Here is a 118,897-nt window from a genome sequence, read left to right on the forward strand (position 1 = left end):
CCTTGTTTTGCGTAGTGGAAAATCAGTAGATTTTGTCTAAAGATGATACCTCAAGAAATAGAGGTTTAAGTACACTCTTAAATCGTATATCTAACCGCCGGAAAACCTAGTAACATTACAGATCGAAACCAGGAAGTAGAGGGGGCAGGAAGAAAGGAAGCCCATATAATGCCCTAAATTCTTTACCTTTCCTGCAAGGTAGTTAATAGATACTAACTAAAGTTGGTAAATCAAGAATTTACATATATTGCCATGTTATTTACATTTGTGTGCTATTAACCAGATGACTCAGAAATTGTTCATTGCAGTAGTAAATGTGGAACAATAAGGAAGAGAAACTTTAGTTTTTTTAATTGAATGCCTTTATCTACTGTTTGAGTTTTAAACACGAGCATGTATTCTTTACACATGAATATGTCTATTTAGTACGGAGGTTACTACGGCACACTGAAAATTCAAAGTAAAGCCGCAGTTCTAACCAGTGACCACTAGTTATCACTGGTTCCCTGGCTGGTGCCAGGTCTGGGAGCAGAGTCCCCCGTAACAACCTGGGGGAGCTGCCTCCTGTCTCCTCGGGGCCTGGATAGGGAAGGAGGACAGAGGGAGGCAGCAGCTGGAGGTCAGTGGCTCTGCCAGCAGTAGGAGCTGGCATTCTGTGCACAGCCAGTGGTGCCTCAGACATGGGCAGCCTCAGGTTGGAGAGTGGGGAGCACACAACTCCCCTGTGTGATGAGGGTCCTTTCTGGGCCAACGAATTCAGCGCTGCTGATAGGGGAACAGGGATGCAGAGGGACAAGTAGATCTCCTGATTGTTCGCTCTCAACTCCCGCCTAAATACAACCCATGGTCTTTCTGTCCATCCTTAGCCTCTATGCACATTCCGCTCACGCACCCAGACACCCCCTAACACACACACGCGCGCGCACACACACACACACACACACCTATCAGTGGCAAATAAGAGCTTCAGCATCAAAAGGTTGGCACAGACTGCTCTTCAGGCAGCTTAGGTCGTAGACTGCTGGTGCCCGTGAAGGAAGATAGACCGCGGGACTTCAATACTCAGACTCGCCACCAGGGGGAGCTTTACTAACATTTAGATGAGTTTGTGCGGAAATGTTTTTAGATAAGTTATCTAAGTCACAAAAAATAATTAAGGTAAAAACAAAAGGTGATTTGGAAATGTTCACAGGTTGATACAAACAATTCAGCAGTAAAGTTATCAAACTTTTAAAGTGCATGCTATTCAACGACTTATTTTTAATGCTGAAAAGATAATTGTGGTGTCAAGGGAACAATTTCACTGTTCTTTTCCAACAGCGACAAAAAAATTTTTAAGTAATTTCTGAATTTTTAAAAATTAAAACCTAAGCCCAATGTAGTGATTTTGTAATTTGGTAATCACTTTGTAGTGATTTTGTAATTACTGTCTTCCACCTTGCAAACAAACTCTGCCCCATCTCCAGCTCCCACTAAGGGTGAAAAAGTACACCTGAGACTTTTGGCCATGACCCCCACCCGGTCTCCCCTTTCTTATGTTGGCAGCTACCCCAGGGCTTGCAGCCCATGAGGTTTTCACAAAAACTCTCAGCAGCTATTAAGCCTCAGGTTACACCTGTAGGAGTTATTGAACTTTATACCTTGCCTACTTTCGTGTCCCTAGCCTATATCCCCTGAATAAAGACCAGTAAAATCCTGAAAACAAAGAGGCCCAGGAACAGGCAGGCACAAGGGAGCTGGGTCCAAAGTCAGGGTCAAGGGAATAGAAAAGCTCATTTAAAGTGGCTGGTGAACACTTCAAAGGGAAAGAAAAAAAGGTCAGGCCCTGGGCCCTGTGGGAGGGAAGGGATTGGGTCCAGAGTGGTCTGGGATTCCTACAGGAGGGCCAGTGGGACCACCAGACACTCCGTAGACTCTCAATCCACAGAGGGACTGGGAGCCACATTCATGAGGTCACTGGCCTCAAAACGGAAGGAATCTTCAGTTTCCGTCCTTCCTCTAAGGCCCTTGAAAGCCACTAAGCCTGTGTGGTGTACACAAATTGCACAGGCCACCACACAGGGGCGTGGAAATGTAACAGGCGCAGGGCTCAGGTGACCAAAAGTAAGGCGTGTGGCAGCTGTGTGGCCAGTGGGTGAGGCAGGCGGTCAGGCCTCTAGAGGCAGCTTCATCGTCCACAGTGTTTTCTAGAAGAGCCAGTGATGATAAGCAGGTGGTCGAGCATCAGAGCGAGATGTTCCACAACAGGAAGTACTAAATGAAAGATACGAAGCTTGAGAAAAATTCACATCAAGAAAATACATAAAAAATCCAAAGGATCATTTCAAAACTGGGCTCTGGGGTCCTGAACCCCTGACAGATGCAGACAGCACCCTTCTCAGAGGTTCCCACCATTCTAGGCCATCTCACACAGCCCCCACCTCCGCCCATTCTGGTAAGAGGCTATTTGTAAAAGAAAAACCAGAAAACGAAACCTAAAACTTAAAACGTGGTAATAAAATATTGTCATGTGGACTTGAAGAAACTGTCAGATATCGCTGCCCTTGGCACAGCTGTGTAAGAACGCACAACACAAATTCTCACACGTCCCTTCTGGGGTCAGCTTGCCACTGCCTTGTGGAGATAATAACCATTTTCCCAAGGGGAATGACAACTTTTTGATCATCAATGACCTAATGTCTGAAACCTCAAAAACTCCCCACTTGGATGCAGGAGGCTTTCACAGAAGATTTTCTACATTTTATTCTTTGTGAAAAGCTATTTTCCTAAGACTGACAATCCAAGTAATAAAATGAGTTCTTTCAAACAAACAGAAAAACAAACAAACAAAAAACCCTCAAGACAAATGATGGGAAGCAGCCTCAGTCTCACAAATGAACTCGGGAAAGCCTCGTTTCCTCTGGGCGGGCGTCCACAGAGCCATTCTTGATGGAGAATTTATACTCTCCCTCCCTCACAACCAGACCATCACTCCAGTCTGGCCATCTACATATAATTGCAAAAAGGCCTTTGGTAATACTGTGGAAAGATGGAAAGTTGCTTGACTAGGACATAAATACCAGTGTTCAATGTCTGTAAGAACACCAGCTTGCTCCAGCATATATGGAAGAATTTATCACCCAGTACAGCAAAAGCTATACTCTATGGGTCTATTACCCCATGAACAGTCAGCAAAGGAGCATGCCTGTATTAAAATAAAAGGAGGGTTGTAAAAAGACTGAGCAAAGCCAGAAGCATCCAGAAAGAAAGCTGCTGGCTAGGACTGTAGCAGGAAGGGGAGGCAAGGTGGCTCAGAGTTTCTCACCTGGACTTCTTCCTGGTCTTTGGACTGACATCCACAAACATACCGGAAAATTTGCCCTGGTGCCCCACTTGAAGGAGCCGAGAAACATTCATCCTGATGGAAGAAAGTGCACCTGCCTCCAGCACCCTCCAGAGGGGACAAGTGTGTGTGTGTGTGTGTGTGTGTGTGTGTGTGTGTGTGTGTGTGTGTGTTTCTCTTGCCAAGGGCAAGAGGTGAGAAGAGTAGAGGAGACAACTTCCTTTTATTAATTCACTTGCTTTGTTAGCCGTGGTGATGGAAAGGCTCCAAAAGGGTTAGGGTTTCCTTAAAGCAGAGGCATGTCTCTTTCTTTCCCTTCATTCAACCCTTGTCATTTTAGTCATACCATCGGCACACAGGCTTACGATCTCATTATAGAAAGGTACCAGAGCATCAATACCACACATCGGCGCACATGGGTCCCCACAGTGCTGTCACACCCTGGCGTCACTGGACATTGTTACCACTTGGCAGACCTCAAGCCCCTTCATGAAAGGGCCGGCTTCTGATAGTGGCTGGGAGGCTGGGCCTGCATGGTAGGCACCCTCAGAGTCTGAGCAGACAAAGTCTCACTTCCCCCCAGGGCATAAGAACCATCCAGGACACCGTGGGTCCTTGCAAGCTGTCTGGACACCTGTGGACAACCCCAGGCTCACATGTAAGGAGCCACTGGGGCAGGTTCCCTCCTATCCCCAAAATCGGTTTTCATTGAGACAGCTGTTTCCTGTGAGTATCTTCATGCTGTGAGTCAGTGACCTTTTTGTCTTCTGACAACATGTTTCTCTCACTGGAAAGCCATTTTCACACACACACACACACACACACACACACACACACACGTGCACACACACACACACACTCATTTTTAATCACATCTCAAGCATCTTCTATGCTTGAGAAGACTGGTAGAGAACCATTAACGTCGGTTGGGATTGCCAGGCAGTCTGCTAGGCTCACTCCCCAGCTAAGCAACTTACAACACATACCAACCTCACCAGACATAAGATTCAAAGTGTTGTGTTTGTAAATTTGTAAATTGCTACATGCTCTAGACCTTCTGAAGACCACTGATGTTAAATTCCAGCTTTCCAGAGGTCATAATAGTCTTTACAGTGTTCCCTCCTCAGCAGCCCATGCCTGATCCCACACTCCCACGGCCACACAAGCTTTCCCCCGCAAGTCACAGACCACCCTGAAAAAGTTGTCTGTACCATCACGGAGGCACCAAACACTTCTGGACTTTCCACAACTTTTTGCAACCTTGGGCGCAGGAGAGAGAGGGAGGTGGTTGATTCTTCTCTATTAGCTCCATAAACTTTATAAATCCAAACCGTCTTTATAATCCAAAGCTTTTAACAATATTTAACAGCATAAGCCTCCTCCCAGTCCAACCAGATGGACCACTTTGGCCCTTGCCTGTGACTGGAGCTACACTGCAGTAACTGTAGCTCACCTCTGCTGAGGTCCCCCATGTGTCTGGCACTGAGCTGGGCACCTCACTGCACTTATTACAGCCAACCCTATGGGGCAGCTGCAACTAATATACTCATATTTTCATTTTAGAGAAAAAGGAAGCAGAGGCTCAGTGAAGTTCACTACCCTGCCTAAGCTCACCCAGTTAGAAAGTGACAGAGCTGGGCCTGTGTCTGCAGAGCCTACATGGTCACCTGCTTTCAGAGAGCATCTCCAGGTGGTCCAGCGCATGTGGGCCCCGCAAAACCTTGCCCCATCCCCAGGCCACACAAACCCCCTCCAATCCTTGTGCAACATCAGACCCACCCACGTCTCCATAGGGACCATTTCTGCCCCTAAAGGGAAACCCTGAGATTGCACTCAAGGATGCTACCATGCTGCCAGGGGCTCCCAAGTGAGCCCAACGGTCAGACTCCCTGAAGAAGTCTGATGTGTTACCGAACCAAACTTGGGTCCGCTTGTCCACGCGCAATAAAGGCAACCTACGAACACTGAGTTGTGGTGAAGGAAAGTGCAGCGTTTATTGTAAGGCGCGAGACAAGGAGTTTGGGGCAGTTAACGCTCCCAAAGCCTGAACTCCCAGACGGGCTCCAGGGAGGCATTTTTAAAGACCAGCTGAGGGAGCGGAGTCGTAGGGTGTGTGATCAGCTTGTGCACAATTCTCTGAATGGTTGATGGTGAGGGAATAGGGTGGTACCACAGGGTTAACATTATCAGTCCTCAGGCTCCACTAGGTCTGGGGGCTACGTGCTCATGGTCAGCAAGTAGTTAACTTCTTCCACTGGTGGGGGTTTTAGCATCTGTAAAACAGCTCAGAAAATGTGCATGAGATACTGTTATCTAGGTACTTCAGAGAAGAACTAAAGCAGAGGACATAGGGTCCTGCTCGGTTATACATGCTCCCTGGGCTCAAGGTCTCAGTGTCACTTGATCCTGAGGACATTATTGTCAAGTTCAGTCAGATCACACACATTCTACAGTTGATTGTTTGCAGGCAGGAAACTAATCATGGAGAGGATGGTCGGGTCACCCAGTGTAACAGTTGGATCTCAGAGCTTAGATCAGGTAGATTTTCCAGGGTGGGCAGCATCTCTCTCAAATAGCACAGATCCAGGACCTGCAACACAGGGGCTCTGCGGCCAGGTATCCAGTTCCAAGGAAAGTGCTCGGGGCATCTCTGAGAAGGGCTTTGTAGAAACTCTTTGCATCTGATCTCTCCCCAATTCTGAAGAACCTGAAAACAGCGAGGCCTTCACGCTCCTCTTTTTTTTTTCTTTTTTTTTTTTTAACATCTTTATTGGAGTATAATTGCTTTACAATCGTGTGTTAGTTTCTGCTTTATAACAAAGTGAATCAGTTATACATATACATATGTTCCCATATCTCTTCCATCTTGCATCTCCCTCCCTCCCACCCTCCCTATCCCACCCCTCTAGGTGGTCACAAAGCACCGAGCTGATCTCCCTGTGCTATGCAGCTGCTTCCCACTAGCTAGCTATTTTATGTTTGCTAGTGTATATAAGTCCATGCCACTCTCTCACTTTGTCACAGCTTACCCTTCCCCCTCCCCATATCCTCAAGTCCATTCTCTAGTAGGTCTTTGTCTTTATTCCTGTCTTACCCCTAGGTTCTTCATGACATTTGTTTTTCTTAAATTCCATATATATGTGTTAGCATACGGTATTTGTCTTTCTCTTTCTGACTTACTTCACTCTGTATGACAGACTCTAGGTCTATCCACCTCATTACAAATAGCTCAATTTCATTTCTTTTTATGGCTGAGTAATATTCCATTGTATATATGTGCCACATCTTCTTTATTCATTCACCTGATGATGGGCACTTAGGTTGTTTCCATCTCTGGGCTATTGTAAATAGAGCTGCAATAAACATTTTGGTACATGACTCTTTGAATTATGGTTTTCTCAGGGTATATGCCCAGTAGTGGGATTGCTGGGTCATATGGTAGTTCTATTTGTAGTTTTTTAAGGAACCTCCATACTGTTCTCCATAGTGGCTGTACCAATTCACATTCCCACCAGCAATGCAAGAGTGTTCCTTTTCTCCACACCCTCTCCAGCATTTATTGTTTCTCGATTTTTTGATGACGGCCATTCTGACTGGTGTGAGATGATATCTCATTGTAGTTTTGATTTGCATTTCTCTAATGATTAATGATGTTGAGCATTCTTTCATGTGTTTGTTGGCAGTCTGTATATGTTCTTTGGTGAAATGTCTATTTAGATCTTCTGCTCATTTTTGGATTGCGTTGTTTTTTTATTATTGAGCTGCATGAGCTGCTTGTAAATTTTGGAGATTAATCCTTTGTCGGTTGCTTCATTTGCAAATATTTTCTCCCATTCTGAGGGTTGTCTTTTGGTCTTGTTTATGGTTTCCTTTGCTATGCAAAAGCTTTGAAGTTTCATTAGGTCCCATTTGTTTATTTTTGTTTTTATTTCCATTTCTCTATGAGGTGGGTCAAAAAGGATCTTGCTGTGATTTATGTCATAGAGTGTTCTGCCTATATTTTCCTCTAAGAGTTTGATAGTTTCTGGCCTTACATTTAGGTCTTTAATCCATTTTGAGCTTATTTTTGTGTATGTTGTTAGGGAGTGATCTAATCTCATACTTTTACATGTACCTGTCCAGTTTTCCCAGCACCACTTATTGAAGAGGCTGTCCTTTCTCCACTGTACATTCCTGCCTCCTTTATCAAAGATAAGGTGACCATATGTGTGTGGGTTTATCTCTGGGCTTTCTATCCTGTTCCATTGATCTATATTTCTGTTTTTGTGCCAGTACCATACTGTCTTGATTATTGTAGCTTTGTAGAATAGTCTGAAGTCAGAGAGCCTGATTCCTCCAGCTCCATTTTTCGTTCTCAAGATTGCTTTGGCTATTCGGGGTCTTTTGTGTTTCCATACAAATTGTGAAATTTTTTGTTCTAGTTCTGTGAAAAATGCCAGTGGTAGTTTGATAGGGATTGCATTGAATCTGGAGATTGCTTTGGGTAGTAGAGTCATTTTCACAATGTTGATTCTTCCAATCCAAGAACATGGTATATCTCTCCATCTATTTGTATCATATTTAATTTCTTTCATCAGTGTCTTATAATTTTCTGCATACAGGTCTTTTGTCTCCTTAGGTATGTTTATTCCTAGATATTTTATTCTTTTTGTTGCAATGGTAAATGGGAGTGTTTTCTTGAGTTCACTTTCACATTTTTCATCATTAGTGTATAGGAATGCCAGAGATTTCTGTACATTAATTTTGTATCCTGCAACTTTACCAAATTCATTGATTAGCTCTAGTAGTTTTCTGATAGCATCTTTAGGATTCTCTATGTATAGTATCATGTCATCTGCAAACAGTGACAGCTTTACTTCTTCTTTTCCGATTTGGATTCTTTTTATTTCCTTTTCTTCTCTGATTGCTGTGGCTAAAACTTCCAAAACTATGTTGAGCGCCTACCATCCTTATTGGGATCACTCTATAAATCTACAGCTCTGACCCCTGTGTCTCCACTGCACACATTGTCACACATTAAGCCCATGGCCACCTTTGATCCTTTCATAGTGACAAAGGCATAATTCTCTCCCTGGTCTGTTCACAATTTAGAGCACATCAGCTCTTTTCAAAAAGAGCTTTAAGAACCTTCTTAAGGCAAAGTGACTTCTAGGACACCCAGATGTCTTAGAGAGGGCAGTGGCAACATTTTACTCAATTGACCCTAATAAGAACTCAAGTGATGTGGAGATGGTGAAGGTGGAGACTTGAATGGACACTTTTCAGAAGGTCATGGAACAGAGTGGGCTTGGGCCCACGACCTAGATCAATGGGTCCTGCGCACCTGCTGTGAGGCAGCCCCTTCTTTCTCAACCTACCTGCATAGAGTCACTGAAATCAGATTCAATTCTGAGCCTAAAGAAACTCAGGGCTGCAATGGGGCCAAGAGGCCTTCTAATCTCTCTTCCCACCAAGTTCAGGAGACCCTTCAGTAGAATCCCTCCCGGATCAAATGGTCATTAGCTGCTTGTTAAACACTTCTGGTGGGGGGGGAGCTTATTACCCAGAGGGCATAAGGTCAAGGAATGTTAGAGTCACCACACACAAAAAAAACAAAAACAAAGAGAAGAGAATTTCTAGCCAAATTATGTACATTGTTGGACCACTGTAATTGTTAGAAATGCCTTCCTGAAGACTTCCTCACTCTAAAAGTCACCATTTGTTTCCACGTTCTGTTCCCAGCACATTAAATATAATTCTCTCCTCCATATAGTTGCTCCAAATAGCTGAAGAGCCACAGGGAGAGACCAGGGACTGGTGGTCACCTCATTTCAAGACTCATTTCAAGACCAGAGGAACACTGAAGTTTATCCATGAGGAGGCTGTTTAAACCATCAATGAAGTTGCAGTTCTGCCTCCCGCCACTAGGTGTCACTGACATCAAGTGTGACAGACGTTACTTGTGTTCAGGCTGAGATCCCTTTTAAAAGTAAAAACTCACCACGCATATATTGAAATCCAATTTTCGCTAACTTATTTTATTATTACATTACTCAAAGGCATATAAATACGAAATGTATACACTGTATGCTTATCTAATAACAATAAAAATTTTAAGTATACAATTAGAAAGAGCAATAAAATTCAAGTTAAGGTTAATTTAATGTGGTGGGTAGCATTATTTTGCTGGAACTAAGTTGGTGATTTTGAATTTAATCGGACTAATGTGCTTTCACATTTTTTTGGTCCACTGGTTATGGACTTGAGTCTATTTACTACAAACATGATGGATCATTATTAGAGTCATTTAAAAATTCCTATTTAAAAATTTACTCATTTTAAACTATCAACCAATTCTTTGATGAGCCAATAATTTGAAAAATGCAATCTCATTAATTCAATTCACTCATACCCCATTTTACACAATCCCTTGCAGTTTTGATTCATTATAATGCTAATTGCCTTTGAAATATTCTCCTAAAAGAGTTATAGATAAATACAAACCATTGCAGTTACTGGTTTCTATCAACATTTTCCTTGTGCTCCTCAGCCAATGACAGCTAGTCAGACCCTGGGCAGCAAAAACTACCAGATCCTCTCCATCCTTCCTGACACCCCCACGAGGTGCAGCCTGAGCTGAGATGTGCAGTTGCGTCACCCCTCCTCTGGAGCTCCTAGTAGCCTCAAGACCCCACCATAGCTGCCTCCACCAGTTTTTGCTTCAAAGACCACTGACTCCAGAGCTATGAGCCTCTGCAGCTGGTCTCATCTGTGAGGCCGAGCATCTGGGTTCCCCTCCTGGCTCAGCTCCGCAGCCTCAGCTCTGAAACTTAGGATGCAGGGTCCAAAAGGGGCTTTGGCAGAAAAGCATCAAACGCTGGGAAAACAACTGGAAAGCTAGGAATCCATGCCAGGACTCTACTCACTCTCAGCCTCTAAAAATTAAAGGATAAGGAGAGGAGCCCCATCAGCTCACCTGAGCTATCAGTTCTTTCCCGTGGCACTACTGTACACAAGGAAACACATGAGGAGGTGGCCAAGCATCTGTTGAAAAAAATTCCCCAATATTCCACTGTAACTTCAACCTTCTTGCCAATCTTTTGCAATGGGAGCTGGTCTGCATCAACACCGATGAGTGTCTGAAGTGTGAGAAACTGCTTAACTCCAAGTGAACCCAAATATCAGTCCTGCAACAGACAAGATACCCCTGCTATTCTTCTTGCTCCAGTTTTTTAAAAAATCTTTGTAACTTCTGCAAAGCTCTTCATCCTCATCCAAGAATTTCTCCCAGAAGGGATTTTCAGTGAGCAGTGTTTACCAGCATACTGTTTTCTCCAAGCTCAGCTCCTAGAGATAATAATACTAGTAATGATGGTTACCAAAGTGGCTGGGCCATGCGGAAATGGAAACACACACACACACACACGCACATACACACACAAAACTCAAAGGCATGCTCCTCTCGCCATGGAATACAACCACCTCACAAGCCCAGGGCACTGGCCTGAAGTGCAAGTGTTCTAGCAAATTCAGAGAAAAAACACAGAGACTAAGCTCTCAGAATGGCTTCCCCTAGTCCCTTGTCTAACCCCATCTGTTCCAACAACTGAGTAGCAACGGCGACAACACCTGGCCCTACCAGTTAGGTTCTAAGGGCAAGATTCAAACAGAAAGGGGGCACAGTTTTACTCATAATAATAACTCAGATTATTATATTATATATTATTATATATTATATTATTATTATTATAACTCATAATAACTCAGACCCAAGAGTCCCCACTCCACCCAAGAAGTAAAAACCTGAATGGATCTAATACACAGTTGTAGAAAAGTTAAAACTTTTCTCTAGGAAACACAAGAAAATCTTGTTGCACACTTAAAATCAACAACTTTTACTGTATGTAAATTACAACTCAATAAAAACTAGTCAGCCCCTGAAAAATGAACCTTGCTCCCTCCTACCCCTCCATTCCTCCCAGCTTTGTCCTACTAGATCTGGTCTCTGGCATCCTTTACTTTGCCTCTGAAGCACGTATTATTTGTAATCAAGGACAGGTGTGTCTGTTTCTTTACCACATGGCTCTCTCTTTAGGTGTATCCCCATGGGAGATTGCTTGCGCATCACTGATGAGCCCAGTATGCTACCTCTCACCCTGTCCTTGGAAGATGAAAAGCAGAGGACTCTGAACAAATCCTGGTCTGGCATTTGGGTCAGTTCCCAGCAGGGTCTGTATTCTCCTTGAGACTCGGGGCTTCTAAGCCTGTCAAGGGGATTTGACAAACTCTGTTTGCCCTCAAAGGCTGTATTCATTCACACATTTACTCAAATGTACACAGTGAGGTAGCCCATACCACAGTCAATAAACAGATGTTTCCATCACTTCAAAAAAATTCCCTTGTATCCCCTTCCTCTGGATCCCCCTGATCCAGGCCACACTAATCTGCTTTCCCACACTATAATTTTGCCTTTTCTTGAAGTTTATGTAAATGGAATCATACAGTAGTAGTCTTTTGTGTCTGACTTCTTTCATTCAGCATAAAGCCTTGGAGAGTCCCTCATGTTTTTCTGCGTACTGTTTGTTCATTTCTTTGTGTTGCTGTGTAGTATTCCACAGTGTGGAATGGACGTACCACAATGTGATTATCCGTTTACCAACTGATACACATTTGGGCTGCTTCCAGTTTTGGGATATTACCAATAAAGACACTATGAACACACCTGTCTTTGTGTAGACATGTTTTCTCAGGGCTGGGACTAGCGTGAGGCAAGGAAGTCATCGAAGGTTCAAAATTTAAGGAGACACCGACTCTCTGGTCCTACTAGTGCAACCCCGAGAGTTGAATTTTGCTCTCTGGGTTCCTATGTTGCTTCACATAATCTCAGCCTTGTTTTTCACTTCCTTAGGACTGCTGAGTCAATATCTAAGAATAGAACACTGAGTCGTATGGTTAAGTGTACATTTAAAATTACAAGAAATTTCCAAACAAATTCCCAAAGTGGATGTGCCATTTTCACTACCTCCAGCAATGTGTGAGAGCTCGAGTTGCTCCAAATCCTCTCCAACAATTGGTATTTTCAGTCTTCTTGTGTTAGCCATGGTAGGGTTGTGTAGTGGTATCTCAGTGTGATTTGCATTTGCATTTCCCTAATGCTAAATGACGTTAAGCACTTTTCCACCTTTCAGGTGCTTCTTTGCAATTTGTCCTTTAGTGAAGTGTCTTTCAAATTATTTGCTCACATTTTTAGAGGTTGTTCATCAATGGTTCCCTTGCCTCTCAGTATTCCCTCATTTTTGCCAGTTGCTCTGTCAGATTTGGACTCTGTTCTTCAAGCCCATCTGGCTTCAGCTTTTTACCAACAAGCTGTACAACGTTGGGGTATGAATTCAGGTTTTTAAAAAAAGATTCACAGCTCTGATTTTTCTGTATCTCTGTCAATAACAGATTTCTCTCTGCCATACACCTACTTTTCTACGAGGTACCTTGGTCCTTCCCTCATATGTATAGTCTAGCTGCCACCCAGGGATTTAGACAATTTATTTTGTGACTTGGCTCTCACTCCTAGATTGTCATGCTTCCAGATTTTCCTCCTTGAAACTTCCAGCTGCTTGACAACCCTGAACTCTGATTTCTGGTACCTTTAGCTGGCAAGACGGTGGTTTCTCTTGATGTTGTGTTCCGTAGTCATAGCTGGGGAATGGGGCTGGAGAGGGGTGTTGGCAGTGCCCTTGGGGGCACTTCTCCCCTCCACTCTGATGACAAATTGAAATTATAATAAAGTCATCACAGTTCACACAAAAATGGAGTCAGGAGGCCATTGAGGATCTGGTGTCAGACACGTCTCTGCACCACAGAGAACGTGAACTTTCTTTGAACTGTACCAGACCCAAGGACACCACCAGGGCATTCAGAACAACACGTGCCACCTGCAACCTTCTGGTCTCAAGATTCCCCCTTGTAACCATGCGACCATTTCAGACCCCAACCTGTCCTTGCGTAATCGGCACCCTCACTTCCTGCCGTCTTTGATTGTAATTCTTGAGAACTCATGTAATTAACTGTAACCTTGCAGGTTTTGCCCTCATAAGCCTCCGCCATGTTGTAGTCCCATGGAACACAATTCAAGTACTTCTTGAATCTGTGTGTCCCGGGCTGCAGTTCTAACAAGCCCCAATAAACACCTTTTTATTTCAGTCAGGTCTCCGTTTCTAAAGTTTTGGTTAACAACTCTTTCCCAGCTTCTGCATCTACCAGCTCAGGCCCAGCATCTTGGTCTGAGGCTCTGAGAGGTGGAAGCCTTGAGAACGCAGGTTAAGCAGCAGCCGATACAGAAGGGTAAAGTCCCCCGCTTCTCCTCCTGCTGTTGCATCTGATGCCGTGGCCTCATGCAATCAGCACAGAGCCTGGCACAGTGTAGTGCTCAAAAAAGGTTGCCTACTAGTATCATTATTTTGAAGATAAACTTACATGGATGAGTAATACGTGATTATGAAACAGTGTCTTGCATCAAATCCTGGCATCAGCCCTTTTTAGTTGGACTCACGCAGGCAATGTACTTAACCTCCCCGAGCCTCAGTTTCTTCATCTAAAAATAGGGATGACTCTGTCCCCTACCTCACAGGGTCTGCAAGGATAAAATGACATGTTACCTGTAAAACACTTAGGAGACGGCCTGGTACCTAACGAAAGCTAATAAATGTTAGCTATTATTACAGTTAATCCTCCCAAATCCTGCAAGGGTTTTTTGTTGTTGAGGAAACAAAGGCTCAGAGGTTAAATAACTTGTCCAAGGCCACTCAGCCAGTCACTGGTGAGCCAGAACTTCATCTCTTCTACTAAGGAAACACAGAAAAGTCCAGACTGTCTTCCTCATGTCCCCAGTGGAAATGCATCTCTCCAACTCCAGGGCTCTCTGTGCTTCCAGTATAAGACTTATTATAGTGCAACTAACACTGCGGTGACGCCCTCGAGGGCAAGGCCTGGGCCTTACTCATCTTTTGTGTATCAGCACCTGACACCAGTCAGGCCCTGGCAGGTGATCAAGAATGCTTGCTGACTTGAGATGAAGTGAGGTGACTGGGGTTGGAGAGCTGGAAAAGGCAGGGCTGGATGTGAGCCTGTATCTGGGCTGTCAGAGGAAGGAGTCAAGATGACTCCAGGTTTCCAGCCTGGGTGGGTGGGAGAAGGGTGGACCTGTTAACTGAAAACCAGAAGTTGGGAGAGGCTGATGGCTTGGATTTGAGAAAAAAGTGGGGAAAGGGGAGATGCAAAGGTCAGGCTTAGGCAGGTTGTGATGGAGAGATGGGGACCCTTTAATTAGGATCCGGGGCTGTGAAAATCCACTGGCGGCTTCCCCACCCCCTCCCCACATGGACTGGCTTGTGACCTGACTTCAAGGTCCCTGCCCTGGACTTGTTACTAATGGGAGACCCGAGACACACCCAGGAAACCACAGGGCTTAGAACACTTACACAGCCACCTATCAGCGCCCAGGAGAGAAAAGGGTGTCTGGCCATTGTGGCCGGATTGAAGAAGAGCCCTGGAATGAGGGGGTGTGGGGAGGTCAGTCTAGGAGAGCTTCCTGGAGGAGGAGGGAGGAGAAGGCTCAGCTTTGGTCAGGAGGGCAGTTAGCTGCAAAGGAAGGAGACAGAATGTGGGATAGGGGTGCTCACTGCAGGGAAGACGAGGCTTCCCGCCCTTGGCTGGGATTCTGGGCCTGGTCCCCTAAGCCGTCAGCAGGGGAACTGGAGGAGGAATACATCACAGCTGTTGTGAGGGGGCCCGAAGGAGATCTCTAGGGAAACAGGACAAGAATAACCATTCTAATGCCCAGCACCACCCCATGCACGCTGCCTTCTCTCCTGCGGGGGCTTCGCTTTCTGCCACGTGGACACCCCTCACTCTCACTCTCTCCTTCCTCCCTTCCCCATCTTCCCACCCCAGCCGACTGTGAGGGGAGGAACGGCGGGACCACCAGTCCCAGCGCTTGGGGGAGAGTGGGTCTTGCCAGCTGTCTCCTCCCTCCCCTTAGCCCATCACGATCCCTTCCTCCCGGTTCTGACAGAAATATCGGGCACCCGCCCCTCCCTGTCTCCTAGCCCCCTCCCCCTCCCTCCACTGTCCGGCCAGCCCTCAGCCCCTCCCCTGAGCGGGATGTGAGTGATGCAACCCCAAACCCAGAAGTGAAGGGGTGAACGAGGTCCCCTCTCCCTCCCTCTTCGGCCTCTGACGCTGCTCCCTGACGTCCCCCCAGCCCCTCTCTCACCCGGTCCCGCCCCCGCCCCACCCCCCCCGTGCCCTCAGCCCCTCCCCCCGCCCCCGCCCCCGCCCCCGCTCTGCCGTGGGAGGGCCCAGCAGCTCCCTGCCCTGGCCTGGCGGGTGTGAGTCCCTGGAGGGCAGGGGAAGCTCGGCTTCTGGGATTTCCCCGGCCTCTGGCCAGCAGGAAGTCTTCCTCTAGAGAGGGGAAACCTTGCTCCTGGCCTCGGGCCAGCTGCTGAGCAAGACCAAGGTTCAGGGGAGGAGCCTGTTTCCCTGGTCAGCTGGGGACTCCCGCTGACCTCTGCTCCTCAGGTTTGGGGGTTTAGGCCTCAGAGGCCCAGAGAGCGAGGTCAGGGTGGGGGAAGAGGACGAAGGAGACGCTGGGGACAGTGGGGCAGAGAGACTGGGCGCAGACCCCCACCTGCATCAGCCGTCCTGGCTTTCCCTCCCATCCCCGGCCTGTGGAGCGGTGGGGTAGGGGCTCTCTGGACGTTTCTCCTCTCCCCGCTGGGTGTGTGTGCCAGGCGGGTGTGGCCTGGGCACAGGGCGTTGATAAGGGGCCGCGGCAGCACCGCCCGCCGCAGCCCTGCAGGACTCAGGGTGGCCTAGAGCAGAGCGCTGTGCGGGCACAGTCCACCCCGGCCTCGTCCTGACACATCCGGTAACCGGGGGCAGGGAAGGAGGGTGCCTGGAAGTCTTTCTCTGGTGCCTCGGTCTCCGCCTCTCCGAGGCTGTGGAAGGTGATAAGCCCTGCGAGTGGGGCTGGGGGGCGGGGAGCGGCCTCCTTTCCCAGGGGCTCTGGCGGGCAGAGGCCCCCGCTCTCCTCTCCGAATCTCGCCTCTGCCCTTAGTCCCCGGTTGCCCTGTTCCCGGGCTCCAAATGAGCCCCTGGGGACCCCTCAGCAGCAAACACAACAGGGAGAGAGCAAGAGCCAGCCCCCGGGGAGCAGGGCAGACAGCACTCGTGACTGTGCACATTCCACCCCGCCCCGCCCCGCCCTCAGCCACCCCTCCCCATCTCCCACTCCTCCGCCCCTCAAAACCCAGGCGGGGTCCCCTTCTCAGAGATCTTCTTGGGGCTGGGCTGTCCCAGCCGGTAGCTTGGGAAGAGGGGGGAGGGGAGGGGGAGAAGGAGAGGCAGGGAGGTTGGTTGAGACAAAGGGGGCAAGCCTGGGTGGGAAGGAGCCGCTGCGTGGGCTGGAGTTGGGGACAGAGCCAGGTGGCGACAGCCCTGCGGAGCCGAGATCAGGGAGTTTCCGGGGATGAAGGGAGAAGCTGCGCGCTGGGCCAGCGGCCCCTGGTGGAAAGTGCTGCAGCGGCAGCCACCCAGTCTCCCTGCCCTGCTGCTGTGGCCAGTGGGGTGGTCTCTCCTGGATACGTGGACAGAGTGGAGAGCATAGCCCTGCACAGGACCCAGGCAAGGTCCTCACTAGCAAGACCTGGCTTTGAGAAGCTGTACAGGAACCAGGTTCTATTCCAGTGCCCATCGACCCTGTCCACCTCATTTTCTCACCTGACCAGCAAGTGGTAGGTTATCATGCAGTCTTTGAGGCCCCTTCTGGCTCGGGCATCCCGAGATTCCAGGTCAAGATGGATCTGATCTGGCTCCTCGTTACCTGTCTGATCTCAGGTTCTCCTTCCCCTCTTGCCTGCACTCACATCTGCTCCAGCCACGCTGGCCTCCTGTTCCTGGAGCACACCAGGCACGGTCCCCCCTGAGGGCCATTACAAGGGTTGTCACCTCCACCAAGGAAGCTATTCCTTGAGATGTCCACTCCGTCACCGCCTCCCAGTCTTTTCTCAAAAGTCTTTCCTTGGATGAAGCCTGTTCTGACCTTCTGATGTAAAATTAAAACCACTCTCCCAGGTCTGGATCCTCCCTACCCTGCTTTTCCCAGCGCCCTTATCAGCGTCTAACACACTATACCACTTCCTTATTTATCATGACTGTGGTGTAGTGTCTTCCTCCTTCTAATGGAGTGATGAGGGTAGAGGGTTTTGCTGGATTCTTTCATGGATGTGTCCTAAGCACCTGGAGCAGTGACTGGCACACAGTAGGAGCTCATTAATATTTGTGGAAGGAACGAGTATGCCATTGAAGAGGGTCTGGGCTGGGGGCAGACAGGTCTACCTCAGATAGCTCATGGTTAGTGCAGAGATGTGGTTGTGCTACTGACAATAAAATGGGGTTTCGTTGTAAGGAGGACACTGCTGATGAGCTACCATAGGTGGGGAGATGGAGAGGAAGGTGAGGGCTTGTGGGGAGAACAGAGCATAGCTTGGCTCCTGCACTCACTGCATCACATATGTGACCGTGGGATTCCACGTTCCTTCTTATTTTTTCAACCAAAGCCCTCCTGAGCCTCTGCTAAATTAGTGTCTGAATCGTCATATGTTTTGGGAAATGCCAGCTTACAAAATAAAGCTTAACTCTGAGCATGGCCTCCAGGGCCTTCGTGGTCTCTTCCCTTCTCTCCAGACTAGTCTCAAACGTGCCCGACGTTTCACCCATTCCACTCAGTACTCTATTTGCTCACAGTTCCTTCAGCTTCCCCTACGCCCCCACCACCCCCTCTTCAAACTCCTTCCCGCTCAAACACCACTTTCCCCACCCTGCCAGTGTGTATTGTCTACCCTCCATCACTGTGTGTGTCCCATCCAGCCCTGTGTCTCAGTTTCCTTGTTTTGTTTTGTCTTGTCTGCTGCCCCTCTGGACCTGCTCCTCTCAGGCAGGTATGAAGTCTGCTCACTGCATCCCCAGGGCCTGTCCCATGAGCTGCTTCAGGGGACACAGGATGCGTGGAGACAAACAGAAAGGATTCTCACAGCTCTGCATCTGCAGCCTGGGGAAGGGACACCAGCTGCTCCCTCTGTTTCCCCCCGCCCCTTTGGTATCTTTAGTATCTTCCTCTCCATGGACACCTCTCTGCCCTCAAAATGCTCTGGAGTCGGCATCCCAAGCATGACTGGATCTCACGAATGGATTATATTCAAAGATATGAATAAATAACTCACAAAATAGAAAATAAAACCAGCTAAGAAACATTCGAGAACATGTTGTAATTTACTTGTAGTCATAGAAATGCAAATTAAGCAGTGACGTCCCATAGGGTCTGTAATGTGCATCAGGAAATGTAAAATATGTCATCTGCCTCATTACCCACATCCGCGATGAATCCTAACAGAAACCCCCAAATATTGGAAGTACTTTATGCTCCAAAGGTGTTCACAGAACTTTTTGTTAAAGACCTTCTTAGTTGTGAAAAAACAATACAGAAAGAACATAACAATAAATGAATAGCTTAATGAATTATTATAAGGAAACACCCAATATAAGCACCACGGGCCATGAGGTGGCACACCCCGGCACCCCAAGAGTCTCTGTGTGCCCCTTACAAATCACAAGGACCCCCTCACCAGATATAATTACTTCCTTACTTTTCTCCAGAATTTGACCACCTCTGTAGGCATCCACAAACATGGTGATTTACTTGGCCTGTTTGGGAGGTTCACACAAGAGAAGATACAGAGTTTGTGTCCTCTCTCTCCGCTTCTTTCACTCGACATTACAGGAGCCTTTTTCTTGCGTCCCCTGGAGGCAGGTGCATGCATTTCTGTAGACCAGGTAGTTAGGGGCTGAGCTGTAAGGATAATTTGGGAAAACGTATATAAGCTCCTAGCACAGTGCCCTGAACGTGGTGGGCACTTAATACAGTTTCATTCTCCATCCCGCTCTATGACATGAGCCCTGCTCCATTTCTGAAGCAGGATTCTCTCTGCTCCCATCCCCAGTACTGAGCTGCTTCCCGTCCTGCTACTACCACTTCTTACCAGCACCCTGAATCTAGATTCTCTCCCCCTGGCCACCAGGGGCAGTGCAGTCTCAGCACCAGGGTTTTATTCTCTCTGCTCCACACAGAAAGAACCCCCACTCCTGTGAGGGCTCCTTAGGATTTTCTTCCAGCAACAAGACAAAGCCAGTCCAGGTGGAGCCCACACCTCTGTCTCCCACCCTTCATTCTTCACTAAGACCCTTCATTCACAAGACGGTGCTGATTCACATTTCAGAAGATGGATCGTTACCTTACAAATAGGAATGATTTAATCTGTATTTCAGAGGAAGAGAATACTCAGGCTTTGGGGACATTTTTTCAAAGAAGTTGAGGCAAGAGAAAAAAATCTGGAAAGTGGAATGTGTAGGGATGGGAGACAGGGATGGTGGGGAAACAGGGAAACTGCCTGGCTGGGGAGGGGCACTGGTGGGCAGGGTGGAGCCTGAAGAAACAGCCCTGGTGCCTTTGATTCTCTGTCCTTTAACAAAATCACCGTTGTGTCCCACTGCTCAGTTCCAGAGTCTTGTGCCGTTTTGCAAGGCGGGTCTTTTTGTTATTGCCACAACCGCATATCAGGTCCCAGGAAGAATTCCTGAAAATTCATATGATTAAGGAACAGACTTTATCAGGAAAACTTTTGCCAAGAGAAGAGAAGAGAAAGTGACCCTGGCTCTCTCATCACCCCATGGAAATGAGTGGCTGGACCTCAGTGATTTGCTGGACACACAGATTGGGGCTGTGCTCCAGAGGAAGGACGCTGCTCCCTTCTTACAGGGCAAGGGGTGAGAGCAGCCTTGACAGTGAGGGGACAGGCAGTAAGAGTTACGTGCCAGCGATTTATAATAGTTTTCTGGGAGTGCAGGCAGCCCAGCGCCAGGGACCTGGGGGACGTGGGACATTTGTAAGCCCTCTGTCCCGGGGATAGAGCTAAGGACCTCATGGGACGTTGAGGGTGGGTGCAGACTCTCCCAGGAGGAGGATGAACTCCCAATACCAGTTGGGATGGTGTCCAGGAAAACCAGAGTATTCAGTTCTGCTTCTGGCTTTCTAGGAGACCTGGGCAACAGGCAACCAGTGTTCACTGAATCCGTGGATGAAGTCCTGTGTTCAGGTTTGAGGGAACCAGGCTCTTAGCCCGCAGTCACTGTCCCCAGTCCTGAGCCTGCACTGCTCCTGGGTCTGGGCCGTGCTGGGGCAGGGGTGAAGCTGGTGCTCAAGGGGTTAGGTCAGGAGAAGTGGGGAGAGGCAGCCTGGCTGTTAGGACCTCTGGGAACTGGGTGGTTGGCAGGACGAGCAGCAGAGTTCAAAGCAGGCAGGCGCCTCTGAGCACTGACTGGAGTCAGGAATTCCTTCGGGGGAAAGGCTAGCTCAGAGGCCAAGGGGCCTTTATCTTCAGTGATACCTGGTACAAGAATTCTTTGGTGGTTTCAGGTGGAAGCTGCATCATCCTCACATCCAGGAAGCATTTATTCGGCACCCACTACCTGAAGGGCCTGTGGGAGGCCTGAGGACACAAGTGGAAAAGGCTGTCCTGGCCTCAGGGCTCCCTTTCCCATGGAGGCCACAGACCCCGCCTGCAGCTGGACCGGGACCAAAGTCTTCTTGCTGGAAGGTATTAGGCTTGCTGCTCTCCTGTGTTTTCATCACGTGGATGTGGCTGTGACACTGGGCTCTGTCCACATTCCCTGGATCCCGCTGGCCCTGCTCTCCTGGCCTCAGCCCCAGTCTGCTTGGCCCGGCTCTGCTGCCCTGCTTGAGGGGCTTCTCCACACCCCTCCGCGTGGCTGGTAGAGTCTTGATCTGAGTGGTGGGTTTACCGGGAACTCACTGCTGCTGGTTTTGCTCATTACCCTTGCCTTGACTCCTGCCGTGAAAGTCCATCCTCTTAGGGCCTGGCCACGCGACCCACCATCCCCTGCATTCACATCAGCCCTCTGCACACTGAGTTGTATGGCTGGAAGGGGCCGTGGAGGGAGTCATTTCTCCCCCACCCGGTACCATTTGCTTCTCTCCCCAATGCTGAGACCCCCAACCTTACCTGAACCTTACGAGTGAGGAGGGATCTGGGGAAAACCTAGGCAGGCAATAGGCTCACTTACTCCCCTTTTGTCCTTTCCCCCTCAGACTGTCATCCTCCTGGTAAATTTTGATGCATGAGAAGCTGATTTTTTTTCTTTTTAAATTAACTTTAAGTCCATTGCTTTGGTCATTTCTAACATCCCTAGAGCACAACATGTTGGACCAGTCTCCTCCAGTTTACACCTGCCTTGGCCTCTGTCAGGAACGGAGACCCTGGGCCACAGGACCCCCAAGCTACACCTCTTTCCATTCCTGCAGCCCCTTCCCCTCCTGGTGGCTGTGTGTGCTCCACCTGATTCCTGCAGGTCATCTTGCATTCTTCCTCCAAGAGGCCTTCCTGCTTTATTTCAGTTTTCACATGGTCTGTTTTGTTCTCCTTGATGAAAGAAAATGCTTCTTAAGAGCCTCTGTACTGTAGCACATAAAACCTGCACTGAAATGATTTCTGCTTCTATCTCCCCCGCTAGAGTTTGGACTCCTCTAGTAAAGTGACTTTGCCTCCTGTCTTTGCATCCCAGTGGTGCTGCACACAGTTGACACTTACTACATGTTTGCTGAATGTTGACCTGATATTGGAAGACACCCTTTCAGGAAACCGCTAGGACAGTTTCATCTTCAGCCGCCAGGTGGCACTAACGCCCAGGTGCTACGGGTGGGCCGGGAAGGAGGATGCTTTGAGGGAGGCTTAGGGGCTGGTTGCAGGTGGTGCTGGTGGGTCATGGAGTCTTTTCCTTTTCTCCTCCAGACTGTCTTGGTCTTCTTAGAGTTTTATTACAAAGCGCCATAGACTAGATGGCTTAAACAACAGAAATGTATTTTCTTATAATTCCAGAGCCTGTGAAGTCCAAGATCGAGGTGCTGGTTGATGCCCTTCCTGGTGAGGGCCCTCATCCTGGCTTGCTGTCTCCTTGCTGTTTCCTTACACGGTGAAGAGGGAAAGCTTTGCTCTCTCTTCCTCTTCTTATGAGGGCACTAATCTCTGTATTGTATCTCACAGCTTCTACCTGCATATTCGACTGTTTCTGGCAACACTGAACACATCCACTGCTGAAGGAATAGCACACTGCAGCCAGCATCTGGCCCTGGGTAAGTCAAAATGCTGACTATTAAAAGCACTTTAAAGAGCATCACGTACAAAAGCAGGGAATGACTGCACGGGAGTTGCAAGCTGCTGTGCCATGTCTGTGCAGCTCCTTTGTTCTGCAGAAACCTCAATTATTTGTCTCAGATTTTAAGAAAAGATTGCCTTAATGCTACAGGAGAGAAGCAAGGAAATAGACTGCTTTAAAGGAGAAACCAGCACAGAGTTAAAGCCAAATTTTTCTTTCTTTTTTATTTATTGAAGTCTAGTTGAATTATAATATTATGTTAGTTTCAGATGTACAACACAGTGATTTGATATTTTTATAGATTATACTCCAAACAAAGTCATTGTAAGTATTGATTATATTCCCTATGCTATACCTTACATCCTTGTAACTTATTTATTTTACGCCTAGTAGTTCGTGCCTTTTAATCCCCTTCCCCATTTTGTCCTTCTCCCTACCCCCTTCCCTCTTGTAACCACTAGTCTGTTCTCTACGTCTGTGAGTCTGCTTCTGTTTTATTATATTTGTTCATTGCGGGGCTTTTTTTAGAGTGAACAGATGATATTTCAGATAGCCACTCTTCAAGATGAGTCCATTTCCTTGAAAATCGAATCCATATAGATTCATATGCTGTGCTGGCAGGAAGACTGACTGAAACAGCCAAAACCCAAGAGCTAATATTCTTTTGGCCAGAATAATGGAATTATTATTTTCCTAGCTATCAATCTAAGCGAACAGAGCCATCTGTCAGGCAAAGCAAACACACACACCTTAATAACAGAAAGTGCAGTTGCCTTGACAGAACTTGGATTATACTACTAACCAGGGCTGTAAGATGTGTTTTGACCTAGTATATAACGGATGCTTTGGAGGCATTCCCTAATTAGCATTTACTTGCTTAAACTAATTACTCAGATTTCTTCTTCACTAGCTTATTAAACTTTGTTGGATATCAGGCACAAAACGGTTGAATGTGGGCATTGCAGAACAACAAACAGTGGCGTCTCCAGTTCGATACAGTGTTGACACGGTGACACATCAGTTTCAAAATTGGATATTCTTGATACTAGGTCCCAAACAGATTAAGACAAGGCTGAAACTCTGTTAAAGGCTATTACAAAATCGGAGATTTCAATGAGATACAAGAATTCTAATACTGAGTTGACAATAGCCCAGTTTCTATCATTTGATTTGCTGAAGTCCACATGAAATAGATCTACTCTATATGTGACAGCCAGCAGCTTCAATATTCTTCAAGGAGGAGTAAGTGGACTTGGATTTGGTTTCTCAACAGTGAGTAGTCATATTGGTCACTGTTCTTCATCCTCCCTCAACCTTCCTCAAATGCCAAATATCTCTATTATTCACCAATACCTTTCTTGATTTAGCTATTAACCAGCAAACTCACTAACAGCCAAAAGGTTCCAGCTGCTCTGGACTCCCCCTTAGAGTAGTGCCAGCTCCCAGAAGCAACAAGTCTGGGGTAGATCCTGCTTAAGAGGGGACAGACAAATCTTATCTCCATCTTTAGCTCCAAGGGACAAGGTAGGTTATCCAACTTGGCAAATCATCACACAAATACAAAATCCCTCTCACTATGGGAATTCCCTGGCTGTCCGGTGGTTAGGACTCAGCGCCGTCACTGCTGTGGGCCCTGGTTCAATCCCTGGTTGGGGAGCTAAGATCCCGCAAGCTGTGTGATGTGGCCAATAAAAAAATCCCTCTCACTGAAGCTGTGTTTTCCTCATGCCGAACCATTAGAGGAAAAGGGTCAAACTAAGCCAGTCACTTGCAAGAGGGGTAGGTAGATGGAGACTGTTGGAAATGTACAAAATTTTCCTTCTTCATTTAGTGCCAATGCAAAGGCATTCTAGGGACTGCAAAATGTGACTTCCCAAGTGTGCTTCAGATACGTCAATGGCTGGTGCACTAGGGCTTTCCTTCATTGTGTACCTATAACTTTTACTAATGTGTTAGGTAAGGGGCTTTCCATTCGCAGATTCCACGGAGGGTCCTCCCGGCTCATGAAGGCCCTCATTTTCAGATGGCTAAATAATTCGAATGATGGAGGCCTTGTCATGCTGGCTAATGGTGGCTTCAGGAAGAGACAACAACTTGACCAATTCACAGAAGTCAAAATGTTCTTTTCCCTGGCGGAGGAGAGCGGCATCTTGGTATTTCTCCTTTCTCAACACTTGTAAATCAGAAAAATAAAATGTGGATCCATGGCCTTGTCTCCTCATGTACCACATGCTTTATTATAGGTGCTATTACGTGTACACTATGGCTACATGGCAATCCAGTAATCATCTTCACTAAAATTCACAACACCACTAACCATCTCAGTGACAGCCCTCCAATGTAACATCTTGGGGATTTCCTCCCCTTCTTCATCATTTATTTGCCAATATTTCCTTGTTATAAATATCCCCCTAGTGATTTTCCTTGGCAGTCACACCTGTGCTGTCTCCTGTGTGTACCTTGACTATAAATAAGAACAATTCTTTAAAAAGAAAGCCCTTGAAATAATTCCTATAGTTAGAAGGAAAGCCTTGCTATGGGATGAATTCCCAGTCGTATTCGGTAAGTATTGGCTGCGCTGGAAGTGACCCAAGAGGCTCCTAAGTCGACCTTGTTAGGGTCTTGACATCTCTTATTATGCAAACTTTTGAGAATCTGATGATTTAGGAACCCCTTTCTAGAAAAATGCATCCACCTAAAAAAAGCAATAAAGAAAGAAACTATCTCAAAATGAGAACGTTCTCTTAGAAACAGAGGTAAGAACTCAAAGCAGACTCTAGGTCCATCCACCTCACTACAAATAACTTGATTTCATTTCTTTTTATGGCTGAGTAATATTCCATTGTATATAGGTGCCACATCTTCTTTATCCATTCATCTGTTGATGGACACTTAGGTCTGTCATACAGAGTGAAGTAAGTCAGAAAGAGAAAAACAAATACCGTATGCTACACATATATATGCAATCTAAGAAAAACAAAAAAAGAAAAGGTCGTGAAGAACCTAGGGGTAGGATGGGAATAAAGACACAGACCTACTAGAGAATAGACTTGAGGATATGGGGAGGGAGAAGGGTAAACTGGGACAAAGTGAGAGAGTGGTATGGGCATATATACACTACCAAACGTAAAATAGATAGCTAGTGGGAAGCAGCCTCATAGCACAGGGAGATCAGCTCCGTGCTTGGTGACCACCTAGGGAGATGGGATAGGGAGGGTGGGAGGGAGGGAGAGGCAAGAGGGAAGAGATATGGGAACATATGCATATGTATAACTGATTCACTTTGTTGTAAAGCAGAAACTAACACACCATTGTAAAGCAATTATACTCCAATAAAGATGTTAAAAAAAAAAAAAAGAACTCAAAGCAGGAATAAAAAATTACTGAAAGGCATTACCCAGGACAGACATCAAGGTCAACGTCACCAGTGAGGTCTTGTTGACAGTATGCACTCCTGAGATGATATAATAAGAAGGGCATGTTACCTCAGTTGTCTTCCTACAAAAGCCTGTAACCTCAGAAACATCACACAAATCCCAATGGAGGGACAATGTACAAAGTACTTGACCAATACTCCTTAAAACTGTCAACGTCAAAAATAAGGGAATTCTGAGAAACTGTCACAGCTAAGGGAGTTGAAGGAGACATGACAACTAAATGTAATGTGCTGTCCTGGATGGGATCCTAGAACACAAAAGGGGCATAAGGGAAATACTAAGGATATCTGAATAATGTGTGGACCTATCAATAATAGTTCCTTGATTGTAACGGATTACCATACTAATGTAAGATGTTAATGATAGGGGAAATGGTGTGTAAGGGGATGTGAGAACTTTATTATCTTCATTATTTTTCTGTAAATATAAAACCCTTCTAGAAAATGTCTATTAAAAATTAATAAAAGTTTGAAAACATAAAATTGAAAGAAAAAGCTTCCACAAAATGAAAGAAGAAGAAAAAGAAACTGGATCTGGAGGTGAGTGGGTGGCACACTGGGCAGCAGGGGTTTCATGCCCTTTGGCTCTTCCTGGGCAGAGATGGTCAGAGCTGGCAGGAACCAGCCTGTGGGGTGGACCCACTCAGTGTCCTTTGGTGTATTCAGCCTGGAGGAAGTTGAAAGCAAAACAAGGGAGACCTATGTGGAGATAAGTAACTTCCTTTTGGGTCTCCTGACTCTTTCCTGGCTCCCCTGACTGACATGAGCTGTTTTCTCAAAAGTGTTTCCCAAATACTGGCCTGTGCTAAAGGCAGCTGGGGGAAAATCCATGGGGTTGGGTCTGTGAGGCAGAAGGTGGCCCTGAGGCAGGTGCACAGATGCCAGGAACCCACATGGCCCCAGTGGCCTTTCTAGGTCCCCTTCCCATCCCCTCTCCAAGAAGAATCTGCCCCTGGACCTAGGTGCTGGGTAATCTGACCTCTGGTGGAGGGTGTGCATGGGCACGTATGGGGGGGCGGGGGGCATTTTCTGGTCTCTTTTGCATCCTTAGATCTCTGATGAAGAGTGAGTTCCTCTAGGGCCTGACCCCACCAGGAGTCCTTCCTCCCACCCCTCCCCCCCAGTTTACAGGCTGGGAGCTCTGGACAGTGGGGAGTGGGGAGAGGCCCTCTGGGAGATAGGGGACTTTGACCCCAGACTCCCAAGCTTCTCCTTACTCCAGGTGGTCTCAGCAGTGCTGAAAACCCCTGCTGAAGACGTCTCAGGAGCTTCAAGGGTAGAGGTGGAGGCCTGTTCAGGATTCCCTGGGCTGATGGGCCCTGACAGATCACCAGAGGCCCTGCCCCTGTGACTTCCTGCTGCTGCAAACTAGATGTTCCTTTTTCACTTTTGATTTAATATAATTTAAAAAAATTTTATTGAGGTGTAACTGACATACATCATTATATTAGTTTATAACATAATGATTCAATATTTACATATATTGCAAAATGATTAAGTCAATAAATCTAGTTAATATCTGTCACCATACATAGTTACAGAATTTTTTTTCTTGTAGTGAGAACTTTTAGATGTAGTCTCGGCATCTTTCAAATATGCAGTACGGTATTTTTAACTATAGTCTCCATGCTGTACATTACATCGCTAAAACTTATTTATTTTATAACTGGAAGTCTGTACCATTTGATCTCCTTCCCCATTTCGCCCACCTCCCCCCATCCCCCCCCCCCCCTTTGGCAACCACCAACCTGTCTTCTGTATCTATGAGCTTGTTTGGTTTTTTTTTAAGATTCCACATACAAGTGAAATCAAACGGTACTGGTATTTCTCTGTCTGACTTACTTCACCTAGCGTGATGCCCTCAAAGTCTATCCATTTTGTAGCAAATGGCAAGATTTCATTCTTTTTATGGCTGAATAATATTCCACTGTGTATGTATATATATTACATTTTCTTTATCCATTCATCCATTGATGGACACTTAGGTTTTAGGTTGTTTCCATTTCTTGGTTACTGTAAATAATGCTGAAATGAGCATGGGAGTGCATGTATATTTTTTCAAGTCAGTGTTTTCATTCTCTTCAAATAAATACCCCATAGTGGAATTGGTGAATCATATGGTGGTTCTATTTTTAATTTTTGAGGAACCTCCCTAGCGCCTGCATCAATTTACTTGCCCAAAAACAATGTACAAGGGTTCCCTTTTCTCCACATCCTCGTCAACATTTGTTATTTCTTGTCTTTTTGATAATAGGCATTCTAACAGGTGTCAGGTGATATCTCGTAGTAGTTTAGACTTTATTTCTCTGAGGCTGCTTATCTTGAGCATGGTTTCATGTACTTGTTGCCCATCTGTATGTTTGGGAAAATGTCTAGTCAGATCTTCTGCCCATTTTTAAATTGGATTGTCTGTGTTTTTACTGTTGAGTTGTATGAGCTCTTTACCTAGTTTAGATCTTAACCCCTTTTCAGATATAAGATGTGAACATATTTTCTCTCATTCAGTAAATTGCCTTTTCCTTTTGTTGATGATTTCCTTTACTGCACAGAAGCTTTTTAGTTCGACGTAGGCTCACTTGTTGCTTTTTGCATTTCTTGTTTTTGCTTTTGGAGTCAAACTTAAAAAATCATTGTCAAAACCTAGGCGTTTTATGGTTTCAGAATTTACATTCAATTCTTTAATCTATTTTGAGTTAATTTTTGTGTATGGTATAAGATAGTGGTCCAGTTTCATTCCTTTTTTTTAACTTTTTATTTTATATTGGCGTATAGTTGATTAACAGTGTTGTTTTAGTTTCATGTGCACAGCAAAGTGATTCCGTTATACATATACGTGTATCTAGTCTTTTTCAAATTATGTTCCCATTTAGGTTGTTACATAATATTGAGCAGAGCTCCCTGTGCTACACAGTAGGTCCTTGTTGGTTATCCATTTCAAATATAACAGTGTGTACATGATAGTCCCTAACTATCCCTCCCCCGAACCATTCTCCCCGGGGAACCATAAGTTCGTTCTGTAAGTCTGTGTATCTGTTTCTGTCTTGTAAATTTTAGTTCATTTGTATCATTTTTTTTTTAGATTCTGCATGTAAGCAATATCATATGATATTTGTCCTTCTCTGTCTGACTTACTTCACTCAGTATGACAATCTCTAGGTCCATCCATGTGGCTGCAAATGGCACTATTTCATTCTTTTTAATGGCTAAGCAACACCCCAATGTTCATTGCAGCACTGTTTACAATAGCCAAGACATGGAAGCAACCTACATGTCCATCAACAGATGAATGGATAAAGAAGATGTGGTACATATATACAATGGAATATTTCTCAGCCATTTTCATTCTTTTGCATATGGTTATCCAGTTTTCCCAACACCATTTATTGAAGAGACTGTTCTTTCCCCACTGGCTTCTTTGTCATAAATTAATTGACCATATATGTGTTGGTTTATTTCCGTGTTCTTTATTTTGTTCCATTGACCTATGTGGGGGTTTTTTAACATGTTTACTGGAGTATAACTGCTTTACAATGTTGTGTTAGTTTCTGCTGTATAACAAAGTGAATCAGCTATATGTATACATATATCCCCATATCCCCTCCCTCTTGTATCTCTCTCCCACCCTCCCTATCCCACCCCTCTAGGTGGTCACCAAGCACCGAGCTGATCTCCCTGTGCTATGCAGCTGCTTCCCACTAGCTATCTATTTTACATTTGATAGTGTATATGTGTCAATGCTACTCTCTCACTTTGTCCCAGCTTACCCTTCCCCCTCCCTGTGTCTTCAGGTCCATTCTCTACATCTGCGTCTTTATTCCTGTCCTGCCCCTAAGTTCATCAGAACCTTTTTTTTTTTTTTTAGATTCCATATATATGTGTTAGCATACGGTATTTGTTTTTCTCTTTCTGACTTACTTCACTCTGTATGAAAGGCTCTAGGTCCATCCACCTCACTACAAATAACTCAATTTCGTTTCTTTTTATGGCTGGGTAATATTCCATTGTATACATGTGCCACATCTTCTTTATCCATTCATCTGTCGATGGACACCTAGGTTGCTTCCACGTCCTGGCTATTGTAAACAGTGCTGCAATGAACATTGTGGTACATGACTCTTTTTGAATTATGGCTTTCTCAGGGTATATGCCCAGTAGTAGAATTATTCTACTACTATGCCAATAGTAGAATTTAGCTTTCAGACTTGAATTTCTGAGGATAACACTGCAGACTTTAAGATTTTCCTTCTGAGGGGTGGATGTTCTTGGGGTGAATTAGCACCCCTGAAACAGGTCTGGGAAGATACAGCCATGGAGGAGCTCACCTTCGTTTTCCCACAGAACACGGCAACTGGGTCCTCGGGGACCAAGTGTCTATCAGAAGGGGAGGTGCTGGGTGAGGTCACGCTGCCCCTGAAGCCACCTCAGGGCTCAATGACCGCAGCAGATGGTGACCTGGACAGGAAATGAGAGCCCTGGCTGTGCCGAGGCACTGGCGTGCTCAGTAAATATTTGCTGAGTGGAAACCAGCCATGGCTGCCATGTGCAGCTTAGCTGAAAGCTGCCTGTCGTGTTCAAGAGCATATGTGACACTGCAGAGTCCTTACAGGAGGGCTGGGACCAGGGTGAGTCAACAGGACACCCACTCTCAGGTGCCGACCTTGAACTGGCACCAGCCTGAGAGTGGGGTCTCCTTGCCTCCCTGTTCACGGGGCCTGGGGCCTGCATCAGAAGAGGGGGACAAGAGCCTGTGACCCGGTCACATCACAAATAATCAACAACTAGCTGAAGTGCTGTGGGAGCCCAGCACAGAGAGCACCTAATTCATCTGGGGCAGATGGGGCAGGCTCCCAGGGGGCCATCTGAGCTGCATCTGGAAGGGTCTTCAGGCATTGGGTGGGAGGGAAGTACTTACTCCAGGTAGTGGGAGCTGGTGTGCAGGCTGGAGGCTGATGGGGGTTCTTTCTTAGGCCCATAAGGGATGGGGAGTGACCCCTAAAGTGGGGAGGTTTTCCCAGTTATCTGTTCCTGCTGGGGCTCTCCCTCCCCTCTGTGCTCCCAATGGGAGGGTCTCAAAGGTCTGTGGGCACCTTCTCAGGGACTGTGTGTGGGGATCTGCAGAGCCCACTCACCTCCCTATGGGGTAGAGTAATGTGGTCCGAATGCCTGGGGTGGGTAGAAGGATGTGCTGTGGTGTGGTCTGTCCTCCCCTGCTGGACAGAAGAGAGATGTTGACAACCAGTCCAGCCAAGAATCTCTAGGGAAATCTAGTGATAAAGGAGCCCAGCAGAAAGAAGCCGAAAGATGTGGCTGGGGTGAGAGTCACGGACAAACAGGAGCTCTCTCAGGAGCTGGGAACAAGCTCAGGCTGAGAGCAGTCTCTCCACTGGGGTGGGGGGGGGGGCCTTCTCCAGGTTTAAAAGGTAATGTCGTTGGTGTGACAGATGGGATGGATGTTAAGACTAAGGTGAAAAGACCCTGTGAAAGCTGGACCGTGAGACTCCCTAGGAGGACACGTCACTGCCCTGGGAAGGAGTGCAGGTCCACCAGCCTGCAGCTCACAGACAGTGAGGGTCCCCGGGCCCTGTTGAGAGACCAGCTGAGGTTTCTCAGGCCAGCAGCCTTTGCAGGTCTGGCTGGGCTGGAGGCACAGACCGTTTGTGATGTATTGAGTGCAGAAGGAGGAGCTGGGGTTGAACAAAGGCCACCTTGATCTCAGAGCCTTCTGAGATGCAGCCACAGACCTTAGTTTTCCTGCCTGGAATGGTACTAGGGAGGAGAGAGGCTGCCCTGGGACAGGCCTGGCCTCCCCCTTTCATGTGGCTTCTCAAGGTCTGAAACTATCTTGTGTGGGAGATTCACTGCACTGAGAGGGACTTGGATCTGGAAAGACCATTGGTATGAAAGGACAGGGACCTGGTCCCAGGCCAGGCTCTACTACATATTGGGTTTATTCATTAACCTCTTTGGATCCTCAGTTTCTACATCTGTAAAATGGGAAGATAATTGTAATAATATCTATCTGTCTCTCATAGATGAAAATGCTTTGTCAATTTGAAAGAGGTAGACAGGCTGGGGGTGTTGATGATTTACGTTTGCAGCTGCACAAGGTGGCTGAGATGCTGCCTTAAGAGATTTCCCTGGTGGCGCAGTGGTTGAGAGTCCACCTGCCGATGCAGGGGACACGAGTTCGTGACCCGGTCCGGGAAGATCTCACATGTCCGGGAAGATCTCACATGCCGCGGAGCGGCTGGGCCCGTGAGCCATGGCCGCTGGGCCTGCGCGTCCAGAGCCTGTGCTCCGCAACAGGAGAGGCCACAACAGTGAGAGGCCCACGTATTGCAAAAAAAAAAAACAAAAACAAAATGTCCCTGGTGTTCAGCCAGCATGGAATGTTTATTGTCTGTCTTCCAGTGCCCCTGGCCTGTAGCTGCATTGCTGTTTCCCTCTCTCTAGGCTCCTCCTCCCTCCCCAAATCCTGAGCAGATGGTTTACAGACCCAAACACAAGAGGACTAACACAAGAGGACTTATAGGACATGGGAGAGCGAAAATATGAAACTTGCTCCCCATCACTCTGAGAGTGACCAGTGGGTGAGTTGCCTGGATTTTGAGCCCAGACAAGAAGTTTCTGACCACAGGACTCATTACCTTTTGCAATAATTTCCCCATTACTAGAGGAGGTTGGAGGGAATAAGCCAGCGTTGGATATTTTCTTGTCTGGGATTCAGCAGAGCAATTTAAGGAGCACAGAATGGACTCAGGTGACTTGCATAAGGCCACACAGTGGGATGGGACAGTGGCTGTGTTGTTGGGGTTTTTTTTTCTAGAGTTTGTTGTCGAGAGCCCAGACCCTACGCTTGATTCACCGTATGACCTTTTGCAGATTACACTGCCTCGCTTGGTCTCAGTTTTCACATCCATAAAATGGGTTTAATATACAGTGCCATGACTATGTTGAGTGCATGGTCATGGGGCCAGTCCTGCATGGGGCTCCTCAGCCTTGGGGCAGCGGAGGGGGAAGTCTCAGTGGGGATGAGAAGGAGGCACTGCCCAGGAGTTAGGCACATGGTGCTGGTCCCCTACGGTGTGGGCCCAAGAGTTCTCCGATGTTGTGGGGTATTCAGTCTGGTGAGAAGAGGCCAGAGCCCGAGCCTCAGTAGGTGGGAGTGGGTCTGAGGCAGCTGAGGCTGTGGCCAGGAAGGGTGTGTAGATATCTATTCCTGCCCCTCTGTGATAGCAGGAGCAGGCCTGGCAGAGGCTTAAAGGGAAATGGTAGGAAGGAGGCAGACAAGAGCCTATCAGATACCGTGGGGTCTGGCTTTGCCCTGTGTGTAGGGAGAATAAGTAACACTAGGGGCAGCTGGAAAGCCAGAAGGGTACAAGCAGTAAATGCCAATATTTGCATTTGTGATATGGGGAGTTGACACTTCCCCCAAAGAGCTTTGTTCTTACTTAAGAGCTTTGCTTCTTACTTAAGCAACTGACATTTGAAGTTTATGGAAAACCAAACTCATTAAACAGTGTAAAGACGGAGGAGACGGCACCCAAGGCAGCAGAGGCCCAGCCTACCCTGGCTGAAATAGCATGACTTCTGTGCTCAATCATAGGCAGACACTGATGAGCGGCTCAGCCTAACCCCAGGGAAACAGGTAAGGGAGTTATAGTGAGTGCTAGTGTGGGGAGTGTGAGACGAACAAGCTGGTGTGACCACAGGGATGGGGCGTCTCCAGTAGTGAAGTTGTTTGTGCATTTATTCTGCACTTGTTTATTGAGGTCCTACTGTAAGTACTGGGGATAGTAATAGGAAACATCTGAGTGGCTTACTACAGGCTGGTGGGCTGTCAACCCAGAGCATAATCATGCTAGCCCCGCCCTAGGGGTGGGGAAGAGCCTAAGTGTCCCTCTGAGTGACGCTTCCCTTCTCTCCTGCCCCTCCTCCTAGACCTTTCTTCCACAGCTGCACAGGCGGGCAGGCAGCCTGTGATGGGGCCCTGCTCAGAAGACCCCCATCTCTGCTGGGCCTCCCGGCTCCTGGGATTCACCAGCCTACTCCTCAGTGAGTGGCCCGGGCTGCTGGGAGGGAGGGCCTTTGGGGGGAGCAGGGAGGCAATGTCCCCTGTCCACGTCTAAAGTCTTTGGTGAACAAAAAGACAAAACAGCTCTGTAATTATTTAGCAAATACAGTGCATTTGGTTTAGAGCCCTGGGGTGAACAGAAAAACAAAATGGCCTTTTGGTTGTGGCGAGCCTGGGACCCCCGTGCTCAGGCAGCCTTGGCTGCATTAGGGAAACATTTCCAGGGAGGTGAGGCTGCTTCTGTGCAATAACAGAGAGGCTGGGAGAGCATGGAGCTGCCTGGGAAGAGGGAGGGAGACAAAGAAACCTGCTCCTTGGTGTGGAAGGGCTGGGGAATGAAGCTCCCCTGGTCTGGACTCAGAGGGGAACTGGCAGCCTGTACAGTTGTCCTATGGGGGAGGGGGCCAACCAGAACCCTGCGTCTGAGATGGAGGAAGCAACTCTAGTCTGGGTTTCTTGAGCAAGATGAAAGATGTTGAATACAGTGCAATTCTGCTTTGTTAAAAGGAACAGCAGCCTCTAAAATTTAAGGGTTTCTGTATACCCACTTGTAGAAAGAACATGGAGAAACTACAGAAGGAACAGTAGACTGGTAATGCAGGCTCCAGAAGGGAGTGGACTTCGGGAGAAGAGAAATGGAAGTAGAAACAATAGAGAGTTAAGTGAAAATGAAATGAAGACTGGACAACACCGTAATCACATACAGGACTTCCTGGGAGATTATATGATTATGTAGAAGGAAATTAAGTAAAAACTAATGAGGAAATACTAATACCCAGTGAATTATGAATTCTGGAGAAAGTTGGAAAGCTTTTATTGTTTTAATTTTTTGTTTTAGTAACCCAGCCACTAAATAAACTTGCAGGAGTTATATGAAATTTAATGAATTAGAGAACTTTTATAAACAGATGTCTTGAAATAAGAATGAGCTTTGTAAATCATGACCTCTTTTTTAACAAGTTAAATTTATGTCTACAGTAAAATGTAGGCCTCCTCTTCAATTTTACATAACTGGAAAATATGTTCTGTTATTTAGAGTTTTCTCCGTAGGCTCTGGGGTTGGAAGATTACATAAGAGAGAGAGAGAGAGGGAGAGAGAGAGGAGGGAAATGGACAAAATTTTAAGTTGATTTGTAAGTGTTAAATTTTGTATTATTTACATAAACTTTTATTCTGTCTTGTTTGTAACCACACCCCCCGGCTTTATTTTCTTCTTCAGGATTAGATCTTTTGTAGATCACAGCTCTTGCCGCCTTCCTCTTTCTACGTCTCCTTCCATCTTCCGCGCAGCTGGGCTCACCATTCCCTTCTGGGTGGGTCCTCCCTGCAGCCTGAAGGCTGAGCCCCTTCTCTCCCTGGTTCCCTCCTTTCCAGCAAGTGGGGAGTCTGGTTAGGCTGCTGTCTAACCCTCTCAGCTGGCCAGAAGTCCTTGTCCTGCTAAACCCCTCTAAGTACTTGCTTCCCCTTTCCTAGGAGAGGCAAGTTGGAGGATGAGCCTCCAGGAACTGCTCTGATCCTGGTGATGAGAGAGCAGTGCTGGCAGGGGAGCTCCTGGGGAGGACAGGGACAGAGTGGGGGAGGTGATGGGCACTCCTGCAGGGGAGAAGCACTGGGCTGGGAGACAGGAGCCCTGGCTCCAGGTGTGGCTCCGCCCTGTGTGACCCAGGACAAGTTCACCCCCTGGGGCGCCTCCTTCTCTGTGACAGGAGGGGCCTGGGGAGATCCCCCCTAAGACCTGACCTGGAGGAGATGCCTGGTTAAGTGACTTAGTGATTAAATAAATACAAAGAAATATCTGAAATACTTGTGCATATGAACGCTGGCACGAGCTATTCTCTGCTTCCATTGAGAGCCAGGAATGGGAATAAGTACAGCAGGAGGGAGGCAGGCCTGAAATAATGAGGATTTATTGAATTGGAGAGAGGATTGGGACCTTGGAAACCAGAGGCCAACCCAGGCAGATGGATCCTGACCTGGTGGAAGAAGCAGATTGATCATCTTTTCAGGATAAGACACTTTCCCTGGTCCTGTTCTGTCCTACCTTGGTCCCCAGGAAGGAAAGAGGGTATTGGGTCCCTGCGGTCTGTGTCTGAAGCGGGAGGGTGGGCTCTGGAGGAGGTGGCCCTGAGGCGAATGTGCCCACTGGTCACAGTTCTGCAGGAAAATGACCAAGGAAGGCCTAATGCGGCCTCTTGGGGCCTGGCTAGGGAAGTGCTGTCTTGGTGGCGGGGACAGCAGAGCTCACTAAATGATCATGCTTCCCCTCATGTTCTAGTCCCTGGCAGTTAGCCAGAGCCTTGTGACAAATGCTGGCCACAAAGCAAGAGCAGGGATCATGCTGCTTCTGGACAGATGCAGTGAAACCCCCTGTGTGATTCTCCTGTCTCCCCTCCCTGCTGCGGGGCTGGGAGCCTGTGAGGATGCTGTGGGTTCCACGGGTGCAGCCACAAGGAGGTGGAACCTCTGCCACGTGTGACAGGACACCCTCCTCACTCTCTCATGGAACCCGTGGTGGGGGATATAAACTCCCCTTGTTCTAAGACCCTGAGGTATTGTAACTGTTTGTTATGCAGCACAGCCTAGCCTGTCCTGCCTACTACACTGCCTAGAAGGAACAGGGAAGAGAGCAGCCTTCATATCTGTATTAGCTATCTACTGCTGTGTAATCTGTCACCCCACAACTCAGTACCTAAAACACCACCAGGCACAGTCTCACAGTTTCTGTGGGTCAAAACGGAGGAGCTGTTCAGCTGGGTCCTCTGGCTCAGGGTCTCCCAGACTGAAATCAAGGTCTTGGCTGGGGCTGCATCAGCTCAGGGTCAGCTGGGCAGAATGTGCTTCCAAGCCTACTCATGTGATTGCCGATGGGAGGCAGTTCCTGTGGCTGCTGGACTGAGGGTCCCTGTTCCTCCCTGGATGTTGGCCAGAGGCTCCCTCGGTTCCTTGTCATGTGGGCCTCTCCTTAGGACAGCTGACAACACGGCAGCTGGGTTTCTCAGAGCGAGCAAGAGAGGGAGTGAAGGAGAGAGAGAGCAAGAGGGAAGTCACAGTCTCCTATAACCTAGTGTCACTGAGTGACATTCATCAAATCTGCTGTGGTCCATTCCTTAGAAGCCAGTCACTAGGTGCAGCCCACGCTCTAGGGGAGGGCATTACACAAGGATGTGAATGTGAGGAGACACTTAAGAAGCTCCTCCTACAGTTATGAATTTGGTTTGACAGAAACTCTGCTAGGTGCTTTTTTTTTTTGATAAATTTATTTATTTTATTTTTGGCTGTGTTGGGTCTTCGTTGCTGCGCGTGGGCTTTCTCTAGTTGCAGCGAGGGGGGGCTGCTCTTCCTTGCAGTGCGCGGGCTTCTCATTGCGGTGGCTTCTCTTGTTGCGGAGCCCGGGCTCTAGGCATGCGGGCTTCAGTAGTTGTGGCACACAGACTCAGTAGTTGTGGCTCACGGGCTCTAGAGCGCAGGCTCAGTAGTTGCGGCACACGGGCTTAGTTGCTCCGCGGCATGTGAGATCTTCCCGGACCAGGGCTCGAACCCATGTCCCCTGCATTGGCAGGCAGATTCTTAACAACTGCACCACCAGGGAAGCCCCTGCCAGGTGCTTTTGATCCATGATCTCATTCAGTTTATACTGTCATTATGAAGCAGGTGAGGAAACTGCAGGTTAGCAAGTTTAAGTAACCTGTTCAAGGTTACAATTCACTAGAGCCAGGACTTAATTCTAGAATTGCTTCAGATTCATTTTACTAGGCTTCCTCCTAAGAATCAAGGGAGTATATTGGATGAATTTCATTTAAAAGATGGGTTTTGTGGTTTTCTCCTTTATTGTTACTGAAAACAAAAATACATTTCCTGTTTCCAATGCCCTAGGCGTCTGCTGCCCTGGGGTCAAGAGTTCTGGGACACATGGCTCTGGAGTTCAGGATTCTGGAGTCCATGTTCCTCTGCACAGGGTCCGAGGAGGTTCTGTATCGTTTAACGTGACCAGGAAGCAAGAAGCTCACCTGGAGGAGGTCACATGGGGCTTTGGCCCTGACTCAAATTACAGAGTCCTGCTGCGAGTCGGTGCTGAAGCAGACGCTCCCACTTGGGTCAGCCTCCAGGACAAGTATCAGCAGAGGGTCCATGTGCCCAGCATCTTGTCCCTGAAGATTGAGAACCTGACCTCTGAGGACAGTGGACTGTACCGGGCTCGAGCCAGCTTCACTGGAGGAATAGAACGTAACCAAGTTTTCCCCCTTACCGTCTATGGTAAGTGACAGCATCTGACCCCATGCCATGGCTTACCTCCTTCTTTTGTGCTACGAGTTTCACACAGGTCCCATTTTTCAAGATTCCTTCCAGACACCAGCCTTCAGATTCTATTTTCTCCTCTGCAATGAGGGTAAGTGGGTTTACTGCAAATGGTGAGCAGAGCTGAGATTCACAGCAGGGATAAACCACTTCAGTATTTTGGGAGAGGAGAATGGAAATTTGGGGAAATGATATTGCCAAAACAATTGTTGTACTTTATAGGTCTAGATTTACTTCATTTGTGTATTGGTTGTCTACTGCTGCTAGAACAAATTGCTATAATTTAGATGCTTCATAAAACACAAATTTAGGATCTCACTGTGCTGTAGGTCAGAAGTCAAATACGGGTCTCACTGGGCCCATGTCGAGGTGCTGGCAGGGCTGTGTTCCTTTCTAGAGTTTCCAGGAGATTCATTTATTTGTCTTTTCTACCTTCTAGTGGTTGCTTACATTACCTGGCCATAGTGGGACCAATTCTTCTCACATTCTTATCCCTCTAACCTCCTTCCTCTTCTTCCTTCTTCCACGTTCAGGGACGCTTGTGATTACATTGGTCCCATCCAGGTAGTCAGAACAATCTCCTTATTTTAAAGTCAACTGATTAGCAACCTAAATTCTACCTGTTACCTTAATTCCATTCTGCCATGTAACCTAACATATTCACAAGTTCTGAGGATCGACGTGGACGTATTTGGGGTCCATTATTCACCTACCACAATTCATAAACCCACGTAGTTAGTGCCTCCTCTCCTTTTAGTCAGCAGCCCAAGGCCAGCCTCACTCGCAGACTCCACAAATCCAGCTCTAGAAGCCTAGAAGCCTCGATAGACGTGGGAGAAAGGTTATACTGCAACACTTCCAAAGAACCTCACTTAGCCAACACTTTCTTTCCCTAAAATCCCTGTCTGCATAGGAAAATACTTGCTGTGAGAGAGTGGCTGTTATAGCTTTAGGTCCCCGTGTGATTTCTAAGACCAAGTTATCAATATGTCACTTCTCAAGTTCAGCGGCATATTCTAACCAGACTCAGACTCGTCATTCCTACTTGCTACCACCGCATCTCCTGCAAATGTCTCCACTGTTGGGAGCACAGGGCCTTTCTCTGGGCTCCCATTGCTGGCCAGATGTCCTCCTTCTCTACGGGTTATGCAAACCCAGGCATTATCTGAGCAGAAGAGGGCAAGTCCTGATCTGGGACTAGCTTTTCTATCCCAGACTTCTTCCCCTTCCAGAGGAAACCCCATTTTCTTAGAAATAATGTGCCTTGGGTAGGTGGTATCCAGGTTTTATTTTCTTGTTGGAGATTTTTAAGGCTTGCTCAATCTAGTGAAATATCATAGGACTTAACTCAGTGTCTCCCTTCTTTATTGTCACTTGTTATGTAGTAAGTATTGAGCAAATTGTGTTTTACTTGTAAAATGCATTCACCATCATTAAAGGGAGGATGCCAGGGTTTCAATGAGATGATGGATGAGAATGTGCAGACTGTATTGTTCTCCACTCATGTGAGGCTCCATTCTTTTGTCCCTCTTACCCTAGAGCCGGTGCCCCTTCCCCAGATCCTGTTCAAGTTACTGTCCATCACACCAGGCTGGTGCAATGGCACCCTGGAGTGCAGAGCCTCAGGGGCCACAGAGGACCTGAAGGTGACCTGGCAGAGCAAGGGCCTCCCCAGGGAGCTGGAGCAGAGCGTGACACTGGGACCAGCCCCCAACTCCTGGACCCTGCCTGTGAACCTGCCCCTGAGGCAGCCCAGTGCCAGCTTCACCTGTGTGGTCAGCAACCAGGTGGACCAGAAAACTGCCACCTTAGACCTTGGGGAAGTCTGTGTCCATGGTGAGTGTACCTGCCAGAGGGGAGGGGCATTCTCGGAGCTCAGCTGCACTGGGGTGAGGGTTCTGGGCTTTTCTCCCCACTATGTTATGAGCACCACTTTCCATCGGGTCACCCCATACAGGAGTCTGGGAGGTACAGAAAACTCATCTCTGCTTTTAATTGTCACATCCATGCCCGCCTCTCCACCCCCTCTTTTTTCCCCTAAGAAACAAGGGATTTGTTTTTTTGTGTTTTGGGGTGGTTTTTTTTTTTTTTGCGGTACGCGGGCCTCTCACTGTTGCGGCCTCTCCCGTTGCGGAGCACAGGCTCCGGACACGCAGGCTCAGCGGCCATGGCTCACGGGCCCAGCCGCTCCGCGGCATGTGAGATCTTCCCGGACCGGGGCACGAACCCGTGTCCCCTGCATCGGCAGGCGGACTCTCAACCACTGCGCCACCAGGGAAGCCCAGGGATTTGTTTTTGATGCAAATCTTGTCCACCTAGCTCCAGATGAGCAGCTCCCAGTCCCAGCTGGTCCTGGAGGTAAAGCAGGGGTGGGATGGGGGAGGTGAGGAGAACTAGGGCTGCAGCCCGCAGAGGTGTTCCCTAGAGATGTATTTCCCTGAGGGCCCACACCTCCCCTGACCCATGCTCCCTGCTGCCTGTGCCTATCTGCCTGCCTGCTGGGCATCTCTTTCCTTCCCATACGCTGTAGTGCAGTGTCAGAGCTGGTCCAGGGCAATAGCTTTCCAGTACTTCCCCCACCTCATCCATTATCCATAGTGTGTCCACTGTAATCTTTTGAAAAGAAATTGGATTTTGAAATTGATCTGTGTCATCTGTAGGAGTATGACCCACTGGCTCCCTGTAGGATTCAGGGCTCAGATGCTCCTCTGCCCATGTTTCTTACCTCATACACTTCGCACGGAATTGTTTGCTTGGAGCTCCTGAATGTGTTCTGCTATTATAAGCTTCTGAGCCTCTGGAAATGCTGTTTCCTCTACCATCAGCCATCCCAAGTCAAGAGTCCTTCACTTCCGGGCTTCCCTGGTGGCAAAGTGGTTGAGAGTCCGCCTGCCGATGCAGGGGACATGAGTTCGTGCCCCGGTCTCCCGGTCCGGGAAGATCCCACGTGCCGCGGAGCGGCTGGGCCCGTGAGCCATGGCGGCTGAGCCTGCGCGTCCGGAGCTTGTGCTCCTCAACGGGAGAGGCCACAGCAGTGAGAGGCCTGCGTACCGCAAAAAAAAAAAAAAAAAAAAAAAAAAAGAGTCCTTCACTTCCTTGCTTATTCCTGTTCAAGGATTTCCCTCAGATCATGGGTATGCGACCAGCACAGTAACACAGGATCCTGTGGTTGGTTATAGTTCTGATATTAATAAAGTTTGAACAAGGGTGTCTCAATCTCATGTGGCACAGGGCCCTGCAGGTGCTATAACTGTCCTGCCCTCAAGCATCATCCCCTTTAAGGAGCAGTCCGTAGCCACCCCACACTAAATAGCAATGCTGTTTATGGGTTTGTCTCCGCTGTAGCCTGGAACACCTTGAGGGCAGAGGTCATGTCTTGTTCTCCTTTGAATTCATGTACCAAGCAAAGCTCCTGGCACTGTTTGCTCACAGTTCAGGATTTCATTGAATGAATGAGTGAGCCGGTATCCTGAGTGTAGTCTTGCCCCTCTCACCCAACCCCCATGAGCTGCTGGGAGGAACTGATGTGTCAGCATCACTTAAAATCCCACATTACCCTCCCCTCAGCCCCATCCTGGAGTCTCAGATAAAGTTCAGTGCTCAGCATGACCCACAAAACCCTCTGGAGGGCTTCCCTGGTGGCGCAGTGGTTGGGAGTCCACCTGCCGATGCAGGGGACACGGGTTCGTGCCCCAGTCCGGGAAGATCCCACGTGCCGCGGAGCGGCTGGGCCCGTGAGCCATGGCCACTGAGCCTGCGTGTCCGGAGTCTGTGCTCCACAACGGGAGAGGCCGCCAACAGTGAAAGGCCCGCGTACCGCAAAAAAAAAAAAAAAAGCCCTCTGGAAAGAGACTCTTCTCCCTCTGATCCTCCTCACCTGGCTCCTCCCTGCTGCCGTGGGATGATGGCAGCTCCCAGGGCTGGCAATTTGGCACAGTCATTTCTCAAATGTGGTGCCCCTCCTTCCTGGAATTCTGTGCCCATGCTGAATATCTAGTTAACTCCTATTCCTCCCTCAAGACTCAGTTTACGCATCACCTCCTCTGGGAGGCCCTCCCTGAAGACATGTGTACAAGGTGTAAACCTCTATTGCACTGCAGTCCCTCTGGCTGGCAGACTTTGGTATTTTCTCAGTCTTCCCCCCCGGGTGACCCCATCTTGCTCATCGCTGTACCCCTGGCACCAAGCAGGAGCTCAGGACCCGGTTGAATGGATGAACCTGACATGCTCCACCCTCTTCAGCTTCTGAACCTGGATCCTTCAGAGCTCTTCACCTGCTCTCTCTCTATCTCCCCTTGGCAATGGGTATTTTAGGTTCTGTCTTGCCTTAACTTTCTTCATTCTCTCTGTGTGAGGGAAACAGATTCACAAGGACAGGTCATTGCTGACCCCCTGCCAGGCATCCTAGGGGCTGTCGTGGCTGTGCTGTTGATCCTTGGAGGAGGACTGTACCTTTGGAAGACACGTGGGAAGAAGAAGAAAATGGAGACTGGAAGAGGCAGGTTGCACTTCTCCCTCCTGCCCTGATACCTCCCCTCCCCCACTGGACCCTTGGCTCCTTTCCTTCTGCATGTTGCTGCTCAAGGAATCTCTCTGCAGAGGGAATGGTGGGTGTGGCCTTGGCCTTGGGGTTCATAACAGTGGGGGAGCGTAAGGGTTTTCAAGGCCCAGGTTCAAGCTCCACTCTGTGTATGACTCAGGTACAGAATTGCAGGAGGACCACAGGGACAATGATAGTGGCATCCAGTACGCAGAGCTGAGCCAGCAGGAGTCTCAAAAGGGCACACGCAAGGTGAGAGCTGGGAGCTGTGCCCAGTCTGGGCTCTCCTGGGTCCGTCCTCACCTGGGTCTGGGCCTGTCAACCCAGTCATCTGCCTTTCCTGGCCCCGCTGTCTCTTTAACTCTTTCCAGGTGGTCAGTGGTATTTACTGAGAAAATTTATAACTGGGGCCAGTGCAGTGCTGGGCGCTTTGGGGGAATTCACGTGCAACTCATGTCAGCAGCATTGGTTCCATGTGGGTCCCTCTGGGGCCTCTCTCAGCTGTTCTAGGAACTCTCTGTCTTGCATTCCTAGGGTATTGGTGAGCGACATTTAGAAGAAAAGGAGCCTGTTAATACTGTCTACAGTGAGGTCCATAAGCCAGAAAGTGAAGCCATGAAGATAATTTAATTGGAGGAGATAGGAGAACTGGAACTCCTAGGGCACCTCCACTCGGAGCTTGATCCTTGCAGACACCTGCATCTCTCAGCCCTGGTCCAGCTCCAGCTGCCCTGGTCTGTGTTACTTTGACCCTCCTGCCCTCAACTCCCTGGGCATACATGGCCTTGTCGTATCCCCTGTCACCTCTCCAAGCTGCCTTCCCACTCAGGATCCTCACCCTGCAAGATGAGGGCTCTTTTTCCATCATTAACTCATATCCTGACCACTCCCCTCCTGAAGCTTCCCAAAGAGAACCTTCCTGCACATGATAATTCCCACAGCCTCTGCTGTGTGGCTGGTATATGTCTTTCTGAGAACACAGCCCAGGCATGGGGACTGCGTAGAAGATATTGACCACGCCGCAGAGGAAGGGGTTAGGACCTTGATGCTGGAAACTGAGTTGGGGGTCCGTGGAGGCAGCATGGGTAGGTGGGATCCCACAGAGGGCTGGCCTGAGGCTTCCTTTGCACCCTGTATAGGGCAAAAGGTTTGTGTCGAGCGGTGTGTTTGTGTGTGTGTCTGTGTGTATGTTGGGGGAGTATCCAGTGTATATTATACATTGGGCCACAGCCCTTTTCTCTGACCACTAGTACTAACCTCAGCTTCAGCTCGTAGACCTTAAATCCACCTCTTGCAGAGTGGGAAAAGGAAATTGTACTGTTTCTGGACCTTCTGAGACTTCTGTTTCTCAGAGAGGGACCCAAGTTGGGACTTGTGTTCTCAGGAAAGCAGCCTCAGCCCTTCCTTGTCTGGGGTAGGGGAACTTGGTCATTAGAATGGAAGTGCAGTGTGCCTCTCCCACCTCCCCTTGATGAGGCTGCTATGAGGGGTGAGGGGTGAGGCTTGTAGGAAGGTCTGAGCCAACCCTCTCCTGCCTCCTCTACTGACCCTCAGCACCCCACGGCCCCGCTGGCCTCAGATCCTAGGTCGGCCTCCTCTTTGCTCACTCACATCCCTCTGCCTGAAATGGCGGCTCCCTTTCCCTATCCCTTCCTCCCATCCCTGTGTGTTGGAATCCTACCATTCCAGCCCAAAACCCCCTTCCAAGTCACATGTTCTACATGTTCCCATAGGTTTGAAAATAGTCTCTTCTCCCACATCTGTCCTTTTCAGACAACTTGGACATAATCAAGGCCCCTGCCGTAGGTTTGCTTTGGGTTGGTCATGAGTCTTCCCTGCTAGCCTCACCTGGGGCTCCCTCAGGAGGGCGTTGGGGCTTTAGGGGGCCGGTGCCAAGGAGACAAGCACCTCTCTCTGTGAAGTGTCTGAGCTACCCTTACTCCCAACTCCCACAGAGAGTTGGGAGCAGACAAGACCCAGAGCACAGAGGCTGCTGAAGGTCTTTCTGGTAGTGACTCCACAAGGAAGCAAAGAGGACATGATGAACTCCAATGACACTGCCTGGTTTCCCCAACCCACATCCAGCTTCACGTTGCCTGAGGACCTAATGTAGCCTGCACTGTATTGTGGGAAGCTTCTCCTCTCCCTGGGGGTCCTCACCTCCTCAAAGCCTCCGCCTTCTGCCTTGAGTCCCAGCTCTTGAATCAGAAATGGACTCACTCTGATACTATGATCTGTGGTTCTTTGTCTGCTGGCCTAGATTCCTGGGTCTCTTGGTTCCCCTCCCAGCTCAGCAAGCTCAGCTGCTTCACTTCTGACCTCAGAAAGCCAAGTTCTGGGCTAAAGGACTGAACGTTATGCTAGGATCCCGCTAGATGGTGCATGAATAAGAGAGGAGCAGAGTTTCCATAATAAGGCTCTTTCTAACCTCTTTCTGCTCAGGCTGAACAGAAGGCTGAGAAGGAAAAAGATGACATCTCTCACTGGCATCCCAGGTCATACCCAGGTCATGGCTGGGTATCAGTGCCCATCAGTCCAGAAGCACTGTAAGATGTGACCACCCATTGACCCCTCCCCCCCACCTAAAGCAGAAGAGGAAAAAAAATGAAAGAGGAAGGGAACTTGACTTTCCAAGTCTATCATGAACCAGGTTTTGTCCCAGGCATTTTATAAAGATCATTTCTTCTTACTCTTATAAGAACTATCTAGGGTAGGTATTACTTATCCCCATTTTGCAGGACAAGTAACCAATGTCCCAAAATAGTTGGTGGCAGAGCAAAGCCTTAAATCCAACACTGGACAATTCCAGCATTCATATCTTATCCTTTGCCACATGGTCACTGAAGACCTCGTAATCCTGGAGTATTCGGAGGAGAATATCCTCCATTTGTTCCTCTTCCAAGGATCCCGGTCTTCTGACTCAGGTGCCCCAACTTGGAATGAGTTCATCCTGATGATGGATGGAGCAGTTGGTGGTTGAAAGAGAAACTGTCCCTTAAGTGGACAGTGGGGTAGGAGATATGGGTGGGAGACATGGACTGAGAGACCCTGCCCTCTGGCTCAGATGAGACATTCAAAGCAGAGATGCTTTGGGGCTTCCCTGGTGGCACAGTGGTTGAGAGTCCACCTGCCAATGCAGGGGACACGGGTTCGTGCCCCGGTCCAGAAGGATACCACATGCTGCAGAGCAACTGGGTCTGTGAGCCATGGCCACTGAGCCTGCACGTCCGGAACCTGTGCTCCGCAACGGAAGAGGCCACAACAGTGAGAGGCCAGCGTATTGCAAAAAAAAAAAAAAAAAAAAAGCAGAGATGCTTCTTCCTCTTGGGTCTTGTGGGAGTTACTTCCTCTCATTCAATGTGTATTGTGGATTTCAGCATCCCTCTTCTCAAGCCAACTTCCTTTTCCATTGTTATTCATAACTTCATTCAACAATTATGTGAGGCAGATATCCTCAATGTACAAATGGAAAATTAAAATCCAGAGATGTTAAGTACCCTACAGAATTTCTCCCAAGTGTAAGTGATGTAGGCATATCAGGGGATAATAATTTCACACACTGTGATTCCTTTCTCTCTATCATCCCAGACATCCAACAAGTTACCGTCTTCCATTGGGTTATCCTTCCTAAAGCTTCTTGTACTCCATTCTCCTCTTATTCTTTCATTCCCATCTTACACCTGCAGCTGCACCATTTTTACATTTCCACCAGCAATGTATGAGAATTTCTCCACATCATCTCCAACTCGTTATTTTTTGATTGTTGCCATCCTAGTGCTGGTGAAGTGGTATCTCATTGTGGTTATGAATTGCATGTCTCAAATGATTCATGATGAACATGTTTTCATGAGCATATTGACCATTTGTATACTTTACTTGAAGAAATTTCTTTCTCTCTTGAATTGTCTCTTGTCATCCATTGCCCCTACCTCTTTGTTGAGTCTGCTTTTGTCCAGTCACCAGGGAACTTCATGTTGTTAAATCCAGTGGTCAATTCTCAATCCTCATTTCCCATAACTTCTCAGCCGCAGTGGACCTATATTTTCTGGAAACACTGTTTTCACTTTGCATTCATTATTCACATTATTTTCCTCCTACTGGGTGGTTGCTCCTTAATTTCCTTTATCAGTATCTTTCCGATATCTCCAACTTCTAAATTTTGGAATAACCCAGGGTTCATACCCAGACCACCCAGACCACATCTCTTCACTGTCTACACTCATTTCTTTTTGATGTTATGGCCATGCAGTAATCCCATGACTACATGACCTTATGTGGCAAAAGGGACTTAAAGATGTGATCTCTCCCCTGGACTCCACATTGTAAATATCCAACTGTTTACTTGACATCTCCACTTGCGTGTATAACAAGCATCTCCATCTTGACATATCTAAATTCAAACTCCCCAAACATGCTTCCTATACAATTTCTGATCCCTCCAAATGTCACCTCAATCCTTCCATTTTTTCTGGCCACAAAACCTTGGTGTCATCCTTGACTTCATTATTTTGCTCACACCCCACCCTCCATCTCTCTTAGAAAATACTGATATCTTTTCATTCTATATATATTCAAATACTTATTTTCATATACCTATATGAAAAAATTATACTTATAATAAAATACCTCTCACCACCTCCCTAGTCCAATAGGGTCATCATTTCTCACCTGGATTACTGCAGTAGCCTCCGAGTCTCCTACTTTTGTCTTTAATCCTTTAATGTCTATTTTCACAATATCACCCAGATTTATCTTTTCAGAACCTAAGTTGTGTCACATTACTCGTTAGCTCAGAACTACCCCATGGGCCCACTTTATCTGGAAGGCCCTGTATCAGCTGACCTCATCTCCCATGCTCCCCTCCTTCCTAATCCCCTCTAGGACACTGGGCTCCTTGCCATTCCTTCAATACTACATGCATGCTCCTTCCTCAAGGCCTTTGCTCTCTAGAATTCTCTCCCTCTAGATATCCACATGTCTCGTCCCCTCACCTCCTTCAGGTCTCTGTACAGATGTTAACTCTTCAGCAAGACCCACCCTGACCTCCCTATATAAAACCGCAAACACTTCCTGGTGCTCTCCTCTCTCCTCCATGGTGTATTTTTCTCCATAGTACTTTCACAAGGCTGTGTGACAGGATACATTTATTCTGGGCTGTAGTTTAAAGACAGGTGGGTATTGAGGCCTCAAAGTATAAACTGCAGTCCTATTATGCAAATACCATTATTATTCCCAGGAAACTGCAACACTGATAAATTAATGAACTTACTCAAGGTTACATAACTAATAGGTGGCAGAGCTGGAATTGAAATCTTGGAGTTGGATTCTAAAGCTCTTGACCACTGTATACCAATTAAATAAAGTATACTCTCTCCACATGAAGGAATACTATTTATGTAATAAGGAGAATAAGTTACAAATTACATCTTTATATATTTGAATGGAAAGTTGCCCATGAAATATTAAATGAGTTATGGAACATGCATAGTGTTATCCTATATTGTAAATATATATAAATATGTTTATGTGGGCATAAAATAGTCTAAAAGCTAGTAGGTTAAGAAGTTAACAATGGTTATCTTCTGCGGTCTCTTTTTCTGTATCATCAGTTTCTTTATAACACTAATCAAAAAAATTACCTATTAAAAATTTTTAGCAGGACAGTGACATGATCAGAGCTGTGCTTCAGATAGATAAAGCCACATATACACCAACAGGAAGTTTATCATCTAAACCAGTTAACGTACTTATGCTTATTTTTCACTTTCTTTTGTATTGATTGATGCCTTCAGGATCTTTATTGAAATAACCCCAAATATGTGTAGATCTGTCTATATAGTACAGGCAAAGTGGTCTGATTGATCCAAATGGATACTCCCCGGGAATGGCTTACAATCTGGGCTGTTCATTAGATCAACTGGAGAGCTTTCAGGAACAGATACTTGGACTCTATCCTGAAACTGGGCACCATCTGTATTTTTTAAAAACTCAATAGATGATTCTGATTCATGATCAGGCTTGAGAACTGAAACCTTGGGCCTACATGAACTCTTCATAAAATCCAAATGGGAACGCACATGGCAAAGAAAGGCTGTGAATTTGTCTTCCAAGATGTTTCTCAGTGTGTGCTAGTGTGTTACGTAGTCCAGTAAATGTTGATTGAGTGAAGGAATGAGTGAATGACAAAGCCCTACAGTTTGGCATTACAGTTGACTCTTGAACAACGTAGGGGGCTCCCACCCCCTGAGCAGTCAAAAATTCACATATAACTTTACAATCAGCCCCCTGTATTCATAGTTCCACCTCCACGGGTTCAAACATCCATGGATCATACAGTACTGTTGTACACGTCTGTTGAAGAAAATCAGCATATATGTGGACCTGCGCAGTTCAAACTCATCTGGTTCAAGTGTCAACTGTACTTTGATGTGTTCACCATGTGTTCAGAGTCTGACATGTAGATTCTTAGCCAAAACCCAGAATCTCCATTTCATCCATTGCCCTTTTGCCTTGGGGATGTAAAATCTTGATAATAAATGTTAAAAGACACTGGTAAACAAAACCAGAATGCTTATTTATTAATTTACAGTGAGAAGTACACTTGCTAACTGGGCTAGATATCCCTGTTAGCTTGACCAGGGCATCCTCTTCCCAAAGATAGGCCACATTGGAAGCCGAGTTACCACTGGACCACATGGGAAGCCCTGAGTCAGGGCAGGTAAGCAGATGCTGCCGGAATGGATCCCAGTGGCCTTCTCATCTGAGCTCTCCATATCCGTGGTAGGACTTACCTGCCCGGGGCATGGGATTCTCCTGCCAGCCTGTTGGAGCACTTCCTTTGCCTCTGTCACTCATCTCCCTTTACGCCGCATTTCTTATTAACCATCCTTCTGATTGACATTCTTTCTTTGGTCACGTGCATATGTGAGATTAAGACTTGCCTTGATCTCAACTGGAATTACTATATCTCTCCCGTGATCCAGATATATAGTGTTTTATTTAATCTCCAAAAGTAAAAAAAAAAAATCCCTCCAAAACATCTACCCTTATTTCTGTCATTTCCAAATTGTAGTAGAGGATGTAGAGGGTGAAGACACTCCCTCAATACACCACCTGCCACCAGGTGAGCCACCAAATAGCTTTTGCAAATAGACTAAAAGAGAAAAGCTATAAACTGGTTAATGGAATTCTGTGGCTCTCAGGGCTGGAAACATCACCTAATTTATCACTTACCCTTTCAGCAAGATCCTCTCATATTTAAAACAGCCAAACAACAATAATAACAAGAAAAACTCTTAAGAGAATATAGTGCATAATTAATGTCTATTCAATTTTAAATCTTTATTAAATGGACAATTTCTAGAAAAATATGATTTGATAAAATTGATCTACATGTGTGTATAAACTTTAAAAAATGAACATAGAAAATATTATAAAACTTACATAAGTGTTTTCTCCTTTGATGACATAAGAGGCAAAGCCTATTCACAAAGCCTAATGTGAATTCCTCACATCTTTAAAGAATAGATAATTTTTGTGCTAGCAAATTTTTTTTTAACTTGACAGAAGATAGAAAGCATTCATTTATGATTCAGAAAACTTGACAAAGCATGAAAAAGGAAATAAAGTCCCAACCTAGTTGTCCAGGCTGCTTGGACACTTGTAATTTCCCTTCTTCTGCTGGAGATTTTCCTTGGTGAGCTCCATTTCCAGCTTCCCAAGGAGGCTGAGGAACAGAAGAGCTTTTGCCAGTATCGTCCACAATAATGGAAATAAGAATAGAGTTGTAGTCTCTGTTGGGTCAGAAACGGAGAGGACGTGAGAAGCTTCGGGGTGATGGATCCTGGGCTGGCCATGCTCCCTGTGGTGTATCACCTCAACAGAAGGCACTCTACTCCAGCTGATGGTTCTGGAGAAACTGGGACTTTAGGGCTCAAAATAATCTGATTTTGCCAAGAAGTTTTCCTAGAATCTAAGAATGTCCATGTTGGAAGAAAACTCACTAGGGAGTCTGACCCCATTCTGAGCTTTATAACTACCCACCAAGTGATTTTACCTGTAGTTACACTCCACCAGTGACATGAGGTCACTGTGCCCCAAAGCATCTATTCCAGTTTTGGATGACTGACTATAGAAAACTCTCCTCTAATATCATGAGTCAAAACCTGCCTCTCCTTATTTGCTCATTACAAATATGATTCCTTGTCTACTCAATGGCCCTTCAAGTGGGATTTAGAGCAGAGCAGAGATAAACATCAGTGCCTGGTACAGCCGTCGTACCTCCTCCCATAATTTCCTGGGTCATATGCCAACCTTTATTATCTCTGATTCCTGTCTCATCTGGTACTGTCCCAAGGGCTGGGGAGGTTGGAATCATACTTCTTGACAATGATGAGCACCAACCTACCATACCCCCAATCTCCTGGGAAATGAATGTCCGCAGAGGTGGGCACACTCACTTTGCCAGGCACGCTCTTAATCCCAAGAGAGTTCCCCAAGGTCTATAGGTGGTAGTTTTCTGGTCCACATGGTTGTTGACCACACAGGTGAGGCTGGAGTCAGTCTGGCTTAGGGGCAGGCTCAGAGCTTGGTCCCAGTGTTCCTCTGTTCCAGCTCCCTGGGGAGGCCCTTGCTTACCCAGGTCACCTTCAGGTCCTCTGTGGCCCTGCACTCCAGGGTGACATTGCACCATCCTGGTGTGATGGATACTTAGTTGGCCAGGATCTAGGAAAGGGGCACAGGCTCTGGGGCAGGAGGGAACAAAAGCTTATTATTGTATTTGTAGAGCATGTTACTCACCCACTATCATGTAGTTTCTGAGCAGTCAGCTGGGAAGGCAGGGCATTTCACAGCCAAAGAAACTGAGGCCTAGAGACGTGAAATAGTTTGCAAAATTATATAATGAGAAAGTGATACTGAATCTCAGTTTTAGAGAAGGGAAGGAAGCCAGTCTATCAACTCTCTTCACTACCCGTACCCCCAACTGTCACCACACATGGCTGAAATCACACCTGCTTGCCCTCCACATGCATTACCAGAACCTTAACGATCTCCATAGCACAGAGGGTATAATGAAACTTCTTGGGCAAATACTTCCCATGGGTAGAATTTTTAAAGAAGGTTCTGAAAACTGGTTTGAGAATCTTAACCCTCTCTCACCCAAACTGAAGACATACAAAGTTTAGGATTTGGAGATAAGCAGAAAGAGATTTTATTTGGAGAGAGCTGTACGGCTTTGAGTCCCTTTCTAACCTGATGGGTGCCTACCTCTCACCTCAACATGGTGATAGGGGCTTCAGTGAGACGATTCTGAGAACTTGATGTGTGTCCTCTGCAGCTTGGGGATGCACTGGACAAGTGTCTGACTTATACCTGAGAAACTGAAGGGATAAAATGCTTCAGAAACAGCCTATAGTAGTAGGCTGCCAATAGGGAAGAAATTGCAAAGGCATTGATGAGTCAAATGAACATCTTTTTATCAACTAGAAGTAGGGCCTTAAAAGAACTTTGACAAGAAGGGCATCTGGAGAGGCAACAGATTCCCAACAAAGAGAATCTTGGCTGGTCCATGTGGAAATAGACCAGCCAAAACCAGCAACCATAGAGAAAAATACAGGTGGTCATTCTGAGAGTGTCACCTGTGACAGGGTGGGTGAGATCCCCAGCATGGGAGAGGAGAGGTATCCAAGGAAACTATGAAAATGTCCCGTGAGAAAAAGAACCAGTAGCCTAAATGCTACCATACCCAGAGAACCCAAGTGCTAGATCTCCACAACAGGATGAGTCAAGGAAGGTCCTTCCTGTTGCCTCCACCTTCCATCTTCCCTACTGCTCCTCCTTCACTCCCTGTCCCTGTAGAGTGGGGAAGAGAGCTCAGTTTATTTTGCTGTTCTCTGTGATCCTTGTGGGCCTTTGCCAAGGAAATCTGCCCTGGTCTTTTGGTCTCACTCTCTACCTTCTGCTGCATCTGCTGCTGATGTGTCTGTTCCTGCTTGTCTTGGGCTAGTGTGGGCGACACTGGTGACGTCCTTGGTCCCTGCCACGGCCTCCTCTGTAGTGAGGTCGCTGCACTCTGACCTTTCTTATTTCTGAACTCAGGCACCTTCTGGCCCATGGCCCCTCTCAGCACTTCATGTCCCCTATAGGAGCCCACGAGAACGTCTGAACCTCCCCAACATGGAACACAAGCTAAGGGGAACTTGTAGCACTTCTCGAGGCCCTTTAAAGCCCAAACACACAAACACACATGGCCCAGTTTACTAAACATGACTCCCTAGGAGGCGGTACTACCCTCCCAAAGAAGAAGGAAGTAGGACCGAAGCTGCTTCTGCTTTTGCATTCCGGCTCATCTTATCTGGAATTCCTATCACCTGGCTGGTTCCTCACCCCTGCCACATAGCCTCTTCTGTTGAGCCCCGAGGGAATGGCATGTCACATTCTGTTTAAGTTTTAATTACAGTCTCATCCTTTATGCATTTTGTTTTAAATAAATTTATTTATTTTATTTTTGGCTGCATTGGGTCTTCATTGCTGCATGCAGGCTATCTCTAGTTGCGGCGAGCAGGGGCTACTCTTCGTTGCGGTGCGTGGGCTTCTCATCACGGTGACTTCTCTTGTTGTGGAGCACGGGCTCTAGGCATGCAGGCTTCAGCAGTTGTGGCTCGCGGGCTCAGTAGTTGTGGCTCGTGGGCTCTAGAGCACAGACTCAGGAGTTGTGGTGCACGGGCTTAGTTGCTCCATGGCATGTGGGATCTTCCCGGACCAGGGCTCAAACCTGTGTCCCCTGCATTGGCAGACGGATTCTTAACCACTGTACCACCAGGGAAGCCCCCTTTATGCATTTTTAATGATTACTTAATTTCAGAAAGATATATAAAACCGCCCTCATGTCCTACCTGGCATCTTTTTAGTTTGTGACTTGCCAAATGAACTCGCTTCTCTTAGTCTACAATCTTGGTTTGGGAGCACACAAATCTCTTTTGTTCTGTCAATAAAATATGGCTCTTGCCTATTTTGGAAGTCAAAAGATGAACACGGATTTGCACATTCTCAGCGGGGTTCTGGCCTCTGCCTTGAGCATGGCTGTCTCAGCCCCAAGTGTTGGAGGGTGTGGGAGCAATGATTACAGGAGTGGAAAAAATACTTTGGAATCCTCCAGAGGAGAAGTCACATGAACTGACTCAAGAGTTCCTCCTTACAGTCTAACCACACACAAAACTTGATTAAATGTAATTAAAATGTTTTAATTATGCCACTTAAGTTCAGAAACAAAAGGGAACTCAGTGTTGAAGAGCTGAGTGGAATTTGAAGTTCTGGTGTCCCAGTGGGTTATCAGAACCAGAAATATACCTTAGAGGCCAATGTTACACGTCTGTAAGTGGGGGTGAAGTGTAAGCGTGGCCTTGAGCTTGTAGGGATGCTGCAAAAAGATAAGAGGCTGGGTGAATTAGGGTAAGAAAATGTCTGTCTTCTGTCATGGGAAACCAGCATGGAGGTTGCAACCTGCCCTGTTCCATGAGAGGGATGTGAGAAATTGGAATCCAAGCCTTCATTGTGTGTGGGTGTGGATGTGAATTCTAACTACATGCTAGAAATCAGAGCCCAGAAGCGATCTTAAAAACAGGTGGCGCTTATAAAGACCCAAGCTGGGGCAAATACTAAACTGATTCATGGGGAGACTTCCACATCAGGGTACATGTGTGGACTAACTGCTCAAAAGGATTAAGGAAGGAATCAAGCCTATAATGCAAAAATAAACACTTTGAAGAAATAACAGACATAAGGGAGTGGGAAAAAGAAGAAATCTTGAGCAAATAAATAGGTAAAAGATATTTGTAAATCTAATGTCATTAAGAGATATTTAAAAAATAAAATTGGCAAGACTCACTGATGGGTTGGCTATGGACTTGAGGTAGAAAAAGATGTCAAGGATGATAGCATGGATGCATCATTGACTATAGGGTGGGAGACACTCAAGGAAGACCAGGCTTAGGTGCTCAATGTTGAACCTATTGAGCGTGAGATGACTTGAGATACACAAAGGGAACTGTCAGTACAGTTGGGTTTAAAAATTTAGAGCTGAAATGTCTCTAGACCTAAAGTTCAAAAGATTCTAGGGAACCATGCCCTAGGGAATCACATTCACATTGATGGGTAGAGACCCAATATGGAGCTGTGTCATCACGAGGCTAAAATGCCCAAAAACTTTATGTAGAAAAAAAAGATAAAATGAAGTTCAGAGGAGGGAGAGGTCACTTCTGGCTGGTGCAATCAGGAAAGACTTCATGAGGGAGGTGTCTTGTGGACTGCTTCCTCAGGCTGAAGCATCCCAGTCCCTTCAGCTCCCCTCGATATGATCTGAAGGGGTCACCTTCAGGACCTACATCAGTGGGGTCAGCATAGTGCCCATTTGTACCTGAGCTATCCAGGTCAGCCTCCTTCCAAATTCAAGGCTCTTCCTTATGTCTGTTCTTGTCCACATCCCACAACTTCCTGCTGCTTGTCCAGTCCAGGAGACAGTTTTATCAGTACTTTCATCATGCTGCCAGGCAGAGCATGCCCTCAGTAAAAGCTGTACACCCTGACATGGGTCCATGGAGATAGACTGAGAAGAGATGGATGAGATTAGCTGAATGGGAATGGTCCCTCCAAACTAGTCATGACACAAATGGCTCAGCTGGTCCAAGGCCCCGGCGCTCACATATCAGTAACAGGAGGGCACAGAAGTCCACACTTACCCTCTCTGAGCTCCAGCTCCCTCCATTATGTATCCACGGGATCCTGAGTATATTAAGGTCACTACTGTCTCGAGGAAGAGGAATTAAAGCTAGCTTGTCCCAGTTGTATGTGTTGACTGAGGTGGGATGTTCTGTCTGCTGAGGGAATCTTTCTGGCGTGCAGAAGCCAGATTAGGTTACAAGTTCTGTTGCAGCCATGAGTGACTCTTGAGTCATGAGTAGCGTTGCCCTTTCCAAGAGTCACACCCAGGAAGTGCCCTCTCTCCCACGTAAGTCTGGCCAGCGCCCTCCAAGTGACAGCTCTTTCTGCCCTCACTGCTCCCCAGCCCTTGGCCCATGGCAGACGTGGGAGAGCAGTAGGCTTGAGGCAGAAGAGGTTCTGGCTGTGGTGGGCAGTGTTACAGCAACCCCACAGAGTCACGTGGGTTAGGAGTCTAGGTCTCTCTTCTAAGGACAAAGAGTAGGGAGGTGAAGCAGCAAAGGTGGTCTGAAGGTGCTCATGAATTTCTTGCAGTCTATGGTGGAGGGTAAGGGTGACAAGGCTATCCCTGAAGGCCAAGGCCTGGGCATGGCGGTGAAAGCTGAGGTCCCCGTGCAGCTGCTCCAGAGCCCTTCCCTACAGCGGGAAAAAGCCAACTCCTTGGACACGCTCACTGGCAACTCCCTAAGAAGTCACTACTACAGCTATTACCAGAGCTCTGAGAAATCACTTTCTGGTCCACGCAGGGCCACTTCCCCGGGCGTGGCACAACCATGGAGGCTGAGCAGGACCCACTCGTGTGCCCACCACCATAGACCAAGACTTTGTCCCACCTCTCAGCAACTAACTTTTGCCTTTTATCAAGCAGGAGTAAAGTACCTTTCTGATTAGTCTTTCTAAGCCTTGAAGGACCCTGTTGATGCTGCATTTAGCTGCATTTACATGACTCAGGAAGGCTACATACATGAATTTTAGCTGAAGATTTTCTGTCAGAGCTCATACCAAGGAGCAGCCAGAGCTTCCTTTGGGCTAAGAAAGGGCAGGGGGTTTTAACCTTCCCTGTAATAGAGAGTCTGACTCCATTCTTGATGTTTGACTTGCCCCCTCCAACTTTACTAAGGTATAATTGATATTAAAAACTGTACATAATTAATAAATACAAATAGGTGAGTTTGAACATATGTACACACTTGTGTTACCTTCACCACAATCTAGGTAATGTTTATTACCAAACATCACCTCTAAAAGTTTTCTTGTGTCCTTTTAGTGTGTGTGTGTGTGTGTGTGTGTGTGTGTGTGCGTGTGTGTATGCAAGGTAAGAAAGATGAGATCTACCCTCTTAACAAATTTTCAGTACACAATACGTTCTTGTTATCTATAAGCACTCTGTTCTACAGCAGGTCTCTGGAACATACTCATCTTGTGTAAGTCTAACTTTACACCCACTGAATAACAACTCCTCATATTCTCCTACCCTCAACCCCCGAAAACCAACATTCTATTGTCTTCTTCTATACTTTGTGAATGTTTTAGGTACCTTATAAGTGAAATCATGCAGTGTTTGTCATTCTGTGACTGGCTTATTTCACTAAGTATAATGTCTTACACGTGCATCCATGTTATCACAAATAGTAGGATTTCATCCTTTTTTAAGGCTGAATAATATTCCAGTGAGTGTATGCATATACCACATTTCCTTTATCCATTTACCTGTTGATGGACCCTTGGGTTGTCTCCATATTTTGGTTATTGTGGAAAATGCTGCAATGAACACAGGAGTGCAGATATCTATTCAAGGTCCTGATACCGATGCTTTTGGATATATACCCAGAAGTGAGATTGCTAAATCATTTGACTCACTCATTCAGGACCTACAGATCCTCACAAAGGAGCTCACAAAGAGGTGGACCATTGCCCCACACACATTACAAGACCCTTCCACTTTGGTTAAGTTTCTAAAAATTATTTGGGGAGTCAAGGGTAGCTCCATCCTTGGCACTATCAAGAAACAACTATTTACCCTTTCAGTACTCATAACATTAAAACAAGCCCAGAATCTTTTAGGCCTTTTGGGGTTCTAGAAGCGATGTATAATGTCTTTACACATTTTACTTAAGCCCATTTCTGCTGTTACTCACAAATCAGCCCACCTTGAATGTGGCCCCTTACAAGAAACTGCTCTAGAGTCTGTCCAAATTGCGATACAACAGGCAATCCTATTCGTGCCCCCAGACTCTCCTTCACTGTAGACACTTTAGCAAACTTCCCTAAGACCTCTAAGAGTCTCTGGACCTCCCATGCAGCCAAAAGTTGCCTACAAATTTCTGATGCAAATTATCCTCCACTGGCCCCGTTCTATACGCCATTAGAGCAACATAGAGCAATTGCTGGTTGCATCCCCAGGCTCTCCTGGAAATAGAGACTCTCACAGGCCCCAGGCCCATAACTCTTCACACTTAGTTATTCATCAGTTCTTATGTCATGTAAACAGCACCTGCATGTTTGGCATGGCTGCCAAAGCCGCTTTTCTAAAATAAAACTCTTTATAAATCTTTGAGCACAGAGTCTGGTCCAAACAATATTCAATAAAGCTATTACTCTTATTATTACTTGACAAAGACCATAGATATAACCGGTGTTCCCAATTCCCCAGCCAGTGCCCTTTCTTCTCCACCAAGCACCCCTCTCAGGGGCTCCTCCCCAGAGACCAGGGGACAGCATCAGATGGAGGGTTCAAATCCAGGGAGCTGTGCATCTGCATATCCTGTTGCACAGGAAGGAGTTGTGGTGCCATCAGAACCTTTATGTTCAACAAGTTACTGACTTCAAGAAGACATTCGTTGTATTGTGTTGAGAGCAGCCGACCTTCCCAGCCACTGTCAGGTACCAGCTACCTGAGCATATGGGTACAGCTGCGGGGAGAGTGGCAGAGAGAAGATGGGAAGGATATTCTGCATGCTTCTGTAGTTCTTGTGTAGAAAAAAATTAAATATTTAATGTAACATAACTACAAATATAAATATAAATCATATATATATATATATATTTCTAAATTGGCTCCCAAGACTTCTCACTCTAATCCCCACAACTGTGAACATGATCGATTTTACTTCTTGATTAGATTACGTAGCTTTAAGGAAGAGAGATGATTGGGAGGGCCTAACCTTATCACATGAGCCCTTCAAAAACAAGAGTTTTCTCCAGAGGGTGGAAAAAGAGGAACAGAGAGCTCAAAAGCATGAGAGGTTCTTCATTTGCTCCAATGGAGGGGTCCCTGGGGAAGGACTTGAGCATGACCTCTAGGAGCTGAACGTCATCTCTGGCTAACACGTAGCAAGACCTATAACCACAAGGAGCTGAATTCTTCCAACAGTAAGAATGAGCTTAGAGAAGGACCCAAAGCTCCAGATGAGAATGCTGTCTGCTGAAACATTGATTTCAGCTTTGGGAGAACTTGCCGAGATGTGTCAAACTTCTCACCTACAGAACTGAGAGATAACAAATGTGGGGGGGGGGGGCTATTTTAATTCACATAGTTTGTGGTAATTTGTTAGGAAACCACTACATGTTTAAGTAAATAACACTTTTTAATGAAAAAAATAACTATTTTCCAAAACAAAAAAATTTGGTGTCATAAACATGCTTTATGAGATGTATGATTTATAAGTATTTCTCCAATTTTGTGGCAGCCTGATGGCAGATTTCCGTTCTAAGGTGGAAGCTCATTTCTTCCTTAAATCCTAGATCTGAAGGGGGTCCAGAACCCCACTATAGCTATTTGGGCAGTTTTTTCAGAAAGGCTGAATAACAGAGTGGATTCAGAATTCTGTGTACAGAGCAATTGTTATTCCCCAAAGGTAGGAAAGAAAAGGAGGCACCCTTCCATTTGCCAGCCTTCTGAGAAGATTGCTGCTGGGAAGAGAGTCTTTTGGAAGACAGGGTGGGAATCAGAGTGACTGAGATGAAACATGGTGGGTGCAGTAGTGAGGGATTGTCAGAGTGGATCATATTGTCTCAGCTGCCCACTCTGGCTCAGCTTCCTAGGCCCTGACAGCTTAAACAGCCTTCCGGATGGTCAGGACCCTGTATCCTGGCTCCACTCCGTTGCCATGCATTCCCAGGGATCCTGAACCACTTACCCTTCAGGAGGCAAATGCAGCCCAGAAGCCGGGAGGCCCAGCAGAGGCCTAAGCCCCTGAAGCAGGGGCCTCATGTCTGGCTACCTGCTCAGCTGCAGATGACACAGAGAAGAAAAATGCTATCCAGACAGGCCTGTAAATAAGGAAACTGTGACCACATTTGCTGATCATTGGCTAAGAGGTTAGTTCTGGAGAAATGACCCCGGCAGAGAGCCAGGCTGACAGGCCAAAACAAAACCAAAACTCTTTCCAAAGCATGTCAAGGCTCTTTGTCACTTCTGGTAACAGAGACTTCCTCTGCCTTCCTGAACATTCTGAGCTGTTTGCCCTTCTGTGTCTCTGCGTGCTATTTTCCTGCCAGGAGCACATTCTTCAAACTGTTTCTTACTAGCAAACTTGTGGTGACCTGTCAACTGCCTTCACATTCTTTACTTCTGAAAACTTCTCTGAGTGTTCAGGCCAATGGAGGTTGCTTCTACGCTCACAACTGCAATTTCCTTTTTCTAATAGGGTCGTTTGAGTTTCTCCCTGAAAACTGTCAGCCCCTTGAGGGTTGGAATTGAACTTTATCACCTCTGTGCTCCACTATCTTCTTTGTTGAATCATAATAAGCACTGAGCTCCCAGCACCACAGTAGGCACTCAATAATAATTATAGACTAAATGAACAAACAGCATCACTTTAGGACCCGCCTGGCATCGCGTTGGGCAGTCCCCACTCTGTGTTTTCACACACATCATCCACCCACGCTTTGCCGCTTTCCTGGATCAACAGCTCTGCCCCAAATAGCTTTGCTCGTCGATGCCAGCCTGTGGTCAGGCACAGAAGTCGTGCTTGTATAGCAAGGCTGGGCTAGGCCTTCCTGGATATACTGGTTGTCTCCTCTTCCTACCCTCTTCAGTGACTCAAATTTCCTTTCTCATTTTCAATAAATGTCAACTGTCAGTTGCCTAACTAAGAAGCTGCGGGCAAAGAACAAAGCTCTGAGTGAAAAGTGTCAACTCCCCACATCCCCAATGCAAATATTGGTATTTACCTTGTCCTGGGAACCAGTATTCAAGGCCTTATAGCCTGCAGGTTTGACTTCACTCCCACACACTCAAGAAAGTCAGGTCACTGCATACAAAACCATATTACGGATGTGAAACATGAGTCCTAGAGGGATTATGTGACCTATAAAAGGTCACGCAGCTAATTAAGGGACAGAGTCTGGACTCATGAAATGAACTCAGGAATTATCCCCCAACATCACAGCCCCTCTCCCAACCCACTGTGTGGCCTCAAGCAAGTCACCTGCAGTCCGGTCTCTTCTCTCCCCAGAACTGCTCTGAAGCACCCCAGGCAAGAGAATATCCAGCATTGGCTTCATTTCCCCTCTGCTCCACATAGTAATGAGGAAATAACTTGCAAAGGCAATCTGTGCAGCCTGTGGTCAGACACTTCTTCTTACGGGGAGTCAAAATCTAAGCAATTCATCCCCTGGTCTCCTGCATGGCAACGGAGAGCAAGTCCCATCTGCCACCACTCCCTCTCATGTCCCTGTACCTCTCCTGAAAGGACTCCTTCTTTGGGAATTATTTGATTATGAAAATGATTTCCGTGCGGGAAAGTGAGGAAGAGGGGCCTGGAGAGGGGAACCAGTAATGCAGCTGGAGGCCAGGGACATTGGGAAGGAGTCAGCCAATACACGTTCAAGGCCGACTTATTATATGCCAAGGACTTTTTAAAGAAGTCTCATCTTAATGTCCCATCCATCCTGTGTGAAGGCATAACATATAAACAAGCACATGTGTACCAACCACAGAACCTTTGGTAAGAGTTTGCTACACACAATGGTCTTATGCCGATAATATTTGTGGAATTAAAGGAAAGCAGACTTTGATCTGCAGCAGCAGATCATGCATGTGTGTAGGGAGTGGGGTGAGTGGGGGCAGGTGCCATATAGGAGAGAAATATAGAGTTCAGTGAGATGGGGAGTTCAGGAAGAACAAGAGATCTGAGCTGTAAGCCCCTGGGAATTCACAGAAATTGTAGGGGAGTCTCTGGATCTCTATAGCACTTGGGATGCAATGATACCTATTTTATTTGACCATTTCCCCTACCCCCCACCCCCATCTCTGGCCACCTCCAATCTTTTTTCTCTTTCTACGAGTTGTTTTTTTTTTTTTTTAGATTCCACATATGAGTGAAATCCTACAATATTTGTCTTTCTCTGTCTGACTTATTTTGCTTAGTATAAGCCCTCAAGTTTCATCCATATTGTTCCAAATGACAGGATTTCCTCCTTTTTTTATGGCTGCATATATTTCATTGTGATATAAATATATATCACATCTTTATCCATTCATCTGTCAATGGACACTTAGGTTGTTTCCACATCTTGGCTATTGTAAGTAATGCTGCAGTAAAGATGGGGGTGCAGATATCTCTTTGAAATGATTAGTTCATTTCCTTAGGATATATACCCAGAAGTGGACTTGATGAATAATATGGTAGTTCTATTTTTAATTTTTGGAGAAACCTCTTTTCTGTTTTTCATAGTGGCTGCACCAATTTACATTCCCACCAACAGTGCACAAAGGTTATCTTTTCTCCACATCTACACCAGCACTTATCTCTTGTCTTTTGATAACAGCCATTCCAACAAGTGTGAGGTGATATCTCATTCTGGTTTTGATTTGAATTTCCCTGATGATTAGTGATTTGAGCAACTTTTCATGTACCTATTAGTCATTTGAATATCTTCTTTGGAAAAATATCTATTCAGGTCCTTTGCACTTTTTTTTTTTTTTTTTTTTTTTTTTTGCAGTACTCGGGCCTCTCACTGTTGTGGCCTCTCCCGTTGCAGAGCACAGGCTCCGGACGCGCAGGCTCAGCGGCCATGGCTCACGGGCCCAGCCGCTCCGCGGCATGTGGGATCTTCCCGGACCGGGGCACGAACCCGTGTCCCCTGCATCGGCAGGCAGACTCTCAACCACTGCGCCACCAGGGAAGCCCCCTTTGCCCATTTTTAAATTGTATTATTTGTGTATTTTTGCTATTGAGTTGTATGAGTTCCTTGTATATATTTTGGATATTAACCCCTTATCTGATATATGATTTGCAAATATTCTCTCTCATTCCATAGTTTGCCTATTCATTTTATTGATCATTTCTTTTGCTGAGCAGAAGCTTTTTAGTTTAATGTCACAGTCAGTATGTCTTATGTTATATAATAAGCGGATAAGAGATGGAAGAAAACAAAGATATTGGAGATATTATATATGTAATATAAATATATACACACACACACACACTACACACACATACACACAAACACACACAAATGCACTCATAACAAAATGAGAAAAAATACTCTTGACAATTACAGTCTTTGCTTCTCGTTTCTGTAACTGGTATATAGTCATAGCTGGTATTTATAACTACTTCCTTCAATAACTCATTTTGTTTTTCCTTTGCTTACAGCATGGTAGTTTGGTGGCCCATTGTTAAGTGTCCGTCTTTACCAAGGCCTAGTAGTAGGTCAAATGCTGTTTCTCAGAAGGAGAGTAATTATCCCCAATGACAGGGCTGTGCTCCAAAATGCTAAGGACCTTCACTGTGATTCACATACAGGGAACTTCCAAGTCTCCAGTCAGCATCACTATTTGCCACTAACACTTCAGGCACCACTGGATCTGTTGGATCACATGATTCAAGCAGCAAGGAAGCTTGTGCAGCAGCCTGGACCTATTGCACAGCCTTCTCTTGCTCTGGGCCCTACTCAAAACTCATAGCTTTTTGGGTCATCTGGTAAATGGGCTAGAGTAACATACCCAGATCAGGAACATGCTATTTCGAAAATCCAAAGAGACCCCCCCAGGCATTATGCCTAGGTTTTTTGGGTTTTTGGTTTTGGTTGTAGGAGGGACCAGATGCAACAACATATCATCCACCTTAGAAAGGATATTTCACCATGCCCCACACCATCAAACCCCTAGAGATTTCACTGAGGTAGAAGGTCCCTGAATTTTTGTTGGATTTATTTCCCACCCTCTAACATACATATGTCTTAACCAGTAAGTCTAGAATAGTTGTAACTACTCGCTCAGTAGGTCCAATCAGCACAATGTCATCAATATAATGAATCAACGTGGTATCTTGTAGAAAGAAAAAGTGACCAAGATCCCTGCAAATTAAGTTATGGCATACAGGTGAGAGTTGGCATACCCCTCAAATAGGACAATGAAAGTGTATTACTGGTCTTGCCAGCTGAAAGAAAACTGCTTCCAGTGATCTTTCTTAAAAGGGATGGAGAAACAAGGATTTGCCAGATCACTAGCAGGGGATGAGTTAATCTGCTCAAGCAATGAAACCACATCTGGTACACCAGCTGCAATTCGAGTCACCACCTGGCTAAGCTTACTGTCCACTGTAAGCAAGCCTAACTCTGAGAATCCACTGTCATTCTCCAAGACCCATCTGTCTTCTGCACAGGTCAAATAGGTGAGTTGACTGGGAATGGGAATCACCACCCCGGCATCTTTCAAGTTCTTGGCACTAATCTATGTAGTTCCTCTGTGAAAGCAGAATTACTCATGGTTTACTATTTTTTTAGGTAGAAGTGGTTCTAGTGGCTTTCACTTTGCCTTTCCTATCAGAATAGCTCTCACTTCACAAGTCAGGAAACCAATGTGGGGATTCTGCCAGTTTCTGAGTATGTCTATTCTAATTATACATACCTATTATAAATGTATATATTTATTTACTTACCTACTTAAAGCAAAGTAAATATATATATTTACTTTAAGGAATTGGCTCCTGTGATTGTGGAAGATGGGTGCATCCAAAAGCTCATGGGGTAGGCCAGAGGTCTGAAGACTCAGGGAAGACTTGCAGCTTGAATCCAAAAGCAGTCTGTTGGAAGAATTTCTTCTTGCTGAGGGGAAGTCAGTCCTTGTTCTAGTAAGACTTTCAACTGATTAGAAGAGGCCCACCCACATTATAAAGGGTAATAAGCTTTACTCAAACTCCACAGATTTAAATGTTAATCTCATCCAAAAAATACCTTCACAGAGACATCGAGAATAATGTTTGACCAAATAGTTGGGTGCCATGACCCAGCCAATTTGACATATAAAATTAACCATCACCATCAGTATGGAAATAGAAGATGTGAGCAATACTCTAAAACCAACTTGTCTTAACAGAAGCACATAGACTACTTCACCCAACAACAGGATATGCTTATTCCCAAGTGTGCATGGACCATTCTCCAGGACCTTGTATTAGGCCACAAAATAAGTCTCAATAAATTTAAGTAGAATAAAATCATATGAAGCATCTTCTCTGACCACCATTGGATGAAGCTAGAAATCAATAACAGAAGGAAGACTAGAAACTTCACCAATTTGTGGAATTTAAATAACACACAATAAAACAACCTGTGGGTCAGAGGTGAACTCACAGGGAAATCAGAAAAGAATATGAGAGGCTTTCAGCCTAAGATGGCTGTGTAGGAAGACCCTGAACTCACCTCCTCTCGTAGACACATTGGATCTACACACATATAGGACAACTCCTCCTAAAGAACTAAGGGCTGATTGAACAGCTTCTGTACAACAAATGATAGAGGGACCACCTAACAGTGGGTAGGAAAGATGAAGACGTGTTGCAGACAGGAACCCCACCCCTGATGTGGCAAACTGCAGTAGGGAGGGATATCACTGAGGACTCCATGCACAGACTAGCCCAACCTGGGGGGGCACAATGATAAAACAGTGGTTTAAAAGTCACCTAGACTATACATTAAGGAAATCCATTTACTAACTGTAGCAAATCTTCCAAATGAGTGGGTCACTGCTGTAATTTTCTCCAGAGTTGGAGGCACGAGAGAGTGCCATTTTTGCATTTCCCTTCCCCTTGATAACACAGGTGGGAACATGGTCTAGGCACTCTAGCTGGCCTGCCAAGGCCACCCCAGCACACCCCAGACACTTGGCCCCCACCATCTACAACTTCCCCCAAAGTTGGCCCGGCACCATGTACTCTGGGTTCCCCCATCTGTGTCTGCCCCAACATCAGCCATCCTTCCAAGGTGGCCCCAGTGTAGTGTGCCCCAGGACCATCCCCTCCCCTCAGGCCTTCACCTGTTCCAGCTCTAGCAGTTCCACTGGGATGGCCCCAGCTCAGCGTACCCTGGGATCTCTGGCCTGTGCTCACTCCTGTTACAGCCATCCTGGTGTGGTACACTCTGGGACCCCACCCCCTGATCCATGCCTGCTCCAATTCCAGCCATCCTGCAAGGACAGTACTGGCATGGCACACCTCAAGAACCACCCAGCCTGTGCCCCCTCCAGCCCCAGTCATCCTGCCAGGACAACCCCAATGTGGTACAACCCAGGATATTCCTGCTGGTACCCACTCCGGCTCCAGGCAGCCTGCCAAAGCCTCCAAGCACACACAGTCTACACATGGGACATGCCTTCAAGACCGTCACATGGGACAGTCTACACATGGGACATGTGTACTGTACATGTAGACTACACAGTCTACACATGGGACATGCCTTCAAGACCAGGATAGGTAGCTGCTTGGCCTAATTCATAGACACAAACACAGAAGTCATACTATGTGAAGAGAAAGAAAAATATGTTTTAAATGAAAAAACAAGATAAAACCCCAGGGAAAAAGCCCTAATACAATAGAGATGAGTAATTTACCTGATGAAGAGTTTCAAAATAATGGTCGTAAAGAGGCTAACTGAACTTAGTAGAAGAATGTAGGAACACAGTAGAACTTCACAGAGAGTTAGAAAACATAAGAAAAAAACAATCAGAGCTGAAGAATGCAATAACTGAAATGAAAAATACACTAGAGGGAATCAACAACAGATTAGATGATACAGAAGAATGGATGAGTGATCTGGAGGACAGAATAGTAGGAATGACCTAATCAAACAGCAAGAAGAAAAAATAATTTTTAAAAATGAAGATATTTTAAGGGACTCTGGGATAATATCAAGTATACTAACATTTGTATTACAGGGGTTCCAGAAGGAGAAGAGAGAGTGAAAGGGACAGAAAAATTATTTGAAGAAATAACGGCTAAAAACTTCCCTAACCTGGGGAAGGAAACACATATCCAGGTCTAGGAATCACAGTGAATTTCAAACAAGATGAACTCAAAGAGATCCACAGCAAGACATATCATAATTAAAATGAAAAATGTGAAAGATAAAGAAAGAATTTTAAAGGCTGTAAGAGACAAACAACTAGTCGCATACAAGCGGACACCCCCCCATAAGACAATCAGATGATTTTCAGTAGAAACTTTGTAGGCCAGAAGGGAGTGGAATGATATATTTAAAGTGCTGAAAGGAAAACAACAACAACTTGCAAGCAAGAATACTTTGCTTGGCAAGGTTATCAATCAGAATTGAAGGAGAGATAAACAGTTTCTCAGACAAGCAAAAACTAAAGGAGTTTGTCACCACTAAACTGGCCTTAAAGAAATGTTAAAGGGTCTTCTTTAAGCAGAAAAGAAAAGGCCATAACTAGAAATAAGAAAATATATAAAAGAAGAAAATCTCACTGGTAAAGGCAAATATGTAGTAAAGACAGTGGATCAGCCACTTAAAAACTCATATGAAAGTTAAAAGACAAAAGTACTAAAATCAACTGTAACTTCAAGAAGTATTTAATATGTTTACACAAAATTAAAACATGTAAAATATGCCATCAAAGACATAAAATGTGGAGGAAGAAGAGGAAAAATGTAGTGCTTTTAGAATGCATCTGAACTTAAGTGACTATCAGCTTTAAATAAACTGATATATATATATATATATATATATGTATGAACCTTATTGTAACCACAAACCAAAACCTACAGAAGATACAAAAAAATAAAGAGAAAGAAGCCCAAACATAACACTAAAAAAAAATCATCAAACCAGAAGGGAAGAACCAAGAGAAGAAAGGAACAGAGAAGACCAGCTAAACAACCAGAAAACAAGTAACAAAATGTCAATAATTATATACTTATCAATAATCATTTTTAATGTAAATGGACTAAATGCACCAATCAAAAGACATAGGGTGGCTGAATGGATTAAAGAAAAGACAGCAACAACAGAAAAACAAGACCTATCTATATGCTGCCTACAAGAGACAAATGAAAATGAAAAGAAAGTTGGGTTAGCAATACTTGTATCAGACAAAATAGACGTTTAAAAAAAGACTGTAGCAAAAGATAAAGGAAGGCATTCCTCTAAGATCAGAAACAAGACAAGGATACTCAATCTAGCCACTTTTATTCAACATAGGATTTGAAGTCCTAGCCATGACAATCATAAAAGGAAATTTAAAAATCCAAATTGGAAGGAAATAAATAAAATGTCATTATTTGTAGATTACATGATACTATATATAAGAAACCCTAAAGACTACACCAAAAAATATTAGAACTAATAAATGAATTCAGTAAAGCTGCAGTATAAAAAGTTCATATACAGACATCTATTGCATTTCTATACACTAATAACAAACTATCAGAAAGAGAAATTAGAAAGCAATTCCATTTGAAATTACATCAAAAAGAATAAAATACCTAAGAATAAATTTAACCAAGGAAGGAAAAGACCTATACACTGAAAACTATAGGACACTTATGAAATAAATTGACAATGAACAAATAAATGGAAAGAGAATTCTGTTCTCATGGATTGCAAGAATCAATATTGTTAAAATGTCCATACTACCCAAAACAATCTACAGATTCAATGCAATCTCAACTGAAATTCCAATGGTAATTTTCAAAGAAATAGAACAAATAATCCTAAAATTTTTATGGAATCACACACATGCACACACACACACAAAACAGATATCCAAAGGCAATTTTGAGAAAGAAGAACAAAGCTGGGGACATCACATTCTCTGATTTCAAACAATACTACCATGCTATAGCAATCAAAACAATATGGTACTGGCATAAAAACAGACACATAGATCAATGGAACAGAATAGAGCCCAGAAATAAACTCCCATTCATAAAGTCAATTAATCTACAACATAAGAGGCAAGAATATACAATGCAGAAAGAGAGCCTCTTCAGTAAATGATTCTGAAAAAACTGGACAGCTGCATGCAAAAGAATGAAACTAGACCACTTCCTTATACCATCTACAAAAATAAACTCAAAATGGGTAAAACAGTTAAGCATAAGACCTGAAACCATGAAATTCCTAGAAGAAAACATAGGCAGTATGCTCTTTAACATTATTCTTAGCAATATTTTTTGTATCTATCTCCTCAGGCAATAGCAATAAAATAAAAAATAAACAAATGGTACTACATGAAACTAAACAGCTTCTGCACAGTGAAGAAAACTGTCAACAAAGTGAAAAGGCAACCTCCTGAATGAGAAAAGATATTTGCAAATGACGTATTTGATAAGGGATTAATATCCAAAATTTGTAAAGAACTCATACATGTCAATATCAAATAAAAAACCCAAACAATGCAGTCAAAAAATGGGAAGGACCCGAACAGAAATTTTTCTGAAGAAGACATATAGAAGGCCAACAGACACATGAGAAGATTTTCAAGTCACTAATCATTAGGGAAAACTAAATCAAAACCCATATGAAATATTGCCTCATTCCTGCCAGAATGACTATTATCAGAAGACAAATAACAAGTGTTGGCAAGTATGTGGGAAAAGGGAACACTTTTGCACTGTTGGTGGGAATGTAAATTGATGCAGTCACTATGGAGAACAGTATGGAATTTCCTCAAAAACGTAAAAATAGAACTACCATATGATCCAACAATTCCACTTCTCTGTATTTAGCTGAAGAATATGAAAACACTAATTTGAAAAGATATGAGCAGTATTGTTGCAGCATTATTTACAATAGCCAAGATATGGAAGCACCTTAAATGTCCATCAATAGATAAATGGATAATGGGAGATGTAGCTTATATATATAATGGAATATTACTCAGCATAAAAAATAAATAAAATCTTGCCATTTGCAACAACATGAATGGACCTAGAGGGTATTATGCTAAGTTAAATAAATCAAACAAAGACAGACAAATACTTTCTGATTTCACTTATATGTGGCATCTAAAAAACAAAACAAATGAACAAACATAACAAAACAGAAACAGACTCATAGATACAGAGAACAAACTGGTGGTTGCCAGAGGCAGTGTTGGTGGGGCGATGGATGATATAGGTGAAGGGGATTAAAAGGTACATACTTCCAGTTATAAAATAATTAAATCACAGGTATGTAATATACACCATAGGGAATACAGCGAATAATATTGTAATAACATTGTATGGTGACAGATGATAACTAGGGTTATTGTGGTGATCAGTTCATAATACATAAAATTACTATAATATAATGTATCAAATCACTATGTTGTACACCTGCAACTAATATGATATTTTAAGTCAATTATACTTAAATTAAAAAGAGAAAAGAGGGACTTCCCTGGTGGCGCAGTGGTTAAGAATCCACCTGCCAATGCAGGGGATAGGGGTTCAAGCCCTCGTCGGGGAAGATCCCACATGTCGCAGAGCAGCTAAACCCATGTGCCACAAGTACTGAGCCTGCGTCCGCACGCCTAGAGCCCGTATTCCGCAACGGAGAGTAGCCCCCACTCGTGGCAACTAAAGAAAGCTCACGCGCAGCAACAAAGACCCAACGCAGCCAAAAATAAAAATATATATTAAAAAAAAAAGAGAAAAGAAAACACTTTGAGATGTAGGAAAATGGAAACAGAACTGCCAAAACACGGGATGCAACAAAGGTAGTACTCAGAGGGAAATTTATGGTAGTAAATACCTATATTTAAAAAGAAAAACTGGTCATTTCCAGTTAATGACCTAACTTTACACCTTAAAGAACTAAAAAGAAGTGCAAACAAAACCCAAAATTAACAGATAGAAGGAAATAATGCAGATTAGAGTTGAGATAAATGAAATAGATAATAGAAAAACAATGGGAAGAATCAACATAACCAAAATTGGTTTTCTGAAAAAAACTCAACAAAATTGACAAACCATTAGTGAGACTGAAAAAGGAAAATTAGATAGAAGACACAAATCATTAATCACAGAAATGAAATTGGGAACATTAATACCAACCTCACAGAAATAACAGGATTGGAAGAGAATATCATGAACAATTATACATCAACAAATTATGTAACATAGGTGAAATGGACAAATTCCTAGAAATACAAATTAACAAAACTGTCTCAAGAAACAACAGAAAATCACAACAAACCTACAGCAAATAAAAAGATTGAGTTACTAACCAAAAAAAACATTCCAACAAAGAAAAGTCCAGGACCAGGTCGTTTCACTGATTAATTCTATCAAACATTTCAAGCATTAGTATCAATCATTTTTAATTCTTCTAAAATTAGAATTAAAAGTAGGTAAGAGAACACTTCCTAACTCATTCTATGAGTATAATATTACACTGATACCAAAACCAGACAAGGAAACCACAAGAAAAGAAAATTATAGACCAATATATCATATGAATACAGACAAAAACTCATCAACAAAATACCAGCAAACTGAATCTAATAATGTATTAAAAAGATTATAAATAACCAAAGAGAATCTAATGTTAAAATTTTTGATCTCGGGCTTCCCTGGTGGCGCAGTGGTTGAGTCCGCCTGCTGATGCAGGGGACACGGGTTCATGCCCCGGTCCGGGAAGATCCCACATTACCGCGGAGCGGCTGGGCCCGTGAGCCATGGCTGCTGAGCCTGTGCGTCCGGAGCCTATGCTCCGCAACGGGAGAGGCCACAGCAGTGAGAGGCCTGCGTACCGGGGAAAAAAAAAAAAAAAAAAAAAAAATTTTGATCTCATGTTTAAATAAAAAATTCTTAGTATAACAATGGACACTAGCCATAAGTGCTCCATTTAATCTGGGCTCAAGAAACAGCCCTTGTTCCAATAAGGGAAATGTGGCAGTTGGTCTTACTGAGGAACAGTATTTCAGTCTCCAACGTGGTACCTTCCTAAGAGATTTTCACAGGTAATTCTGGCCAAAACAATGTTTGTGTCACTCCCCTTAAGCATTGGTAATGAGAGCTCGCCACTTGGGATCAGCAAGGAGGAAGGTAAATTTTCTGCTAAACAAACAGAAACTGAAACACTTTGTCTGGAATTATTAGCTGCTTCTACATGGCACAGCCGTAACATGCTTTCCAGAGTGTGGTTTGCAGACCAAGTTTCCACACACTGTGGGGAAGGAGATGATGTCCTTCAGCAGGTGGTCTGAGGACACTGAGTCCCAAGACCCCTCCCCAGAGCAGAGGCAGAGAAAACAGAGGTCCAGGTTGGATTCCCAAGGGGAGGCTTGAAGAGGAACATCTCCTCCCTCCTTGAAGGGCTGAGAAGTGACCACAAGAACTGCCAGGGGTCTTCTCTTTGAAGGTTCCCTAAACAGGCTCAAAAGCTGTCAGTCCCTGTCAGGACACAGGAATAGGACAGGACAGGATGAAGAGACAGAGCAGAGGCCTTGAAGTCCCCACAGGAGAGTCCGGTCTGTGTGGAGGCACCGAATCCCAGAACGTCACAACTGGGAGGGGCCTTTGAGGAGACCTGCCCAGACCCCTCCTTCCACGGAGGAGGAGCCTCCCCAGGGGGTGAACTTGTCCTGGGTCACACAGGGCAGAGCCACACCTGGAGCCAGGGCTCCTGTCTCCCAGCCCAGTGCTTCTCCACTGCAGGAGCCGCCCATCACCTCCCCCACCCTGTTCCTGTCCTCCCCAGGAGCTCCCCTGCCAGCACTGCTCTCTCATCACCAGGATCAGAGCAGTTCCTGGAGGCTCATCCTCCAACTTTCCTCTCCTAGGAAAGGGGAAGCAAGTACTTAGAGGGGTTTAGCAGGGCAAGGACTTCTGGCCGGCTGAGAGGGTTAGACAGCAGCCTAACCAGACTCCCCACTTGCTGGAAAGGAGGGAACCAGGGAGAGAAGGGGCTCAGCCCTCAGGCTGCAGGGAGGACTCACCCAGAAGGGGCTGGTGAGCCCAGCTGTGAGAAAGTTAAAAGAAGACAGGGAAAGAGAAGGAAAGCGAAGTGCTCAGATCTACAAAAGATGCTAATCTTCAAAGAGAAAAAAAATGTACTAGGGGTGGATGTGGTAGTAAACAAGATTGAGTTTAAAATGTATCTAAATAACATAAAACTAAAAACTTTCTTACATGTTAACACAAAATTTTGTTCATTTTTCTTAACCTATCACCACATTGTGCAATCAGCAGTAGTTCCCTCTGAACTTGTCCTGGGTCACACAGGACATCAGAGGGCATCAAACCCAACCTCCATTTCTTTTTGCTGTTTCCACTGTCTGGAGCCCATAATAGCAGGGACCCTTCCCCCACTCCTTGCCAACAGACACAGGGACATTGCAGATTCTAGTGGTTTCTCTGCTAATGCAACAGAAATAGCCTCGCCTCCCTGGTAAATGATTCCCTCAATGCAGCCTACCATGCCTGAGCTCAGGGTTCTCAGGCTTGTCACCACCAAAAGGCCATTTTGTTTTTTCTGTTCATCCCAGAGCTCTAAACAAAATATACAATTACCGCATTTACAGATTACAAGACTGTGTTTCTCTCCTTTTGTTCACCAAGGACACCAGAACCTGAACCTAAGGAGCCCTGCTAGTGGTCAACTCCTCCCCTCCTTGCCTCACCGCAGCTCCACACAATTCCCTCCCTTCCCAGGAGCCCAGCCACTCACTGAGGAGGAGGCTGTTATATCCCAGAGCCAAGGAGGCCCAGCAGAGGTGGGGGTCTTCTGAGTAGGGCCCCACTCCCTTCCAGCCTGTTCTGCTGCAGAAGAAACATCAGAATGGGCAGAGGCAAGGGAAAAGTAAAAGCTTGAGTTCTAGGGGCATTTTATACAATTCTTCCAGGGTGGAGCTGTAAGGCCAGTTCTTAGCTGATCTCTGGCCATCAAGTTAGTTCTAAGGAGACAGCCCCACCATGCTAGAGAAAAGTCTTTCATCTCATCTCCAGCACCTATAGTATGGACTGAGTAAATAATTGTAGAATACATGCATAAACAGCCCTGGTCTATGATTTGCCTGGCACTATGTTGGACAGGCCCCATTCCTTACAGTTATGACTACCTTGGTGTTTTCACACTCCCCAACCTCATATCCACCTCTTACTCTTAGCGGCTTCCTCGGGTTAACAGCTCTGCTCGAGGCAGCCCTGACCACAAGTGGCAACCTGTGGTCAGGCACAGAAGTCATGCTTTACAGAAAGGCTGAATTAGGCTCCTCCTGAATTCTGTCTCTACCCCATTTAATGAGTCAAGTTTCCTTTCTGACTTTCCACAAACTCCAACTGGTTGATTGCCTACATAAGCAGCTATGAGCAAAGAATAAATTTCTTGTTCAAAGTGTAAACTCCCCATATCCCCAGTGCAAATATTGGCATTTACCTTAGGCTGGGAACCACTATTCATGGCCCTATAGCCTCCAGGTTTGACAATATTTACTATTCTCTATGGGTTTACATGCATTATTTTAATTAATCCATAATATACATTGAATTGAAGCCTCAGACTAACCATATTATCTAAGAATTACACACACTTTACTGATAAGCATCTCAGATGTCCATAGGATTAAGTAACTTGTCCAAGTTTACACCTTGCCCAGGAAGGGAAGGAGAGTGTTGATTCTGAGAAACTCAAGTCAGGACTGTGAGAGGCCTGGGGAGAAAGAGGATGGCTGTTTCCTGATGTGTGTGTGTGTGGGGGCAGGGGGGGAATTGCAACCCAGGAGGATAAGGGGTAGAATAAGGGGAAGACTTGGAGTAGATGCTCTGAGTTACTGTCTTTTTCATGACCAGTGTGCCCTCAGCAGCCCCGGTCTGGGTTAGAAGAACAAACAGCTATAGGAGCAGGCTGACAGTAGGCTGATCTCTGAATGTTAGTTCCCCTTTCCCTCAACCTCTAGACCCAACTATTTGCTGTTAAAAACATTTTTAACTTAAAAACTTAGAACAAAATTTCATAAAATAATAATAGTATGATGGGTGGTTTCAATGGGTCATTAAGGGGGGAATATATAAACACTGAACAACTTTAGCTTTAATAAGAAAAAAGAAGATAGTTCGACATGTATGCTAAAATGTAAAGTGTAGAAAGTGGTGGGGTAAAAGCCTTCAGAAATTCTCTCCTCCATAAAAGCAATGAGAAAATCTGTTAACTTTAGAGTACTTTTTCAGAACTCTGAAAATTAACCTTGCAGCAACCCAAGGAGAATTTATTCAGAGAAACAGCTTAATCTCAATAAGAACAGAGAACTTTGTGGTGTTTTAACTTGCCTCAGTCTCACCCCCTACTCTTTACCTCATTGTAGTTTTGAAAAATAGTCTGAATTCATGGTGAAGCTAGCAGTCTAGCAGCCGCTTGCAAGAGCAGAACAGGGCTGGACTTCTTTTTAAAAGTTCATGTGCAAAGAACTGTCATTGCTTGCCTCTCTGGTGGCTTCCTGGAAGACCCCATTTGCAACGATGCCTGTATTTTACCTAACTCAGTGCTCTCCCTTTACTTGAAGGGAGGTATTTGTTGAAAGCAACTGCAAGCAAGTGTTTAACTTTGTGGCTATATGCAGTAGTGGATAATAGTTGAAGAAAACAATAGGCTCATCAAAAAGCTTTAAAGGAAAAACTGGGGAATGAGATGTCCATAGGGGCTTTTGAAAGCTCTGACGTATTCCCTGGAATCCAGAAGGCCCTTGCATTCATCGGGTTGTGTGTATCCCCAGTACCATATTGATGTTTGTGAAAGGTCTGAGAAAACCCTAAGCGCTCATCTCTTGCTGACGCTGAGGATCTGCACAGGCAAGCCTTCCTGGCTGACGTACCGTGCGTATTTACACATCGATGCCAGGAAGGTAAGGCTATCCTGACTCCATGGTGAGGTGGTACATTTTCTGAACTTTGCCCTGTGTATTTTTCCTTTGGCTAATTTTACTCTGTATCTTTCCCTGTAATAAACCGTAACCTTGAATATAAGAGATTTCAGTGAGTCTGTGAGTCCTGCTGATGAAAAAAATTTAATCAAAGAGAGAAATAGAATTTTTTTTATTTTATTAAAGTATAATTGATTTACAATGCTATGTTCATTTCTGCTGTACAGCAAAATGATTCAGTTATACATAGGTATACATTCTTTTTCATATTCTTTTCCATTAAGGTTTATCACAAGATACTGAATATAGTTCCCTGTGTAGAAAATTTTATTCAAGCCAAATTGAGGATTATAACCTGGGAACAGCTTCTCATAAAGCTCTGAGAACAGTTCTGCCCATTAGAGCTCAAAGCACAGTTACACAGGTTTTTGAGACAGACAGCTGTACATTAAATGATGTCAATAATTTGCAAAATCCAGATATGTAAGTACAAAGTGATGGGTCATCATGACCTCTTACAATATCAGGAAGGAATGTCATCTTTTAAGGAGTTGTCTTGGTGTTAGGAGAATGTTTCTCCTTACGGCTGAGCAGGTATTTCTGCCAATGGGGAGGTTTGGTCAATGCATAATGCAGATACACAATGCATAGTAGAGGGAAAAGAGGAAGCCAAAGGGCAGATAAAATTTTTTATGTTTAAATTTTTCTTATCTTGCCATAAAATATGGATTTTATTTCACAGTCCTTATAACAAAGGAGTTCTGTGATTACCACAATTTAAAATAAAAAAAAATTTTAAGGAAAAAAACGGAGTTCTGTGAGTCCTTCTAACAAAGCTATCAAAACTTGAGGGTGGCTGGACTTGCAGTTAGTGTCAGAAGTGTGAGTGTGAAACAGGGAAGAGCAAAATCTGACTCCATATTGGATCGTTTCTTTGACTTCAACCTTTGCTTTTCATTGCTTTTCTTACTATAATCATACAAAATTGTCTGCCTCAGGGAACCCTGCCCCTCTGCCTGAAAGTTAAACTAAAGTGCCTTTGTTCGGCTCACAGGGAGACAATCTGACCCTGTCCACAGGTGAATGGCTGTAGAAAAGAAGAAATTACCACATCTTCTCCCCGATGCTGGCCAAGCCAGGCAAAGCTAATGGCCTTTTTTTTTTTTTTTTTTTTTGCAGTATGCGAGCCTCTCACCGTTGTGGCCTCTCCCGTTGCGGAGCACAGGCTCCAGACGTGCAGGCCCAGCGGCCACGGCTCACGGGCCCAGCCGCTCCACAGCATGTGGGACTCTCCTGGACCGGGGCACGAACCTGTGTCCCCTGCATCGGCAGACGGACTCTCAACCACTGCACCACCAGGGAAGTCCGTTAATGGCCTTTTTACTTTACTTCCTCACCTCCTCCCCCTCTCTGCTCTATAAAAGAAACTGGCATCCAGACCCCAATAAGATGTTTTTGGGGGGACGCTAGTCCACCATCTTCTCGGTCTGCTGGCTTTCTGAATAAAGTTGCTATTCCTTGCCTCAGCCCCTCATGTCCTGATTTATTTGCCTGTCATGTAGTGAGCAGAGCAAGCTTGCACTCGGTAACAAGTGGTCTTGTGTGCACAGTGTCTCCTAACTTTATAGTGAGCCCAGCTCTTACATTTTGTATCAGAAGAGGGATTCCCTGCAACAATCCCTGCTCACTGAAACATGTGGTTTGAGAAATATAAGAACAAGAGGCAGAGGATGAGAAATCTTTGATTCCTGTATGTACTCAAGGTCACCCGTAGTATGGAATTACAGCTGTGTTGCAGTCAGTTATTAGAGGTTGAAGTTATCAATTAAATTTAGAAATGATGGATCCAATTCCTGAAGAGTTGGTTTGTTACATGCATAAGAAAATTCAGAGTAACAAGAAAGAAGCTAGATATGCAATCCATTGGTAATTGTTATCTGTAATACCTAAAATAAAAGTTATAGAGAATGTTAGGGTGGATACTGATGCTGGGCCAAGCTTGAATTCCAACAACTTCAAACCACAGCCGCTAGCCTCAGGATTGCTACCTAAGAGAAAAGAACAGATAATGAACAGAATTAGACTGACTTACAAGAGATTGGGGAATGGGAAAGGGGAGAATCAAGGGAGTCATCCTAGGAGGTAGAAATCTATAAATGGTTTATAAGAAGTGAGATAAATAGAGCAGACATTAATAGTGTCCAAAATGTCTTAATGCAGCTCTCTTGGAAGTTAGGTGGACCAATGGGAACCCCTGCTGGTCCCACAACAATCAGGGGTCTCCAAAAATCTGCTTTACTCACTCTAGTTTGGAGAAATTTAAAAATCTAGAGGGCAAAGTTGAGAATGAGAATTTTTTTTTTTTTTTTTTTTTTGGTACGCGGACCTCTCACTGTTATGGCCTCTCCCGTTGCAGAGCACAGGCTCCGGATGTGCAGGCTCAGCGGCCATGGCTCACGGGCCCAGCCACTCCACGGCATGTGGGATTTTCCCAGACCGGGGCACAAACCCGTGTCCCCTGCATCGGCAGGCGACTCTCAACCACTGCGCCACCAGGGAAGCCCGAGAATGAGAAATTTAACCTCAAATCACCTGGGGCAATAATCCTACAGTCTAGTTAAGAGAAGAACTGACCAAAGGAGACCCATGGGCATGTGCACAGGCGTTGGTAAAATGGTCAGGAAGCAGAGAAGAGCTGTTTCTGGGACTCTGACTGGAATTCTCATGAACTGTCTTCCAAAACCTGTTGATGAAGTCCTAACAGGGGCTACAGTTAGATTGGGAGGATATAGGGATGTAACAGGTGATGAGATGAAGGTGAAAGTTTGGATGAAAATTGAAATATTTGAACAGATTTAATGAAAAGAGGTTTTATCTCCTTTACTTGAATGTATTATGGGGATGAATATTGTGTCTGAGTTGGGAATGATTCCCCTATTAATATTGTAAAATAGAAGACGTGTAAATATACCATTCAGTCAATATTGATAGAACATGCTAACTGAGAAGCAATAAGATTGCCTGAGCCCACAAGTCATTAATTTGAAACAGTATAGAATATCTGGTTGGCAAAAAGAGATTAGCCCTTTAATTAACACTATATCGGTATCTAGCTGGGGTGATAGTATTTTATGTACAGTAGCCCTATATTGAGGCAAGACTGGGGGCTTATGGAAAAAGCCAGTGGGTACTACCTAGCAGTGACTGCTGATTGCTGGCATTTTGGACCAGAAGTTTGAGAGGAAACTATTTGGGAGACAACAAACTTGCTATTGGATGCTAATTAAGATTAGTCTTATGACTGGAGGATGTAAAATTATACTGAAATACTCAAAATGTCTTGAGTGATGTCAGAGAAATGTTCTAATGGGGAGGACAGTGCCCAGAAGAGTTCCATAATAAAATGGAAATGATTTATATAGGAATATGCTACTGGGGCAGTGCAAGGAGAATTCAGGAGCAGGGGTGCTCTTTTCCCCAGGAGTCAACTTTGGAAATACCTGAGGCGTTGCTAAATCCTACAGCCACTTGGGCCACTTGGGAAGTGGCTTATGAACAACTCTCTATTGACCAATAAAGATTTGCTCACTTTATGGAAGGCAGCTGCACAATGAATAAATGACATCTTGCTTGGAAAGGCAACAGCTTGATTAAGGAAAGTAAAAATAAAATGGTTCATGCTGATTAATGTGAATTGCATGCTGTTTGCCCCATGTTTGAATTTTTATTGACTCATGGGCAGTGGCCATTGGTCTAGCCATATAATCAAGCAGAAGTGTAACGGAAACGGTCCTAATGTGATATCTTTATGGAATGTGACCCCAAGGAAATGACTATGGGAATATAAGGAGTGAGTTAAGGAAGGATATTTTTTTTTTCATGTACATCAAAAGAACCCCTTTCCAGCAAGGGTGATTGGAACCAGCAAGTATATATCTTGGTGCAACTTACTTGAGGTGGCCACCTGGGTCCATGAAACTAGTGGATATGGAGTTACTACAGCAATGCAGAGATGAGCTGAATCTAAGCCTGTTCTCTTATACCCTCTGAGGCACAGAATGCCAACAAGAACTTTTCCATCTACAAACAAGAAGGATATTCCCCAGGGAGTAGGCCCTTATTTTTCAGGTTGTATATACCACTATACTGAGATATGGTGCAACACTGGTTATTAGTCTGCTAGGACCGTCATAAAAAGATACCACAGGGCTTCCCTGGTGGCGCAGTGGTTGAGAGTCCGCCTGCCGATGCAGGAGACACGGGTTCGTGCCCCAGTCCGGGAAGATCCCGCGGAGCGGCTGGGCCCGTGAGCCATGGCCGCTGAGCCTGCGCGTCCGGAACCTGTGCTCCGCAGCAGGAGAGGCCACAGCGGTGAGAGGCCCGCGTACTGCAAAAACAACAACAACAACAACAACAAAAAAGATACCACAGAATGGGTCACTTAAACAACAGAAATTTTATTTCTCACAGTATTGGAGGCTGAAAGTCCAAGATCAAAGTGTTGGCAGGTTTGGTTTCTCCTGAGACCTCTATTCTTGGCTTTCAGAAGACCACCTTCATGCTGTGTCCTCACATGGTCCTTCTCCTGTACATGCATACATCACTAGTGTGCCTTCCTCTTCTTATAAGGATGCCAGTCATATTGGATTAGGGCCCCATCTTTATCACCTCATTTAACCTTAATTACCTCTTTAAAGGCTCTGTCTCCAAATACAGTCACATTGGAGTGGCTTCAACATATGAATTTTGGGAAGACACAGTTAAGTCCATAACAGCTGGCATTGTTGGTAAGATTATAATACTGATATTGATGGTCAAGTATACTGTCAATATGAGTTAAAGCCTCCTCAGAATAATACTAATGGAAAGTGACCATTATGAGGAAGAACTGGATTTATCTAACTATCAGCTAATTTCTGTACTAAAACATTCTGCACAAATTTATCATAAGACACAAATAGTGGTAGGCCAAGGGGGAAATGAGTAAGTAAATTAGAACAAAAATATGTTCCAGTACTATTTAGTCTCACCTACTTGGCAACCCTATATTGGTCCAACTCTCCCCCACCTTTGTACCACACTCAAACTGCCTGGCAGAATCATCAACCTTCCTTGACAAAGCCATTATAAATTCACAATATCTAGCCTCAGCCAGTCTTTAACACCACCCAGCAATCAGCTGTTGTGCATGATAGCTATTTAAAGATAATAGCATAAATTAATCATAGCTAACACTTATTGAGTGCTTGCCATGTGCCATGTACTGTCTTAATCGTTCTGTTACCAAACGCAAGTCCGTGTGCCCGATACACAGTGAGGCCAAACAATACCAAAATGGAGTTTGGAACAGAGAAAGGTTTGTTGCAGGGCCATGCAAGGAGACAGGTGGCTCATGCCTTAAAAACCCCAAACATCCTGAAAACTTTCAGCAAAGGAAAATTTTATAGGAAAGGTGAGGGAGGGGAGTGGTTAGTTGTTGCAAATTCTTGGTGTCAGATCCTTTGTTCTTTTTTTTTTAACATCTTTATTGGAGTATAATTGCTTTACAATGGTGTGTTAGTTTCTGCTGTATAACAAAGTGAATCAGCTATACATATACATATATCCCCATATCTCCTCCCTCTTGCGTCTCCCTCCCACCCTCCCTATCCCACCCCTCTAGGTGGACACGAAGCACCGAGCTGATCTCCCAGTGCTGTGTGGCTGCTTCCCACTAGCTATCTATTTTACATTTGGTAGTGTATATAAGTCCATGCCACTCTCTTACTTCATCCCAGCTTACCCTTCCCCCTCCCTGTGTCCTCAAGTCCATTCTCTATGTCTGCGTCATTATTCCTGTCCTGTCCCAAGGTTCTTCAGAACCATTTTTTTTCTTTTTTTTTAGATTCCATATATATGTGTTAGCATATGGTATTTGTTTTTCTCTTTCTGACTTCACTCTGTATGACAGACTCTAGGTCCATCCACCTCACTACAAATAGTTCAATTTTGTTTCTTTTTATGGCTGAGTAATATTCCATTGTATGTATGTACCACATCTTTATCCATTCATCTGTCGATGGACATTTAGGTTGCTTCCATGTCCTGGCTATTGTAAATAGAGCTGCAATGAACATTGTGGTCCATGACTCTTTTTTTTTTTTTTTTTTTTTTTTTTTGCGGTACACAGGCCTCTCACTGTTGTGGCCTCTCCCGTTGTGGAGCACAGATTCCGGACGCGCAGGCTCAGCGGCCATGGCTCACGGGCCTAGCCGCTCCACGGCATGTGGGATCTTCCCAGACCCGGGCACGAACCCATGTCCCCTGCATCGGCAGGTGGACTCTCAACCACTGCGCCACCAGGGAAGCCCCATGACTCTTTTTGAATTATGGTTTTCTCAGGGTATATGCCCAGTGATGGGATTGCTGGGTCGTATGGTAGTTCTATTTTTAATATTTTAAGGAACGTCCATACTGTTCTCCATAGTGGCTGTATCAATTTATATTCCCACCAATAGTGCAAGAGTGTTCCCTTTTCTCTACATCCTCTCCAGCATTTATTGTTTGTAGATTTTTGATTATGGCCATTCTGACTGGTGTGAGGGGATACCTCATTGTAGTTTTGATTTGCTTTTCTCTAATGATTGGTGATGTTGAGCAACCTTTCATGTGTTTGTTGGCAATCTGTATGTCTTCTTTGGAGAAATGTCTATTTAGGTCTTCTGCTCATTTTTGGATTGGGTTGGGGTTTTTTTTTATTTTGAGCTTCATGAGCTGCTTGTAAATTTTGGAATGAAGCAACTGACCAAAGATCCTTTGTTCCTGAGGTCAGGTCACGATGTTCCTATAAATCTCCACCAGACAAATGTTATTCTCCGTTCTGACAAGAAAGGGCAAGGTCCCAAAGGCACAACTTTCACCCTCCGAAGTCCAGGTCCTGGCTAAGAAGAGGGGGTCCCTGCGGGGGTCGGTTACCCTGCTGGAAGTGTTGGTGCAGCAGCCAGTCTGGGTCTTACCGCCAGTGCCCAGGCCTGGCTGAAGGGGCAGATCTCAGCTGGCAGTGCCCTCAGGGCCAGGTCCCCAGACCCTGCCCAGCCGTCATCACTGAGGGAGCCAGGGGCCCAGGACCCAACTGGCCTTCAAGCTCCTCAGGCCACCCAAACGGCGGGGCCGGGTCTCGAAGACAACGACCCATGCAGAATGCCATTGCCATTAGGTTCAAACAGGCGGGGTTGGGAGAGAGGTTCACTGTTGCCTCAAGGCCTGGGCCCAGCCAGTGGGCGGCCATGGAGAGGGTGTGAGCTCTGCAGGACACAGCCTTAAGCCTGTCGCTGGGCGCCCGGCTCACCTGCCAGCCCTCCTGTCCCTGGAGGGCCCCCGGGAGAAGGCCACATCTGCCTCTTACCTCACTCTCCGCTGGAGGACCACCACCCCGCCCTTAGCCGAGGGGGCCCTCTCACCATCGCTCTAACCTTCTGGCTCTCATCTGCTGATAATGGTTGCCTGGTAATGGCTCACAGCAACGGGCCACGTGCAAAGGGTTGCGCACTGCCCAGCTCCACCCCAGGATCCCAGGCAGGCTCAGGGGCTCCGGTCTCCCCGTGGCGGGGGCGGGGTGCCTCAGGGCCTCCCGAGCGCCCACTCTATTACAGTTCTCCACGCTTTAAATTCGCTTAATCCTCATAAACACTCTGTGAGCTAGACATCATTATCCTCATTTCACAGATTAGTAAAAGGAGACACAGAAAGACTAAATCATGTGATCAAGTCGCATAGCTGGGAAGCATCAGAGCCAGGATTCAAACCCAGGTAATTGAGCTCCAGAACCCACCTTTTTGTCACACTGCAGACTTTCTCTCCTAGCCTTCCAAACCTCCGTTCTACCTTATCACCCTTGGGAAATAAAAGAGCCTCCTCTTTCTCAGGAAACAAAAAGAGAAGTCAGAAAGTGATGCCTTCTGCAACCATGTATTTGAAGCAACAAAGGATGAAACTTTGTTCTGTTGGCTTAGGATGTGAAAGATATATGCTTGATCTCTCCATTGAATGATAGAAGGGCCGGATGAGGTGCACTTCCCAAAACCTCCACTCAGAAGTTTCAATTAATGTTTTATACTCTTGTAAATAACATTTCCCCCAAATTTCTTTTCAAAAAGAAAAACAGAAAGAAAGAAAAAAAGCGATGCCTTCAAGTTCCTGTCACTTAACTTTTAACTGACCTGCATTTATTTACATCTGTTCTAACTTTCTCTTCTGTCCCCACAAAAGACACTGAGCTCCTAGAGTCTAAAGTTGGTGCTTTCACCTGTGCTTTAACCCCTCCTTCTCCCCCCTTTTCAGGAACTTTACTGTCTAATGTACTTTCTCTTTCTCTGGCATATTTCGCTGAACCTGCTCCCTCCTTTCCTGTAGCCCTTAATCATTCTCGGTACTCTCCCTTCTTAATATCCCCTTAAACTCAGACCTCCAACTGTTGTCCTATTTCTCCCTCTCCCACATCACAGCCACTACTACACTTGCTCCAAGACACTCAGTCCTCGGCCTCCCTTCACCCTGACTCCTTAGAGCGTCATGAGGGGACCAGCAGCTGCTCCAGCGTTTGACACTGTTGACTTCCTAAACTCTCTTTTCCCTTGGTGTCCTTGATATTATGCACCCTAGATCTCCTCATTCCCCTCTGCCATCCTCCTCAGGCTCCTTTCCTGCTACTCTTCCTCTATCTCTAATGCTTTCCTCGAATGTTGGTGCTTCCAGTGGTTTTGTCATAGCCTCCCTTCATCTCATTTTCATTCTCTTTCTAGGACAGCTACCCTGTGGTCTCCAAATAGCATTCATATGCTGCTAATGCCCAAGTCTATATCTCCACCGCACACCCTTTGCTTCCAACTATCGGACCCTGCATCCAACTCTCTACTAGGTATCTCCACTGGGGCTCATGTTCAACACGCCCAATGCATCATTCATTGTCTTCAACTTCCAACCTATTGCTGGGTTCCCAGTCTCAGCCAATGACCCATTCCAGAAACCTGGGCCTTTTCCTTGGCTTCTTCCTCTCCCATTCCCTAGTGTAGTTGATCACGTGCCTGCCATATGTCAGGTCCTGTGCTAAGGACCTCACATGCAATGATTTTATTTTACTGTTATAACCTTCAGAGGTAAGAAAACAATCATTATATATTAACTGTTTCTTGTCCTTATTGCTAAGGAAATCAAGGAAGAATTCCCCAAGCCATCACACTTTTTCTCAGCTTCCTACCCCACCCCCTCATTTTTTGAGTATCTGGAACAGTGCCCGCACCCCCCCATCCCCCCCATCCTCACCCCTCTCTCTGGTTTCAGACCAGAGGACATGCTCCTTGTATGTCCTCCAGAGCTCTCTCATCACTCTATATTGCAGTGTGCCAAGTTCCTTTTTTATAACATGAAACTTGGTGAGAAAGAGGATGGATTGTTCTTCTCCCACAGGAAATGAAAGCAGAAGCAATCATTACCTCTGTAATCTGGCAATAAATGTGTGTTTTGTTTCATGGGAAAGGCTAGAGTAATTTCAGCTGGTTTACCTGGGCCTATGAAAAATATTGTAAGCTTATCTTTTCTCATACAACATATTCTCTCTCCTTCTTTTTCCTATTACCATCTTTAGCCTCATAGAAACGAAGCAGCCTCCTATTTGCCCAAATCATTAATTCAAACAGGACAAAACCGTGTCTCATATGTCACTCCCTTTAAAGTTGCCCAGCTTGGCCGGCAAGCTCCACCTGCAGCAGTTAGACTCCCAGAGATCAGAGGAAACTCGCAAGGTTTATCATTACTAAAACCTCAGCTTCTGAAAAGAAACACACGCGCGCGCACACACACACACACACACACACACACACACCAGTATACAGTCAGGCAGTTGTGTGTAAATTATAACAAAGGCTACTCCAAAAACATGCAGATTGCAATTTAAAGGAGGATTCTGGACTTCCCTGGTGGCGCGGTGATTAAGAATCCGCCTGCAAATGCAGGGTACACGGGTTCAAGCCCTGGTCTGGGAAGATCCCACATGCCGCGGAGCACCTAAGCCCGTGAGCCACAACTACTGAGCCTGCGCTCTAGAGCCCGTGAACCATAACTACTGTAGCCCGCACGCCTAGAGCCTGTGCTCCACAACAAGAGAAGCCACCACAATGAGAAGCCTGCGCACGGCAAGGACGAGTAGCCCCCGCTCGCCACAACTAGAGAAAACCCACACGCAGCAACGAAGACCAAAACACAGCCAAAAATAAATAAATAAACAAATTTTTAAAAATAAATAAAAATAAAGGAGGATTCTAAGTATTTGAGAACATCATTATCTTCCAGATGGGAAGGGGAACAGGGTTGGCTCTCCGAATTGTGCAGTAACTGTACTGAGCTAAGATCCTTTCCCTACAGGGTCCTAGAAACTCAACCTTGCTGGCAGGCAGGGAGCAGGTAAGAACCATTCCAGGGGACACTGAGATGCATTAACTATAGCAGGTGGTGATATTATTATTAACTACACTACACAAAATCTGTGGGAGAAATGCCTCAAGTTGAATTAAGTATGATTCGTATTTTCAATTTAGACCAAATGCTAAGCGGGATGAATCAGGTACTGCAGGTGAGTACACAGGCCATGATAATAACTACAAAGCCTAACGGGGCTCTATGCACTAGTGCCCTGCCCCACCCTCTAATTCATTTTGTAGAGCTTGACTAGATTAATCTCCATCTCTGAAAATCCCCTTCAAGAACCTCGATGCACTTCCCACAACCTGGTATACAAATTTATTAATCAGGCTTTAGGAAGTGTTCCTCCCTATTGCTCTTATATCTGCAAACTTGGTAAGCTCAGCAGCTCTAGGAATCTGTGTGTGTGTGTATGTGTGTGTGTGTGTGTGTAAATTCCCTGGGATTTTCTATTTAGAAAAACTTACAGACAATGTCTATAATAAAGACAGGTCTTTTTCCCACTTTCGAATGTATATACCATTCTATTTCTTTTTCTTGTCATTGCACTGACTAGAACTTACAATAGAATGTTGAACAGGAGTGGTGAGAATGGCCATCCTTGTCTTATTCCCAGTATTAGGGGAAAAATATTCAGTTTTCCACCATTACACATGATATTAACTGCATCATTGTTTTGGGTTTTTTTGTATATATGCTTTATTAGATCTTTTAATTTCACAGATCACTGCTCCTATATTTTTCTTTCTACCTTCCTTCTGCTTGCTCCAGGTTTACTTTGCTCTTGGTTTACTAGATTCATAAGGTAAAATCTTAAATTATTAATTTGAAACATTTATTTTTCTGTAATATATGCCTTTATATTGCTGCCTTAGCTTCCTCTAACAAATGTTGATATCTGTATTTTCATTTTCATTTGATTTGTGTATTTTCTAATTTCTCTTAAGACTTCCTCTTTGACCTGTGAATTATTAAGTGTTTTGTTTAATTTCTAACTGTTAGGAGATTTTTCTGTTATCTTTATGTTATTAAATTCTACTCTAATTCTGTTATAGTCAGAGAATATACTTTATATTATTTCAAATCTTTTAAATTTGTTGAGATTTGTTTTATGACCCAGGATAGGATATATTTTGATAAATTTTCCATGTACACTTCAAAACTGTGTAGTCTGGAGCTTCCCTGGTGGTGCAGTGGTTAAGAATCCACCTGCCGGGCTTTCCTGGTGGCGCAGTGGTTGAGAGTCCGCCTGCCGACGCAGGGAACACGGGTTCGTGCCCCGGTCCCGAAAGATCCCACATGCCGTGGAGCGGCTGGGCCCGAGAGCCATGGCCGCTTGTCCTCTGTGTCCGGAGCCTGTGCTTCACAACGGGAGAGGCCACAACACTGAGAGGCCCGTGTACCACAAAAAAAAAAAAAAAAAGAATCCACCTGCCAATGCAGGGGACATGGGTTTGAGCCCTGGTCTAGGAAGATCCCACGTGCCACAGAGTAACTAAGCCCATTGCGCCACAACTACTGAGCCTGCAATCTAGAGCCCGAGTGCCACAACTACTGAGTCCACGCACCACATCTACTGAAGCCCGTGTGCCTAGAACCCGTGCTCCACAACAAGAGAAGCCACTGCAATGAGAAGCCTGCACGCCGCAACGAAGAGTAGCCCCTGCTCCCCTCAACTAGACAAAGCCCATGCACGGCAACGAAGACCCAACGCAGCCAAAAATAAATTAATTAAATAAATAAATTTTTTAAATTTTGGGGTTGAATGCTCTATAAGTATCAACTAGGTCAAGTTTTTTCAAGATCATGTTCACTTCCTCTATATTCTTGCTGATTTTCTAGCTACCAGTTCCACTACTGGGAGAGGAATTTAACAGTCTCTTATTGTAATAGTGGATTTGTCTATTTCTCCTTTCAGTTCTGTCAGTTTCTGCTTCACTTATTTTGGTGCTCTGTTGTTAGGTGCATATATATTTAAGATTCTTATCTCTTCTTGGTGAATTGACCCTCCATCATTACGTAACATCCCTGATAATTTGCTTTGCTCTGAAGTCTACTTTCTCTGATATAATTGCTTGGAAAGCCATTATAGCTTTCTCTGGATTAGTATTTGCATGGCGTGTGGTTAATTTTATGAATATCAGCATATCCCCTCAAAGTTAAAAGCAAATTTGTTTTACCTTAAGGCCCTGTCATGAGGAAAGAGACACCATGCTTTCTAGGCCTTTTTGTATTTGGAGGCAAATGCATTACAACTGGGTGTACTATGTTAGTACATTTACCAAGTAATCCATAAGGCAACCACCTTTGAATGGGCCCAGAGAAAGAGAGGATTCTCTAGCTGGTACAAGCTACAATGTAAGCAGCTCTTCCATTGACCACTGTATGGAGTGATCTTGAGCCATCTAATTATTCTTTGGGGCCTGTGGAAGACCATGACAGCAGAAAGCTAAGGGAGGGTCCTCTGATATTAAGCAGAACCACATCTTCTTTGGAAAGTAACTCTCCTCTCATACAGCTTTAGACTTGATATTAAGACTCTCATAGTCTTAACACCGGACCATGGGACACCACAAATGACCGTGCAACCTGAGCTGACCATCCCTAACTGGATGGATGGATTTTCAATCCATGTAATCATACAATCAGGCATGTCCACTAGCATTTCATTATCAAGTGGAAGTTATATACAAGAGTAGGCTCAAGCAGAACCTGAAGACAAAATTACATTACATCAGCAGTTCCCTTACAATCCCAGCGCACCTCTTCCTGCTGCCAAGACCATCTCTAGCATTTGTGGAACCTGGGACAAGAGGACAAGTGAACATGCACACAGCATATGTCTACATATGGTTAATGTTAAATAAGATATGTTTGATTCTCCCACCTTGAAATATTGTCCTGTGAGCATAAATGAATGAGTAAATTCTAACAAATTACTCTGGAAGCTGGAAGCTGGAAGTTAATGTTAACCCAATGGAACCACAGTTCCTTAAGAAACTAGAAACTTTCCTGGAAGGGAAAGGAGGTTTGTGGCCAACACTGGGCTAACATGGGCTTCCTACCTGTTTCAGTTGATGGAACAGAGTTTCCTGAAGACTGACTCTTGCAGCTAAGGGAACAGCCATCAGGTAGGCTGTTACCAGAAATAAGAAACATTAGCAAGAAGTGCAGTGTCTGACTGAAGGCATGCCACAGTGTGGCTTTGGAGGCAGAGAACTGACAGAGATTAGAGAAAGTTTGCAATATCTAGTATTATATACCATATCTGGGTTTAAAGCTGCCAAGGTCTCTTTCTCTGTGAAATCAATACCTGACAGGATTTTCACCAGGTGTTTGGTAATGCTGACAGTCAGAGAGACTTGCATGTTAAGTTTCTGACCACACATCCCTCAAAAGGAAGAAGAGGGCCTCTACACATGTGTTGAGGTTAGAGAGATTTATTCAGTGAGACAACACAAGTGAGGAGGGCGTTGATTGCTAGGCCACGGCATTGCCAGAGAACCTATAATGAAATCTTACACACGAGGCCTGGACTTCACCGGATGGGCCTCCAAATTATTGTTCTGGGAGAAGCCATTTGAGGAGGGAGAAGAGATAGTGGCAATATTGTCAAATATACCAAAAGACTGGGTTGGATGGGAGACATCGGTTCAGCTTTAGGGGATTCAGAGACCAGTGGAAAGTATCTTGAGTCCCTAAAGTTAGATTTCTACAAAGCAACCTTCTGGGTAGGGGAATAAAGAGGCTCCCACCTCTAGCCACACAAGAGACCTCAGACCAAATGTGTAAGAAGCATTGTCATATATAGTGTCCACTAATTAATTTTCATGTGTGTGCTATGGTGGCAAGGAACTATCATACGTATGACCACCTGCCCTTAGTACCTAGCAGCCCTAGTGTATGTGGTGCAGATCAGGTAAATGGAAGCACTGCCTGGATCCTGGGAAGCAGAAAATCCTGCCCACTTGTTTCAGCTAAGGCAGGAAGTGGTATTTTGTTGCAGACTGCACCAGAAGCAAACCCTACCCTGGGAGTCCAGAAATTAAGATCAAGAAATGAAAGGAATCAGAGTGATGTGTAGTTTTAGATCTACAGCTGAAACATCTTGGTAGATAAAGTATTCTGCTCCTCTTGTAAGAAGGAGGACATCCACCAAAGGACGCTCTCTTCCAGTGAGTAGATACCAGGCTGGTCCCTGACTCTGAACAGGCAGGATATGTGGCAGATCATCTCTAAACCTGAATGTTGTCAGACTTGATCAAACAACAGTTGCATATTTGCCAGTATGAACCCCCTAAAACATCCTAATGATGCAGTGGGACCCGTGCCTGGGTTGGATAGAGAAAGCCAGATTGGATGATCTCATGTACCCAAGGAAAGGGCCAGATCCATAAAAGACCATAAAGTTCCAAATCGTTAAAAGCACCCACAGAAGAGTTCTTCCACAACCATTATAAAAAGTAAGGAGTGTGATATTACACAGGATGGAAGAGCTCAGTCCCACAAGTAACTGTTGTGATTTGTTTTCTCCTTCCCACCTTGTAGGAGAAAATTTGCAAGGAGCTATGAATATTTTTTCTGAAAAACTGTAATGAGATGCAGAAAATTTTATTCACCACAATTCCAGGGGTTGAGGAAGGCAGCATGAGGAAGACTTGAGACAAGCAATTGGAGTGAAGAGGCTGGAACCCCCTCCGAGGGAAGAGCCACTTGTCAGGAGAATCTGACTTTGAAAGGAGACAGACAGTGAGGGGAGTGCCAACAAGAGTGTAGCTCCTTGTTGACAACCTGCAGATGTTCAGTGAAGTTATTAGGCCAATAAGATGACTAGCTCAAGTGGATAGTTTCAGCGGAATGCAAACAGGGCAGATCTGAAACCTCAGGAGGGATTTAGTAATGGAGAAGGCCCTGGGAGGGGGCTATGAGGATGTAGAGGTCAAATATTACTGAAGACCAAGGAGGGCTTTTGATAGTTCAAGGGTATAAAAGTGAATTTCAGGCCATGTTTAATCAAGTTGACATCTGAGTTATGTAAATGTTCATTCCAAGAGATGCTGGACCAGATGAACTTTGTATCATTGGGTTATTCAGTGACAAGGGTGTCATTAATCAGTGGTGCATGTGGGGTTTCTATGTTGGGTAGAAGATCAAAAGGAGATCAAAAGTGTCTCCCTATTCAGGCTGGATGAGTCTGTAACACCATGAGTCAACCAAGCCTTTGGTAGGGACTGAGCTGATGTTCTTCCTCCTCTCAGACATTGCCACTCCTCCCGCCACGGGAGTAACCCCAGACAGAGACTCTCATTATGAGCCAAGTATGGGAATTGAATCAACAGCTTCCCAGAACATCCCAAACAACCACTTCTCTGTCTCTCTCCTCACCCAGACCTCATGACTCTGATTAGCAAGCATCTCCCTTGACCTTTTCTTCCTCATTAGAATTTTACTGTGTCCAGAAAGAAAACTCAATTTCTCCTTCAGATGCCATGTGGCAGAACTTATCTGTACTGGCTCAATTAACTTTCTACACATCCCTAGTTCTGAACACTCTTTAGAAGCCTAGTCTTGTTTTGGGTAGTTAAGAGGAGGGGGTGAAAGATGGCATGGATGGAAGAGTATTTTCTGTGGACAAACCCCTATTTGTAAAAGCCAATAAGTTAACTTGTAAAAAGATGCTCAAATTCACCAGTTATCAGGGAAATAAAAAGTGAAACAAGATACTATTTTTCATATATCAAACTGACAATCAAGATAATAATAGCCAGTATTGGCAAGGCTATGGGAAAATGGGAACTCTCACACACTGTTTGTGGGAATGTAAACAAGCACAGCCTTTTGGGGAAGAAATTTGACAGTATATGAGTACTGTAAGTGCATAGTGCACTTTGATCTCGAAATTCTACTTCTAGGGAAAAATCTTAACAGGAGCAAAGCCATATAAGTGCTCAAAGCATCATGTTTAAGGGTGTTACGGATGAAACAGCTAGCTGCCTACCTATTGGCTATCCTTTCTAACTATATACTCGGTGGTAGTGATGTGCTAACTAAAAATTGACACTTCAGAGACTCCTTTGTAAGACAGAGAAAGGCAATGAAATGTAAGCAGAAGTAATTGGATGGGACTTGAGGAAAACCCTTCTCAGATTTCTCCTCTTTTCTTCTTTCTAGTGTCTGGAACTTGGACATAATGGTTAGAGTTGAGCAGACATTCTGTGACCTTAAGGATGGAAGCCACACACCAAGGAACAGAAAACTATAAGAAGCCTGGGAATTTGATGCTTCATAGAATTACCATTGCTGCTCTGCACTGCTTCCTACAGATTTTTCCTGAACACAGGAGAAAAGCAAGCCCACAATTTATTTACCATTATTTACCATTACTATTCACCATGATTAGATCTCTCTCACTAGCAGCCACATAAGTTTGCTGTAACACTGTTTTAAAACAGAGGGAATAATGTAAGCAGTAGAAATGCCCCTCGCTTCCACTTTCCTGGTTTTCTAGATCGAATTCCAGTCTCAGTATATGAGAATACTGACACTGAACCTCTTTTATTCTTAAAGCAACTTGAGCTTGGCTGCACTTCAAGCTGCTAGAGAACGAAACTTGTAGTGCAAATATTTTTAAATTTGTGGAAAAGAAGACATAAAGTAAACAAGATTCAATAGCTATATAAACTGGATATAAAACCCCAAATTATATCAGAAAAACTAAGAATTGGGAGAAAGAGAGGAAACATACTCAATTTTCATTGAACATGGGAAAGGAAATAACATTCTATGCATATCATTGATGATAAGAGGAAAACTAGGTTCAAACTCATTTTTATCCATTTATAGAAAACCACTAGCAAAATTGAAAACAGTATGTTTATCATCAAAATCATTAGAAAGTAGAGAAGGTAAAGAAATAGAGTCTAGGGACTTCCCTGGTGGTCCAGTGGTTAGGACTCTGCACTTCCACGCAGGGAGCACAGTTCAATCCCTGGGCAGGGAAGTTCTGCATGCCACACGGTGTGGCCAAAAAAAAAGAAAAAAGAAATAGAGTCTATATTGTGGTCTACAAACTTTATGGTAGGTTTGTGAAAAATAAGTTAAAAGCTTGTAAACAGGCAATCCCACCATATGTGTGTGTATATATATATATATATATATTTTTTTTTTTTTTTTCAGTATGTGGGCCTCTCACCGTTGCAGAGCACAGGCTCCGGACGCGCAGGCTCAGAGGCCATGGCTCACGGGCCCAGCCGCTCCACCGCATGTGGGATCTTCCCGGACCGGGGCACAAACCCGTGTCCCCTGCATCGGCAGGCGGACTCTCAACCACTGCACCACCAGGGAAGCCCTGTATATTTATTAATTGTGAATTGCATTTTTAAAATCAGACACCAAAAATTAAAATCTATAAAAATATGAGATATCCATATCCATGAAGTAAACAGTATCTTAATACTGGCTGCTCATGATGGTTCAGACAACATTAGCTGATACCTCAAGGCTCAGTATGCATTTAGAGTAAGGTTTATCATTAACAGTAGTGGAGGCAAATCCATATTTCATAGGGTATTCTTGATTTTTTTGTGAGTTTGAATTTTTAACTCAAAAATTAAAGCTAGGGACATTTAGACTACTTACATTATTCTTCTAGTTTAAAGCAATGTGACAACAAACATTTGTGTCTGTTAGAAATACACTGGGCAGCTAGTAAGAGAGATCCAATCATGGTGACCTGAACAACTTTGAATTTCGGGTGAGTCTCTTGTCCGGTTTAATTGGGTCATCAGTTTTGCCTCATAAATGTGCTGACAAAGAACTTAATCAGGCGTAGGAGAGGGTCAGTTCTGTCTTTTTCTTGTTCTTTGCCTTACATGTGTTCTCTCCGGAGAACTTTTTAAACAACTTGACCACTCTGTGCTGGTTAATTCAGTGATGCCTATGCCGCCTAGAGAGCGATCATCTGAAACTGACCCAACAAATGAGAGTGCCACTCTCAACCTTGGCCTTGGGACTTCACACTTTCTCTTGGGGTGATTCATTCACACGGAACTGACAAACAGACCAAGACGGGGTGCCAGGGAAATTTTATTACACGTTATACGTGGGACATTTTTTCTTATCTTAAAAAAATATATAGACATTCTTCTTATACTTCAGTGGATCATCTCATGTAGCACACTTTGAAGACCACTACTTTATCTAAAAAGTTAACCTTTTTTTCATTTTATTTTAAAATGCACAGAAAAACATACCCAGAGGAACTATACAAAAGTGCTTATGATTGGGGCTTCCCTCATGGCGCAGTGGTTGAGAGTCCGCCTGCCGACACAGGAGACACGGGTTCGTGCCCCGGTCCGGAAGGATCCCACATGCCGTGGAGCGGCTGGGACCATGAGCCATGGCCGCTGAGCCTGCGCGTCCAGACCTTTTGTGACAACATGGATGGAACGTGAGGGCCACACATTAGGGGAAATAAGTCAGACAGAGAAAGGCAAGTACTGCGTCATCTCACTTAAACATAGCATCTGAAAAAGCTGAACTCATAGAAATAGAGAGTAGAATGGTCATTTCCAGGGCTGGGAGTTGGGGAGACGTTGGTCAAAAAGTACAAACTTTGGGTGATAGGATGAATAAATTCTGGGGATCTGTTACACAGCAGGGTGACTATAATTAACAATACTGTATTATATACTTGAAACTTGTCAAGAGAATAGATCCTAAATGCTACCAACACACACACACAGAGTCACTATGTGAGGGGAGGGAGTTGTTAACTATCCTCTTTGTGGTAATCATTTTGCAATACATACATGTATCAAATCATCATGTCATGCACTTTAAACTTCCATATGTTATGTGTCAATAATATCTCAATAACCTGGAAAAATAGAATGTTTATGATGGCTAGATTTATGAGGTGTGATAAGTGATTTTTTATCCTTCTGTACAATTTTCTGTTTTCCCAGTTTTATAGAGTTAACATGGATTATTCTCATCAGAAAGAAAACCTCTTGTTTTTAAAACTTTGTCCTTTGACTCATCAGGCAAGGAGAGACTCTAGCTGTGCTGAGAGGATTTGAGAGGACAGTGGGCGCTGGGAGGGGCGGGGAGCGGGGCAGAGGATGAGCCCAGGTCTAACGCAGTCACCAGGCAGTCACGGACTGCTTCTGCGGACGCTGGTTCCCCAGCCAGACCCCGATGCTCCAAATCAGCCTCGTTCTCGGTGAGTAACAGGACAGGTGGGGCTGCTCCTGGAACGACACAGCTGTGGTAGGAGGCTGGGGAGACAGGTGGGCAGCTGGGGCTTGCATGCTATCAACATCCTGTTCCTCAAGCTTCTTTGAGAGTTGAGGGGGGAGGAAAGAGGGACTAGGGCCTTTCTGAGGTGACTGCGAGTTCCTCAGCACAGGAGAATCACCGTCAAACCTTTACCTCAGAAGGCAGATATTTGCCCAGATTTACTGGGCTGCCGCTGCTGAAATGGTTAGAGCGGTGTCTCACTTTCCAGCTTCCTGTTTGGCAGAAAAACCTCCACGATCTGAGGCCCTTCTCTCCAGCCCCTACCCATCCCCCAGCCTGCTTCCTTCCTCTCCTCCCAGGCTGGGGAGGGCATGTGGGGTGAGGGGTCGGCACAGCTTGCCATTGCCCCATCATTCAGGGACAACTGAGCTGTGGCACCATTCGCAGAGGTGGGGAGGCAGGGGAAGTGGGACCCCGGCCTCTCATCTGCCGGTGACCTTTATCTGTGGTTACGGTTGTTTCCAGCTCCTCATGGGGGGCGGGGGTAATGCTGCAGGTGCTGCCTTGTGTGTGACTTGTGAGCTGCCCCCCTGCCTTTGCAAAGAAGGGCTGAGCTCTGCAGTCAGACCCACTGGGTCACAAATTCTGGTCCTGCCTCATATTGGTCATAAAATCTTGGACAAACGTATATACCCTGGGACAAGTGTCTTTACCTTTCTGAGCTTCAACTTCCTCACGTGTAAAATGGATAGAATAACACTTAACTTGAGGTGTCATTTGGGAGATTAAATGAAACAGAGCACATGCATCCCTATGTCAGAGCAATGTCTGACCTAGGGACGCAGAGTACTTATGTACCTCATGTGGTGCTTCTCTATCTTGATGAAAGATTTGCAAATAGACACTGTAAAAGACACAAAAAACTATTGTTTCCTTGTTTTATAGTTGACAGTTTTATCATGATCCAACAGTTTATAAAAGAGAAAAGGTTTTCCTCTGGGAATCAAGGGGATTGCAGCAACACAGAGATTGCACACTCTCCTAAACTCCCCATCCACCTCCACCTCCTACACGTGGTGAATATTGTGAGAACCTTTAAAAGAAGTCAGTTTCGGGCCTCCCTGGTGGCACAGTGGTTGAGAGTCCGCCTGCCCATGCAGGGGACACGGGTTCGTGCCCCGGTCCGGGAAGATCCTACATGCCGCGGAGCGGCTGGGCCCGTGAGCCATGGCCGCTGAGCCTGCGCGTCTGGAGCCTGTGCTCCGCAACGGGAGAGGCCACAACAGTGAGAGGCCCGCATACCGCAAAAAAAGTCAGTTTCCCCTTACCAATCAATAAGAGAAATACTACCACCATTGTTGATGAGTGAGCAGAGAGTATGAATAGATGAAGCATAAAGAAAAAATAGATAAGATAAATAAACATGAAAGATAATGGTCTTCACAGGTAATCAAACAAATGCAAATTAAGAAGACTGGGTATCATATTTTGCCTATCAAATTAGCACAGGTGTTTTTCTTTAATGAGACTACTCTGATGACAGTGGAACAGTGTGACAGGCACTCTCATATATTATGGTCAGCTTTTTAAATAAGTATAAAGCTTCTCTGTAGTCCATCTTATGTGTCAGAAACATTTAAAATGTTCATACTTTTTCCTTGGTAATTTCACTTCTGGGATTTACCCCAAAGAAAAACACCTTCATGCAGAAGAATCTTATGCACAAAGACATTCCTTTTGGTTTACTTATAATAATGAGGAAATTGGAACCAAACAAGAGGGTAAATTACAACATGGGCAAGTTACAACACGAAGGTGGTGACGATGACCGCTATAGGTAGGCAGAGCTGTGTGGGTCAGTGAGAGGATGAAAAGGACTTGGTTAGAAGGAAAGACAAGAATAAATATGTGTTGAGCACCTATCATAGGATTCCTACCATACTAGGAATATTACATACATTATCTCATTTCAGCCTCACACACTACATGCTTCCTGTGGGGTTGCCTAATGAGGCAGGAAGGGTCAACACAATGGAAGACCCCCTGCTAAACACCAGGCACTGTGACATATGTCGGGAATCTGGCTTTATACATGAGCCCCATTAAGTAAATGACACTACCTTCGTTTTGCAATTGAGGAAACTAAGGCTCACAGGGGCTAATTAACTTGCCCGAGGTCTCAGAACTAAGAAGCATCACCAGGCATCTAACAGCTCCAGGACCTTTTTGTGCCTCAGACTGCAGAGAGGTGGACACAGGCTGCACTACCCTCACTGTCCTAACCCTCCCCCCACCACTCCCACACACAGAACTCTGACCTCTTAATTAAGGGATAGGGGAAACTCTGCTATTTAAAAGAAATCGCTCTTCTCTCGCTACTTCAGACCCTCCCTTCGTACCCCAGCCTCTAAGAAAATTATCCCATTTACATTTCTTCGTAAGGAAACAGCTGCTCCCATAGTGCCTTCCCCCATCTGAATTCCTTTTCCTTTTCCTACTCAACAGTGCTATCATTTCCTGGTTAGGATCATAGAGTCTACTGGGAGCAATTCAGGGAGATCTGCTGGGGGTTTTCTTGAGATGTAGTTACATCTAGGCTGGCTCCTCTGTGCTCCCAGAGCACTTCTACTCTTCTGCCATTACAGCACTTGTCAACATTCAGAGAGCTGTGCAGGTGACAGGGTGGCAAGGGGTACACAGGAAGCTATCTGCCCATCTGCTCTCTGTTTGTGCACTTGTAGTTGCCTAACAACCACTGAGGGCCGGAAGTCCCCCATAGAAGATGTAGCTGTTCCTGCCTTGCCCAAGCAGGCGTCAGCCATGCCGAATTATAAGCAGATCGAGAGCAGTCATAACCAGGCTGCATGGAGTCCCACATGACAGGGGAGAGCAGGGAGCTGGATGGGTGCCAGTGGCTGTAGCCACAATGTCCTTTTCATTCCTTAAACAGTGACAAAACAAGAACTCTTTCCTCTAGGTGCATCTTGGATTAAAGCAGATTCAGGCAGTGCTGGGTTTATGATTAACTCATTTCTATTAAGAATTGAAGTTGATTGAACTGGTGAGCTTTGTCCTTTATTTAAAATAATCATTTTAAAACATTTAAAGGAGATGGTATCATATCATCATGTTTAATTTCAGTTCCTTAAAAATTTGCAAGGGAAAAATTTTATGGACGTATATTTGCATGTGCCCTCAAGGCAGGGCACACAGGATGTGTTGGTATAGGAGAAATGGAAATGACCTTATTTACACTGCGCTTACCCAGCCTTTCAGTCATTTTTGGATTTGGTCCGTTTTCTGTATGTTCTAATGGGTTCCAGAAGTGCACTAGGAAGAGAATTGGAAATCAGGAACTGGGATCTTGTAAAAATTGTGGCACCGGTTTCTCTCTAGCGATTTTTCTCAGTTTTCTTGTAAATTGAAACTTTATCTCCCTGTTCATAGTAAAGAATCTTTTCTGTAGTCCAAGAGAAATAGCTTAATAAATTTCTTTAAAAATGAAAGAGAGAGAGAACAAACAAGAAAAAAAAAACAAAACCCAAAACCCAGGAATCAGGAAGCTTGCAACCACACACAGATCTAAGTCACAGCTGTATGGAACTCTTGCAGCTCTCTTCATTAAATTGTTCGTCTTTGGAAATTCCCTCATTCCTACCTTTTCCGGAACTCTGACCAGTTGCTTTCTCTTTAATAATTTAATTCCCTGTTCAAAAAACCAAACATTGCTTTGTGATCACAAACTGTCTCCTACTCTAGAGTGTTTTGTCTGAAAGAGAGTAAAATACTTGAATCACTGCCACCAGCACACAAGCATGATCTAGTGTCTCCAATCTTTCAAAACCGTCCCTTGAAAATCTAAATACCCAAAAGAAGAGATTAAAAGCAGGAAATAACCACACCTACAAAGGAAGTTAAACAAAAAACTATTTTGCTTAACTTTATAGAAATATATTGAAAACTGAGATGCAATGGATCATTTTCTAGAAAAATGTAATTTACCAATACTGAGTCCAAGAGAGAAAGAAAATCTAAACAGATAAATTACCTGCTATGGAAACAGACTCTGGTGTTTCTCCCCTACTCTCCCACTACTACCACACTACTTCTGACACCAGATGTATGAGTTCTTTTCCCCACGCCAAGCAATTTGGTCATTTTCCAGATACCAGCTGGGTGTCCTACAATTTAACTCAATTATAACACTGTCTACCTGCAGCTTATGTCAGATCCCACAGGTTAAGGGTTCAGTCCCTTATTCTCCCCCAACTTCAGACACTAGTTAAAAGTCCAGGTTGTTAGCTGTGCTTCGGACAGACCGGCTATAAATCAGAGGTTCCCGTGACCTTCTTGTCAGGTTTGGTTAATTTGCTAGAGCAGTTCACAGAACAACGGGAGATCAGTTTATAGTAGATCACTGGTTTTTTATTTTAAAAATGTAACTCATGAACAGCCAGATGGGCAAGATGCATAGGGCCAGGTATGTAGGAAGGGGGGCAGAGTTTGCATGCCTTCTCCAGGTGTGCTACCCTCCGAGCACCTACTTGTGTCCACCAACCCAGAAGCTCTCCTAACCCCGTCCTTTTGGGTTTTTATGGAGACTTCATTACACAGGCAGAATTGATTAAATCATTGGCCACTGGTGATTAAACTCAGTTGCTAGCCCTTCTCCACTGTCAGGATGACAGAGTGTGGGACTGAAAGTTCCAACCTGCTAACAGGGTTGGTTCCCCTGACAACCAGCTCCCATCCTAAGGAGCTTTCCAAAGTCATCTTATGAACATAAATTTCATCTGTGGTACAAAGGGGCTTGTTATGAATAACAAAAGATACCCATTTCACATTTATTGCTCTGGAGCTATTTCAGGACCTGGGAAAAATATCAAATATTGTAATGCCCCTGGAGAGCTTATGTAGGAAATTGCAAAGGCTTTAGGAGCTCTGTCCCAGGAGTAGTGGACAAAGACCAAATATATATATATATATATATATATATATATATATAAAATAAATAATAATAACACATTACCTGATTTTAAAAATAGGTTAAATTGTCTAAGACCTATTCTTTAAAAAGAAACTGGCACAGGTAGTTTCATAGATTACTTATAACCAATGTTTATAGTACAGATGATTTTACCTTCACCACTACAATTTAACAGTGTTAGACATACTGGTTAATACAGTTACACCTGTGTTAAATATGATTAACAAAGGAAACTTAGGTGACACAAACCAACTTTATTTAACACTTCATGAAGTGGGCATCCTCCATTTTCAAGGGTCCAGAGGACTGTAAAATGGGGTGGATGGCAGGAAGCTTTTATAGGATATAGAATAAGGAATAAGGAAGAGGAAAATAGAAAACGAATAAGGAATAAGAAAATAGGTACAGAGCCCAGAATTGGCCTAGTGTTTGGGGATTGGCTGACTGGATATTGCAGTTTCTGGTCAAGTGGAACATTTACAAGAACACAAAAGTCATCTAAGTTTGGGTTTGCTGACATGGCAATCCAGACAGGAGTGACTCAGTCTTGGGCCTAGAAATTTATCTCAACAGACCAGAGAAAGAAATGAGGTATAAAATTTCAAAGAGGAGGGTTCTATTATCATTACTTAGAGATGATTTATTTTTTTACTTGAAAAATCCAAAAGAATCCAGAGAAAAATTATTACAAATAATAGGAGAACTCAGGAAAAGAGTTGTAAACAAAATTAATACAAAGAAATAAATGAACATGTTACATAGTACTAATAACCAGAAAGACATGACATCAGAAAAATAAAACGTCTATGTGTAAACATAACAAGAAATGTGTCAAAGATATGTGACAAAAATATAAAATGCTATTGAAGAACACAAAATAATTCCTGAACAAATAGAAAAATGTAGCATATTATCCAATAGGAAAATTAAATTGTAAAGAAATCAGTTATCCTGAAATTAATTTATAAATTAAATGTGATCCTAGTGAAAAAATTACCAACAAAGTTTTTTTTTAATCCAGATTGTTTATATGGAAAATTATGAGGCAAGAACATTCAGAAACATTCTAAAAAATAAGCATAATCGAGGGAATAGGTCTACCAGACATTAAAACTCATCATAAAACAGCGGAATATCAGCACATGAATAGACATGATAAGTCCAGAAAAGACACAATAAATTATTTTGAGACAACTGGCTAACCATCAGAGAAAGAAAAGGTTGTATTCATACCACATACCTCATACCAAAATAAATTCCACAGGGACCAAAGATTTAAATGCATCTGGAAATTTCCTCTGGAAATAGATGTGATAGTCGCACAATATTGTGAATATACTTAAGTCACTGAACTGTACACTTAAAATGGTTAAAATAGTAAATTTTATGTTATGTATATTTTTACCACAATAAAAAATACATCACATAAAAGATTTAAATAAAAAATGAGGGCTTCCCTGGTGGCACAGTGGTTGAGAGTCCGCCTGCCGATGCAGGGGACACGGGTTCGTGCCCCAGTCCGGGAAGATCCCACATGCCGCGGAGCGGCTGGGCCCGTGAGCCATGGCCACTGCCCCTGCGCGTCCAGAGCGTGTGCTCCGCAACAGGAGAGGCCACAGCAGTGAGAGGCCCGCGTACTGGAAAAAAAAAAAAAAATGAAAAAAATCATGGGATGATGTATTTAATAACCAAGAGTAAGAAAGGTTTAAATATGACAAAGACAAGGGCAAAATCAAAAACCTCTGTAAGCAGAAAATGTTGATAGATTTAACCTTATGAAAATTAACATTTCCTCATGACAGAAATGACTACCCATGATTAGAAAAAATGTCACAAATTAGGAAAAATAGTATAACTCATATATTAAAAGCCAAAAAAAGAGGAAGGTACTTAAATGCTCATCAGTTAGGAAAAAAAAAAAAAGGATCAATAATAATTCAGGAGAATTCTATGTGACTATGCAAAAGGTTAAGTCAGTTCTTTATGTGCTGTTATGAAATAATTACTAACCTACATCATCAAGGAAGAAAACAAGCACTGTTCAGAGAAGATTACATAGTATGTTATAATTTGCGTAAAAAAGAAGGGGAATTATGTATGTGCTTTCTATGCATATGGATGCATATGGGTAGAATATCTCTGAAAAGGTACAGGGAAAAGGAAAAAAGCATGAGAGTCTTTTCACAGTTTATCATTCTATACCTTTTAAATTTTGAGCCTTGTGACTTTACTGGCTATTCAAAAGCTTAATAAAGTTAAAAAAAATAAACTGCCCTGACTCACCGTAGACCTAAAGACACAAATATGTTGAAAGGGAAAGAGTAGAAAAAGATCCACGTAAGTCATATTGAAAAGAGAGCTGGGGGTTTCCCTGGTGGCGCAGGGCTTCCCTGGTGGCGCAGTGGTTGAGAATCTGCCTGCTAATGCAGGGGACACGGGTTTGAGCCCTGGTCTGGGAAGATCCCACATGCCGCGGAGCAACTAGGCCCGTGAGCCACAACTACTGAGCCTGCATGTCTGGAGCCTGTGCTCCGCAACAAGAGAGGCCGCTATAGTAAGAGGCCCGCGCACTGCGATGAAGAGTGGCCCCGCTTGCCACAAATAGAGAAAGCCCTCGCACAGAAACGAAGATGCAACACAGCAAAAATAATTAATTAATTAATTAATTCCATAAAGACAGGAACCATATCTATAAAAAAAGAAAAAGAAAAGAGAGCTGGGGTGACTATTCTAATATCAGAAAAATAGATTTTAAGTTTTAAAAAATGGTATGAGACAAAGTGGGACATTTTATACTGATAAAGGGTCAATTCATCAAGAAGATATAATAAGTATGCAATACACATGTCAAACAACAGAGTCTGCAATTTTGAAACAAATATTGACAGAATTGAAGGGGAAAATAGTCCTACAATAATAATTGAAGACTCCAATGCACTCTTTTCAATAACAAATAAAACATCTAAACAGAAAATCAGTAAGTCATAGAGAACTTGGGCAATACTATAAACCAACTAGATCTAAAATACATATACAGAACACTCCAGCCAGCAACAGAAGAATGCACATTTTTCTCAATTACACATGGACATTCTCTAAGATAAACCACGTTAGGCCATAAAACAATTCTCCATAAATTATAAAACTTCAGAATTATAGAAACTATCTTCTTGGACCACAATGGAATGAAGGTAGAAATCAGTAACCAAAAGAAAGCTGGAAATTCTGTAATTACATGGATGTTAAACAACATACTCTTACACAATCAATGGACCAAAGAAGAAATTAGAAAATATTTTGTGATGAATGAAATTGAAACAAAACATACAAAAATGTATAAATGTATTAAAAGTACTGCTCAGAGATTACTTTATGGTTATAAATGCCTACATTTAAAAATAAAAAAGATCTCAAATCAACAACCTAAATTTATACCTTAAGGAACTATAAAAAGAAGAGCAAACTAAACCCAAAACCAGAAGAAGGAAGGAAATAATAAAGATTAGTGCAGAAATAAATGAAATAGAAAGTAGAAAAATAATAGAATCAGTGAAATCAGTGAAACCTCAAGTTAGTTTTTCAAAAAGTTCAACGAAATTGACAAACCTCTACCTAATCTGACTAAGAAAAAAAGTGAGAAGACTGCAGTTAACTAAGGTCAAATATTAAAGCTGAGGTATTATGACCTTATAAAAATTACAAAGATTATAAGAGAATCTCATGAAGAATTTATGCTAACCAATTAAATAATCTATGTGAAAAGGACAAACTCCTAGAAATACATAAATTATCAAAATTGTCTAAAGAAGAAATAGAAAATCTCAACAGACATATAACAAGGAATTGAATTAGTAATCAAAAACTTCCCCAAAAAGACAAGATCAGAACTGGATGTCTTCACTGCTGAATTTTACTAAACATTTAAAGAAAAATTAAACCAATCCGACTTAAACTCTTTCAAAAGATAAAAGAGGGGGGAACACTTCTCAATACACATTCTTTTTGGTTTTGTTTTTGGCCATGCCACACGGCTTGTGGGTTCTTAGTTCCCCAACCAGGGTTTGAACCCAGGCCCTTGGCAGTGAAAGCCCAGAGTCCCACTGGACTGCCAGGAAATTCCCAATGCATTCTTTTTTTTTTCAGTTTTATTGAGATATAATTGACATACAGCACTGTATAAGTTTAAGGTGTACAACATAGAGACTTGACTTATGTATATTGTGAAATGATTACCACAATAAGTTTAGGTAACATCTGTCATCTCATATAGATACAAAAAATGTTTTTTTTCCTTGTGATGAGAACTGTTAGGATCTACTCTCTTAACAACTTTTAAATATACCATAAAGTAGTGTTAACTATAGTTACCCTGTTGTACATTACATTCTATATGGTGTATTACATTCAGCACATTCTATGAAGCCAGCAGTACCCTGATACCAAAGCCAGACAAAGATACCACAAAAAATATAGACCAATGAAGATGGATATACATGTAAAATCCACTAGCAAATAGAATCCAACAGCACATTAAAAGGATTACATACACCATTACAAGTGGGATTAATCCCAGGAATGCAATGGTGTTTAACATAAGAAAATTAGCCAGTGTAACACATCATACTGATGGATGAAGAAAAAAAAATACATGATCATCTTATTAGATGCAGAAATAGCATTTGATAAAATTTAACACTCTTTCATGACAAAAACTCTCAGCAAAATAGGAATAGAAGGGAACTTTCCTAACATGACAAAGGGCATTTATGAAAAACTCACAGTGAACATCATATTCAATGGTGAAAGACTGAAAGCTTTCAGTTGAAGATCTTGAACAAGAAAAAGATGCTTGCTTTCACCAGTGCTATTCAACATTTACAGGAATTCCTAGCCAGAGCATTGGGGCAAGAAAAAGAAATGAAAGGCATTCAAATTGGAAAAGAAGAAGTAATACTATATCTATTTGCAGCTGACATGATTCTATATATAGAAAATCCTATAGAATCCACACACACACAAACTACTAGAACTAATAACTTCAACACAGTTGTAGGGTAAAAAACCAACACACAAAAATCTGTTTTGTTTCTATACACCAGCAATTAAAACCCTGAAATGGGCATTAGGAAAACAGTTCCACTTATGACTGGAAAAAAATAGGTAGGGATAAATCTAGTTGAGAATGTGAAAGACTTGTACACTGAAAACTACGAAATAGAGCTGACATAAATTAAAGAATACGTAAATGGATGAAAGCCATCCCATGTTCATGGAATATAAGACAATATTGTTAAGATGGCAATACTCCCCAAATAAATTTACAGATTCAATGTAATGCTTACCAAATTCCAATAACCATTTTTTTTTTCAGAAGTGGAAAATATGGTCTTCAAATTCGTATGGCGAACACGTGTTTCCCAATTTGAAAACTCGCTACAAAACTACAGTAATCAAAACAGTATGCTACTGACATAAGGATAGAGCTATAGACCAGTGGAATAGAATTAAGAGTCCCTAGGGCTTCCATGGTGGCACAGTGGTTGAGAGTCCATCTGCTGATGCAGGGGACACAGGTTCGTGCCCCAGTCCAGGAAGATCCCACATGCCATGAAGCAGCTGGGCCTGTGAGCCATGGCCGCTGAGCCTGTGCGTCCGGAGCCTGTGCTCCACAACGGGAGAGGCCACAACAGTGAGAAGCCCACGTACTGCAAAAAAATAAAAAAAATAAAGAGTCCTTAAATAAACCCAAACATCTATTGCCAATTGATCTTCAGTGAGGATGTCAAGATCATTCAATGAGGGGAAAGAATAGCCTTTTCAACAAACGGTACTGGGATAACTGGATAACCCATGCAAAACAATAAACTTGTACCCCTACTAATATCATATACAAAAATGAACTCAAAATGGGTCAACAATCCATTGAAACTATAAAACTATTAGAAGAAACATTAGGGTAAATCTTCATAGCCTCAGATTTGGCAAAGGATTCTTAGATTTGACATCAAATGCATGAACAACAAAAGAAAAATAGATAAAGTGGACTTCATCAAAATTAAATACTTTCGTGCATCAAAATATATTATTAAAAATATGAAAAGACATTCTGCAGAATAGGAGAAAATGTTTGCAAAATCATATGTCTGATAAGGATCTGGTATCCAGAATCTATAAAGAACTCTTACAACTCAACAACAAAAAGACAAACAATACAATTTTTAAAAATGGGCAAAGGATTTTTTTTTAATACATTGGATCATTTATTTAACTGGTCTAGCTGGGAAAAAAAAAGTTTAGATAAGTCCCAAGATTGTTTAAAAATGATTTTTTTTTCCATTCCAAACAGAATGCATTAAAAAACAATGGGTACATTAAGATATTCATTTACTTGTAAGCAGACACTGCTTTACATAAGGTTTTGTTTGGTTTTTTTACCTTTTTTTAACATCTTTATTGGAATATAATTGCTTTACAATGGTGTGTTAGTTTCTGCTGTATAACAAAGTGAATCAGCTCTACGTATACATATATCCCCATATCCCTTCCCTCTTGCATCTCCCTCCCACCCTCCCTAGCCCACCCCTCTGGGTGGACACAAAACACCGAGCTGATCTCCCTGTGTTAAGTGGCTGCTTCCCACTATCTATTTTACATTTGGTAGTGTATATATGTCACTGCCACTCTCTCACTTTGTCTCAGTTTACCCTTCCCCCTCCCCGTGTCCTCAAGTCATTTCTCTACATCTGCATCTTTATTCCTGTCCTGCCCCGAGGTTCTTCAGAATCATTTTTATTTTCAGTTTCCATATGTATGTGTTAGCATACGGTATTTGTTTTACTCTTTCTGATTTACTTCACTCTGTATGACAGACTCTAGGTCCATCCACTTCACTACATATAACTCAATTTCGTTTCTTCTTATGGCTGACTGATATTCCATTGTATATATGTGCCACATCTTCTTTATCCATTCATCTGTTGATGGACACTTAGGTTGCTTTCATGTCCTGGCTATTGTAAATAGAGCTGCAATGAACATTGTGGTACATGACTCTTTTTGATTATCATTTTCTCAGGTATATGCCCTGTAGTAGGATTGCTGGGTCATATGGTAGTTCTATGTTTAGTTTTCTAAGGAACCTCAATACTGTTCTCCATAGTGGCTGTATCAATTTACATTCCCACCAACAGTGCAAGAGGGTTCCCTTTTCTTCACACCCTCTCCAGCATTTACTGTTTGTAGATTTTTTTATGATGGCCATTCTGATTGGTGTGAGGTGATACCTCATTGTAGTTTTGATTTGCGTTTCTCTAATGATTAATGATGTTGAGCATCCTTTCATGTGTTTGTTGGCAATCTGTATATCTTCTCTGGAGAAATGTCTATTTAGGTCTTCTTCCCATTTTTGGATTGGGTTGTTTGTTTTTTTAATATTGAGCTGCATGAGCTGCTTGTAAATTTTGGAGATTAATCCTTTATCAGTTGCTTCATTTGCAAATATTTTCTCTGATTCTGAGGGTAGTCTTTTCGTCTTGTTTATGGTTTTCTTTGCTGTGCAAAAGCTTTGGAACTTCATTGGGTCCCATTTGTTTACTTTTGTTTTTACTTCCATTTCTCTAGGAGGTGGGTCAAAAAGGATCTTGCTGTGATTTATGTCATAGAGTGTTCTGCCTATGTTTTCCTCTAAGACTTTTATAGTGTCTGGCCTTACATTTAGGTCTTTAATTCCTTTTGAGTTTATTTTTGTGTATGGTGTTAGGGAGTGTTCTAATTTCATTCTTTTATATGTAGCTATCCAGTTTTCCCAGCACCACTTATCGAAGAGGCTGTCTCTTCTCCATTGTATATTCTTGCCTCCTTTATCAAAGATAAGGTGACCATATGTGCGTGGGTTTATCTCTGGGCTTTCTACCTTGTTCCATTGATCTATATTTCTGTTTTTGTGCCAGTACCATAATGTCTTTATTACTGTAGCTTTGTAGTATAGTCTGAAGTCAGGGAGCCTGATTCCTCCAGCTCCATTTTTCTCTCTCAAGATTGCTTTGGCTATTTGGGGTCTTTTGTGTTTCCATACAAATTGTGAAATTTTTTGTTCTAGTTCTGTGAAAAATGCCATTGGTAGTTTGACAGGGATTCCATTGAATCTGTAGATTGCTTTGGGTAGTATAGTCATTTTCACAATGTTGACTCTTCCAATCCAAGAACATGGTATATCTCTCCATCTGTTTGTATCATCTTTAATTTCTTTCACCAGTGTCTTATAGTTTTCTGCATACAGGTCTTCTGTCTCCTTAGGTAGGTTTATTCCTAGGTATTTTATTCTTTTTGTTGCAGTGGTAAATGGGAGTGTTTCCTTAATTTCTCTTTCAGATTTTTCATCAACGAATTTGGTAAAGTAGCAGGATGCAAAATTAGTGCACAGAAATCTCTTGCTTTCCTATACACTAATGATGGGCAAAAGATTTAAATAGATATTTCTCCGAAGAAGATAAATAAATATTTGCATTTAGGAAATGCAAATCAAAACCACAGTGAGATACCACTTTACACCTACTAGGATGGCTTTAATAGGAAAATAAGAGGTGCTAGTGAAGATGTGGATAAATAGGACCCCATGTGCGTTGTTGGGACGGCAGAATGGTGTAGCAACTGTAGAAAACAGGCATTTCCTCAAAAAATTAAACTTAGAATTACTGTATGACCCAGAAATTCCACTCCTAGTTATATAGCCAAGAGAAAATAAACCATATGTCCACACAGAAACTTGTACACAGATGTTTGTAACAGCATTATTCATAGTATCCAAAAGGTATAAACAGCCCGTGTCCATCAATGAATGCAGGGATAAACAAATTGTGGTATATATGTACAATGGAATATTCAGCCATAAAAAGGGACAAAATACTGGTACAAACTACAGCTTGGGTGACCCTTGAAAACATTATGTTAAGTACACGAAGCCAGACACAAAAGGTTACATACTGTATGATTCCTTTTATGTGATATATCCAGAACAGGTAGAAAATAGATGATTAGTGGTGACCAGCGGGAGAATGATAACTTACTGGGTACCAGGTGTTTTTCTGGGATGATGAAAATGTTTTAAACCTAGAGAGAGGTAGCAGTTGCACATTGGGAATACACAAAATGCCACTGAATTGTATACTTTACAGTGTTAATCGTATGAGAATTTCACCTCAATGAAAAAAAAGACATGCACCTAAGAGTATGCTGGTACAATTTTTGAAATACAACAACAACAACAACAAAACTTAGAAAGCTTCCAAAGGGAAAATACTTTGAAATGAAAAATAATCAGACTTCTTATCTGCAATACAGGAAGCTTGATGACAGTGAAAAGACATCTACGGGCTACTTAAAGGAAAGGATAGCAATCCTTGCTATTCAACTTCAATGCCACTTACTAGCATGGTAAGAAAAGACATTAGCACTTAAGTAAGGGTTCAGAGAATATATCACTCACAGGGCCTATTTAAGGAAAATCCTCAAAAAAGCTGTCCATCAAACAAGCAGTTAATCATAACAGTAGGGAAAGATAAAGAATAAGCAGAGGTAAGCGGAAAACCTACAACAGTTGTAATTAAACTGCCTGGAATTTGTGATTTAAGTGGTAGGTAAAGATTCTTGAAATAGAGTCGTATTGAGCTTCCCTGGTGGCGCAGTGGTTGAGAGTCCGCCTGCCGATGCAGGGGACACGGGTTCGTGCCCTGGTCCGAGAAGATCCCACATGCCGCGTAGCGGCTGGGCCCGTGAGCCATGGCCGCTGAGTCTGTGCGTCCGGAGCCTGTGCTCCGCAACGGGAGAGGCCCGCATACCGCAAAAAAAAAAAAGAGAGAGAGAGTCGTATTTTCAGAGAAAATCTAATAAATGTCTAGAAATAGAACACTTGACTATGTCAGTGAAACCTCCAAGTTGGAAGGATGTTGCAGGGAGAGGTGTAAGAATATTATAAGGCTGTGTAGTGAGCAGAGAATGTGGGCTAGTGAATGTTCTGCATTTTCATTCTACTTGGGGTGGTGGTGAGCATTGTGGAATAAAGAGAGCAGGACAGGCATCATTTGAATCTTTTAATATAATAGTGAAGAAATATACATGTTAAGAAGGTGAGTACTAATGGAATGAGAAACACAAAAGAATTTTGGAAGTACTAAGGAGAAAAAGAATAGAATGCAAGGAAGTCTCACCTCACCTCTCAGTAGCGCTGCCCTAGTCATCCAACCCTCCTTTTTTTTTTTTTTTTTTTTTTTTTTTTTTTTTTTTTTTTGCGGTATGCAGGCCTCTCACTGCTGTGGCCTCTCCCATTGCGGAGCACAGGCTCCGGACGCACAGGCTCAGCGGCCATGGCTCACGGGCCCAGCCACTCCGCGGCATGTGGGATCTTCCCGGACCGGGGCACGAACTCGCGTCCCCTGCATCGTCAGGCGGACTGTCAACCACTGCGCCACCAGGGAAGCCCCACCCCTCTTTCTTGAACCACTTTCCTTTTTTAGCTTTTCTGACTCTGCACTCACCGGGTCTTCCCCACTGACTGCTCCTTCTCCACCTCTCTCAATGGAGCTGAATCCTCTGGTGGTCAGTGCTATGCCCTCTTTTCTTCCCTAGCTATAATCACCTAATCCCTAGGTGATTTTAGCTAATCCCTTGGTTGTAAGTAGCATTACTGTGCTGAAGGCCACATTTCCAGCCTTGACATCTCCGCCTGGACCTCAGACCCTTCCCTATGGCCCATTTAACATCCATTCTGGGAAGCCAAAGCTAACATGTCTAAAACTGAATTCTTGTGTTATGCTTATCTTCACCCCAAACCTGCTCCTCCCCAGGCTTTTCTGGTATTTACAGCTCAATAAATGTCACTCCATCTACCCAGTTGCTTAAGCCAAAAACCTAGAAATCATCTCTGATTCTTCTTTTCCTTCTCTCTGACATCCAGTCCATCAGCAACCTCTGTCATTCTACCTCCAAATTTTTCCTGAATCTCCCATTTCTCCTCATCCCCTACCACCATCCTTCTCTCACTTAACCTATTGTAAAAGCTTCTGAACTGGATGGAATCCCTTTTCCTCCTCTTGCCTTCCTATAAACCATTCTGCACACAGTATCTATTCTAAAGTGATCAATAAAAATGTAAATTACATATTACTCTGCTAAACACCAGCTGGCAGCTTCCTGTTGTGCTCCGAATCCGTCCAACACCCCTACCCACCCTACAAATCCTTGCCTGCCTCGGCTATCTGTTTTCAGCTCTCTTCTTCACTTACTCTGTTCCAGCCATAGCTCTCACTCCATCCCACAGGGAAGCCAAGATCATTTCTGTACTGGAAACTTTGCACATGCTCTTTCTGCTGCCTGGAATAATTCATTCTGTCCTGTCATCATTCAGGACTCACTTTAGTTGTCACACCCTCTTTGAGGACTTTCTTGATGAACCACCCACACCTCACACTTCCATCAAACCACCAGTATTCTATCACATTATCCTATGTTCTTGGCTACAAGCAACAGAAATCAACTGACTAGATAAATATGTATACTAAAGGAGAGTAGGTGGCCCACAAAACTTTGAAGGATCCAGGTGACCAGGCTTTGAGATGACTCATCCAGGAACTGGTCCAGTAGAAGTTGGTCTGTCACTCCTGACACAGACACCACAGCTTACATCCCAACACCACTGACTCTGGACACTTGACTTGCCCCAGAACTGCTGCCTCCATTGCCTTAGGCAATCAGGTGGCTGCTGCCGTAACTGCCACTCTCAGTAGCACATATACTATTGTCCTCCTCTCATCATGACACTAGCTTCTGCTTGAAAGTCTGGGTAGGTGCATCTGATTGGAGGAGCCCAGGTTATGTGCTGTCTCAGCTGCAAAGGTGGCTGGGAAGGTATCAGGCATTTTCACCTTCTATAGCGGGATATGGGCTTGCCTCATAAGATAGAAAATGCCATAACTACGAGAAGGGAGTTCAGATACCAGGACACAGATATGAAATCTGTGTCACATCCCTTTTTTTTTTACAGCGCTTATAATTATCTGAAGTCATTTGTTTTCCCCTGCTTTTCTCAGCAGTCTCTCTCACTAGGATGGAAGTTCCATGAAAGCAGAGACCTGGTCTGCTTGTTCACCACTGTATCTCTGGCAACTTCAATGATGCCTAGCTCATTAAGCATTTATTGAATGAAGGTGGGCTGAGGGCCCGAAGGAGTAAAAATTTGTATCAAATAAGTAGAGTTTCAAGAAAGAGAGAATAGTCATATGTCAAATGTGACAAGATGGTCCCATAAGACTAGGATTGATGATTGACCAGTGACATATGGATTTGTAAATTTTAGGGAGTTATTAGTAACTCATTCAAGAGCAGTTTCAGAGGAGTGGTGACCAGAAACTGTAATGCAGTGGGTTGAGTGAAAAAATGGTGGCAGCAGGGAAAGCTGAAATGATTTTCTCCTGGTATATACAAACAAATGGGGAAATTGTATTATGATTTATCATCTTCAATAGTTTCAGTTTCTATTTCCTGGAATTAAACCAAAGGCCATGTTGGGTGCAAGCTGCAAGAAAAGGAAAGAGCATGAGTCTAGGAGGGTGACAGACATGCGCTTGAATCAAAGCTGCCAGCTTCTAAGTAAGACCAATGCCTAAGCAAGTTACCTCTGCAGCTTTGTTTCCTTGTCTGTAAAAATGGAGATAATTCTCTTTTTATAGATATAAAATTAGTGTGATGTGGAGGCAGACGGTAGATACAGCACAATGTTTGCTCTGCTTCTTTCTTCCTCCAGTCTGAGCTATTCCTTCACCAGATTCCCAGACAAAGACCCCAGCTCTTCCTGCACATTGAAAAGGATTTTAGGGGGATCTGTCCAGCTGCGACTGAACTCCTCTTTGGGTCCTAACATCCAAGAAATCGAGTGGAATTGGGATTCTGAGGATGATGAGAAACCACCGCTGCTGGTGTCCTGGAGGCCTAATACCCCTCATCCTGATTGGTATGACCTTGAAGAAAAACACAAGCACAGATTCAACGTAACAGAGATGGCTTTCTCGAGCATCAGGAATCTCACTCTGGAAATGAGTGGACTATGTACAGCGAAAATCAAGTTCCACTCAGGAAAATCCCAGGAGGAAGTCTTTAGACTCTGTTTATATGGTAAGGTATGAGACCGTGCCCCAAGCAGGCATTCCAACAACCACTTTATCTAAAGTAAGTCAGAAATCAGTTTTACTTAAAAACAAACAAACAAAAAAAAAACAAAAAAACTCTTTTTTAGGAGTTTTTACATCTCTTCTGATGTCCTAAAAATAAAACTAAATTTTAAAAATTACACCTTAGGGCTTCCCTGGTGGCACAGCGGTTGAGAGTCCGCCTTCCGATGCAGGGGACGCGGGTTCATGCCCCGGTCCAGGAGGATCCCACATGCAGCGGAGCGGCTGGGCCCGTGAGCCATGGTCGCTGAGCCTGCGCGTCCGGAGCCTGTGCTCTGCAATGGGAGAGGCCACAACAGTGAGAGGCTCGCGTACTGAAAAAAAAAATTACGTCTTAGGAAAAACTAGCTACAATTTCTTTTTTTTTGTTTGTTTGTTTAAAAGTATTTATAACAGGAACAAAAAAGGGGCTTAAGCTTCATCACCTCCCAGTTAATCCACCCCTAGCAGAACCATGGTAAGGCCTGACCACCACCATCCTCCCCTCCTGGCCTGGGCCCTCATCCAAATCCCACTGCCCACTCTCGGGGCCCACACACAGCTGGCAGAGGGAAGGTACAGGGTACAGGGTGGGTTCCAGAGCTACACATCTCATGAGAGGCAGCACATAAAAGTTGTAAAGCAGAGGGATCACTTGAGAGCCCCCAGCAACCCCGGGAGTATAAAAGTATAGAGGCCCACCCACAAATATCAAAACAGCTCTCCTTTCAATTGTAGAATACTACAAAGTTGATTATTAGAAATACACAATTACATCAGAAATATCCTTAACCGGTTGGTTCAAAAACTGATTTAAAAAATTCTTAAGTGACAAAACACTTGGTAAAACCAAAACAACAAAACTGGATGAAGAAAAAACACTAAGTAAGAGACTGAATGTTAGAACTCGTCATTAGGTAAAATGCTTTTAAACCAGTTGATCTGAAGTCCAGCTGGAGAGATTAGGACAAAACTCTGCCCTAGACACAAGTCAGAGATACAGAAAGAGACCCAGCCCCCGTCCCGTTCCATCACCTCTGCTTGGGTTATCACAGCAGCCTCCTAACTGGCTTCCCTGCCTCTGGTCTCTTCTCCCTTCCAAATTATCCTCCATGAAGCTGATATCTGGATCTTTTTTAAATGCAGTGCTCTTCCTGTAATTTACCAGCTTGAAACCAAACAATGTTCCCTATTCCCATCCCCCACAGGATAAATGGCTCTCAGGAAAAGAAGTTTAACTCCGCACAGGATCAGGTCCTTGACGGTTTATTCAGCCTTGCTTCCTGACACTTTCCTCCATGTGCCATGCTCCAAATTTTGTACCCTTCACCTCGCCACCTGGTCCCTTCCTTCTTGACATATGGTGGTGGCTCTCCAGGGAATATCCGTATCCCACACATTCCCTGCATACTTCACCTCGTGGGAGCAGGGGAGGGGTGAGGGTCTCTAACACAGGAGGTTGGAAAGCTTTTAAGAAGAGGCTGGGTTGACTATCCAAGCTGGGGTTTCCAGTCCATAAAGGATGGAGAACATAGCAGCTGCCTCCCTGGCCTCCAGCTTCTCATTCCTGAACTTGTCTCTCTCTCCTCCTTGGCCGATAAATTCCTGGCATAACTTTCTGAGTAACAGCCTACCAATACAGTCTCACCCTATCTCTTTTGACAGCAAAAAATGAAAGCCTACTCAAATTAGATCAATAAAGAGTGTTTTCATGATAAAGATACACAGGTCTCTAGGAGCAATAAAGGAGTTCCTCTGGCCCTCATGCTCACAGGAACTGGAAAGCTGAAGGGCACTCTCTTCTCTCTGTCAGGGACCATGTACTCTCTCATCTTTTTTTCCGTTGTTTCCCTCTCCCTTTCCTGTCAGCTTTATTCTCCTGGGCTTCTCCACGTGGTTGGGAGTATGGCCTTGTACAGCTGTGGATCCCACTCAGCCAGAGGGCAAAGGGAGTTTCCAAAATTCTAGGGAAGGCACTTTCTGTTTGGGCTTGGGTCCCAAGATAACCCCTAGAGGTGTCACTGGCCAGGGAAATAACATTCTGATTGTCAACGCCTGGGACTTGGGCCCTTGCCTGTGACCAGGGTCAGGGTGATTTGACTAACAAATCATATCAAAACCACGAGGCTGGAGCAAAAGAAGAGCTGCTAGAAAAAGTACAAGTGCTACTAGCTGGTTTCCCTTTGTCTTGCTTTCCATTTTCTGATAATCCACCAGTGTCCATATTAAATCCTCCAGCAATACTTGCTCACACCCCATCGCCTGTAGCACTAAGTACTCATCCCTCCATCAATTGACACCAGTGTTCCAGCCTCGTTTCTAGCCAAACACACTGTTCCTCAAATATAGCCTCTCTCTCTCTGTTACCTCATGGTTTTCAGAACTGCCATGTCCTATAAAGGCTTTTCTGATCCCTGTTGAACGAGTATTTCCATTTTGAAGTCTGAAAGTTCTTTTTCCTAATTCATTTATGGGTAGTGTTTCTCTCTGCCTTGAACTACAGTTATTTGCGTGTGGTCTGCTGTCCACTTGAGAGCAGGGTCCATACCCTACTCTTCTTGGCATCTGCCCAGTGTTTTACACAGCTCCCAGGAGGCATTCAGGAAGTATTCCTTTAACCAAATAGATTTAAGCAATTTTTAAAGGCTACCTACAGAAATGCACCTAATTTTTCTAGGATTTTTTAAAAATAAATTTATTTGTTTTATTTCTTTATTTTTGGCTGTGTTGGGTCTTCGTTGCTGTGTGTGGGCTTTCTCTAGTTGCGGCGAGCAGGGGCTACTCTGTTGCAGTGAGCGGGCTTCTCATTGTGGTGGCTTCTCTTGTTGCGGAGCACGGGCTCTAGGTGCACGGGCTTCAGTAGTTGTGGTGTGCAGGCTCAGTAGTTGTGGCTCACAGGCTCTAGAGTACAGGCTCAGTAGTTGTGGCACATTGGGCCTAGTTGCTCCACGGCATGTGAGATCTTCCTGGATCAGGGATTGAACCTGTGTCCCCTGCACTGGCAGGCAGATTCTTAACCACTGCACCACCAGGGAAGTCTGATTTCTAGGAATTTTTATTATTCAAGCCTGATTAATATTCCTTTACCTATTGAAAAGAGCTTAATAAAAATTCATAAAAACCACTTGCTGAGTGAACACTTTAAATGCTTAAGAACATAAACTTCCTAAACACCTGTCTGTTCTTCATGACACTTTGTAATAGACATTCCATTTGGTTTTATATTTAAAGTATCTGTTCATTAAATCAGATCTTTTAAAGAAGTGATGTAAAAATATCATTTTCCCCAGATGAATGTTCAATGAGTTTTGGGAAGGGCCCACAAATTTGCATTTTCAACAACTGCCCCAGATCAAGGGCTGGCAAACTATAGCCACTGGTAAATCCAGCCCAATGTCTGATATTATAAATAAAGTTTTATTGGAACACAGCCACGTCCATTCTTTGACATGTTGTATTCGGCTGCTTTCTCTCCATAATGGCAAAGTTGCGTAGTTGTGACAGAGACCACCTGTCATATTTACCACCTGATATTTTACCCTTTGCTTACCCCTGCCTTAGGTGACCCTACTGACACAGCTAGTCCATGTAACTTTATAGGGTTATTATGAGGATTAGATGAGTTAATGTAAAGCCTTAGGAGCTATGCCTGGAAATATATACCTGCTCAATAAATGCTAGGTATGGTTTTCTTTTCATCTGCTAGTGGTGTAAATTACATTGATAAATTTCCTAATTATACTATCCTTGCATCCCAATAATAAACCCAACTTGATCATGATGTATTGTGTGATTATATTTGCTAATATTTAATTTAGGAATTTTAAATTCTCTGTTTGTAACTGTCATTAACCCATGGATTTGTGTGTTTTGTCTTGTTTTGGTTTTGGTATTCCTGTCTGACGCGAGTATTATAGTTAAACTATACTTTCAGAATGACCTCAGAAATATTTTGCCTTTTTAAACTCTGGAACAGTGTGTATAACACAGGAGTTTTTTTCTTTGGCCATTTGGTAGCACTCACCCCTAAAACCACATACACTTCATGACGTTTGTAAGGACAGATCTTTGGCCACGTTTCTAATTTCTTCTAAGACTGTGTGTGTATTCAGGTTTGCTGCCACTTCTTAATAGGATTTTGATCGTTTACACTTTCCTAGAAAAACATTATTTCACTTATATTTTCAAATATATTGACATGCAGTTGTACACAGTGTTTTTTTATAATTTTTAATTTCTTCTCATCTGTAGTTACGCTCGATTCTCATTCTTAGTGACATTTACTTATAGCTTTAATTTTTTAGTCAGACATCAATATTTTTTCTTTTGCTTGGCCTTGTTTTTAATCAACTTTGATTTTGCTGATCAAATCTTTTTTATTGTTATCTATGTACATAAGTCAGGGATACGTTTGACAGCGATTAACATTAAACTTGATTTTTAAAGGCTTAAGCAAATAGGGATCTATTTTTCTCACATAACCAGAAGTCAAGAGATAGCTTTTGCTGGTACCCATCCATCTGCTCCAGACTGTCTCCTGGGAAGGAGGCTCACTCTATCTTCCTGCTCTGCCATCCTTGGCACATGGGCTTCTGTCCTCATGCTTGTTGCCTTTTGGTCCAAGATAGCTGCTGCTCCAGACATCATTCTAGCATAAAGAGCAAAAGAGAGAAAGACAGGGGAAAAAAATCTTTCTTGTGTTGAGGCTTTCTCTTTTCAGGAGTGAAGACCTTTCCTCTCACACAGCAGATTTCCCCTAAGTCACTGGTCAGAACCAATGCAACTGTAAGAAAGACTGAAATTGAGAATTTAGCTTTCTAGATCCTTCAAGAGACGAAGTCAAGGACAGTGAGGGAAGTGGGATTGAGCCTATGGTGAGCTACCTACCAGATTGGACACCTGGCCTCTAACATCTGTATTTACCTATATTATATCCTGTCCTCTAGTCCTTTTAGGTCCATCTGCTGTAGTAAACTCATCTATTGTAGTAATAGTGAATTTGATTTATACATTTCCAAACCATGTTGTTAGGTACATAGTAATCTAAAATATCTCTGTTTGACCTGCTTAATGTTTTTTATCTCAAATTTTATTTAGTCTGTAGTGACTATTGCCACACCTGCAATCATTTTGTTGACATTTTCCACATCAACTGTTTTTCATCTCTTTCTTTTTAATCTTTCTGTTTCATTAGGTAATGTAAATAGCATACATCTGGTTTTGCCTAATCTGGGTCTTGGCTTTTTAATAGGGAGATATAACGCATTCAAATGCATTTTAAT

The 118,897-nt window shown here is 44.2% G+C and overlaps 1 protein-coding gene and 1 long non-coding RNA gene across 6 annotated transcripts; one reads left to right on the forward strand and one right to left on the reverse strand.

Annotated features, from left to right (window-relative positions):
• Nucleotides 1–33,964: 33,964 nt before the first annotated feature.
• Nucleotides 33,965–77,255, forward strand: LOC109549600 (CD48 antigen-like). Of its 4 annotated transcripts, none has more exons than XM_019932992.3 (6): nucleotides 33,965–34,073; nucleotides 37,966–38,346; nucleotides 39,928–40,224; nucleotides 42,752–42,886; nucleotides 43,089–43,180; nucleotides 43,463–46,830. In XM_019932992.3, the coding sequence occupies exons 1-6, from the start codon at nucleotides 34,001–34,003 to the stop codon at nucleotides 43,556–43,558; spliced, it is 1,074 nt and encodes a 357-aa protein (XP_019788551.1). In that variant the 5' UTR covers nucleotides 33,965–34,000; the 3' UTR covers nucleotides 43,559–46,830. The 4 variants fall into 4 exon arrangements, 3 of the variants coding, with proteins under 3 accessions (XP_019788551.1, XP_073661934.1, XP_073661940.1); XM_073805833.1 differs by having other exon boundaries at nucleotides 45,371–46,830; XR_012332395.1 differs by having other exon boundaries at nucleotides 39,928–43,180; nucleotides 43,463–43,519.
• Nucleotides 49,505–59,910, reverse strand: LOC109549603 (uncharacterized). Of its 2 annotated transcripts, XR_012332403.1 has the most exons (5): nucleotides 59,785–59,910; nucleotides 55,666–58,614; nucleotides 55,344–55,532; nucleotides 51,388–53,711; nucleotides 49,505–50,721 (listed from the first exon to the last, which is right to left on the reverse strand). It is a non-coding gene; the product is annotated as an uncharacterized lncRNA (long non-coding RNA). The 2 variants fall into 2 exon arrangements; XR_012332402.1 differs by having other exon boundaries at nucleotides 49,505–53,711.
• Nucleotides 77,256–118,897: the final 41,642 nt, after the last annotated feature.

This window comes from Tursiops truncatus, chromosome 1 (assembly GCF_011762595.2).
Source record: "Tursiops truncatus isolate mTurTru1 chromosome 1, mTurTru1.mat.Y, whole genome shotgun sequence".
Classification (NCBI taxonomy): Eukaryota; Metazoa; Chordata; class Mammalia; order Artiodactyla; family Delphinidae; genus Tursiops; species Tursiops truncatus.

Excerpts from the sequence above, each read along its gene's own strand:
- LOC109549600 (XM_073805833.1), top strand. The coding sequence starts at position 34,001 with ATGGGGCCCTGCTCAGAAGACCCCCATCTCTGCTGGGCCTCCCGGCTC. Across the intron at positions 40,225-42,751 it reads TGGGGAAGTCTGTGTCCATG|ATTCACAAGGACAGGTCATT; the intron begins GTGAGTGTACCT and ends TGAGGGAAACAG. Across the intron at positions 42,887-43,088 it reads GAAAATGGAGACTGGAAGAG|GTACAGAATTGCAGGAGGAC; the intron begins GCAGGTTGCACT and ends TGTATGACTCAG.